Source organism: Somniosus microcephalus, unplaced genomic scaffold (genome assembly GCF_052327205.1).
Source record: "Somniosus microcephalus isolate GS21.2 unplaced genomic scaffold, FLI_Smic_1.0 scaffold325, whole genome shotgun sequence".
In the NCBI taxonomy this organism is placed as follows: domain Eukaryota; kingdom Metazoa; phylum Chordata; class Chondrichthyes; order Squaliformes; family Somniosidae; genus Somniosus; species Somniosus microcephalus.
This window is the reverse complement of record NW_028225512.1, coordinates 227,489-350,326: the sequence shown is the minus strand read 5'-3', so window position 1 is coordinate 350,326 and position 122,838 is coordinate 227,489. Positions and strand designations below refer to the sequence as shown.

Genomic DNA, 122,838 nt, shown 5'->3' with positions numbered 1-122,838 from the left:
GACATTCTCTTTCATAAATGTCTCGTCATTGAACCCACAAAGAAATCAATACACTATCTGACAGTTAACTGCCACTGACAAGTAAAATATCAGTTTAATTTTTCTTGTGCAAACATCAAGGGCCCATGATTGTCTATGCAATTATTAATTTATTTCTCTATTTAAGCTGAAGCCAAGCAATCAGCAACAGGAAATACAAGCAGGGCAAAGCAAGCTTTGCAGAAAGATGCAGGGCACTGCGCAATAACATAATTTGTGAGGCCTTTTTGCTTAAAAGTAAGAAGATCCTGCATTTATGTAATGCTTTTCACCACCTCAGGACATCACAGCCAATTAATTGATTGAGGAATAAATATTGGCCAGGACATTGTGAAGAGCTCCCCTGCTCTTCGAAATAGTGCCGTGGGATCTTATACGTTCATCTGAGAGAGCAGACAGTGCCTCGGTTTAACGTCTCATCCTAAAGACAGCGCCTCTGTCAGTGCAGCACTCCCTCAGTACTACACTGAGTGTCAGCCTAGATTATGTGCTCCAGTCTCTGGAGTGGGTGTATGAACCCACAACCTTCTGACTCAGAGGCACGTGTGTTACCACTGAGCCACAGGAGATTGATTATCTATCCCCTCTAAACATCAAGGGGACCCAAGGGCTCAAGAAGATTGCACAGCAGGGGCACAAACAAAGCGGACTCTCTACAGAACAGCAGCACACCGGGCAAAGAACCTTTAAAAGAGATTTTTGAAGCAGAGTTGGGGAAGGGGCACCGACTTGCTGCTAATTTATTTATTTCTCTAAGGCTGTGGGAACCCCAGGGCTCCCAAACACTTCCAAAAACAGATACAGACCAGAAAACAAACTGCAAGAAACACATTTTAACCAAGGAAAGTGCCTGTAAAATGGAATTGTTTCTCGGGGATGCCTGAGTTTTGGAAAGAGAGCAGAGCCGGGGAATCAGCCTGAGAGTTGATGGGAGGGCTACAGTGCCACCAATGGAGATAATATTTATTGCAGACATTACGCAGGAGGTGTTTCCACTGGCAGAAGGGTCGGTAACCAGAGGACACAGATTTAAGGTAACTGGCAAAAGGAGAAATCTTTTTACTCAGCGAGTTGTTACGATCTGAAATGCACTGCCTGAAAGGGTGGAGGAAGCAGATTCAATAGTAACTTTCAAAAGATAATTGGATAACTACTTTAATAGGAAACATTTGCAGACTTATGGGGAAAAGGCATGGGAGTGCTACTAATTGGATAGCTCAGAAAGCTGGCAAAGGTACAATGGGTTAAATGACCTTCTTCTGTGCTGTAATATTCTATGACTCTATACTGGCACAGTCATCAATGGCCTCATGTTAAATGAGCTGATTTCCTGCTTTCTTAAAGGGACCGCTCCAAGTGGAGCACACACAGAACCCTGGACCTTCGTAGTCATACAAGACCCGGAGACAAAGCATCAAATTCGTGAAATAATTGAGGAGGAAGAAGAAATTAACTATAAAAAGAGAATGGGAAAGAATTGGGTTGCAGACGTAAAGAAACTGAGGTACGTTCAATCACATGATAGGCCATTGTCGGGAGCGGTGAGAGCAGAGATTCAGTGAGTATTTAAACTCACTTTCGCGGGCTTTTTTTCACAGGCCATTGTCGGGAGCGGTGAGAGCGGAGGTTCAGTGAGTATTTAAACTCACTTTCGCAGGCTATTTTTCACAGGCCATTGTCGGGAGCGGTGAGAGCGGAGGTTCAGTGAGTATTTAAACTCACTTTCGCGGGCTTTTTTACAGAGGCTTACCGATCTCGCAGACCGGCGGCGGCGTTCCAGAGCCACATCACGATTCAAAACGTGATGCGGGCAGGAGGAAGCAGCTGATTGGGTGAGTACTTATACTACTCTATAGTTTGACAGTTAAGTTTCATAGTTTATAAAGTTTAGAAGGTCTTAATTTTGTGGTTATAGTTACTAAGGTCTCTGTTGTGTAGTGGGGAGTGCTAGGAAACAAGGGCCCTTGAGCATATCAATTAATTGTAGTATAATTGGTGATATTGATTTAATTTAAATTAATTAAAAGGCAAGTCATGGCAGCAAAGCTCGGCCCCGTGGCATGCTCCTCCTGCACTATGTGGGAAATCAGGGACACTTCCTGTGTCCCTGACGACCATGTGTGCGTGAAGTGTATCCAGCTGCAGCTACTGGCAGACCGCATTGCGGCGCTGGAGCTGCGAATGGATATATACTGGAGCATTTGTAATGCTGAGGACGTCATGGATATCACGTTTAATCAGTTGGTCACACCGCAGGTAAAGGCTGCACAGGCAGGAAGGGAATGGGTGGCCGCCAGGCAGAGTAGAAGGCACAGGCAGGTAGTGCAGGGGTCCCCTGTGGCCATCCCCCTCTCAAACAGATATACCGCTTTGGATATTGTTGGGGAGGATGGCTTATCGGGGGAAGGCAGCAGCAACCAACTTCCTGGCACCATGGGTGGTTCTACTGCACGGGACGGGAGGAAAATGAGCGGGAGAGCTATAGTGATAGGGGATTCTATTGTAAGGGGACTAGATAGGCGTTACTGTGGCCGCAAACGAGACTCCAGGATGGTATGTTGCCTCCCTGGTGCAAGGGTCAAGGATATCTCGGAGCGGCTGCAGGGCATTCTGGAGTGGGAGGGAGAACAGCCAGTTGTCGTGGTGCATATAGGTACCAACGATATAGGTAAAAAACGGGATGAGGTCCTAAAAGCTGAATATAGGGAGTTAGGAGGTATATTAAAAAATAGGGCCTCAAAGGTAGTAATCTCAGGATTGCTACCAGTGCCACGTGCTAGTCAGAGTAGAAATAGAAGGATATTACAGATGAATATGTGGCTAGAAGAATGGTGCAAGGGGGAGGGATTCAAATTCCTGGGACATTGGAACCGGTTCTGGGGATGGTGGGACCAGTACAAACTGAACGGTTTGCACCTGGGCAGGACCGGGACCGATGTCCCAGGGGGAATGTTTGCTAGTGCTGTTGGGGAGGGTTTAAACTAAAATGGCAGGGGGTTGGGAACCTGTGCAGGGAGACAGAGGAAAGGGAAGCAAGGATAGAAGCAAAAGACAGGAAGGAGAAAAGCAAAAGTGGAAGTCAGAGAAATCAAGGGTGTAAATCAAACATGGCCACAGTAAACAATAATTCTAAAAGGTCTAAGAGTGTTAAAAAAAAAGCCTGAAGGCTTTGGCCTGGAAATTCAGTATAGCCACGTTTGGTGCACTACAGCCGGGCGTTCGCTAAATTTAGCGCCCGGCGCAACTTAGCACCACCTTCGCTGATATTCAGTTGCATCGCCCCAAGAGGTTGCTGCTGCGCTAAAGCAGGCGATGCACGACTATCATAAGGCGCTAAGCCGGCGAGCCGGGGCGCTACCACCGAGGGCGGGCATAGCGCAGGTGCGGCGAGTTGCTGATTGAAGGCAGACACGCTGGCGCCGGTCAGCTCTTAAAGGGGGAGGGTGGATTTGTTTGGCTGCCACGCCTTGCACACTGCAGCCCTGAATCAAGTCCTGAACATAGCTGCTTCAACAGTTCAACGCCCATGACTATGGAGAAGGCTAGGGAGCGAGCGCAGCGCTTCAGCGAGGGTGCCCTGAAGCTAATGGTTGGCGCAGTAGAGCGCAGGCGACTTGTCCTCTTCCCTGATAGTGGCAGGAGGCCGCTGCCCAGCGAGTATAGAAAAGCCTGGAGGGAGGTGGCAAACAGGGTGACCTCCAACAGCATGGTTGGCAGGTCTCCTGTGCAATGCAGAAAAAAGTTCAACGACCTCACTCGTGTTGTCAGGGTGAGTACCCTTTCCAGTATCCTCCTCATCCCTGCATGTGCACCTCACTTTATGGCCAAAGGGAACTGAAAGCCCCAATGCCCAGCCCTCATCCAGCAGCTATGGGACTGTCATGAAAATCACTTGCACATTCAGCACTTTACACACTGTCAGGGCTATTCCACCATGGGAGGCAGTGCAGGCAAGATGAGGGCTTGACATGTCAGGGCTATTCCACCATGGGAGGCAGTGCAGGCCAGATCAGGGCTTGACACTGTCAGGGCTATTCCACCATGTGAGGCCGTGCAGGCAAGATGAGGGCTTGACACTGTCAGGGCTATTCCACCATGGGAGGCAGTGCAGGCAAGATGAGGGCTTGACACTCTCAGGGCTATTCCACCATGGGAGGCAGTGCAGGCCAGGTCAGGGCTTGACACTGTCAGGGCTATTCCACCATGAGAGGCAGTGCAGGCCAGATCAGGGCTTGACACTGTCAGGGCTATTCCACCATGGGAGGCAGTGCAGGCAAGATGAGGGCTTGACACTGTCAGGGCTATTCCACCATGGGAGGCAGTGCAGGCAAGATGAGGGCTTGAAACTGTCAGGGCTATTCCACCATGGGAGGCAGTGCAGGCCAGATCAGGGCTTGACACTGTCAGGGCTATTCCACCATGGGAGGCAGTGCAGGCAAGATGAGGGCTTGACATGTCAGGACTATTCCACCATGGGAGGCAGTGCAGTCCAGATCAGGGCTTGACACTGTCGGGGCTATTCCACCATGGGAGGCAGTGCATGCAAGATGAGGGCTTGACACTGTCAGGGCTATTCCACCATGGGAGGCAGTGCAGGCAAGATGAGGGCTTAACACTGTCAGGGCTATCCCACCATGGGAGGCAGTGCAGGCCAGATCAGGGCTTGACACTGTCAGGGGTATTCCACCATGGGAGGCAGTGCAGGCAAGATGAGGGCTTGACACTGTCAGGGGTATTCCACCATGGGAGGCAGTGCAGGCAAGATGAGGGCTTGACATGTCAGGGCTATTCCACCATGGGAGGCAGTGCAGGCCAGATCAGGGCTTGACACTGCCAGGGCTATTCCACCATGGGAGGCCGTGCAGGCAAGATGAGGGCTTGACACTGTCAGGGCTATTCCACCATGGGAGGCAGTGCAGGCAAGATGAGGGCTTGACACTCTCAGGGCTATTCCACCATGGGAGGCAGTGCAGGCCAGGTCAGGGCTTGACACTGTCAGGGCTATTCCACAATGGGAGGCAGTGCAGGCAAGATGAGGGCTTGACATGTCAGGGCTATTCCACCATGGGAGGCAGTGCAGGCCAGATCAGGGCTTGACACTGTCAGGGCTATTCCACCATGGGAGGCCGTGCAGGCAAGATGAGGGCTTGACACTGTCAGGGCTATTCCACCATGGGAGGCAGTGCAGGCAAGATGAGGGCTTGACACTCTCAGGGCTATTCCACCATGGGAGGCAGTGCAGGCCAGGTCAGGGCTTGACACTGTCAGGGCTATTCCACCATGGGAGGCAGTGCAGGCAAGATGAGGGCTTGACACTGTCAGGGCTATTCCACCATGGGAGGCAGTGCAGGCAAGATGAGGGCTTGAAACTGTCAGGGCTATTCCACCATGGGAGGCAGTGCAGGCCAGACTAGGGCTTGACACTGTCAGGGCTATTCCACCATGGGAGGCAGTGCAGGCAAGATGAGGGCTTGACATGTCAGGACTATTCCACCATGGGAGGCAGTGCAGGCCAGATCAGGGCTTGACACTGCCGGGGCTATTCCACCATGGGAGGCAGTGCATGCAAGATGAGGGCTTGACACTGTCAGGGGTATTCCACCATGGGAGGCAGTGCAGGCAAGATGAGGGCTTGACACTGTCAGGGCTATTCCACCATGGGAGGCAGCGCAGGCCAGATCAGGGCTTGACACTGTCAGGGCTATTCCACCATGGGAGGCAGTGCAGGCCAGATCAGGGCTTGACACTGTCAGGGCTATTCCACCATGGGAGGCAGTGCAGGCAAGATGAGGGCTTGACACTGTCAGGGCTATTCCACCATGGGAGGCAGTGCAGGCCAGATCAGGGCTTGACACTGTCAGGGCTATTCCACCATGGGAGGCAGTGCAGGCAATATGAGGGCTTGACACTCTCAGGACTATTCCACCATGGGAGGCAGTGCAGGCAGTATGAGGGCTTGACACTATCAGGGCTATTCCACCATGGAAGGCAGTGCAGGCAAGATGAGGGCTTGACACTGTCAGGGCTGTTCCACCATGGGAGGTAGTGCAGGCCAGATCAGGGCTTGAGACTGTCAGGACTATTCCACCATGGGAGGCAGTGCAGGCCAGATCAGGGCTTGACACTGTCAGGGCTATTCCACCATGGGAGGCAGTGCAGGCAATATGAGGGCTTGACACTCTCAGGACTATTCCACCATGGGAGGCAGTGCAGGCAGTATGAGGGCTTGACACTATCAGGGCTATTCCACCATGGAAGGCAGTGCAGGCAAGATGAGGGCTTGACACTGTCAGGGCTGTTCCACCATGGGAGGTAGTGCAGGCCAGATCAGGGCTTGACACTGTCAGGACTATTCCACCATGGGAGGCAGTGCAGGCCAGATCAGGGCTTGACACTGTCAGGGCTATTCCACCATGGGAGGCAATGCAGGCAAGATCAGGCTTGACACTGTACTTAGAGGCCGTCCTTTCTCTTGCAGGGCAAGCTGGCCCACAACCGCAGGCAGCAGCGACGGACCGGGGGAGGCCATCCTGACCTCAAACAGCTCAGTGACCTGGAGCAGCATGTGGAGCGCATTATGGCAGGTCGGCTGATTGGCCCCGTCACCGGTGGAGATGCCGATCCTGTTCTGGGCAGCAATGGTAAGGTCATCACCTTTTTGACCTCTCTCTTTCCACTTGCGCCTCACATCAGCATCCTTTGCCACTATCGAACCAATGCAGTGCATACCAGCACTCATGCCTCCCTTGCTGCCGCCTCGCCTCACTCTAAAGCAACTCTTGTGCCTCCCTGCTTTCAGATGCTGAATCGCCAGGTGAGGAGGCGGGCCCTCAAGCTGGCACTGTGTCTGATTCTGAAATCAAGGAGGATGAAGAGGAAGCTGGCCCATCAGTGCCACCCTCAGCCAAGGCAGCCCATGGCCATGATGGCGACACGTCTTCCCTGGAGGGGAGCAGGGGGGAAGGGTCTGAGGAGAGTGAATATCCGGGGCCCAGCGGGCTGCAGCAACGCGGGAGGGGTGGGGAAGCTCAGCAGCCTTCTCCCCGGAGGGAGAGTCTGGCCTCAAGTCCTGCTATGGTGAGCGCAGAGGAGGTGCGGCTCCTTGCTGAAATGGGTGCCCAGGCTGAGCGCAGGCACACTGAGCTCATGGCTGCAGTGGCAAGGATGCCTGACTCCATAGAGTCACTGGCAAGGAGTGCTCAGGAATTTGGGGCAGCACAGGCCAGGAATCTGCAAGAATTCAGTGCAGCACAGGCAAGGAGTCTGCAGGACTTCGCGGCAGCACAGGCTAGGAGTCAGCAGGACTTCGCTGCATCACAGGTGGCTTCCAGCCAAGTGCTCAGTCGTGCCGTGCCTTCACTGGCTACTGTGATGCAGACACAGACCAGGGCCACACGGGCACTAACTGCTGCCACCCTCGTTGGATCGGCAAGGCATCGACGGGGCCCTCGCCGCGCCGCAGCAGCCCAGCAGTCTGTGTTTCAGCAGATTGCTGTGCATGCTGGAGTGCTGGCCCATGCGAGTGCCAGTGTATCAGCCGACCAGGGAGTGCCTGTGCTCTGTCAGGTTGGCAGCATTCCTGCAGTCAACACTGTCACTCCTCCACTGCAGCTGCCACCACCCGTAGGACAGACTGCTGCCGCCCAAGCAGAGTTGGAGCAGTCAGCAGCCGGGCACTCCAGGCCCAGAGCTGGTCCAGGCCATCCCCCAAGGGCATCTGCCGTCTCACCATCTGACCATCAGCAGCCTTCCTCCAGCCTTGCTGCAGCCACTGGGGTCCCACTGAGGAGGAGCTGCAGGGCGGGAAGGGGCCACTCGTAGAAGCGAGGCGGATCACCCTCGCAGGGAAAAAAGTAGAAGGTGTGGCCTGTAGGAGTCTACGTACTCCTAGCAAAAAATACTGAACTCAGAGAGGTTCAACAGAAAAGGTTTAATTGTTGAGGCTGCATGCTGAACACAAAATGGAGTCAGAGACTACACAAAGTACAACTCTCTTTCATCAGTGTACAGCTTCAACTGCTCCTCCCCCGCTCTGGGCTTAACTATGTTGCAGATCGAGTTTCTTAAAGGTGTGATCCTTCTTAAAGGCATGACGCCTGATTTATAGTCTATGGACTGGAAAGCAGATTGTGTCCGTTCTGTGATTGGTACGCCACGCAGCTCCCCCCAGAATCCGCTAGTAGGGAGTGTACGAACTGGTGTGGTGGCTTGATGGCATGGCCGGAACGGCTCTTGGCGGTTGGTGTCAGGAGCGGGGCGGTCGGACGCGTCGGGCTGTTAGGCGGTGGGGGTTGCCCCACTTGAACGGGTTCGTCGGGCTCTAGGTGCGCCAGCTTGAGCCAGTCGACCGACACCTTGTCAGTTCTGCCGCCCACTTCGAGGAGGAAGAACTTGTTCCCCGTCTGGAGTACCTTGTAGGGTCCGTCGTATGGGGGCCGTAGAGGTCCTCGGTGGGCGTCATGGTGCACGAAAACAAATTTGGCCATGTGCAGGCTAGGTGGTACGCGGGTTGCTGGTTCGCCATGCCGGCCGGTGGGTACCGGAGCAAACTGTTGTGCTCGGTTGGCGAAAGCGCGGCGTTGCTGGTCAGCCGACCAGGGGGTCGTGGCGGTGGGCAGGAACTCTCTGGGTACGTGCAGCGGCTGGCCGTACACGAGTTCCGCCGCCGAGGCTTGCAGGTCTTCCTTGATCGCGGAACGTAGGCCGAGTAGCACCCATGGGAGGCGGTCGATCCAAGCCTCGTCCTTGAGGCTGGCGCGGAGGGACGCCTTCATGGACCTGTGGAATCGCTCGCACAGTCCGTTGGCTTGGGAGTGGTAAGCCGTGGTGTGGTGAATGGCCACCCCGAGGTTTCGGGCGATGGCGGCCCACAGATCAGAGGTGAACTGCGGGCCTCTATCCGACGTCATGTCGGAGGGGACGCCGAACCGAGTGACCCAGGTACCAATGAACGCCCTCGCAATGTCGGCGGTGGTGGTGGACGTCAGTGGCATGGCCTCGGGCCAGCGGGTGGTACGGTCCACGATTGTCAGCAGGTGCGTGTGACCTTGTGATGGCGGCAGGGGGCCGACGAGTTCGATGTGGACGTGGTCGAACCTTCTTTCTGGCACGGTGAACTCCTCGAGTGGGGCTTTGACGTGTTGGTGGATTTTGGCACGCTGGCAAGCTATGCAGGATCTGGCCCAGACACGCACATCTTTCCGCAGGCCGCGCCAGACAAATTGGTTGGCCACCAGTCTAATGGACGCGCGGGTGCCGGGGTGTGAGAGGCCGTGGACGATGTCGAGCACCCATTTTCGCCAGGACGCCGGGACTATGGGGGGGGTTGCGCCAAGGAGGTGTCGCATTTGACTGTGATGGCGGACGGGCCGCAGGCGACATCGGTCAGTCGCAGCCCTGGGAGGGTTGTGGGCGCGGAGAGCAGATCGGGGTCGGTGCGTTGCTCCGCTGCCAGTTGAGCATAGTCCACTGCCAGGTGGGCGCCGTGGATGGCGGGGCGGGATAGGCAGTCGGACACCACGTTGTCTCGACCGGAGACGTGCCGGATGTCCGTGGTGAATTCGGACACCGCGGCGAGCTGGCGTTGTTGCCTGGCTGACCACGAGTCCACAGATTTCGCCATCACGAATATCAGGGATTTGTGGTCGACAAACGCGGTGAAGGGGCGGCCCTCCAGAAGAAATCTAAAATGGCGGACTGCCAGGTACAGTGCGAGGAACTCGCGGTCAAAGGCGCTGTATTTGGCCTCCGGGGGGCGCAGTTGGTGGCTGAAAAAGGCCAGCGGTTGCCAGGCCCCGTTGACTCACTGTTCATACACGGCGCCGACCGCGTGGTCGGAGGCGTCCGTTGTGAGGGCCACCCTGGCGTTGGGTTGTGGGTGAGCGAGCATGGTGGCGTCGGCGAGCGCCTTTTTGGTCGAGTTGAAAGCGGTCAACATGTCCACCGACCACTCGATCGCCATTCTGTCTTTCTTACCCCGGAGGGCTTCGCATAGGGGCCACATGAGGGAGGCCGCTCCGGGAATGAAGCGGTTGTAAAAGTTGATCATCCCCAAGAACTCCTGGAGGCCTTTGATGGTGGTAGGCTGGGGGAACTGCTGGACGGCTTGCACCTTGGCGGGCAGGGGAATGGCTCCATCCTGCGTGATGCGGTGGCTGAGGAATTCGATCCTGCTGAGGCCGAATTGGCACTTGGCTGGGCTGATGATGAGCCCGTGCTCACTGAGCTGCTGGAACAGGGTGCGGAGGTGCTCGATGTGTTCCTGCTTGGAGGAACTAGCTACCAGGATGTCATCCAGGTAGACAAAGAGGAACTTCAGGTCCCGGAGGACCGAGTCCATGAGCCGCTGGAAGGCCTGTGCCGCGTTTTTGAGGCCGAAGGGCATTCGGAGGAACTCGAATAGCCCAAAAGGGGTGATTATGGCTGCCTTGGGAACGTCCATGGGCTGGACTGGCACCTGATGGTAACCGCGCACCAGGTCGACTTTGGAGAAGACTGAGCGGCCGGCCAGTCTAGCCGAGAAGTCTTGAATGTGTGGTATGGGGTACCGATCCGGCATGGTGGCGTTGTTTAGGTGCCAGTAGTCCCCGCAGGGGCGCCATCCCCCGGCGGGTTTGGTGACGATGTGGAGTGGGGAGGCCCAGGGGCTGTTGGAGCGGCGGATGATGCCGAGCTGTTCCATTGTGACGAACTCGGCCCGCGCGATCTCCAGCTTGGCCGGGTCCAGCCTGCGGGCGTGGGCATACACCCGTGGGCCTGTGGTGGGGATGAAGCGTTCTACCCCGTGCTTAGCAACCTTCGCGGAGAAGGTCGGGTTGGTGAGGGCTGGGAACTCAGCCAGGAGTGCTGAGCAGTCGTCCGTTGAGCGGGCGCGGCACTGCCACACCATTTCGGCGGGTTGGGGGGGTGCCATGGCGCCCGGCACAGGTGACATGGTGTTCATGTCCACGAGACGGCACCGAGGCATGTTGACCAACAGGCCGTGGGCGCACAGGAAATCCGCACCGAGGAGCGGGGAGAGCACCTTGGCGGTGATAAACTCCCAGTGGTAGCGGCGGCCTGCGAGGTCGATGGTGACGGTGCGGGTGCCGTATGTCCGGATGTCAGTGCCATTGGCGGCAGCCAGCGCAGGGCCGCGGCCGCCTCGCTGGATCTTGAGGGCGGACGCGGGGATGATGCTGCGCTGCGCGCCCGTGTCGCATAGGAAACAGCGTCCGGAGGCGCTGTCCGTAACCTACAGCAGCGCGCCTGCTTGCCCCACGGCAATCGTGTAGGCCGGTGTGGGGGTGGTTGGAAATGTGCAGGGATGGCTGCAGCGGCGTGCCCGTGCGCCGAACCGGGTATGGAAGTAGCAGTAGCCCTGGGTTGGAGGGCTTGGGGGATGTGGGGGCCTGGGGGGCCTCGTGGCTGAGCTGTGTGGCCACGTGATAGAGGGTGGAGCGCGCGCCGACGCTGCGGAGGCCAGGTCGGGGGTGACGGCGTGGTTGGAGCTGGCGGACATGAGCTTATCGGCTTTGTCGGCCAGGGCCTCGAGGTCCGTGAGGCTGGACGCCACGATTGCCGGGCGGATGCTGGGAGGTAGTTGGCGGATAAAGAGCGTGCGGAAGAGGGAGCCGGGTGGATTCTCGTCGGTCAGAGCAAGCATGTGTGAGAGCAAGTCTGATGGTGTGGAGTCACCGAGGCCTGGGAGGTCGAGGAGGTGGCAGTTGCGCACGAATTGGGAGGCTGTGAATTTTTTAATGAGCGTGGCCTTGAGATGTGTGTACTTGCCTTCCTCCGGAGGGTTTTGTGGTGTTGTCCAGACTTTCGTGATTGTGGAGCTGCCCAGGGAGGCGAGGAGGTAATCGTACATCGTTGCATCGGCGGTGATGCCGCGGAGTTGGAATTGCGATTCGGCTTGAAGGAACCAGGCGGTGGCCAGGTTCTCCCAGAACTCCGGCAGCTTCACAGAAACTGCGTTTGTGTCAGCCATGGTTACGCTTAGGAGTCATCTTGAGCGTCGGGGTCACCAATGTAGGAGTCTACGTACTCCTCGCAAGAAATACTGAACTCGGAGATGTTCAACAGAAAAGGTTTAATTGTTGAGGCTGCATGCTGAACACAAAATGGAGTCAGAGACTACACAAAGTACAACTCTCTTTCATCAGTGCACAGCTTTGACTGCTCCTCCCCCGCTCTGGGCTTAACTATGTTGTAGATCGAATTTCTTAAAGGTGTGATCCTTCTTAAAGGCATGACGCCTGATTTATAGTCTACGGACCGGAAAGCGGATGGTGTCCGTTCTGTGATTGGTACGCCACAGGCCAAATGTTTTTTTTATATATGAGGCCGGGAAGGTTTTTTCATATATGAAGGCCGAGACTGTTGTGTTTGTTTTTTATGAAGGCCCAGACTGTTGTGTTTGTTTTTATGAAGGCCCAGACTGTTGTGTTTGTTTTTATGAAGGCCCAGACTGTTGTGTTTGTTTTTTATGAAGGCCCAGACTGTTGTGTTTGTTTTTTTATGAAGGCCCAGACTGTTGTGTTTGTTTTTTTATGAAGGTCCAGACTGTTGTGTTTGTTTTTATGAAGGCCCAGTCTGTTGTGTTTGCTTTTTATGAAGGCCGAGACTGTTGTGTTTGTTTTTTATAAAGGCCGAGGTTCATGGTCATTTTTGTTTAACTGTTTTTTTCATTTTCTGAAGGTTGTGAGAGCCAGTTATGGCTCTGACTGTTTTATGGGGGGTTTATCTGAATTAGTTTGTCATGCGGGAAGGGCACAGAGTTTGCACAGTAAAAAATTTTCTTTATTCACATTGTCCATGTTTGCACTTTGAACTATTTGTTGCCTTGACCAGCTGAGTGCTTGCAGAGTGGCTCCATTCATCTTCATTCATTGACACAAGACATTCCCTGAGAGGGGGCCTAGAACCGAGTTGCAATAAGCTGCCGACGGACGGCCCTTGCACTTTGTGCCTCCCTCCCGTCTTGGTGCTCCTCCTCCTCCTCCTCCTCTGGTGGTCCTCCAATGTCTGCTGGCAGTGGCTGAGTGCTGAGGATAGCCAGGTTGTGCAGCATGCAGCACACTACAATGAAATGGGAGACTCACTCAGGCGAGTACTGTAGGGCTCCCCCGGAACGATCCAGACAGCGGAACCGTTGCTTGAGCACGCCGATTGTGTGCTCAATGATGTTCCTGGTTGCTTGATGGCTGCCATTGTATTGCTCTTCAGCAGGGGTGCTGGGCGCATGGAGCGGGGTCATCAGCCAGGTGCACAAAGGATAGCCTTTGTCCCCGAGAAGCCATCCTCATGGGTGAGCCTAGGCTTCGAAAATGTCTACCACAGAAGTCTGGTGCAGGATGAAGGCATCGTGGCTGCTGCCTGGAAAGCGGGCATTGACAACTAGTATGAGCTGCCTGTGGTCACACACCAACTGGATGTTGAGCGAAAGGTAGCCCTTCCGGTTGCGGTAATCCTCGGCATTCTGCAGAGGTGCCCGCAAAGCCACATGCGTGCAGTCAATGGCGCCCTGGACCATGGGGAAGCCCACTAGTCCTGCAAATCGCATTGCATGCTCTTGCTGCTTGTCCCGGGTCATGGGGAAGGAGATGTACTGACGTCTCCTTCTGAGAAGGGCATTGGTCACCTGGTGGATGCAGCAATGTACCGCGAACTGGGAGATGTTGGCAATGTCCCCAGTAGCGGATTGGAAGGAGCCGGTGGCATAGAAGTTGAGAGCCACCATCACCTTCACTGCCACAGACAGAGACGTCCTGCTCCTCAGCTGTGGCTGCAGATCTCTGCGAAGCAGGTGGCAGATCTCAGTGACCACCTCCCTTCTGAATCGCAGCCTCCGAACACACTGCTCCTCAGACATGTTCAGATATGAGAACTGCTGGCGGTATACCCTGGGTGGGTAAGGCCTCCTGTGCCGACGCCTGTTGGCCCTTCTCCGTCTGGCCATGACTGGCACTCTCTCACAGTGTCTCTGAGCCCTTTGAATGTAATGCAGTAAGCCAACGTTTCCACCCATTGCAGCCCCCATTATATGTGGCGACTCAAGGCTATGGCACTGAAAGTTAAATCCAACTGCAAAGCTCTGGCCTGAAGCCAGAAGTACCTGTGCGAGCGCTGAGTCAAACCAGAAAGCTCTCTCCCTTTGTCTCTCTCCAAATATCCGTCTCTCAAACAGAAGGAGTGGAACAAAATAGCTACCACTTATAATGCAGGAGGAGTCCCCTTTAATTAGTGCCCCCCGCACCCCGCAACGACTGGGAACCGTTCCCCTCTACCAGTCGCTGGGGGCGCCAGGCGCACAGAAGGGCGGCACCACTGAAGTTCCGGTTCAGGGAGCACCAACGGCGTTGCACCATGAAATGACGTCAGGATCTGCGCGCGCAGCTAAGCGGGCGCTGCCGTTAAATCTTGAGTGAAGTTCGCGAGAGGCGCAGATCGCGCTGCGCCCGGGCGCTAACCGCTTAGCACCCCACTTCTCCTCCTCCTAAGGTGCTAGCGGCTGGTGCTAACAACTGAATTTCTAGGCCTTTGTGTCTTAATGTGAGGAACATTTGTAATAAGATGGATGAATTAGCTGTGCAAATAGATGTAAACGGATATGATATAATTGGGATTACAGAGACATGGCTCCAGGGTGACCAAGGCTGGGAATTCAACATCCAGGTGTATTCAATATTCAGGAAGGACAGGCAAAAAGGAAAAGGCAGTGGGGGAGCATTGCTGGTTAAAGAGGAGATCAACACAATAGTAAGGAAGGATATTAGCTCTGATGATGTGGATCCTGTATGGGTAGAGCTGAGAAATACCAAGGGGCAGAAAACATTAGTGGGAGTTGTATACAGACCCCAAACAGTAATGCTGAGGTTGGGGATGGCATTAAATGGGAAATTAGAGATGCATGCAATAAGGGCACAGCAGTTATATGGGTGACTTTAATCTACATATAGATTGGTCTAACCAAATTAGTAACAATACGGTGGAAGAGGAATTCCTAGAGTGTATAAGGGATGATTTCCTGGACCAATATGTCAAGGAACCAACTAGAGATCAGGATATCTTAACTGGGTATTATGTAATGAGAAAGGATTCATTAGCAATCTTGTTGTGCGAGGCCCCTTGGGGAGGAGTGATCATAAATATGATAGAATTCTTCATTAAGGTGGAGAGTGAAGTAGTTGATTCAGAGACTTGGGTACTGAATTTAAATAAAGGAAACTATGATGGAATGAGACGCGAGTTGGCTAGGATGGATTGGGGAATGTTACTTAAAGGGTTGATGGTAAATAGGCAATGGCAAACATTTAAAGATCACAAGGATGAACTACAGAATTTGTTCATCCCTGTTTGGCATAAAAATAAAACAAAAAAGGTGACTCAACATTGGCTAACAAGGGAAATTAGGGATAGCATAAGATCCAAAGAGAGGACATATAAATTGGCCAGAAAAAGCAGCAAACCTGAGGATTGGGAGCAGTTTAGGATTCAGCAAAGGAGGAGAAAGTGATTAGTTAAGAGGGGGGGAATAGAGTATGAGAGTAAGCTTGCAGGGAACATTAAAACTGACTGTAAAAACTTCTATAGATATGTGAAGAGTAAAAGATTGGTAAAGTCAAGCGTAGGTCCCTTGCAGTTAGAATCAGGGGAATTTATAATGGGGAACAAAGACATGGCAGACCAATTAAATACATACATTGGTTCTGTCTTCACAAAGGAGGACACACATTTATAAACTCCCAGGGATGTCGGGGAACATAGGGTCTCATGAGAGGGAAGAACTGAATGAAATCAGTATTTGTAGGGAAATGGTGTTAGGGACATTGATGGGATTAAAGGCCAATAAATCCCCAGGGCCTGATAATCTACATCCTAGGGTACTTAAGGAAATGGCCCTAGAAATAGTAGATGCATTGCTAGTCATCTTCCAAAATTCTATAGTCTCTGGAACAGTTCCCATGGATTGGAGGGTAGTTAATATAACCCCACTATTTAAAAAAGGTGGTAGAGAAAAAACGGGGAACTATAGACCGGTAAGCCTGACATTGGTAGTGGGGAAAATGCTAGAGTCCATTATAAAAGATGTAATAGCAGAGCACTTGGAAAACAGTGACAGGATCGGGCAAAGTCAACATGGATTTACAAAAGGTAAATCATGCTTGACTAATCTACTGGAATTTTTTGAGGATGTAACTGGTAGAATAGATAAGGGAGAACCAGTGGGTGTGGTGTATTTGGATTTCCAGGAGGCTTTCGATAAGGCCCTGCATAAGAGACTAGCGTCCCAGTCGCTGAAGGTAAGTATGCAGGTGCAGCAGGCATTTAAGAAGGCAAATGGTATGCTGGCCTTCATAGCGAGAGGATTCGAGTACAGGAACAAGGATGTCTTGCTGCAGTTGTACAGGGCCTTGGTGAGACCACACCTTGAGTATTGTGTGCAGTTTTGGTCGCCTTATCTGAGGAAGGATGTTCTTGCCATGGAGGGAGTGCAGCGAAGATTCACCAGACTGATACCTGGGATGGCAGGAATGATGTCTGAAGAGAGATTGGGTCGATTAGGCTTATATTCGTTAGAGTTTAGAAGAATGAGAGGGGATCTCACTGAAACTTATAAAATTCTAACAGGACTAGACAGACTAGATGCAGGAAGGCTGTTCCCGATGGCGGGGGAGTCCAGAACCAGGGGTCACAGTCTAAGGATAAGGGGTAAGCCATTTAGGGCTGAGATGAGGAGGAATTTCTTCACCCAGAGTGTGGTGAACCTATGGAATTATCTACCACAGAAGGCAGTTGAGGCCAATTCATTAAATATATTCAAGAAGGCGTTAGATATATTTCTTAAGGCTAAAGGGATCAAATGATATGGGGAGAAAACAGGGACAGGGTACTGAGTTTGGATATTGAAATAAAGAATAGATTTGCCTTTCTAACCTAGGCTTTATTAACTTTAAAAACCCAGTAGCACATCTTTCAACACCAGTCTCCAACAATGACTAGAGAGAACTGAATTTAAGATGGCCACCACAAATCACCTGACATCCACTACCAATGAGTTTACAACATATATCTCAAGGTAGAAACAAACAACCAATTACAATACTTCTTACTAATACAGAGAACAACCATCCCATTCACCAATCACAATACTTCTTATTAAACATAGGGAATAATCACCACATTCACCCCTCCTTTTAAAACATGCTCCAACCTAAATAACCTTTACAATTTATAATTAATTTATTTACAACTAAAATACAAATATAATATTTCAACAACTTTAAAACATTACTATCAATTTAAAAGTCCATTTTCAATCGGTCGACCGGATATCTTTTTCGTGTCGACCTTCTTAACCTTGGTGAAATTCCTTGCCCTCCCACACCCGGAGGCACCGAAGTATCTTCTGCAGACAGGCTATCCATATCCCGATTATCAACGGTTTCCGGATTGGAAATCCCATCAGGAAGTAAACTAGGACGGTTATGAACATCCATCAAAGGCTGGCTAATAGAAGTATAATTATCTGCAATAGGATTGGAAACATTCGTAGTATCTATAACAACATCCACATTATCTGAATCATGACTATTATTAGTATCCTCGGAAGAGGGCTGGCCACCACAAGGAGCCAAGTCTTTAATTGAAACAGTACTTTCTTTCCCATCTTGGAATCGAATATGAGCATATTGGGAATTTGCCTCCAACAGCTCCACCTCCTCCACTAAAGGATCATATTTTGACAATCTAACATGGCGTCGAAGCAACACAGGTCCCTGCATAGTAAGCCATGAAGGTACCGAATATCCCATAGTAGATCTCCGTGGGTAATTAAAGAGCCTTTCATGGGGGGTCACATTAGTAGCCGTTGAAAGCAATGATCTAATGGAATGCAGGGCATCAGGCAGTACCATTTCCCACTGTGTATTCTTAAGATTCCGGGATGTCAAAGCCAACATAACTGCCTTCCAGATCACCCCATTATATCGTTCGCACTGTCCATTGCCCTGGGGGTTATACGGGGTAGTTCTACTAGTAGAAATTCCCCGACTCTGAAGGTATTCCTTCAACTGGGAAGATATAAAAGAACTTCCTTGATCCGAATGGATATACGCAGGCATCCCAAAGATGACAAAAAGTTGAGTCAGACATTTGATAACTGTAGCAGCTGATACATCTGTGCAAGGAAAAGCAAAAGGAAACCTTGAAAACTCATCCACAACAGTAAATATGTATCGATTTTGAGTCGTTGAAGGAAGAGGCCCCTTAAAATCAACGCTCAAACGTTCAAAAGGAGAAGTAGCCTTTATAAGATGAGCTCGTTGAGGCTTAAAGAAATTCGGTTTACACCGAGCACAGATAGAACATGATGAAGTCATCCGCTTGACGTCTTCAACTGAAAAGGGCAAATTCTTACTGCGTACGAAGTGTATCATCCTCGTAACCCCAGGATGACATAAAGCATTGTGAAGATTAATAAGCGTATCTCCGTGAATCACAGAACAATAAGCCCTCGACAGTGCATCAGCAGCAACATTATCCTTCCCCGGACGATAAACTATATCAAAATGGTAACATGCCAACTCAATCCTCCACCTCATTATTTTATCATTTTTAATCTTTCCAAAATGTTTAACATCAAACATAAAGGACACAGATTTTTGATTGGTTACCAACGTGAAATGTCGCCCCGATAAATAATGTCTCCATTTACACAGTGCTTCTACTATTGCATATGCCTCTTTCTCTATTGAAGAATGCCTTTTTTCACTATTGTTCAAAGTACGTGAGAAAAAGGCCACAGGTCTTCCATTTTGGTTCAGAGTAGCCCCAATTGCAAAATCAGAAACATCCGTCTCAATCACAAAGGGAACCTGCTCATCAATAGAATGCACAACTGCTCCTAGGATATCCTTTTTAAATTTATCAAAACATGTCCTGGCCTCCCATGATAGAGGATATGTCGTAACCCATATAAGGGGCCGGATCTTCTGCGAAAAGTTTGCAATCCAATTAGAATAGTAAGAAAACAGTCCAACAACTCATTGCAAAGCCTTAGAATTAGTAGGATAAGGTAAATCGATCAATGGTCGCAGACGTTCTGGATCTGGTTTATCTTATTTCCCGAGATAATATACCCCAGTAGATTTACCTCAGTAGTCGAAAAGATACACTTCTCTTTATTAAAAGTTAAACCAACTTTTTCCGCAGCTTGAAGGAATCTTTCTAAATTAGAATCATGCTCCACCCTTGATTTACCACACACCGTAATATCATCTAAATATGAAAAGGTGTCAGAGAGAGAGTTATCACTTATAAAAGCATCCATTGCCCGTTGAAAACAAGCAACACCATTAGTAACACCAAATGGTATTCGGCAAAACTGATACAGCTTTCCACCAGCCTCAAAGGCTGTATATGGTTGATCCCTCTTAACAATAGGAATCTGATGATAAGCACTCTTTAAATCAATAGTGCTAAAAAACTTATACTGAGATACTTTGTTGATAAGCTCATCAATCTTAGGCAAAGGGTACGCATCTAATTGAGTATACCTATTAATAGTTTGAGAGTAGTCTATCACCATTCGTTTCTTATGCCTCTCGTTAGTGGTGACAACTACCTGAGCCCGCCAAGGCGAACAACTAGGTTCAATGATTCCTTCCAATAAAAGACGTTGGACTTCAGAATTAATAAATTCTCTATCCTGACTGCTATACCTTCTTGACTTGGTAGCAATTGGCTTACATTCCAGCATCAAATTGGAAAAAAGTGATAATGGAGAAATGGATAAAGAAGTTAATCCACAAATGGATAAGGGTGGCTTAGTCCCTCCAAACGAAAGACTAAGACTCTCGTGTAATTTAAGCACATCATGACCAATCAAAATATCCGCACAGAGATTAGGCAAAACAGATAGGCGTATATCAGTATACGTATTACCTAGAAGAATCAATTTCACAAGGCAACAACCAGCTACTTGTGAAGTAAGGGCCATCTGAGCCATACACACCTGATAAGTAACAGGCAAGATTTTCAAACACTTTTCCTTCACAAACTGAAGACTTATAAAACTCTCGGTACTGCCCGTATCTATGAGAGCCTTCACTTCTAACCCATTAACTTGGGCCATAACTATAGCTTTGTTTAGGCCATGAGCAAATGCAGCAGAAATTGATGCAATAAACGCCCTCTCTACAGGTTGAATAGTCGCAGAAGAGGAGGTAATTGAACCTAATGATTTACAAACACGTGCATAATGACCTCTCTTGCCGCATTTACTACATACAGCCTCCCGGGCAGGACACTTCAAACGAGGATGCCGGACGTTCCCACAAAAATAACACTTCTGAATCCTAGAGGCAACAGCCGCCGAAGTAAAAGGTGGAGCTGTTGGAGTAGAAACTATTTCAGAATCTAGTAAACCACTCCCATTAAGTCCACCTAATTGCTTTTCATCCGGAACTGCCGAAACCACAGTCACAGGCCGATTAGAAAGAGCATAAGAATCCAAACTTCTCTGAGCCATATCCAATGTAGAAGCTTGCTCAAAAGCACTCTTGAGATCCAAAGTCTTATTTTCTAACAACCGCTGACGAATTGATCTAGACAGTAGTCCATTAATAAAAGCATCCCGTACCGATTCTTCCTTATATTCTTCGGCCGTCACGGCTTTATAACTACAGTTAGCACCAAGGTGCCGAAGTGCTTGTAAATAAGTATCCAAAGATTCTCCCACCTGCTGCCTACGGGCAGATAGAAGGTAACGTGCAAATACCTCATTCTTTGGTTTAACAAAAATCTTCTCCAATGTAGAAATAGCCAATTCGTAAGTTTTACAGTCCAAAATATACTTATACACATCCGGAGCAATGTAGTTGATCAGCATATTCAGCTTATTCAGAGACTCTTGTTCCAACACACCCAAAAAGTTTGTAAATGTACAATACCAATGTTTCCATTTATCATCCACTCCTGCAGAATTAGGGTCAGCATTGAATCATTCCGGTTGAAGATATCGCTCCATTCTGATAAAAAGTTAATAAATTGAAATAAAGAATAGATTTGCCTTTCTAATCTAGGCTTTATTAACTTTAAAAACCCAATAGCACATCTTTCAACACCAGTCTTCAACAATGACTAGAGAGAACTGAATTTAAGATGGCCACCACAAATCACCTGACATCCACTACCAATGAGTTTACAACATATATCTCAAGGTAGAAACAAACAACCAATTACAATACTTCTTACTAATACGGAGAACAACCACCCCATTCACCAATCACAATACTTCTTATTAAACATAGGGAATAATCACCACAGATGGTCAGCCATGATCACATTTATTGGCGGAGCAGGCTCGAGGGGCCGAATGGCCTACTCCTGCTCCTATCTTCTATGTTTCTATGTTTCTATAAGTTGCTCTGCTTAACGATTGACGTGGAATTTCCACCGATGTTAACCTTTCACTGTGGGCCTATTTCAAAGGACCAATTAAAGGAAAGGAAAGGATTTGCATTTCTATAGTGCCTTTCATCACCTCAGGACATCCCAAAGCGCTTTACAGCCAACTGAGTACTTTGGAAGTACAGTCACTGTAGTAATGTAGGGAATATGCAGCCAATTTATGCACGGCAAGGTCCCACAAACAGCAATGGAATAAATGACCAGATCATCGGTTTTAAACGTTGGTTGAGGGATAAATGTTGGCCAGGACACCAGGAGAAATCTCCTGCTCTTCTTCGAGCGCCAGGGAATCGTTTCCGTCCACCTGAGAGGTTAGACAGGGACTTGGTTTAATGTCTCATCAGAAAGATGGCACCTCCGATGGTGTGGTGTTTCCTCAGTGCCCGCCTAGATTTTATGCTCAGATCTCTGGAATGGGGCTTGAACCCACAACCTTCCAACTCAGACGGACTGAGATGCCCCAGTGTCACCTGACAAGGGTCAGTACTACAAGTGCCCCTTTAAGAGCACCACAAATAATATACAAACAGGTGCTCCAATGAACCTAGAAAATGCTTAGTGAAGCAACAGAAAAACCCAAATGTGTCCTTACCGATTAAATTAGGATGTTATTGCTCCCTCGATACCCTGCTGTGCCCACCGGTCACGGAAGGCCCCGAGCATACCGATGTTCACCGCATGCTTCCATTCCAAGGCCACACACAATACTGCGGAAGAGAGGCAGGCAGCCAGAGCAACCCACCCACCCCTGGTTGCGTCCATTCTGGACCTATAAACCGGCATCTTGGCCAGGTCCAGGAGCAGACCCACGAGAAGGTCCTTTCTCTTAACCATCCTGCCCCTTCCATAACCAGGTGGCCAAAGGAGCGTAGGGCTGAAGTGTAGCCAGAAGTTCAGGAGCAGCCCCCTCAGATAACTGAATAGGGGTTGTGACCCCTCACACTCTGCATACATGTAGAAAAAGAATCACTTTCGCCTTGGGGCTGGGGCAGCAGAGGGATTTGTTGAAAAAGCTGCTGGTATCGAGGGCTAGAAATTCCGTAGCACCTCGGTTGGCCGCTAATGATTCTCTCCTGCCGGGAAATTCAGCTTTAGCGCTGAACAATTTGGAGTGCATCGCAAACGGCATCAGAGGCTGCTTCCCTCGCTTAAAAGGAAGGGCCAATGATGGTGCACAACCCACTTGTTGGCAGTTCTGCATTGCAAGGCGACCTACGCGACTGCCATTACAGCCCCAAACACTATCACAAAGTGGAGGGCTGGACATCTTGCAGCAATGAAACATCAAAATTTTTTAGCAGGCACCAGACAGGTGCAAGTAATACAGGTTGGCCGACTTGAAAACCCTTCCCTTTAATTAGCGCTCTCCAAGCGGCCAGTCGAATCTACAATGCCTCCTCTTCCTGCCGTTGTTCATGCCCGGCGATACAGCAGGGAGCGGGAGGCAATTTCACATCCGGGGCGATAACGGGGCACTGCGCACTTTACAATCCGCGAGGCGCCAGAGGCCCAGACTGTAAGAGTTAGCGCCAGCGCTAAACCGGCACTGAAGTTCACGGGCGTTGCTGCATTCGCCACGCCCAGCTGTTAATCCCTTAGCGCCCCGTTAGCGCCCCCCAGGCACTAATGGGAGGCGCTAACCAACCGAATTTCCACCCCCCCCCAAGACATTTAAACAAATCCTCCAAACCTTCAGTTAAAGTCATGGGGGGAAAAATTCAGTTGGTAGCGCCACCCGTTAGCGCCTTAAGAGGGCGCTAAGTGGGGCGCAAACCAACTAGTGCCCAGGCGTGGCGATATTGCGCCTCTCGCGAAATTGACCGGACATTTTGCGGCGGCGCTAAACAATGCCGCCCGATCTCCTGCGCACGTAGATCTTGATGTCATTCGAGAGTGCAACGCCCTTGGGGTGCCCCGGACCGGAAATTGAGTGGCGCCCCCCTCCTTTCCGCCTGGCGTTACCAACGACAGATTAACTGGAACGCATCCCAGTCACTGTGGGGCTGGGGGGGGCGCTATTTAAAGGGGGCCTCTTCCTGGCTTTTGTGTGGTAGCCATTTTTGCACCATTCATTCTGAGAGAGAGAGCGAGATTTGGAGAGCGACAAAGAAAGAGAGAGAGACTTCTGCATTGAGTCAACGCTGTCTGAGGTAGTTTTGGCTTCTGACGATAACTTTGCAGGTACTTTGCTTTTTGACTTTCATAACTTTGATTGCCCAGATACTATGGGGACTGCAATGGATGGGAATGTCATCCTTCTCCATCACATTCGGAGGGCACAGAGATGCAGAGAGAGAGTGGCAAGCATGGCCAGACGGAGGAGGGCCAACAGGCCTCGGTACAGGAGACCTTATCCGCCCAGGGTTTTTCGCCAACAGTTCTCCTACATTAATATGTCTGAGGAGCACTGTTTGCGAAGGCTGCGATTCAGCAAGGAGGTGGTCACTCTAATGATCAATAACATGTCATTCTATAGTGGACACGAGGTGGAGCCGTAGAGCTGTGTAGAGCTGTATATAGCTGTATGTATAAGACTACACTACCCAGCTGTATGTATATTAAGACTACATTACCCATGAGGCACTAGGCTACCCACAAGGCAGCAGTCAAGATGGATGCCTCTACAGATACTGTACCTAGTCCACATGTGCTCAATAAAGTGTCCAGCAAAAGCTAGCTGTGTTCATAATAAGAATGTCTATTTATTAATGAACATAATAGTCACTGAACTCTGCCACCTGCTTCAGCCAGATCTGCAGCCTCAACTGAGGAGCAGGACGTCTCTGTCAGTGGCAGTGAAGATAACAGTGGCTCTCAACTTTTATGCCACCGGCTCATTTCAATCAGCTACTGGGGACATCGCCAATTACTCCCAGTTCGCGGTGCATTGCTGCATCCGTCAGGTAACAAATGCCCTCTTTAAAAGGAAACAAGAGTACATCTCTTTCCCCATGACCCCGGACAAGCAGCAAGAATGCGCAACGAGCTTTGCAATGATAGCGGGCTTCCTCATGGTGCAGGGCGCCATTGACTGCACGCATGTGGCTTTGCGGGCGCCGCAAGAGAATGCCGAGGATTTCCGCAACTGAAAGGGCTTCCATTCCTTAAACGTCCAGTTGGTCTGTGACCACAGACAGCTGATACTCGCTGTCAATGCCCACTTTCCAGGCAGCAGCCACGATGCCTTCATCCTGCGCCAGACTTCTGTGGCAGACCTTTTCCAGGCACCGCATCACCCAGGAGGTTGTCTTCTCGGGGACAAGGGATATCCTCTGTGCACCTGGCTGATGACACCGCTCTGTTCGCCCAGCACCCCTGCTGAGCTACGATACAACGAGGGCCATTAAGCTACCAGGAACATCGTTGAGCACACAATTAGTGTGCTCAAGCAACGGTTCCGCTGTCTGGACCATTCTGGAGGAGCCCTGCAGTACTCGCCTGAGCTAGTCTCCCACTTCGTTGTTGTGTGCTGCATGCTGCATAACCTTGCAATCCTCAGGACCCAGCCAATGCCACCAGGCATTGGAGCACCAGCAGAGGAGGAGGAGGAGGAGGATGAGGAGGATGATCATCAGCAGCACCAAGGTGGGAGGGAGGCACAAAGTGGAAGGGCCATCCGTCAAAGTCTCATAGCAAGTTGCTTCTAGGTCCCCTCTGAGGGAATGGCTTCTGCCATTCAAACAACCTGAATGAAAGCATCCTGCAACCCCTAAGCCGGTCAAGGCAACAATGAGTGCAAAGACCAAACATGTACATTTTGAATACAGACACTTCTTTATTTCACAAACTCTGTGTGTCTCATTTCCGCATGCCAAAGTAATAGAAAGAAACACAAAAAAAAGCAGTCATTCACATAACTGGCTCTCACAACCTGGAGACAATGTCCAAAACAGTAACAAAAATTTGACCATGAACCTCGGCCTTCAATAAAACAATGAAAAACATTTTGCCACACCTCCTACTTTTTGCCCTTCAAAGGTGATCTGCTTCCCTTGCGAAATTCCCCCCTTCCCACCCTGCAGCTCCTCCGTAATGGGACCCCAGTGGCTGCAGCAAGGCTGGGGGAAGGCTGCTGAGTGTCAGAAACTGAGACTGCAGATGCCCTTGAGGGACGGCCTGGACCAGCTCTGGGCCTGGAGGGCCCGGCTGTTGACTGCACCAACACTGCATGGGCGGCAGCAGTCTGTCCTACAGGTGGTGGCAACTGCAGTGGAGAAGTGCCAGTGGTGGCAGCAGGAATGCTGTCATCTTGAGAGAGGACAGCAACTCCCTGCTCGACCAACACACTGGCATTCCAACGGGGCAGCACTTCAGCATCCGGAGCAATCTGATGGAGCACAGATTGCTGGCCTGCTGCGGCACGGTGAGAGCCCCGGGGAAATCTACCTGATCCAGCGAGGGTGGCAGCAGTCAGTGCTCACGTGGCCTCAATCTGTGTCTGCATGAGACCAGCCACTGACTGCATTACAGCACTTAGCATTTGCGTGGCAGCTGCCTGTGCTACAGCGAAGTGCTCCACACTCCTTGCCAGTGATTCAATGGATTCGGGCAACCTTGCTACTGCAGCCATGAGCTCAGTGTGCCTGTGCTCCACCTGGGTGCTCATTTCAGCGAGGACCCACTCCTCATCTGCGTCCAGTGCAGCAGGACTCGAGGCCATACTCTCCCTCCGGGGAGAAGGCCCCCGGGCTTCCCTACCCCCATCGCGTTGGTGCAGCCCGCTGGGTCCTGGAGCTTCACCCTCATCAGGCCATTCCCCCCTGCTCCCCTCCAGGGAAGGCGTGTCCCCAGTATGGGCATGGGCTGCCTCAGTAGAGGGTGGCACTGATGGTCCGGCTTCCTCTTCCTCCTCGCCTTCAGCTTCACTCTCACTGGCAGCTTGATGGCCCGTCTCCTCACCTGGTGAATCACCACCTGAAAGCAGGGAGGTACAAGAGTGGCTTTAGTGTGAGGACAGGGTGGCAGCAAGGGAGGCATGAGTGCAGCGGTTTAGTGATTTGGATTGAAAGTGTCAAAGGCTGCTGTTGTGAGTAACAAGTGGAAGGAGAGAGGACAAAAAGGTGATGACCTTACCATTGCTGTCCAGAACGGGGTCGGCGTCTCCAGTGGCGACGGGACCAATCATCCGGCTTGCCACAATCCTGTGGATGCGCTCCTCAAGATCGCTGAGGGGTTGAAGCTGAGGTAGCCCTTCACCGGTCCATTGCTGCTGTCTCCTATTATGAGACAGTTTGGCCTGCAAGAAAAAGGACGACGTCTGAGTAAATATACAGCCATGGTCTTGCCTGATGTGCCTCCCGTAGTTGAATAGCCCTTACTGTATGCAGCTATGGTCTTGCCTGATGTGCCTCCCATAGTTGAATAGCCCTTACTGTATGCAGCCATGGTCTTGCCTGATGTGCCTCCCATAGTTGAATAGCCCTTACTGTATGCAGCCATGGTCTAACCTGATGTGCCTCCCATAGTTGAATAGCCCTTACTGTATGCAGCCATGGTCTTGCCTGATATGCCTCCCATAGTTGAATAGCCCTTACTGTATGCAGCCATAGTCTTGCCTGATGTGCCTCCCATAATTGAATAGCCCTTACTGTATGCAGCCATGGTCTTGCTTGATGTGCCTCCCATAGTTGAATAGCCCTTACTGTATGCAAAGTGTGGAATGTGCATGTGTGTTTGATGAAAGGGCCATAGGTGTTGGATGAGTGTTGGGCATTGGGGCTTTCAAGACCCTCTGGCCATAAAGTGAAGTTGAAGAAGTTTTGAAAAAAAGATACTCACCCTGACGACCTGAGTGAGGTGGTTGAACTTTTTCCTACATTGCACATGGGTCCTAGGCACCATGCTGCTTGAGGAAACGCTTTGAGCCACCTCCCTCCACACTCTTCTGTACTTGCATGGCAAAGGCCTCCTGCCACTCTCTGGGTAAAGAATGGATCTTCTGCGCTCCACCCCACGAACCAGAGCCTCCAAAGCCCGCTCGCAGAAGCGCTGTGCTCGCTCCCTGGCCCTTTCCATAGTGTCTGGCTGCTAGATTTAGCCACAGGTCTGCCCAGGCCGAGATTCAAGGCTCCAGTGAGCAGGGTGTGGCTGCAGAGCAAGATCGACCCTCCCTTTAAGAACTGACCGGCGCCAGTGTGTCTGTGTTCAACCGCTAACTGACAGCACCAGCGCTGCGCCTGCCCTCTTAGGTAGCGCCTCGCTCCTCGGCCTTAGCGCCTTAAGAGAGTTGTGTAGCACCTGATTTAGCGCTCCAATCACCTCCAGGGGCGATAAAAGCCAAGTTTGCTGTCGGAGGCGATAATTAGCGCCAGGCGCTAAACTTTGCGCACCACCGAATTGTTCCCCCATGGAAATTAGTTGTGAATTGGTCGTTCGAAAATCCCCAAGAAAATTGGTGAAAGAACCGGGGAGAGATGAGGAGAAATTTCTTACTCAGCGAGTTGTTACGATCTGGAATGCACTGCCTGAAAGGGTGGTGCAAGTGGATTCAGTAGTAACTTTCAAAATGGAATTGGATATATACTTGAAAAGGAAAAATTTGAAGGGCTATGGGGAAAGAGCAGGAGAGTGGCCGGTGTATTGATTTGTATGTGGGTTCAATGACGACACATTCATGAAAGAGCTTGTCTTTTTATCTAAAGTATGTTCAACTCAGTTAACAGCATTACAGGAGACACCATGTTAGAGATCCATCTAAAATGAAACTAAAACTAAACTAAACTGCCTCTCTCACATGCCCTCTGCTGGTCAGGCATAAATAATCAAGCAGGCAAATATGCTGGTAAGGCATCATAATCAAACAGGCAAATACCATCACTATTTGCTGATATCATTACATCTCCCTTTCTTAAAACAAAAGTATTTTACTTTTATCTAACTACATGTTTTCTTTGTATTACTCTGCATTTTAACTGTAACACTTAATGAACTTACATTATCATTATCATTATCAAGGTTTTTTAACCTTGTTTTGTGTGTTCACATGAAATATGTAAATACACTAGAACTTGAAGAAAGAATAAGATAACATTACTTCCTTCTATAACAATAGTCCTTAAACTTGCTCAATGAGTCTCTCAGGAGGCTTCACGTGTCTTGAGGATTTTCTGATTGATTGTCCTTGAATCTGAGTTGTTGCCTCAGATGATGGATTCTCAGCTGTGTGATCAGGTTGTTCAACAGTATCAGTCTTTTGACCTGCTGTGTGATCAGGTTGTTCAACAGTATCAGCCTTTTGACCTGCTGTGGCTGGTCCCATGAGAAGATCCTGACGATTTCTTCTCAGAACAGCACCCTCATCTGTCTGAATGGTGTATGATCTTGGTTGAACTTCACTCAGGACAGTTCCCTTCTGAGTCCATATGTTTGTTTTGTCTTTGAACCTTACTTGGTCACCAGTGTGGAGTTCAGGTAGGTTTTGTGTTCCTCTGTCATAGTAGTACTTTTGCTTTTCTTTCTGTTGTTCTTTGAACTTCCTCACTTTCTCCCCCTCTTTTGTTTTCAGGAGGTTCTCCGGGATGGGTAGGTTTGACCTTAGCAGACGTCCCATAAGGAGTTGGGCTGGTGACATACCACACTCGAGCGGCGTTGTGTGGTATACAAGCATGCTCTGGTAGAAGTCAGTTCCACTGTCTTTTGCCTTGTACATCAGTCTTTTCACTGTCTGGACCGATTTTTCCACTAGTCCATTGGACTGTGGAAAGTGAGGGCTTGACGTTGTGTGGACAAAGTCCCACTCTTTGGCAAAGTGTCGGAAACTTGCATTGTAAAACTGGGGTCCGTTGTCTGTGAAGACCTCGCTTGCCACGCCATGTCTGGAGAATATGGCTTTCATACATGTTATCACAGCATCTGCAGTGGTGGTGTACAGTGTACAAACCTCTGGATACAGGGAGTAATAGTCTGTGACTACAAGATAGTCCTTCCCTTGACACACGAATAGGTCAGCGCCTACCTTCTGGTAAGGTCTGTCTGGCGCTGGGTGTGGCTTTAGTGGTTCTACCGGATTGCTTGCTCGATATTTCAGGCATATTGTGCAGTTTGACACCTCATTTGTCACATCTTGGTTGATTCGTGGCCAGTACATCACCTCTCGTGCTCTTCTCTTACACTTTTCGATTCCCAGATGTCCTCCATGGATCCTTTTTAGCATCTCTTTTCTCAGACTCTTTGGGATAACTATTTTACTTCCTTTGTAGATGGTGTCTTCGACCACTGATAGTTCCGCCCTGCAGTTCCAGCACTCTGCCATGTCAGGTGAGCAGTCTTGCTTCATGTTGGGCCATCCATCCAAGATGCTTTTCCTCAGTCGTCTCATTGTTTCATCTTTGTTTGTCTCAGTCTTTATGAGCTCCATTTTTGCATCTGCTATGGGTAGTGCACTTGTGATCATGTCCACGTAAGTGTTCACTTTTTCATCCATTTTGGTGTTTGCGGGCTCACTTGGGTCAACAGCTCTGGACAACGTGTCTGCTGTATACATCAGCTTACCCGGTGTGTACGCAACATTCAGTGTATAGCGTTGCAGCCTGATCATCATTCTTTGTATTCTAAGCAGACACCCATGTAGTGGCTTTTGGAACAATGCAATCAAGGGCTTATGGTCAGTCTCTACACTGATTGCTTGTCCTGACACAAACTGGTGAAATCTTTCACAGGCGTATATGATGCTGAGCAGCTCCTTTTCTATTTGAGCATATCGCGTCTCCGCGTCTGTCATTGAGCGCGATGCATATGCAATAGGTTGCCAGTAGTCATATTTTTGCAGAAGAACGGCACCGAGCCCACTCTGTGATGCATCTGATGATATCTTGATGGGTCTCACTGGGTCATAAAACCTCAGAACTGGTTCCTCTGTGAGCAGTTTCTTTAGATCGCTCCGTGACTTTTCATGCTCATGATTCCATTCCCATTCTATGTTCTTTTCAGTTAGTCGTCTCAGTGGCGCCATCTTTTCTGAGATGTTGGATATGAATTTCCCCATGTAGTTGATCATTCCATTAAACCTCTGCACGTCCTTTTTGCATTGTGGCTTTGGCATATTCTCAATGGCGGACACCTTTCTGGGATCTGGTCTGATGCCCTCACCGCTAAGGATATCTTCCACGAATGTCAGTTCTGTCACCCCGAGCTGGCATTTCTCTCTATTCAGCTTCAGGTTTGTTTTCCTTGTTGCTTCCAGCACTTTTTTCAGTCTCTCGTCATGCTCAGTTCTCGTGGTTCCCCATACTATGATGTCATCCATTGATGTATCAACTCCCTCCAGGTGCTCATAGATCATATGAATAGTTTTGTGATACACTTCAGGAGCTGAGGCAATGCCAAATGGTAACCTTAGGAATCTGTATCTGCCAAATGGACTGTTGAACGTGCACAGTCTTGAACTTGCCTCGTCCAGTTTCATCTGCCAAAATCCTGATGATGCATCTAACTTGCTGAAATACTTTGCATTTGCAAACTGTGACATGATTTCCTCACGTGTAGGAAGCTTGAAGTGCTCTCTCTTTATTGCTCTGTTTAGATCTCTTGGATCCAGGCAAATTCTGAGCTTTCCATTCCTTTTGTCCACAACGACGAGGGAACTCACCCACTCAGTTGGCTCATCTATCTTCTGAATCACGTTCAGGCTTTCCATCCTGTCCAACTCTGCCTTCAGTTGCTTTTGAAGAGCAAACGGAACTTTTCTGCATGGATGTATGACCGTTGGCATACTTTTATCTACTCTGATCGTGTGTTCTCCTGGAAGGCAGCCTAGACCCTTAAATAGGTCGTTGTACTCTTTCATGAGTTCATCATAGACTGTCTCTCCTTCGCTTTCCACAACGGGGACCCTCTTTACCAGGTTCAGTCTCTCACAGGCTATTAAACCTAGTATGGCTTGCACATCCTTTGGCACCACGATTAATGCTAGCGTGTGCTCTCTGTCCTTGTATGTCACTTTGACAATGCATCTTCCTTTCACTGGTATATCAGTGCCTGAGTATCCTGTCACTTTCACTTCTATTCCATGTACCTTTGGTCTGGGTCTAATTTTCTTAAAATCAGTCTCTGATATCACATTAACTTGTGCTCCAGTATCCAATTTAAATGGAATGTGTATGTCATTCACTTTTAGTGTCAACATCCAGGCTCTTTTTTCTTTTTTGTTTTCAGACACAACATCTGCATAGAACTCCTCTATCTCGCTTTCATCTACTGTATGGACCTTGCTTTGTTGCGCTTGGTTCTTACAGCAATGGGCATAATGGTTGTTTTTGTTGCAACTATTGCACGTTTTACCATATGCTGGACACTTTTTTGGTGGATGCTGTGTACCGCATCGACTACGTGACTTTTGATTGCCCCTTTCATTTTTGTTCGCTGGCCACGCCTCTTTTTTCACATTGGCGCTCTTTTTGTTAAACGGTTTGTGTCCGTTCTTACTCACTGCATCCACGTTGCAGCTACTGTCACTGAACAGCTCCTTTGCCTGTGACTTCACAGTCTCTGTAGCTCTACACAGTGCTATGGCTTTTCCCAGGTCTAGATCTTGCTCTCTTAGCAGTCTTTCCCTTAGACCATTATCTGGAATACCACACACCAGTCTGTCTTTTATCAGCGAGTCTGTCAGTCCCCCAAATTCACATGTTTTGCTTCTGTTTCTCAGTTCAGTCACATGCTGATCAATAGTCTCTCCCGTTTTCTGTACACATGTGTAAAATCTGTGCCTCTCAAATGTCACGTTACATTTAGGTATGCAGTAGGCCTCAAACTGTTCCATTATTTTATCCAGCTTCATTTTGTCTCCATCAGCAGCGAATGTGAAGTTATTATACACCTCCAGCGCTTCATCCCCCACGACATGTAAGAACAGTGACGCTTTCATTTTATCACTTTTCTCGTCAGCTCCGATTGCTGCTAAATACAACTCCAAACGTTGTTTGAACCTCCTCCAATTTTCAGCTACATTACCTGTCAACTGAACCTTCGCCGGTGGGTGTAAACCTTCCATTTTTTCACTTCGTTAGCTATTCTCCAATGGTAAGTAATGATGTTCTCTTTTGGCTTGCTAATATGTGGAGAGCTGATTTAACTTCAGTTTTTTCCTCTTCATCTCTTTCAATCACTTCTGACACCATGTATCGTTTTGTATGTGGGTTCAATGACGACACATTCATGAAAGAGAATGACTTTTTATCTAAAGTATGTTCAACTCAGTTAACAGCATTACAGGAGATACCATGTTAAAGATCCATCTAAACCGAAACTAAAACTAAACTAAACTGCCTCTCTCACATGCCCTCTGCTGGTCAGGCATAAATAATCAAGCAGGCAAATATGCTGGTAAGGCATCATAATCAAACAGGCAAATACCATCACTATTTGATGATATCATTACAGCCGGCACAGGCACAATGGCACGAATGACCTCCTTCTGTGCTGTATGATTCTAAAATCAGGGTAGCGTGGGGGTAGCTGGTTAAACAAAGCAGAAAGCACAGGGAGTTTGACCCAAAATAGTTCAAAAAATTCAAAGGTTAATCCTCGGAAATACAGGCTTCCCATTTGTCCTGCAATTGGGAAAAAAATATATTGCTAATACCAGAGAAGTAATCCAATGGTATTTAACAAAGTAAAGGCAACATGTTAGGGAAAGGGTGATTTTCTGCCGGGTCGTATCGTTACTGTCGGTAGGGTTTGGATGAGTGGGGGCTGGGCAGTTGCGTAGCAATGGGTCCCGCCTGCCTCCTACCCCACCCCCTACTGAAGAGACGCCCAACCATAAGGATCATAGCCTGTTCAGCTCACTGGGCATGAATGTTATTCAACGCGTGTGCTATACACTAATGACGGGCTTTCACAGCCTGATTCACTGAGGGGTGTTTACACTGGAGTCCCCCAGTTTCACTTCCATCCACAGTAATCAGCTTTGTAAAGCCCACAGCTTGGAGTCCAGCGATAAAAGAGAGCGGGGAAAATATTTTTAAAGACATTCTTTGGATTTTATATTCACTTTTATGGTGACTTTTCAATATTCAATGTTTAAATTTCCATCTAACGTTTCATGTGCTTTCCCTGTACATCCCTGTGTTCACTGATGTTTCCAGAGACTTGAGCACGAAAATCTAGGCTGACACTACAGTCTAGTGCTGAGGGAGTGCTGCACCGTCGGAGGTGCTGTCTTTCAGATGAGAAGTTAAACCGAGGCTCATCAGCTCTCCCAGGTGGACGATAAAGATCCCAAGGCACTATTTCAAAGAACAGCGGGGGAGTTCTCCCGGTGTCCTGGTCAATATTTATCCCTCATTCAACTTCACTAAAACAGATTATCTGATCATTGCCACATTGCTGTTTATGTGAGCTTAGGGCATGCAAATTGGCTGCCATGTTTCCTACGTTACTAGAGTGACTACGCTTCAAAAAGTTCTTCACGGCTATGCAGTGCTTTGGGAATTCCTGAGGCCATGAAAGGTGCTTTATATTTGCAAGTCTTTCTTTTCTTTTTCCTGTACTCTCCCTGTACATTCCCTGTGTTTACTGATGTTTCCTGTACTCTCCCTGTACATTCCCTGTGTTTACTGATGTTTCCTGTACTCTCCCTGTACATTCCCTGTGTTTCCTGATGTTTCCTGTACTCTCCCTGTACATTCACCATGTTTATTGATGTTTCCTGTACTCTCCCTGTACATTCACTGTGTTTACTGATGTTTCCTGTACTTTCGCTGTACATTCCCTGTGTTTCCTGATGTTTCCTCTACTCTCCCTGTACATTCATCGTGTTTCCTGATGTTTCCTGTACTCTCCCTGTACATTCACTGTGTTTACTGAAGTGTCCTGTACTCTCCCTGCACATTCCTTGTGTTTACTGAAGTTTCCTGTACTCTCCCTGTACATTCCGTGTTTACTAAAGTTTCCTGTACTCTCCCTGTACATTCACCGTGTTTACTGATGTTTCCTGTACTCTCCCTGTACATTCACCGTGTTTACTGATGTTTCCTGTACTCTCCCTGTACATTCACCGTGTTTACTGATGTTTCCTGTACGCTCCCTGTACATTCCCTGTGTTTACTGAAGTGTCCTGTACTCTCCCTGTACATTCCCTGTGTTTACTGAAGTTTCCTGTACTCTCCCTGTACATTCACCGTGTTTACTGATGTTTCCTGTACTCTCCCTGTACATTCACTGTGTTTCCTGATGTTTCCTGTACTCTCCCTGTACATTCACCGTGTTTAGTGATGTTTCCTGTACTCTCCCTGTACATTCACTGGCCTAGAAATTCAGTTGGTAGCGCCAGCCGCTAGTGCCTTAAGAGGGCGATAAGTGGGGCGCGAAGCGGCTAGCGCCTGGGCGTGGCGCGATCTGCGCCTCTCGTGAACTTGAGTGAAGATTTAGCGGTGGCGCAAAACCGCAACGCCCGCTCGGCTACGCGTGCAGATCCTGACGTCATTTCATGGTGCAACGCCCTTGGTGTGCCCCAAACCGGAACTTCAGTGGCGCCCCCCTTCTTTCCGCCTGGCGCTCCCGGCGACTGGTTGAGTGGAACGGTTGCCAGTCGCTGTGGGGCTGGGGGGGCGCTATTTAAATGGGGCTGTTCCTGCATTCTTTGCGGTAGCCATTTTGGACCACTCCTGTGTGTGAGAGAGAGAGAGATTTGCAGAGAGACTAAGGGAGAGAGCTTTCTGCATTGACTCAGCGCTCGCACAGGTACTTCTGGCTTCAGCCCAGAGCTTTGCAGTGGATTTATTTTTCAGTGCCACAGCCTTGAGTGGCCACATATAATGGGGGCTGCAATGAGTGGAAGCGTTGGGTTTCTCCATTGCATTGAGAGGTCTCAGAGACGCCGAGAGAGAGTGCCAATCATGGCCAGATGGAGGAGGGCCAACAGGCGTCGGCACAGGAGGCCTTACCCTCCCAGGGTATACCGCCAGCACTCCTCCTACCTCAACATGTCTGAGGAGCAGTGCATTTGGAGGCTTCGATTCAGAAGGGAGGTGGTCACTGAGATCTGCCACCTGCTTCAGAGAGATATGCAGCCTCAGCTGAGGAGAAGGACATCTCTGTTGGTGGCAGTGAAGGTGGCAGTGGCTCTCAACTTCTATGCCACTGGCTCCTTCCAATCCACTACTCGGGACATTGCCAATGTCTCCCACTTCGCGGTGCATTGCTGCATCCGCCAGGTCACGAATGCCCTCTTCAAAAGGAGAAGTCAGTACATTTCCTTCCCCATGACCCTGGACAAGCAGCAAGAGCGTGCAATGGGATTTGCAAGAATAGCGGGCTTCCCCATGGTGCAGGGCGCCATTGACTGCATGCATGTGGCTTTGCGGGCGCTTCTAGAGAATGCCAAGGATTACCGCAACCGGAAGGGGTTCCATTCGTTGAACGTGCAGTTGGTGTGTGACCAGAGGCAGCTGATACTAGCTGTCAATACCCGCTTTCCAGGCAGCAGCCATGATGCCTTCATCCTGCGCCAGACTTCTGTGGCAGACATTTTTGAAGCCCTGACTCACCCAGGAGGCTGGCTTCTCGAGGACAAAGGCTATCCTTTGTGCACCTGGCTGATGACCCCGCTCCGTGCGCCCAGCACCCCTGCTGAAGAACAATACAATGACAGCCATCAAGCGACCAGGAACATCATTGAGCACACAATCGGCGTGCTAAAGCAACGGTTCTGCTGTCTGGACCATTCCGCGGGAGCCCTACAGTACTCGCCTGAGCGAGTCTCCCATTTCGTTGTAGTGTGCTGCATGCTGCACAACCTGGCTATCCTCAGCACTCAGCCACTGCCAGCAGACATTGGAGGACCACCAGAGGAGGAGGAGGAGGAGGAACACCAAGGCGGGAGGGAGGCACAAAGTGCAAGGGCCGTCCGTCAGCAGCTTATTGCAAGTCGGTTCTAGGCCCCCTCTCATTGAAAGAACATGAATGGACCCGCTCCGCATACCCTGAGCCGGTCAAGGCAACAAATAGTTCAAAGTGCAAACATGCACAATCTGAATAAAGACAATTATTTATTTAACAAACTCTGTGCCCTTCCCGCATGACAAACAAATACAGAGAAACCCCCCCAAAAAGTCAGACACATAACTGGTTCTCACAACCTGGAGACAATGAACAAAAGAGTTAAACAAAAATTACCATGATCCTCGGCCTTCACAAAAATCAAACAAAACATTTTGCCAGACCTCCTACTTTTTGGCCTGCGAGGGTGATCTGCCTCGCTTGCGAGATTGGCCCCTTCCCGCCCTGCAGCTCCTCCGCAATGGGAACCCAGTGGCTGCAGCAAGGCTGGGGGAAGGCTGCTTGGGGTCAGATAATGAGTTGGCAGATGCCCTTGGGGGACGGCCTGGACCAGCTCTGGGCCTGGAGGGCCCGGCTGCTGACTGCTCCAACTCTGCTTGGGCGGCAGCAGTCTGTCCTACGGGTGGTGGCAGCTGCAGTTGAGGAGTGACAGTGTTGGCAGCAGGAATGCTGCCAACCTGACAAAGCACAGGCACTCCCTGGTCGGACGAGACACTGGCACTCGCACAGGGCAGCACTGAAGCATGCGCAGCAATCTGCTGAAGCACAGACTGCTGGCCTGCTGTGGCGCGGCGAGGGCCCTGGCGAATCCTGGTCGATCCAGCGAGAGTGGCAGCAGTTAGTGCTCGTGTGGCCCTGATCTGTGTCTGCATCAGACCAGCCAGTGACTGCATGGCATGATTAAGCATTTGGCTGGAAGCCACATGTGCTGCACCGAAGTCCTGCTGACTCCTTGCCTGTGCTGCCCCGAAGTCCTGCAGACTCCTTGCCTGTGCTGCCCCGAAGTCCTGCAGACTCCTTGCCTGTGCTGCCCCGAAGTCCTGCAGACTCCTTGCCTGTGCTGCCCCGAAGTCCTGCTGACTCCTTGCCTGTGCTGCACCGAAGTTCTGCAGACTCCTTGCCTGTGCTGCCCCGAAGTCCTGCAGACTCCTTGCCTGTGCTGCCCCGAATTCCTGTACACTCCTTGCCAGTGACTCTATGGAGTCAGGCATCCTTGCCACTGCAGCCATGAGCTCAGTCTGCATGCGCTCAGCCTGGGCGCCCATTTCACCAAGGAGCCGCACCTCCTCTGCGCTCACTGTAGCAGGACTGGAGGCCACACTCTCCCTCCGGGGAGAAGGCCGCTGAGCTTCCCTACCCCCCACACATTGCTGCAGCCCGCTGGGCCCCGGAGCTTCACCCTCCTCAGACTCTTCCCCCCTGCTCCCCTCCAGGGAAGACGTGTCCCCATCATGGCCATGGGCTGCCTCGGCTGAGGGTGGCACTGATGTTCCGGCTTCCTCTTCCTCCTCCTCGCCTTCCGATTCAATCACAGTGCCAGCTTGAGGGCCCGCCTCCTCACCTGGCAAATCAGCATCTGAAAGCAGGGAGGTACAAGAGTTGCTTTAGTGTGAGGACAGGGCGGCAGCGAGGGAGGCATGAGTGCTGCAATATACTGCATTGGTTCAATAGTGGCAAAGGATGCTGGTGTGAGGCACAAGTGGAAAGAGAGAGGTCAAAAAGGTGATGACCTTACCATTGCTGTCCAGAACAGGGTCGGCATCTCCAGCGGCAACGGGGCCAATCAGCCGGCCTGCCATAATCTGTTCCACTCGCTGCTCCAGGTCACTGAGGTCTTTAAGTTCAGGACGGCCTCCCCCGGTCCGTTGCTGCTGCCTTCTATTGTGGGCCAGCTTGCACTGCAAGAGAACAGACGGGCTCTGAGTACAGTGTGAAGCCCTGATCTTGCCTGCACTGCCTCCCATGGTGGAATAGCCCTGACAGTGTGAAGCCCTGATCTTGGCTGCACCGCCTCCCATGATTGAATAGCCCTGACAGTGTGTAAAGTGGTGAATGTGCATGTGATTTTCATGAGAGTCCCATAGGTGTTGGATGATCGGCTGGGCATTTGGGCTTTCAGGACCCTTTGGCCATAAAGTGAGGTGCACATGCAGGGATGAAGAGGATACTGGAAAGGGTACTCACCCTGACAACCCGAGTGAGGTCGTTGAACTTCTTCCTGCATTGCATTGGGGACCTAGGGACCATGCTGCTGGAGGTCACTCTGTGTGCCACCTCCCTCCAAGCTTTTCTATATTCGCTGGGCAGTGGCCTCTGCCACTCTCAGGAAAGAGGATAGGTCGCCTGCGCTCCACTGCGCCAACCAGAACCTTCAGGGCCCCCTCACTGAAGCGCTGCGCTCGCTCCCTGGCCTTCTCCATGGTTGTAGGCATAACGATGTCGCAGCAGGTCTGTCCAGGCCTAGAATCAGGGCTCCAATGTGCAGCGCGTGGCTGCAAGCCAAATCGACCCTCCCCCTTTAAGAGGAGACCGGCGCCAGAGTGTCTGCCTGCAATCGCTAACTGGCCACACCTGCGCTGCACCCGCCCTCAGTGGTAGTGCCTCGGCTCGCCGGCTTAGCGCCTTAGGATAGTCGTGCATCGCATGCTTTAGCGCAGCAACAACCTCTTGGGGCGATGCAACTCACTTTCGGTGAAGGTGGCGCTAAGTTGCACCGGGCGCTAAATTTAGCGCACGCTCGACTGTAGCGCCCCAAACGTGCCGATACTGAATTTCCAGGCCATTGTGTTTATTGATGTTTCCTGTACTCTCCCTGTACATTCCCTGTGTTTACTGATGTTTCCTGTACACTCCCTGTACATTCCCTGTGTTTCCTGATATTTCCTATACTCTCTCTGTACAGTCCCTGTGTTTCCTGATATTTCCTATACTCTCTCTGTACATTCCCTGTGTTTCCTGATATTGCCTATACTCTCCCTGTACATTCCCTGTGTTTCCTAATGTTTCCTGCACTCTCCCTGTACATTCACTGTGTTTCCTGATGTTTCCTGTACTCTCCCTGTACATTCACTGTGTTTCCTGATGTTTCCTGTACTCTCCCTGTACATTCACTGTGTTTACTGATGTTTCCTGTACTCTCCCTGTACATTCACTCTGTTTACTGATGTTTCCTGTATTCTCCCTGTACATTCACCGTGTTTACTGATGTTTCCTGTATTCTCCCTGTACATTCCCTGTGTTTACTGATGTTTCCTGTACTCTCCCTGTACATTCACTCTGTTTACTGATGTTTCCTGTACTCTCCCTGTACATTCACCGTGTTTACTGAAGTTTCCTGTACTCTCCCTGTACATTCACTCTGTTTACTGATGTTTCCTGTACTCTCCCTGTACATTCCCTGTGTTTACTGATGTTTCCTGTACTCTCCCTGTACATTCCCTGTGTTTACTGATATTTCCTGTACTCTCCCTGTACATTCACCGTGTTTACTGATGTTTCCTGTACTCTCCCTGTACATTCCCTGTGTTTACTGATGTTTCCTGTACTCTCCCTGTACATTCCCTGTGTTTACTGATGTTTCCTGTACTCTCCCTGTACATTCCCTGTGTTTACTGATGTTTCCTGTACTCTCCCTGTACATTCACCGTGTTTACTGATGTTTCCTGTACTCTCCCTGTACATTCCCTGTGTTTACTGATGTTTCCTGTACTCTCCATGTACATTCACTCAGTTTACTGATGTTTCCTGTACTCTCCCTGTACATTCCCTGTGTTTACTGATGTTTCCTGTACTCTCCCTGTACATTCCCTGTCTTTCCTGATGTTTCCTGTACTCTCCCTGTACATTCACTGTGTTTACTGATGTTTCCTGTACTCTCCCTGTACATTCCCTGTGTTTCCTGATGTTTCCTGTACTCTCCCTGAACATTCACTATGTTTACTGATGTGTCCTGTACTCTCCCTGTACATTCCCTGTGTTTACTGATGTTTCCTGTACTCTCCCTGTACATTCCCTGTGTTTACTGATGTTTCCTGTACTCTCCCTGTACATTCCCTGTGTTTCCTGATGTTTCCTGTACTCTCCCTGCACATTCCCTGTGTTTCCTGATGTTTCCTGTACTCTCCCTGTGCATTCCCTGTGTTTCCTGATGTTTCCTGTACTCTCCCTGTACATTCCCTGTGTTTCCTGGTGATTCCTGTACTCTCCTCGTACATTCCCTATGTTTACTGATGTTTCCTGTACTCTCCCTGTACATTCCCTATGTTTCCTGATGTTTCCTGTACTCTCCCTGTACATTCCCTGTGTTTCCTGATGTTTCCTGTACTCTCCCTGTACATTCACTCTGTTTACTGATGTTTCCTGTACTCTCCCTCGACATTCACTCTGTTTACTGATGTTTCTTGAACTCTCCCTGTACATTCACTCTGTTTACTGATGTTTCCTGTACTCTCCCTCTACATTCACTCTGTTTACTGATGTTTCCTGTACTCCCCCTGTACATCCACTGTGTTTACTGATGTTTCCTATACTCTCCCTGTACATTCCCTGTGTTTACTGAAGTTTCCTGTACTCTCCCTGTACATTCCCTGTTGCTACTGATGTTTCCTGTACTCTCCCTGTACATTCCCTGTGTTTACTGATGTTTCCTATACTCTCCCTGTACATGCCCTGTGTTTCCTGATGTTTCCTGTACTCTCCCTGTACATTCCCTCTGTTTACTGATGTTTCCTGTACTCTCCCTGTACATTCCCTGTGTTTCCTGATGTTTCCAATACTCTCCCTGTACATTCCCTGTGTTTATTGAAGTTTCCTATACTCTCCCTGTACATGCCCTGTGTTTCCTGATGTTTCCTATACTCTCCCTGTACATTCCCTGTGGTTACTGAAGTTTCCTGTACTCTCCCTGTGCATGTCCTGTGTTTACAGAAGTTTCCTCTACTTTCTCTGTGCACAGTGAATGGTAGCACTGTGGTTATTTTACTGGACTAGTAAACCAGAGACCTGGACTTATGATACAATGACGTGAGTTCAAATCCCATGAATTCAAAGATGGGGAATTTAAATTCAGTTAATTAAATAAATCTGGAATAATAAGCTAGTGTCAGTAATTGTGACCATAGCATTATTGGATTGTCATTAAAACCCATCTGCTTCACTAATGTCCTTTAGTGAAGAAAATCTGCCATCTTTACCTGATCTAGCTCTATAAAAGAAAGACTTGAATTTACATAGCGCCTTTCACAACCACCGGACGTTTCAAAGTGCTTAATAGCCAATGAAGTACTTTTGAAGTGGAGTCACTATTTTAATGTGTGCCCCACAGATGAGCCAAGCAACAGCCTGACATAGTCATACTCACAGAATCATACCTTTCAGTCAATGTCCCAAACTCCTCCATAACCATCCTGGGTATGTCCTGTCTCACCGGCAGGGCAGACCCAACAGGGGTGGTGGCACAATGGTATATAATCGGGAGGAAGTGGCCTGGGAGTCCTCAACATTGACTCCAGACCCCATGAAGTCACATAGCTTCAGGTCAAGCAATGGCAAGGAAACCACCTGCTGATTACCACCTACTGCCCTCCCTCAGCTGATGAATCTGTACTCCTCTATGTTGAACACCACTTGGAAGAAGCACTGGGGGCAGCAAGGGCACAGAATGTACTCTGGGTGGGGGACTTCAATGTCCATCACCTAGAGTGGCTCGGCAGCAACATTACTGTCCAAGTTGGAGGAGTCCGGAAGGACATAGCTGCCAGATTGAGCCTGCGGCAGGTGGTGAGAGAACCAACACGAGGGAAAAACCTACTTGACCTCATCCTCACCAATCTACCTGTTGTAGATGCATCTGTCCATTGGTAGCAGTGACCACCGCACAGTCCTTGCGGAGACGAAGACCAATCTTCACACTGGGGACACTCTCCATTGTGTTGTGTGGCACTACCACCGTGCTAAATGGGATAGGTTCAGAACTGCTCAAGCAGCTCAAAACTGGGCATCCATGAGGTGCTGCAGGCCATCAGCAGCAGCAGAATTGTATTCCACCACAATCTGTAACCTCATGGCCCGGCATATCCCTCACTCTACCATTACCATCAAACCAGGGGGCAAACCCTGGTTCAATGAGGAGTGCATAAGAGCATACCAGGAGCAGCACCAGGCATACCTAAAAATGAGGTGCCAACCTGGGGAACTTGCAACACAGGACTACATGCATGCTAAACAGCAAAAGCAGCATGCTATAGACAGGGCTAAGCGATCCCACAATCAATGGATCATATCAAAGCTCTGCAGTCCTGCCACATCCAGTCGTGAATGGTGGTGGACAATTAAACAACTAACGGGAGGAGAAGGCTCCATGAATATCTCCACCCTCAATGATGGTGGAGCCCAGCATGTGAGTGCAAAAGACAAGACTGAAGTGTTTGCAACCAACTTCAGCCGGAAGTGCTGAGAGGATGATCCATATCAGCCTACTCCTGAGGTCCCCAACCTCTCAGAAGCCAGTCTTCAGCCAATTCGATTCACTCCACCTGATATCAAGAAATGGCTGAGCGCACTGGTTACAGCAAAGGCTGTGGGCCCTGACAACCACCCGGCTGTCGTGCTGAAGATTTGCGCTCCAGAACTAGCCGCGTGTCTAGTCAAGCTGTTTCAGTACAGCTACTACACTGGCATCTATCTGACAATGTTTAAAACTGCCCAGGTATGTCCTGTCTACAAAATGCAGTTCAAATCCAATCCAGGCAATTACTACCCCATCAGTCTACTCACCTTGGCACATTGGATACAAAACTGGCTTAGTGGCAGAAGGCAGAGGGTGATGGTCGAAGGTTGTTTTTGTGACTGGAAGCCTGTGGCCAGTGGGGTACCACAGGGATCGGTGCTGGGTCCCTTGCTGTTTGTGGTCTACATTAATGACTTGGATATGAATGTAAAAGGTATGATCAGTAAGTTCGCGGATGATACAAAAATTGGTAGGGTGGTAAATAGCGAGGAGGGTAGTCTCAGTCTGCAGGACGATATAGATGGGTTGGTCAGATGGGCGGAACAGTGGCAAATGGAATTTAACCCGGAAAAGTGCGAGGTGATGCACTTTGGGGGGACAAACAAGGCAAGGGAATACACAATGAATGGTAAGACCCTAGGCAAGACGGAGGGTCAGAGGGATCTGGGTGTGCAAGTATACAGATCCCTGAAGGCGGCGGAACAGGTGGATAAGGTGGTAAAAAAAGGCATATGGGATACTTGCCTTCATTAGCCGAGGCATAGAATATAAGAGCAAAGAGGTTATGATGGAGCTGTATAAAACACTGGTTAGGCCACAGCTGGAATACTGTGTGCAGTTCTGGTCGCCACACTACAGGAAGGATGTGATAGCTTTGGAGAGGGTGCAGAGGAGATTCACCAGGATGTTACCAGGGCTGGAGCGCTTCAGCTATGAAGAGAGACTGGGCAGATTGGGTTTGTTTTCCTTGGAGCAGAGGAGGCTGAGGGGGGACATGATTGAGGTGTACAAAATTATGAGGGGCATAGATAGGATGGATACTAAGGAGCTTTTTCCCTTAGTAGAAGGGTCAATAACTAGGGGGCATAGATTCAAGGTAAAGGGTGGGAGGTTTAGAGGGGATTTGAGAAAGAACTTTTTCACCCAGAGGGTGGTTGGAGTCTGGAACTCACTGCCTGAAAGGGTTGTGGAGGCTGGAACCCTCACAACATTCAAGAAGCATTTGGATGAGCACTTGAAATGCCATAGCATACAAGGCTACGGACCAAATGCTGGAATATGGGATTAGATTAGACAGGGCTTGATGGCCGGCGCGGACACGATGGGCCGAAGGGCCTCTATCCGTGCTGTATGACTCTATGACTCTATGACAATCATCAGCAAAGTGATGGAAGGTGTCATCGACAATGCTATCAAGTGGCACTTACTCACCAATAACCTGCTCACCAATGCTCAGTTTGGGTTCCACCAAGATCACTTGGCTCCAGACCTCATTACAGCCTTGGTCCAAACATGGAGAAAAAGTTGAATTCCAGAGGTGAGGTGAGAGTGACTGCCCTTGACATCAAGGCAGCATTTGACCGAGTGTGACATCAAGGAGCCCTAGTAAAATTGAAGTCAATGGGAATCGGGGGGAAAACTCTCCACTGGCTGGAGTCATACCTAGCACAAAGGAAGATGGTTGTGGTTGTTGGAGGTCAATCATCACAGCCCCAGGACATCGCTCCGGGACTTCCTCAGGGCAGTGTCCTAGGTCTAACCATCTTCAGCTGCTTCATCAATGACCTTCCCTCCATCATAATGTTAGGTGTGGGGATGTTCGCTGATGATTGCACAGTGTTCACTTCCATTTACAACTCTCCAGATAATGAAGCAGTCCATGCCTGCATGCAGCAAGACCTGGACAATATTCAGGCTTGATCTGATAAGTGGCAAGTAACATTCGCGCCACACGAGTGCCATACAATGACTATCTCCAACAACAGAGACTCTAACCACTGCCCCTTGACATTCAACGGCATTACCATTGCCAAATCCCCCACAATCAACATCCTGGGTGTCACCATTGACCAGCCACGTAACTGGACCAGCCACATAAATACTGTGGCTACAAGAGCAAGCCAGATGCTGGGTATTCTGCAGCGAGTGTCTCACCTCCTGACTCCCCAAAGCCTTTCCACCATCTACAAGGCACAAGTAAGTAGTGTGATGGAATACTCTCCACTTGCCTGGATGAGTGCAGCTCCAACAACACTCAAGAAGCTTAACATCATCCAGGACAAAGCAACCCACTTGATTGGCACCCCATCCACCACCTTAAACATTCACTCTCTGCACCACAGGCGTACCATGGCTGCAGTGTGTACCATCTACAAGATGCACTGCAGCAACTCGCCAAGGCTTCTTCGGCAGCACCTCCCAAACCCGTGACCTCTTCCACCTGTCGGAGTACCTTCACCACATGGACTGCAGCGGTTCAAAAAGGCGGCTCACCACCTTCTCAAGGGAAATTAGGTTTAAGCAATAAATGCTGGCCTTGCCAGCGACGCCCACATCCCAGGAACGAATAAAAAAAAACACTTATGTTTCCTGTGATTTTGCTGAACCCCGGTCCTTCCCTAACTTCTCTCCTACTTGCCCTCATGCCCTCTCTGAGCTCATCTTGTCCACGAGACCCACCTCCTGCTTGGAGGGGTGCTTGGATGTGGTGGTCGCGGTCACAGGGGAAGGAGATACCGCTGTAATAATCTTGGTGAGGTGCTGCAGTTCATCCTGTAGCCACAGTGCACCAGTGGTGCAGTTGGTGCATACTAAGTCCAGTGGCAAGGGCACCAGTAAAGCAAACTGCTTTGCCCTGGATGGTGTCGAGCTTCTTGAGTGTTATTGCAGCTGCATCCACCTGTAATTGTCAGTACCACCTTTGTGCAAGGACACTGTTTGCTGTTTGCTTTTGTTTACTGTTACTGATTGGAGGAGCCTCCCCTCAGTAAATACACACCTGAGCTCAAAGCCTCATGGTGCTGTCAAAACTCCAAATGAAACTTGCAAAAGAGACTATTCAAGATACACGATTACTGTTCTTCCATTGTAGGACAAACTGGATTAGAGACTACCTGGATACTGCGCCCTATCTCATCCTGATATTTAAGCAAACTTACGGAATCCTACCCACTGGCAAGAAGACCCATTACTACAATGAGATCAGCGTTTCAATTTCCTGTGGAATTCTCCTGGCAGCTCTGCAGGTATTTCTGAAAATGCGACACACCCTAGTTGCAGGAAGTGCATTTTACAGGATGCGCTGCCGCACTCACCAAGGCTTTACTTCAACAGCTCCTCCTTCCCATATGTCCGCTACTGCCACCTCCAAGCAGGAGGTGCCTCTCATGGCGGGGATGAGCTTGGCGTGGGCATGAGGGCAGGTAGGTGAGAAATTAGAAAAGGAGAAGTGTAGAGTTAACAGATGGCAATTCCCAGTACAAGTCCTACCCATCAGGCTACACCTCAGGCCATTGTCCAAGCCATGAGCTTCCATTAGTTAAAATCTATCTATGGGAGTAATGTTCAAGTTCGCAGCCTGGACAGTAGTCTAGTGGAGTGAGTTGCCTACCCTTTTATAGAACCTGCCTGATACGCATCCCAGTAATTATAAATGGAGAGGCCTGCAGTTAGAACCCATTATAAAAGGAGAGGCCAACAGTGGTGTGGTGGGGTGCAGGGTGGCTGGAGATCTTTGCTCATCTCCCCCTGCATGATTTATTCCAATTCACGTAAGAAAATGATTTTCGAAAAATTCCCATTTGATGGTGTAATTTTCCTGTTTCTATCTTACATCCTCAATTACTTCCTCTCATTCAATTTTACATATCCAATTAATTACCATTCTATCTCATTCCTGAGCCCTGGAACAACTTTACTGTCCAATACAATATTAAAGATAGAAAGCATAGGTTAAATGTTCCCACCTAGTCCAAGTTATAAACACATTGGGCTGAATTTTCTGACTGGTAGTGGGCGCGATCAGTGACGGGTTGGGTGGGAAAGTTGTTATTTTTGACAGCGGGTCAGAAATCCGATGCAACAGCCATCTAATTACTGCTCACAAAAGAGGTTTGATGAGTCTTGAATGCAAGAACTCATCAACAGCAGAGAATGTCATTGTTTGACAGCTTCACAGAGCTGTCAAATGATGACAATTCATCTTGACAGATGAAATGTCATACGTTGACGTTCTCTGTAACTGGCCTCCTTAATTGGACTGCTAAGCCCGCTGGGCGGGCTTAACAAGGTCAATCAAGGGAAAATAATGTGGGTTGGCCACAAGTCGCTGGAGGCAGGACTAAAACCTGACAAGTAGGAGTCCCGCCTCCAAAAGCTCCCCATTGACAAAATCCAGCCTGGAGAGTCCATTATAAATCGAGAGCCCAGCAGTATGAACTCATTAACAATGGGGAGACCAGCGTACAGTTCTGGTCACCATATTACAGGAAAGATGTGATTGCATTAGAGAGGGTAAAGAAGAGATTTTCGAGGATGTTGCCAGGTCTCAAGAATTTTAGCTATGAGGAAAGTTTGGATAGGCTGGGGTTGTTTTCTTTGGAACAGAGGAGGCTGCGGGGAGATTTAATTGAATTATGAGGAGCCTAGATAGAGTGGATAGGAAGGACCTATTTCCCTTAGCAGAGAGGTCAATAACCAGGGGGCATAGATTTAAAGTAATTGGTAGAAGGATTGGAGGGGAGTCTGTAGTGTATGTACTTTGCAGAAGGAACTATATTCTGCAGCCCCTGTATACTGCAGTGTTGTGTATGTAATATGTATGTTACTTTAAACCTATGGCCAGGGCGGCACTACTTTGTAGGGCGTAGTGATACCATAGTACCACTCCTGGCCATAGGGGTATAAATAGTACTGTGGGTACTGATCTCCCCTCAGTTCCCGCCTGTTGGTATTAAGTAAAGACCTACGTTGAATCTTCCAAGCTGTCTCTTCATTATTGGATTAAGTATAGACATGGGCCTAGAAATTGGGTATAGCCCCGCCAGCTCGTTTGCGCCGTAAATTTTGCGCCCGCCGCGGAGCCAGTTGTGCCCGCCCCATATTCACTTTCAGCGCCCCAAAGCGGAACCGGGCGCTGTTCCAGGGTTTGGCCGCCCTGCTTGGGGCGCTGAAAGTGAATTTCAGCGCTGCCGGTCCCGCTGCGCCACCCGATGCGGTGCGGCAGGCTGCTGTACTGCAGGCCTCCCCCTTCTCTTAAGGGGGAGGTGCCTGCAACGGCCGGAGCCCCTATTGCAAGTGCCGGCAAAAGAGCCCAGCACAACGGAGAAGTGCCGGGCTCCACGGAAACCAGCCAGCAATGCCGCGGGGGGTGGTGGAGGAGGCCGGGGAAGGAGGTGCGGGCAGGCGGCCGCCGAAAAAGCGGCCGCCCCGCACCTCCACCTTAACTTGCGCCGCTAAGGCTGCAGTAAGGACCCGTTCTCCCGATGTTGTTAGCGGCCGCCACGGATGAGGCGGCCGCTACTGAAGATGGGGATCGGCGTGGTTTTGGGCAGTACCGGGGCACTGCGCACACCGATGACGTCATCGGTGCCGGCGCAGCGCTACCGGCTAACGCCGATGTTAGGGCCCACCTAATTTCGGGCGCGATGCAACTTCCGGCGCAACCCACTCTTTCGCCCCTAATTGGGCGCAAATGCAAGTGAATTTCTAGGCCACATACTTTACACTGGCGACGAGTAAGGTTCGAACTCACCAGTACACGGTGCAACAAAGGAACGGCAGCAGTACGGAGAGAGAAGGAGAGAGGCTTCTTACCAGCCAGCCTGCAGAGTCCAGCGTCGACCAAAGGAAACCGCCCAGCACTCCGGGTTCGGGAGGAGCAGCAGCAACAGAGAGAGAGAGGGTTCCAACAGAAGCTGCAGCAGCTGAGAGAAGAGGCTGAACGGGCGCTCCAGCCACGGGGCAAAAGTCCACCCAGGGCCAGGTAAACTGAAATCCTTCCCGGGGAACGGGAGCTGCAAGGGCCAGAACGGGCAGGCGATCTGGGGAACAAACGGAGCCACGAGGACTAGCAAGCCACGAGAGGGGAAGGTCATTGTTAATAGCGGCGGTGGCAATAACGGGAGCTGCAAGGGCCAAAAATAACGACGCTGGAGAGAGGTCGTTAGCAGCAGCAGGAGAAACGGCGGGAAAAACGCCATCTAGTGGACAAAAGGGGAAAAGTTTTTTCTCTTCAGCAGTTTAAAATAAAAAAAATAAAAAACGCCATCTAGTGGACAAAGGCGGGAAAAGCTCTTCAGCAGTTTAAAATGTCTAAAGAAGGTTGGTTGTCAGAATTTGTTGAGGACACAGAAGAGTGGGATGCCTATGTCGAAAGGCATGAACTTTATTGCATAGTAAACAAGGTGAAAGATGACGAAAAGGCAGCAACCTTATTAAATTTGATGGGGGCAAAAACATACGGTCTGCTGAGGAATCTTCTTACTCCAGAAAAGCCAGCAGACAAAACGTATGCCCAAATTGTTGATACGTTAAGGGAACATTTAAACCCTAAGCCACCATTTATAGCAGAAAGGTACCGCTTCTACAGACGCGACCAAAGGAATGATGAGTCGCAGGCAGCCTATTTGGCTGAGCTCAGAAGGTTGTCCAAACATTGCCAGTTTGGAGCCTTTTTGGCGGACGCGATCAGAGACAGATTTGTCTGTGGCATGTTAAATGAGAGTACACGAAAACGATTGCTAGCCAAGAAACAGCTCAGCCTAGATCAGGCGATTGAAATAGCATCAGCCCATGAAGAAGCAGCACAGGGTGCTGCTCAAATGCGACAAAACACAACCTGCTATGACACCCATGAGGTGACATTTCACAAAGATAAATGCTACCGTTGTGGCAAAACCACCCACGACCAAAGTAATTGTTGGTTTCATGATAAAATATGCCAGTAGTGTGGGAAAAAGGGGCATATAGCGAAAGTTTGTCGGTCGGGTATGAAACCCAATAGTGGGGGCAGTCCTAGCAGTACCAAGGCAAGGACAAAAATACATAAGATGTCTGACAGTAGCTCAGACAAGTCACAGGAAGGCACAAAAGCAGAGCCTAAAGGTCTGGGATGTCTCAAGTTATATGGTGTAGACAAAATGGAGGACCACAGCACAATGTGGGTTAAAATGAAGGTAGCAGGCGTCGAAGTTAATATGGAGCTGGACACGGGTTCAGCCCTATCAGTAATTAATGAACAAGATTATAACAGGCTGTTCAAACGCATTCCCTTAAAGGATACGGAAATTAAATTAAAAACATATATGGGACAAAAAGTTTACCCGAAGGGAAAAATGCAAGTAACAGTTAAATACAACGGCAGAAAAGTGCCAGGACTTTATTTATACGTCCTACCAAACGGTGGACCACCACTTTTGGGTAGGGAATGGATAAGAAAAATCCATTTCGACTGGAAGTCGATACACGAGTTAAAACTAGAGACCACCAAGGATGATACAACCATTACAAGCAGGCTGTCGAAAATATTGGCAAAAACGCCAGAGGTGTTCCAACAAGGGCTGGGGACCTTAAAGGACATTAGAGCAAAAATAACTATTGCTCAAGACGCAAACCCCAAGTTTTGTAAGGCCAGACCGGTGCCTTACGCCATTCGGCCAGCTGTGGAAGCAGAACTGGATGCCTTAGAGAGTGCAGGTGTCCTTACAAAGATTGAGTGGAGTGAGTGGACCACGCCCATCGTCCCAGTTATAAAGAAATCTGCCAATAACACACCGGGGGAACCAAAGAAGGTTCGCATTTGCGGGGATTTTAAGATAACTATTAACCCAGTCCTGCACACGGTACAGTATCCGCTGCCGCAGATAGAGGACATATTCGCATCGTTAGCTGGGGGTAGACACTTTACGAAGATTGACCTTTGTCAAGCTTATTTACAGATGGAGGTGGAACAGGACTCGAAAAAGCTCCTAACGATTAACACACACAAGGGATTGTACCAGTACAATCGCCTGGTATTTGGTGTGGCGTCCGCCCCGGCAATATGGCAGAGGACCATGGAACAGGTCTTACAGGGCATTCCAGGAACGCAATGCTACCTGGATGACATCCTGGTGACAGGACAAACGGATAACGACCACCTCGCTAACCTGGAGCGAGTACTTCTGCGGTTACAACAATACGGACTCAGGGCGAACAAGCAGAAATGTGAGTTTTTCCAGGAACGTATCTCATACTGTGGTCACATTATAGACAAGGAAGGCCTGCATAAGTCCCCGGAAAAGATCGAGGCAGTAGTGAAGGCCCCGCCCCCTGAGAATGTATCTCAGTTACGATCATTCTTAGGCCTTATAAACTATTACCATAAGTTCCTCCCGAACTTATCGTCCATTTTACATCCACTAAATTCGTTGCTGCAAAGGGGAGTCTCCTGGAATTGGGACGAAGCGTGTGAGGCTGCTTTTAAAAAGGGTAAACAACTCATTACATCAAAGGAAGTGCTCGCACACTTTGACCCAAAAATGCCAATGAGGTTGGCATGTGACGCCTCCCCGTATGGTATAGGGGCAGTGTTGTCACACAAATTTCCCAATGGGACGGAGAGGCCAATAGCATTTGCCTCAAGGTCGTTAACTACAGCCGAAAGAAACTATGCGCAAATCGACAGGGAGGCCCTCAGTCTGGTGTGGGGTGTAAAAAAATTCCACCACTACCTACATGGGCAACGTTTCACACTACTGACGGATCATCAACCGTTGGTGTCGATATTTAATCCAACAAAAGGGGTGCCCCTGATGACGGCCCAAAGGCTACAGAGATGGTCACTGTTCTTAGGCGCACACCAGTACCTTATCGAATATAAGGGTACCAAACAGCATGGCAATGCGGATGGCCTGTCGCGGCTACCATTGCCTGCCGAGATCAAAGCGATAGTACAGGACCCCGTGGAAATATATCATACGGCTGTTATGGAACACTTGCCCATCACCAGCCAATGTATCGAGCGGGAAACACAGAACGACCCGACAATGGCAAGGGTTTACGAATTGACCGTGAAAGGCTGGCCGGCGCAGGGTGACGCATCATTGCCGGCGTTTTCGGCAAGGAAGGACCAGTTGTCCGTCTGCCGGGGCACATTGATGTGCGGAGCCAGGGTGGTGGTCCCTCAAAAATTACAACATAAAGTGTTGCGGGACTCACACGAAGGTCATCTGGGGGGTGTCAAAATGAAAAGCCTCGCCAGAGCCTACGTCTGGTGGCCCAGCATTGACAGGGACATAGAGGAAGTAGCAAAAGCATGCCAAGGGTGCCAGATGGTACAGAACGTACCACCCCAAGCCCCACTACATCTGTGGGAGTGGCCCTCAACGCCGTGGCAAAGGATCCACGTGGGCTTCGCTGGGCCCTTCCTGGATGCGATGTTCCTTATTGTAGTGGACGCCCACTCAAAATGGCCGGAGGTCATAAAGATGTCATCAACGACAGCCGAAAAGACGGTCGCAGTCTTAAGGACCATTTTTGCCCGAAACGGGGTGCCCGAGCAAGTCTGTTCGGACAATGGGCCACAATTTGTGGCAGAAGAATTTCAAGCATTCCTAAAAAGGAATGGAGTGCGACATTATATGTCCGCACCATATCATCCGTCTACAAATGGGCTGGCAGAGCGCTTTGTACAGACTTTTAAAAAGGCCATCAAGGCGATGGGGGAGGAAAGGTTGCCACTACAACACAAGGTGGACAATTTCCTATTCGCGTACCGTAATGCTGCACATACGGTGACCAACCAGGCCCCCGCCGTCATGTTCTTTAATAGAAGGTTAAGGTCTCGCCTTGAATTGCTCAGACCAAACATCCGGAGAGATGTGGAAAACCGAGTATTTCGTAGGGCTCCTGACAGACAGACACGGAGCTTCGAGGTGGGGCAGCAAGTGTTGGCCCGTGATTATAGAAATGAAAAGTGGCGGTCTGGTACGATAAAGGCCCGCCAGGGACCTTTGATGTACACAGTGGATACAGGGGACGGCATAATCAGACGACATGCTGATCAACTTGTGGAGTCCAGAAACCCAACTGATTCACTACCTCAAACGTCTCAGCACATTGCTACAGCGGAATCACGGCCCAGCTCGTCGTTACAGAGGTCTCAGGATTGTGAGGAGTTCAGCACTCCAGTGATCTCCACGGCACAGGATGTGCCATCAGACACCGACGACTCCAGCGATGAAGTGGTGACGGAAGTACCGCCGCCTACACCGAGACCGACTAGAGAAAGACGTTATCCTAGTCGAGACAGGAGGCCTCCTTAGAGACTGAATCTATAACATGTTTCTTTTTATATATATATATAGGTAGACAACTCTGATGTAAATATGTTATGTATATTGTGTTACCAAATGTTATTAGCCCTAGTTATGGTGCATCTGTTGACTTAATTGCACGGGTACGTTTTAATTAAAAGGGGAGGAATGTTGTGTATGTAATATGTATGTTACTTTAAACCTATGGCCAGGGCGGCACTACTTTGCAGGGCGTAGTGATACCATAGTACCACTCCTGGCCATAGGGGTATAAATAGTACTGTGGGTAATGATCTCCCCTCAGTTCCCGCCTGTTGGTATTAAGTAAAGACCTACGTTGAATCTTCCAAGCTGTCTCTTCATTATTGGATTAAGTATAGACACATACTTTACATGCAATACCAGTAGTGACCACCCCTGTATATAAGCCTGTGTAGTAACATTTGCATAGTAGTTCCAGGTTGCCTCCATTCAGTAAAGACCTGTTATAACCAACTCCTGCAGTCCGTGTCTCAATTATACACGGACATAATACTGGCGACGAGCAGATATGAACTTACCTACAGTCTGCACCACCTCATGGGGAGCCATCCCTGAAGCGAAGTTATCAGAGGTCGAGGCCAGAAGGAAGAAAGAAACAGAAGAAATGGGCGTCGACCGTGGGCATCCGCCTCTGAGTCAGCGGAGTTGAAGACTTGCAGGAGAGGCTGTCGAGAGCGGGGCTTGGTTATCCTGTTGATGGTGCTTCAGCTAATCGGGCCGGTGGCAGGTAGTACACTGATCCTTCCTGGGCTGCGGCAGTCTAGAGCTCGAGCGGGTGGCTTTGCAACAGGGCCGAGCAGCGTTGTCGGGAAGAGGAGAGAGAGAGAGGGTGGAGCACACAGGGCGCGGCCGGTGCTACGAAGCTGGGCAGCGTACAGACCCGAGAAGAAAGAGGCAAGAGTCCCGCAGGGTTGTTCCGATGACGGGGAAATAATAAAAATTAAACGCGCAGAAAGCCGCGAGGAGCTGCAGTTTGCCACAGGAACCGTGGAGAGCGGCGTTAGCAGCAGCGCGGGGGGAAGTGCGCGAAGACCATAGGGTGTCGTCATCAAGGCATAAAACGCCAGCAACAGCGCTAGCAACAGCGGAGAAGAAGGCAAAGCGCGGGAGGTGCCATTTTGTTAAATCGGGGAAGAAGGCAAAGCGCGGGAGGCGCCATTTTAGATTTCCAAGATGCCAAAGACTGGCAATATCACTGCCTTCGATAATGCAATAGAAGGCTGGACCACGTATGTGGAAAGAGTCGAGGTATATTGCGAGGCAAATGAAGTAGCCGATGAGAAAAAGGCATCGGTACTGCTAAACTTAATGGGCGCAAGAACATACGGCGTATTGCGGGACCTGATTACTCCAGCCAAACCGAAGGCGAAGAGTTTTAACGAAATTGTTGCTATCCTACAGGAACACCTAAATCCTACACCGCTGCTGATAGCAGAAAGATTTAAATTCCACAGGAGAAATCAGCATAAAGATGAGAGCAATGCTGATTACCTTACGGAACTACGCAAGCTATCAAAGCACTGCCAGTTCGGAGCAGGACTGGCAGATACCTTATGGGACAAATTTGTCTGTGGACTCCTGAGTGAAGGAACCCAGAAGAGGTTACTCTCAGAGAAAGAGCTGACGCTAGATAAGGCTTTCAGTGTGGCAGTATCGTACAAAGCAGCAGCAAGGGGAGCTGCGGAAATACAGCAAAAGCCACAGGAATACGGCACCCATGAAATGACACGGGGATTTGCAAAATGTTATCGCTGCGGCAGAACAACCCATGACCAGAAGGACTGCTGGTCCAAGGACAAAATATGCAGGCAATGCGGAAAGATGGGACACATTGCACGAGTTTGCAGGTCTGGGAAGAAGACCGATGACAACAAAAAGGCTACTAAGGAACCGTACAGGAAAGTACAAAAGATGACGGGCAGTAGTTCCGAAGACCAGATGAGCGATAGTGAATCCGGGAACAAGAGACTAAGCTGTCTCAAACTTCACAACATAATCGCAAAAGAGGATCACCGAACCATTTGGGTCACCCTCACGATAGCAGGGTCCCAAGTCAAAATGGAATTGGATACAGGATCAGCTCTAACCATCATGAATCGACGAGACTACGAGCGGCTATTCTCACACATACCCTTGAAAGAGACATCCATTGTCTTGAAGACGTATACGGGGCAAAAAGTATACCCCAGAGGAAAAATAAGGGTGCCTGTCGAATACAACGGCAAGGAAAGACAGAAATTGTATCTGTACATATTGCAAGATGGTGGACCACCGTTATTGGGACGTGAATGGATCAGAAAGATAAGTTTAGACTGGCACTCCATTCAGGCACTGACGGTGGTTGGTAAAAAGGATGACGACGTCACTCCTGGACGATTGTCAACAATCTTAGCTAACGCCAAAGAGATATTTCAACAAGAACTGGGAACTCTTTAAGGCGTAACCGCCTCGATAAAAATAGAAGAGAATGCAATTCCCAAGATTTTCAAAGCAAGACCGGTACCATATGCAATTCGCCCAGCCGTCGAGGCAGAGCTGGAGAATCTGGAGAATGCAGGCGTGTTATCTAAGGTAGACTGGAGCGAGTGGGCGACACCCATCGATCCTGTCATGAAGAAAACGTTAAACAATAAGTCTGAGGAGCCAAGGAAGGTTCGCATCTGTGGGGACTTCAAGGTGATGGTGAACCCAGTCCTTCACAAAGTACAATATCCTCTTCCAAGGATAGAAGATATCTTCGCCTCACTCTCTGGAGGGAAGCGTTTTACAAAAATTGACCTAGCACAAGCGTATTTGCAGATGGAGGTTGAAGAATTCTCTAGGAAGTATCTCACGATAAACACTCACAAAGGTCTTTACCAGTATAATCGACTGGTATTCGGAGTAGCATCAGCTCCGGCGATATGGCAAAGAGCGATGGAACAAGTCCTGCAAGGAATTCTGAGGACTCAGTGTTACTTGGACGACATCCTAGTGACAGGTGAAGATGACAGTGAACAACTTGCCAACCTAGAGCAGGTGCTCACTAGACTACGTGAACATGGGTTACGGGCCAATCGCCCCAAATGCGAGTTTTTTAAGAAACAGATATCGTATTGTGGCCACGTGATTGATGAAGAGGGGTTACATAAGTCCCCTGACAAAATTGAAGCGGTAGTTAAGGCTCCAGCGCCTGAAAATGTGTCGCAACTGAGGTCATTCTTCGGATTGGTGAATTACTACCATAAGTTTTTGCCGAATTTCTCCACAATTCTGCACCCACTGAACACCCTACTACAAACGGGAGTAGCATGGAAATGGAGTGATGAATGTAAGCGGGCCTTTCAGAAGAGTAAGGACCTAATCACTTCAAGAGAAGTATTGGCTCACTACAACCCATCACTACCGATAAGACTGGCGTGTGATGCGTCTCCCTACGGCATTGGGGCGGTACTGTCACATAAATTCCTTGATGGTTCAGAGAGGCCGATAGCTTTTGCGTCACGCTCGTTAACTTCAGCCGAGCGTAACTACGCCCAGATTGACAGAGAGGCCCTGAGCCTGGTGTGGGGGGTGAAGAAGTTCAATCTCTACCTGCACGGTCAGAAATTAACTCTACTTACTGATCATCAATCTCTTGTCTCCATTTTCAACCCTCAGAAGGGCGTACCGATAATAACAGTACAACGGCTACAGAGATGGTCCCTTTTCCTAGGGGCACACCAATATGACATCGAGTACAAAGGAACTAAACAGCATGGGAATGCTGATGGATTGTCGTGCCTACCGTTGCCAACGGTGGAAGAAGAACTTGCAGTGGATCCAGTGGAGATATTCCACTCGACCATAGTCGAATGTCTCCCTGTGACGAATGCAAACATAGAAAAGGAAACACGAAATGACCCGACACTCTCCAGGGTCTATGATTTAACGGTGAAGGGATGGCCAGCACATGGCAAACCACTGCTGCCAGCATTCTCGCCGAGAAGAGAACAGCTGTCAGTGTGCAGAGGAACCTTGATGTGTGGATCCAGAGTAATAATTCCACCCAAATTGAAGGATAGAGTGCTCAATGAGCTTCATGAGGGTCATCTGGGAAGGGTAAAAATGAAGAACTTAGCCAGAGCATTTGTGTGGTGGCCGGGTATCGATAGAGAAATCAAAGAGATGACCAAGAGCTGTACAGGATGCCAGAAGGTCCAAAACGCCCCACCACAAGCCCCTCTACATCCATGGGAGTGGCCCTCATCTCCATGGCAAAGGGTGCACATTGATTTTGCTGGTCCATTTATGGACTCGATGTTTTTAATTGCGGTGGATGCACATTCAAAGTGGCCAGAGGTAATAAAAATGTCCTCAACCACCACAGAAAAAACTATCACAATCTTACGAACCATATTCACCAGGAATGGGCTGCCTGAACAGATTTGCTCCGACAATGGACCACAGTTTGTGTCTGAAGAGTTCCGGAGGTTCTTAAAGAACAATGGTGTTAAGCATTACACATCCGCCCCATATCATCCAGCCACTAATGTATTGGCCGAGAGGTTCGTTCAAACATTCAAGAAGGCTATCAAGGCAATGTGTAATGAAGATATACCCCTACAGCACAAGGTGGATAACTTCTTGTTTTCCCACCGGAATGCGACACATGCGGTTAGCAACCAAACTCCAGCCATGATGTTCTTCAATCGAAGAATACGATGCCGCTTGGATTTGGTTAAGCCAAACATCAGAAGAGATGGGGAGAACAGGCAGTTTCAGAATATGAATGAAAGGCCGACCAGGAGTTTTAAGATAGGTCAACCAGTTTTGGCCCGGGACTACCGCACAGAGAAATGGCAGCCAGGAACGATCTGTACACGGCAAGGACCTCTAATGTATACCGTGGACATTGGAGAGAGTATTGTAAGACGCCATGCTGACCAGATTCTAGTGTCACTGGGAAACGTCAACTCCACAGCACGATCTGATACACCTGGCGATGAAACCGAAGTACCAATTGCATCTACCTCAGAATCGGTGATATTGGAAGCAGACGAACCAAACAACGACATTGATCCCGACTCAACATTGCCAGAAGAACCTGATACCCCAAAGAGGCGTTATCCAGACAGAATCAGGAAGCCTCCTCAAAGACTGAACTTATAATTGCTTAACTTCAACTAATGTATCTAGCAGCTGTAATTGTAAATATATTATTTCATTGTTAATCGAATGTTATGTACTGTTTAGCTAAAAGGGTGGGAATTGTAGTGTATGTACTTTGCAGAAGGAACTATATTCTGCAGCCCCTGTATACTGCAGTACCAGTAGTGACCACCCCTGTATATAAGCCTGTGCAGTAACAATTGCATAGTAGTTCCAGGTTCCCTCCATTCAGCAAAGACCTGTTATAACCAACTCCTGCAGTCCGTGTCTCAATTATACACGGACATAATAGAGTCGAGGAGAACTTTTTTCACCCAGAGGCTGGTGGGGGTCTGGAACTCACTGCCTGAAAGGGTGGTAGAGGCAGAAACCCTCATCACATTGAAAAAGTACTTGGATATGCTCTTGAAGTGCTGTAACCTGCAAGGTTATGGACCAAGAGCTGGAAAGTGGGATTAGGCTGGATGGGTCTTTTTCAGCCGGCAGAGACAATTTGGGCTGAATGTCCTCCTGTGCCGTAAATTTCTATGATTCTAGGATTCCATGACCAGCTGTTAGAGACCATTATAAATGGAGAGACAGGCAGTTAGAAACAATTAGAAATAGAAGCTGGTGTCTGGAACCAATGGTAAATGCAGGGAGCAGCAGCTAAACCGATTCTAATTGGAGAGATTGTCACTTTGGTCCCATTATAAAGAGAGAGACCAGCAGTTAGAACCCATTATAACTGTTGAGACCTCCAATTAGAACCCATTATAAATGGAGACCATTGGTTAGAACATAAGAACATAGGAACATAAGAAATAGCAGCAGGAGTCGGCCATACAGCCCATCAGGCCTACTCTGCCATTCAATAAGGTTATGGCTGAACTTCTACATCAACTCCACTTCCCGCCCTACACCCATAAATCTTGATTCCCTCAGTGTCCAAAAATCTATCAACTTCAGTCTGGAATATACTCATCGACTGAGCATCCACAGCTCCCTGGCCAGAGAATTCCAAAGATTCACAACCCTTTGAGTGAAGAATTTTCTCCTCATCTCAGTCCAAAATGGCCGACCCCTTATTCTGAGACTGTGACCCCGTGTTCTAGATTCCCCAGCCAAGGGAAACATTTTCTCAGCATTAACCCTGTCAAGCCCCTTAAGAATTTTATATGTTTCAATTAGATCACCTCTCATTCTTCTAAACTTTAGGGAACATAGGCCTAATCTACTCAATCTCTCCTCATCGAGCAATCCCCTCATCCCAGGAATCAGTCTGGTGAACCTTCTTTGCACTCCCTCTAAGGCAAGTATGTCTTTCCTTAGGTAAGGAGACCAGAACTGTACACAATACTCCAGGTGTGGCCACACTAATGCCCTGTATAATTGTAGTAAGACTTATTTACTCTTACACTCTAATCCCTTTGTAACAAAAGCTAACATACCATTTACTTTCCTAATTGCTTGCTGTACCTGCATGCTAACTTTCTGTGATTCATGTACAAGGACACCCAGGTCCCTCTGAATGCCAACATTTCCCAGTCTCTCACTATTCAAAAAATATTCTGCTTTTTTGTTTTTCCTGCCAAATTGGATAACTTACCACTTCCCACATTGTATTCCATTTGTCATGTTCTTGCCCACTCAGGCAACCTGTCTATATCTCTCTGCAGCCTCTTTGTGTCCTCCTCACAGCTTACTTTACCACCTAACTTTGTATCATCAGCAATCTTGGATACGTTACACTCAGTCCCTTCATCTAAGTCATTAATATAGATTGTAAATAGCTGAGGTCCAAGCACTGATGCTTGTGGTACCCCGCTAGTTAAAGCCTGCTAACCCAAAAAAGTCCAGTTTATTCCTACTCTCTGTTTTCTGTCCATTAACCAATCCTCAATCGATGCTAATATATCACCCCCATCCCCTGAGTCCTAATTTTGTGTAATGACCTCTTGTGTGGTACCTTATCAAATGCTTCTTGAAAATCCAAATACACTACATTCACTGATTCCCCCTTATCCATTCTACTAGTTACATCTTCAAAAACTCTAACAGATTTGTCAAACACGATTTCCTTTTCATAAATCCGTGTTGACTCTGCCTAATCATATTACGATTGTCTAAGTGTCCTGTTACCACGTCCCTAATAATAGATTCTAGCATTTTGCCTACTACTGATGTCAGGCTAACTGGCCAATAGTTCCCTGTTTTTTCTCTTCCTCCTTTCTTAAATAGCAGGGTTATGTTTGCTACCTTCCAATCCTTGGGGACTGTTCTAGAATCTAGGGAATTCGGGAAGATTAATACCAGCGCATCCACTATCTCTGCAGCTACCTCTTTTAAAACCCTTGGATGTAGGTCGTCAGGTCCAGGGGATTTGTCACCACTTAGTCCCATTAATTTCTCCAGTACTATGTCTTTACTTATACTGATTTCTTTAAGCTCCTCATTCTCTCTAGACCCTTGGTTCCCCATTAATTCCGGAATGTTTTTTGTGTCTTCTACTGTGAAAACAGATACAAAGGGCTGGATTTTCATTCAGGAGTCGGGTAGGAGGCGGGACTACAACTTTCAGGGTTGTAGTCCCGCCTCCATTGAAATGTGGCCAATCCACGTGATTTTAACTTGATTGACCTTGTTGAGCCTGCCCAGTGGGCTCAGCAGGCCAATTAAGGGTCACCCGGCAACAAGTGATGTCACAGACTGAAATTTCATCTGTCAAGAGGTTTTGACAGATGAAATATCAGCATTTCACAGCTGTTTGAAGTTGTCAAACACAGTCCTTCTCCACAGACTCAGTTAGAAATCTCTCCTGCACAGAAAGCTGCAGGCTGTCACTTTTGACAGTTCACAGCCATTCTGCTTTCTGTGTCGGTGAGATGAGGGACTCCCGAGACCTAAAGGAAGGAAGGCTGAAAAGGTAAGAAAAGGTAATTTAAACTTCTTTAATCACTTTGCACTCATGCGCACAGTACTCACCTGAACACCGACATCTCGACCCCTCCAAGTCCTTCAACCCGACGGTCCACCTCACAAACTTGGCGTGGTTTGGAGCCATCGGGAATCCCACACTTCAGCATTAAAAATAGGGATTAGGCTAAAAACTGCCTGTTAACTACCTGTTAACAGGCAGTTAATTGGCACTAATCCCTTCCCGCCTCGGGTAGGCAGGTCCCAGTACGGGGCGGGTACCCGCCTCCTTTGAAACTGGCATGGAGGCAGGTTGGGTGCGGGATGGGGTCAGGACCCCTGATTTCAGGGTTTTAACCCCCCACACGCCTCAAATCCTGACTCCACGGCCCAATGAAAATCCTGCCCAAAGTATTTGTTTAATTTCTCTGCCATTTCCTTATTGCTCATTATAATTTCTCCTGTCACTGCCTCTAATGGGCCCATGTTTACTTTCACTAATCTCTTCCTATTTACATACCTACAGAAACATTTATAATCTGTTTTTATGTCTCTTGCTAATTTACTCTCATTTTTTTTTCTCTTTCCTTATAAATTTCTTGGTCTTCCTTTGCGGAATTCTAAAATCCTCCCAATCCTCAGGCTTACTATTCTTTTTGGCAACATTATAAGCCTTTACCTTTGATCCAATACTATCTTTAACTTCTCTTGTTAGCCATGGTTGGACCACTTTTCCTGTGAGGTTTTTGTGTCTTAAAGGAATGTATATTTGTTGTAAATTATGCATTAATTCTTTAAATGCTAGCCATTGCTTGTCTACCATCAAACATTTCAACGCAGTTTCCCAATCTATCTTAGCCAACTCGCCCCTCATACCTATGTAGTTTGCTTTGTTTAGATTGAAGACCCTAGTTTTAGAATTAACTAAATCGCTTTCAAACTCAATAGTAGTTCAAAAACAAATGAAAGGGAAGAGAGTAGAGTAACAGTCAGAAATTGTGCTTTAGGCACTACAGGTAAAGGGAAAATTAAAAGATATAAAGTGATTAAACCAGGAGAGAGAAATAAGAAGCAGGTGAGTAAAACATCAGAGCTGAAGGACAGGCTAGGGTGTGTGGCCCAAATAAGCGTTCTTTATACAAACGCACAGAGTATAAGGAATAAATTGAATGTACTGCAGGCGTGAATTCAAATTGGAGGGTATGACATTGTAGCCATTACTGAGACATGGCTGCAAGATGGTCAGGACTGGGAACTAAATATACCAGGTTATAAGGACCATAGGAAAAATAGGGAAATGGCAGAGGGGGAGATGGCAGAGGGGGAGGAGTAGCCTTAGTGATTAAGGATGAAATCACTTCAATGATAAGAGAGGATATAACGAGAGGGAAGCAGGCAGTGGAGACCTTATGGGTAGAATTAAGAAATAGGGAAGGATTTCAGACTGTAGTGAGAGTTGGGTGAAGGACAGCATAAAACTAAATGAAAAAGCAGACAAAAATGCAAAAAATAGCACAGATCTTGGTGAATGGGAAAGATACAAAGAGCAGCAAAGGGTCACAAAACAGATAGTAAGAGCTACAAAAAGGGAGTATGAAAAGAGACTTGCAAGGGATATTAAAATCAACACAAAGAAGTTTTACAATTATATTAGGAAAAAGAGAGTAGTCAGGAGCAATGTTGCTCCTTAAAAACTGAAAGTGGAAATATTGTCAATGATAATAAGGAAATGACGGACATGTTGAATAATTACTTTGTGTCAGTATTTGCAGTAGAAGAAGAGGCTAGCATGCCACAAATCCCAAGGAAACTAATATTGAATCAGGGGCAGGGGCTCAATAAAATCAACGTAAGTAAAATAACAGTAATGAAGAAAATAATGGCACTAAAGAGTGGTAAATCCCCAGGACCAGATGGTTTTCATCCCAGGGTTTTAAAGGAAGTAGGTGAGCACATTGCAGATACCCTAACTATAATCTTCCAAAGTTCTCTAGATTCAGGAACCATTCCTTTAGATTGGAAAATTGCATATGTCACTCCGTTATTTAAGAATGGCGAGAGAGGGAAACCAGGAATTATAGACCAGTTCGCCTAACATCTGTTGTTGGGAAATTGCTAGAGTCTTTAATTAAGGATGGGGTGATTGAACACCTCAAAAATTTTCAGTTAATCAGAGAGAGCCAGCATGGATTTGTGAAAGGTAGGTCATGCCTGACAAACCTGATTGAATTTTTTGAGGAGGTGACTAAAGTAGTGGACAGGGGAATGTCTATGGATGTTATTTTTATATGGACTTCCAGAAGGCATTTGATAAAGTCCCACATAAGAGATTGTTAACTAAGGTAGAATCCCACAGAATTGAGGGCGAATTATTGACCTGGTTAGGAAATTTGCACAGCGGCAGAAGACAGGCTGTAGGGATAATGGGTAGGTACTCAAATTGGCAGGATGTGACTAGTGGTGTCCCATAGGGATCTGTGTTGGGGCCTCAGCTATTCACAGTATTTATTAATGATTTAGATGATGGCATAGAAAGTCATATATCCAACTTTGCCGATGACACAAAGATAGGCTGCATTGTAGACAGTGTAGATGAAAGTATAAAATTACAAAGGGATATCAACAGATTAAGTGAATGGGCAAAACTGTTGAAAATGGATTTCAATGTAGGCAAATGTGAGGTCATCCACTTTACACCTAAAAAGGATAGAACAGGCTACTTTCTAAGTGGTGAAAAGCTAAAAACAGTGGAGGTCCAAAGAGACTTGGGGGTCCAGGTACATAGATCATTAAAATGTCATGAACAGGTAAAGAAAATAATCAAAAAGGCTCATGGAATGCTGGCCTTTATATCTAGAGGACTAGAATACATGCTAGATCAATAGTTCATTTTAAATCTGAGATTGACAGCTTTTTGTCAACCAAAGGTATTAAGGGATATGGGTCAAAGGCGGCTATATGGAGTTAGGTCGCAGATCAGCCATGATCACATTGAATGACGGAACAGGCTCGAGGGGCTCAATGGCCTACTCCTGTTCCTGTGTTCCTATGTTCCTATGGTGGTGGCAGCGGATTCAATAGCAACTTTCAAAAGGGAACTAGATAAAGATTTGAAAGGGAAATATTCGTATGGCTATTGGAAAAGTGCAGGTGAGTGGAACTAATTGGATAGTTCTTTCAAAGAGCTAGTCCTGGCTCGAATGGCCTCCTTCTGAGCTGTATCATTCTATGATTCCATTCTATGATTCTAATTGGAGACAGGCAGGCCATTAAAAAACACTTTAAATGGAGACCAACAATTATAACCCATTTATAACTGGGGACCAGCAGTTAGAACCCATGATTGATTTGGACACCGACAGTTAGAACCTGTTAGAAATGGAGAGTCGAATGGTATGAACTCATTATAACCGGAGAGACCAACAGTAAGAACTCATTCTAAATGAAGTGACAGGCAGTTAGAATCCATTATAAATGGAGGGATCGGCAGTGTGAGCCCATTATAAATAGCAGTCTGTAGTTGGAACCTATTATTAATGGAAGCACAGCAATTTTAACCCATTATAAATGGACAGAGAGCCCGTTAAAACCATTATAAATGGGGGGAGAGCCCGTTAAAACCATTATAAATGGAGAAAGAGACCGTTAAAACCATTATAAATGGAGAGAGAGACCATTAAAACCATTATAAATGGAGGATCCAGCAGTTTGAACCTGTTACAAATGGAGCGACTGGCAGTTAGAATACATTATAAATTAACAACTATTGTAAATGGAATCATAGAAAACCTCATGTCATGCCTCTGCTGTCTCTTAGAAAGAGCAGTCATGCTTAGTCCCACACCCCTGTTTTTGTCGAGAGGCCTGTAAGTTCCACAGCCTCATGTACCTACCTGTACAATTCCCTTTTTAAAATTATTTATGGAATCAGCTTCCACCACCTTTCCAGGTAGAGCGTTCCAGATCCTGACAACTCTCCTGTGTTGAATGTCTTCTGAAAGTCCATATAAACAACATCTACTGCACTACCTTGATCAACCTTCTTTGTTACCTCAAAACATTCAATCAAGTTGGTCAAGAAATCCATGCTGGCTCTCGTTGATTAACCCATGTGTTTCCAAATGATACAGCACAGAATAAAGCCACTTGGCCCATCGTGCCTCTGCCCACTCTTTGGTAGGACTATCTAATTAATCCCTCTCCTCTGCTCTTTCCCCAAAGCCCTCCAAAATTTTTCCCTTCAAGTATTTATCCAATTCTCTATTCAGTGTTACTGTTGAATCTGCTTCCATCACCCTGTCAGGCAGTGCATTCCAGCTCACAGCAACTCGCTGTGTAAAAAAATGTTTCCTCATGTTCCCTCTAGTTCTTTTGCCAATCACCTTAAATCTGTGTCCTTTGGTTACTGACCCTTCTGCCATTGGAAACAGTTTTCCTTTATTTACTCTATCAAAACTGTTCATGATTTTGAACACCTCTATTAAATCTCCTCTTCACCTTCTCTGCTCTAAGGAAAACAACCCCAGTTTCTCCAGCCACCCCACCTAACTGAAGTCCCTCATCCCTGGAACCATTCTAGTAGTTAAGTTTTGCACCCTCTCTAAAGCCTTGAGATCCTTCCTAAAGTGTGGTGCCCAGAATTGAACACAATACTCCAACTGAGGCCAAACCAGTGTTTTATGAAGTTTTAGCATAATTTTCTTACTTTTGTACTCTATTCCTCTATTAATAAAACCAAGTATCCCATATACATTTTTACAGCCTTCTCATCATGTCCTGCCACCTTCAAAGATTTCTGTATATACACCCCCAGGTCCTGCTACCTTCAGGGATCTGTAGACATTCACTCCAAGGTCCCTCTGATCCTCTGCACTTCTCAGTGTCCTACCATTTATAGTGTATTCCCTTGCCTTGTTAACCCTCCCCAAATGCATTACCTCACACTTCTCCAGATTGAATTCCATTTGCCACTGTTCTGCCCACCTGACCAGTCCATTGATATCTTCCTGCTGTCTGCAGATTTCTTCTTCATTATCAACCACATGGCCAATTTTTGTATCATCTGCAAACTTCTTAATCATACTTCCTACATTCAAGTCCAAATCATTGATATATATACATATTATTGTCTCTAAAAGTATTCCCACCACCAACGTAAGGTTAACAGGTCTGTAGTTGCCGGGTTTATCCCTCTCCCCTTTTTTAAACGGGGTTAATAAGGGGAGGAAGGCTTGCAGTACTGCGGCACGTAGCGCTGTGATATTCACTCACAGCGCCCCAAGAGGGAGGTGGGGAGCTTCCAGCAGCATGCTGCCTCCCTCTTGGGGCGCTACCGGTGAGTTAGCGTGGGGGCGCTAACTTTTTCAGGGCGCTAAAAGTAGCGCCCTGGTGAAGTTAGTGCCCCAAAGGGGGAACAACCCAATTTTTCCACAATGCCCCTATTTATGAAGCCCAATGTTCCGTATGCTTTTTTAACCGCTTTCTCAACCTGACCTGTCACCTTCAACGATTTGTGCACATACACCCCCAGGTCTCTCTGTTCATGCACCCCCTTTAGGATTGTACCCTTTAGTTTATATTGCCTCTCCTCGTTCTTCCTACCAAAATGTATCTCTTCGCACTTTTCTGCATTAAATTTCATTTGCCACGTGTCCGCCCATTTCACCAGCCTGTCTATGTCTACTTGATGTCTATCACTATTCTCACTCTTCAAGTTTTGTGACATCTGCAAATTTTGAAATTGTACCCTGTACTCCCAAGTCCAAGTCATTAATATATCAAGAAAAGCAGTGGTCCTAGAACCGACCCCTGGGAAACACCACTGTATACCTTCCCCCAGTCCAAAAAACAACCGTTCACCACTACTCTCTGTTTCCTGTCACTTAGCCAATTTCGTATCCATGCTGCCACTGTCCCTTTAGTTCCATGGGCTTCAACTTTGCTGGCAAGTCTATTATGTGGCAATTTGTCGAACGCCTTTTGTAAATCCATATACCCCACGTCAACCGCATTGCCCTCATCAACACTCTCTGTTACCTCATCAAAAAACTCGAGCAAGTTAGTTAAACATGAAACAAAAACAGAAAATGTTGGAAATACTCAGCAGGTCAGGCAGCATCTGTGAAGAGAGAAACAGAGTTAACGTTTCAGAACTGGAAAAAGCTGGAGATCGAACAGGTTTTTAAGCAAGTGCAGGGGAGTTGAGGAGAAATTATTTCACCAAGAGGGTGGTGGGGGTCTGGAACTCACTGCCTAAAAGGGTGGTAGAGGCAGAGACCCTCATCACATTTAAAAAGTACTTGGATATGCACTTGAAATGCCATAACCTACAAGGCTACGGACCAAGTGCTGGAAAGTGGGATTAGGGTGGATAGCTCTTTGTCAGCCGGCATGGACAAGATGGGCCAAATGGCCTCCTTTTGTGCTGTAAATTTCTATGATTCTATTTTACAAAATTATTTAGCATTTGGAAAAGTATGGACTAATAAATGAAAGTCAGCATGGATTTGTTGAAGACAAATCCTGTTTGACGAATTAATCGAGTTCTTTCATGAAGTGATCACATAATAGACTTGTGAGCAAACCTAAAGCCCATAGGATTAAAGGGTCAGCGGCAGCAAGGATACAACATTGGCTAAGGGACAGAAACCAGAGAGGTGAACGGTTGTCTTTCAGACTGAAGGGAAGTATACAGTGGTGTTACCCAGGGGTATTAGTGTTAAGTCCGTGAATGATTGAGACACGGACCAGCAGGAGTGAAAACAAACAAGTCTTTACTGGTGGAAGTCAATAGTGAAACTAACAAACAGAGGCTCTCTAGCGCCTTTTATACAGGGGTGGTCACTGCCGGTACTGCAGTCTGAGACCAGTTATTCTCTTAAAGGTACATACACAACAATTCCTCCCCTTTTAGATAAACAGTACATAACATTCATTTAACAACTAAATGATAATGAATTACAATCACAATTACTGTTGCTAGATACATTGGTTAAGTTTAAGCAATTATAAGTTCAGTCTTTGAGGAGGCTTCCTGATTCTGTCTGGATAATGCCTCTTTGGGGTATCAGGTTCTTCTGGCAAAGCTGCATGGGGATCAATGTCTTTGTTTGGTTCATCTGCTTCCAATATTACCGGTTCTGCGGTAGCTGCAATTTGAACGTCAATTTCATTACCAGGTGTATCAGATCGTGGTGTGGAGCTGACGTTTTCCAGTGACTCTAGAATCTGGTCAGCATGGCGTCTTACAATGCTCTCCCCAACGTCCACGGTATACGTGAGAGGTCCTTGTCGTGTACAAATCGTTCCTGGCTGCCATTTCTCAGTGCGGTAGTCCCGGGACAAAACTGGTTGACCTATCGTAAAACTCCTGGTCGGCCTTTCATTCATATTCTGAAACTGCCTATTCTCCACATCTCTTCGGACGTTTGGCTTAACCAAATCCAAGCGGCATCGGAGTCTTCGATTGAAGAACATCATGGCTGGAGTTTGGTTGGTAACCGCATGTGTCGCATTCCGGTAGGCAAACAAGAAGTTGTCCACCTTGTGTTGTAGGGGTATATCTTCATTACACATTGCCTTGATAGCCTTCTTGAATGTTTGGACAAACCTCTCGGCCAATCCATCAGTGGCTGGATGATATGGGGCAGATGTGTAATGCTTAACACCATTGTTCTTTAAGAACCTCCGGAACTCTTCAGACACAAACTGTGGTCCATTGTCGGAGCAAATCTGTTCAGGCAGCCCATTCCTGGCGAATATGGTTCGCAAAACTGTGATAGTTTTTTCCGTGGTGGTTGAGGACATTTTTATTACCTCTGGCCACTTTGAATGTGCATCCACCGCAATTAAAAACATCGAGTCCATGAAGGGACCAGCAAAATCAATGTGCACCCATTGCCATGGAGATGAGGGCCACTCCCATGGATGCAGAGGAGCTTGTGGTGGGGCGTTTTGGACCTCCTGGCATCCTGCACAGCTCTTGGTCATCTCTTCGATTTCTCTATCGATTCCCGGCCACCACACAAACGCTCTGGCTAAGCTCTTCATTTTTACCCCACCCAGATGACCCTCATGAAGCTCATTGAGCACTCTATCCGTCAACTTAGGTGGAATTACTACTCTGGATCCACACATCAAGGTTCCTCTGCACACTGACAGCTGTTCTCTTCTCGGCGAGAATGCTGGCAGCAGTGGTTCGCCATGTGCTGGCCATCCCTTCACCGTTAAATCATAGACCCGTGATAGTGTCGGGTCATTCCGTGTTTCCTTTTCTATGTTTGCATTCGTCACAGGGAGATATTCGACTATGGTCGAGTGGAATAACTCCATTGGATCCACTACAAGGTCTTCTTCTTCCACCGTCGGCAACGGTAGGCGTGACAATCCATCAGCATTTCCATGCTGTTTAGTTCCTTTGTACTCGATGTCATATTGGTGTGCCCCTAGGAAAAGGGACCATCTCTGCAGCCATTGTGCCGTCATTATCGGTACGCCCTTCTGAGGGTTGAAAATGGAGACAAGAGGTTGATGATCGGTTAGTAGAGTAAATTTTTGACCATGCAGATAGTGATTGAACTTCTTCACCCCCACACTAGGCTGAGGGCCTCTCTGTCAATCTAGGCGTAGTTACGCTCGGCAGAAGTTAACGAGCGTGACGCAAAAGCTATCGGCCTCTCTAAACCATCAAGGAATTTATGTGACAGTACCGCCCCAATGCCGTAGGGAGACGCATCACACGCCAGCCTGATTGGCAGTGCTGGGTTGCAGTGAGCCAATACTTCCCTTGAAGTGATTAAGTCCTTACTCTTCTGAAAAGAACGCTTACAATCATCGTTCCATTTCCATGCTACCCCCGTTCGTAGCAGGGCGTTCAGTGGGTGCAGAATTGTCGACAAATTCGGCAAAAACTTATGATAGTAATTCACCAACCCGAGGAATGACCTTAGTTGCGACACATGTTCAGGCGCTGGGGCCTTAACTACCGCTTCAATTTTGTCAGGGGACTTATGTAACCCCTCTTCATCAATCACGTGGCCACAATACGATATCTGTTTCTTAAAAAATTCGCACTTGGTGCGGTTGGCTCACAGCCCATGTTCCCCTAGTCTAGTGAGCACCTGTTCTAGGTTGTTACGGTGTTCACTGTCATTTTCACCTGTTACAAGGATGTCGTCCAAGTAACACTGAGTCCCCGGAATCCCTTGCAGGACTTGTTCCATCGCTCTTTGCCATATCGCCGGAGCAGATGCTACTCCGAATACCAATTGATGATACTGGTAAAGACCTTTGTGAGTGTTTATCGTGAGATACTTCCTAGAGGACTCTTCAACCTCCATCTGCAAATATGCTTGTGCTAGGTCAATTTTTGTAAAACGCTTCCCTCCAGACAGTGAGGCAAAGATGTCTTCTATCCTTGGAAGAGGATATTGTACTGTGTGAAGGACAGGGTTCACTGTCACCTTGAAATCCCCACAGATGCGAATCTTCCTTGGCTCTCCGGACTTATTGCTTAACGTTTTCATCATGACAGGAACGATGGGTGTCGCCCACTCGCTCCAGTCGACCTTAGACAACACGCCCGCCTTCTCCAGATTCTCCAGCTCTGCCTCGACGGCTGGGCGAATTGCATATGGTACCGGTCTTGCTTTGAAAAACTTGGGAACTGCATTCTCTTCTATTTTTATCGAGGCGGTTACGCCTTTAAGCGTGCCCAGTTCTTGTTGAAATACCTCTTTGGCGTTAGCTAAGATTGTTGACAATCGTCCAGGAGTGACGTCTTCATCTTTTTTACCGTCCACCGTCATTGCATGAATGGAATGCCAATCTAAGTTTATCTTCCTGATCCATTCCCGTCCCAAAAACGGTGGTCCACCATTTGGCAGTATGTAGAGATACAATTACCGTATTTTCTTGCCATTCTATTGGCAGGCACCCTTATTTTTCCTCTGGGGTATACTTTATGCCCCGTATACGTCGTCAAGACGATGGATGTCTCTCTCAAGGGTATGTGTGAAAATAGCCGCTCGTAGTCTCATCGATTCATGACGGTTAGCGCTGATCCTGCATCCAATTCCATTTTAACTTGGGACCCTGCTATCGTGAGGGTGACCCAAATGGTTCGGTGATCCTCTTTTGCGATTACATTGTAAAGTTTGAGACAGCTTTGTCTCCTGTTTCCGGATTCACTATCGCTCATCTGGTCTTCGGAACTACTGTCCGTCATCTTTTGTACTTTCTTGTATGGTTCCTTAGTAGCCTTTTTGTTGTTGCTGGTCTTCTTCCCAGACCTGCAAACTCATGCAATGTGTCCAATCTTCCCGCATTGTCTGCATATTTTGTCTTTGGACCAGCAGTCCTTCTGGTCATGGTTAGTTCTGCCGCAGCGATAACATTTTGCAAATCCCCGTGTCATTTCGTGGGTGCCGTATTCCTGTGGTATTCATTGAATTTCTGCAGCTCCCCTGGCTGCTGCTTCATACGATACTGCCACGCTGAAAGCCTTATCTAGCGTCAGCTCTTTTTCTGAGAGTAACTTCTTCTGTGTTCCTTCACTCAGGAGTCCACAGACAAATTTGTCCCGTAGGGTATCTGCCAGTCCTTCTCTGAACTGGCAGTGCTTTGATAGCTTGCGTAGTTCCGTAAGATACTCAGCATTGCTCTCATCTTTGTGCTGAGTTCTCCTGTGGAATTTAAATCTTTCTGCTATCAACAGCGGTGCAGGGTTTAAGTGGTCCTGTAGGACAGCAACAATTTTGTTAAAACTCTTCGCCTTCGGTTTGGCTGGAGTAATCAGGTCCCGCAATAGGCCGTACGTTCTAGCGCCCATTAAGTTTAGCAATATCGATGCCTTTTTCCCCTCCGCTATTTCGTTTGCCTCGAAATATACCTCGACTCTTTCCACATACGTGGTCCAGTCCTCTAATGTATTATCAAAAGCAGTGATACAGCCAGTCTTCGGCATCTTGCAAATCTAAAATGGCGCCTCCCGCGCTTTGCCTTCTTCCCCGATTTAACAAAATGGCGCCTCCCGCGCTTTGCCTTCTTCCCCGTTGTTGTTAGCGCTGCTTTCCACGGTTTCTTGCGCGTTAAATATTGATTCTTTTTCTTTTATTATTTTCCCGTCGTGGAGCGGACCCTCTGGGCCACTTCCCTCCCCCTTCTTAGGTCCGAACGCTGCCCGGCTTCGAAGCACCGGCCGCGCCCTGTGTGCTCCCCCCTCTCTCTCTCTCTTTGCTTCCCGACTCGCTGCCCGGCCCCGTTGAAAAGCCACCCGATCGAGCTTCAGCCCGCCGCAGCCCAGGAAGGATCAGAGCACTACCTGCCACCAGCCCGATTAGCTGGGAAACCACAGACCGAGGAACCCAGCCTGGCTCTGAACAGTCTCTCCTGCAAGTTTTCAAACCGATGATTGACGGTCGACGCCCGTTTCTCGAGTTTCTTTGGGCTCTATTTTTTTTTTTTCTTTCTCCTGGCTCCGACCTTCAACAACGTCGTCTGAGGTGCTGCCGAGTTGCAGGTAAGTTCGTTTCTTACTCGTCACCAGTGTTAAGTCCGTGAATGATTGAGACAAGGACCAGCAGGAGTGAAAACAAACAAGTCTTTACTGGTGGAAGTCAATAGTGAAACTAACAAACAGAGGCTCTCTAGCGCCTTTTATACAGGGGTGGTCACTGCCGGTACTGCAGTCTGAGACCAGTTATTCTCTTAAAGGTACATACACAACAATTAGGATCACTGCTCTTCTTGATATATATTAATAACCTGGACTTGGGTATACAGGGCACAATTTCAAGGTTTGCAGATGAAATTCGGAAATGCAGTAAACAATGAGAGGCGAGAGTATTACCACTCAGCCACAGCTGGGAACCAGCTTGAAGGGACCATCACACCTGGTTTCAAAAACTTCATTGATGCACAGTGGTCTCCTCTTATGTAGACTTTTGGACAGAGTGAGCACGCGGCCAGGAGAAGGGGATTGGCTGTAGCGGGTTTCCATGACAGCAATGTATCACAGAGCAACACCACATGCTTACTACCAGCTCTCAGCTCGAGTGGATCCTGCTGAAAGAAAAACATATTTCTATTTTCTTATCTCACAGCCCAAGCTGACAATGAATTTGTGCAGTAAAATTTTAATGAATCATTTGTGTTTTTCACTCCTTCCCACAGAATGCTGGCCTTACGACTGTCACCACGACCCCTCTGAACTGTGGTCCTCGAGTGCGAATTATCCTTCAGCGCCCAGTGAATGAAAAGCTGCTGCTGTTGCTGCCGGTTGGTTACCCAGCGAAAGATGCCACTGTGCCAGACTTGAAACGCAAGCCACTGGATGAGATCATGGTCTTTGTGTAACTTGTTGAAATAACTCAGAATGTCTGCAGATTGATGCTTCTCCAAGTAACCACAGCTTATAGTACTTTGGTAATTGGAGTGTCCCAAGCTTCTGATGACAGGACTGTACCTCGACCAAACTCCCAATATTGGGAATATAAGCGCACCTTGCCCACACTCCCAATAATGGGAATATGCACAGCTTACCCAAACTCCCAATAGTGGGAATCTAGTACACTTTGCCCACACTCCCAATATTGGGAATCTAGTACACCATGTCCAAACTCCCTATACTGGGATTAGGGAACAACTTGTCCAAACTCCCAATATTTGGAATATAGCACAACTTATCAAAGCTCCCAATATTGGGAATCTAATACACCTCATCCAAAGTACCATTACTGGTCTGGTGCACCTTATCCAAACTCCCAATACTGGAAATATAGCACACCTTGCCCAAACTCCCAATATTGGGAATATTACACACCTTGACCAAATTCACAATATTGGGAATCTAGTACATCTTACCCAAACTCCCACTGTGTGCACAGAGCTGGGAGTATCTGCTAAATGAAGTGGCTTGCTATACAGAATGGCAATGGGAATTTGGTGAGTGTGGGAATTCAGTGCAGAGGGGGAAGGAGGTGCTTTAAACCAAGGGGCAACAGTAAATCTATAAATAATCAGTAATTAATTAGATCTAAAGGGATAAAAAGTATAATTAATTAAGTAGAGGATACTAACATAAGTATATTGGGGGAAAAGTTCGGTCTCGACCAGTTTGCGGCGCTAACATCGCCTGGACGCTAACTTTAGCATTTGCACCGGTGACCGTGAAATTGAGTTTTAGTGCCCCAAGAGGGATGTGTAGAGCTACATCAAGCACTCCACTTCCTTCTTAGGGTGCTAACATCAGAGATCGGGGCGGAGACTTCAGCAGCGCTGCACACTGGGCCGTGCAGCATTCCCGTGTTCAAAGGCTCCTTCCCTCCCTTAAAGGGAAGGGCCATCGCTGCAGGCTCTGCAATTTAAAAAGTACCTACCTGGACCACCAAGGCAGCCGCAATCCCGCCCGATCACTCAAGCAGAGTGCCGGGCTGATCGATCGCGGGCAGGAACCCGCGAAAAACACTAGAAAAGGAAAGGTAAGTTTTTTTCCACTTACCTTGGCCACCTCGCCTTTAATCATCGCCCCCTGCAGCTGTCGGTGTTTTCGACCGGCGCTGCTGCAGGAGGCAGAAGTCAATCTCGGGTCCGGGGTGATGCGCTCGGCGATGATGTCACGATCTCCAGGCGAAGGAGATTGGGGCACAACATCTTAGTGCCGCCGCAAAACTCCCACTGAATATGACGGGAGTCGATGTCAGCGCCGTGCCCGGTCGCAAAGCCATTTGCGCCTCATTAGTGCCCCCCGGGGACGCTAACAGGAGGTGCAAAGGCACCCAATTTCACCCCCATAGACTTTCAAGCAAAATGATGGGACAGCTCAGGCCCAATGCCTGCAATTCCTGTGCCATGTGATTTAGTTAAGTCCGAAACTAGAGTCTTAAATCTGAACAAAGCAAACTATGTAGATATGAGAGGCGAGTTGGCTAAGTAGGTTGGGAATCTAGATTAAAAGATATGATGGTAGATAAGCAATGGCAAACATTTAAAGAAATAATTCATAATTCACAACGAATATACAATTCTTTAAGGAATAAAAACCCCACAGGAAAAGTGGTCCAACCGTGGCAACAGGGCACTTAGAAAATCCTATTAGGATTGGGCAGAGTCAACACGGATTTATGAGAGGGAAATCGTGTTTGACAAATCTGTTGGAGTGTTTTAAGATTGTAACTAGCAGGGTAGATAAGGGGGAATCAGTGGATGTGGTGTATTTGGATTTTCAGAAAGGATTCGATATTCGGATGCCGAGTGTGCAAATGTGATGTGTGAGTGTGCGAATGTGATTTGATCTGCACCGAAGAATGGGTCTCAGACATGCTCAGTTACTTAACAACAGCAAGACATGAAATGCATAATGAGGCTCAGGACTGTGAGACAACTTTAAAAGCATTGACACATACTCCATCGAGAAACTGTCTAATTAATGAACCAATCAGAATAGAGTTAAATACACTGTTACCTGTTAGGGAGATTGAAATTGAAGTTGAAGCAATGAGTTAAACGGAATTTTGATTGGGACAATTGAGGCTTGGGAGAAATAAATTTAGTAAGAATTATCCACAAAATGGATACGAGTTAAAGAGAGATTTGGAGAATCATTTAAGTCTATGATTTGTTGATTAGATGTTAAACTCTAGCTTTCTTTACAATGTCTGTTTTCTTTGTCTGCATCATTGTTGCTTAAAATGTATGTGCTTGGTCGATGTGCTAATGATTGTAAGACTGAATTAAAACTTGTAACTGTAATAATTGTGTTTTGTAGGTAACAGAGCGTGGGAAAAGCCAATACGAATCCAGTATGAGGTGGTTTCGGTGGTGGTGCCTCCTGTGTCACTACTACCGCAACTGCCATGCTTTACAGGTCTAACAGGACCTGTCCCATTAATAGCCCCAGTTTCTGCTTCACACCACATCTACCCACAACCATCAACCAACACGTTTTACTCAATATCAAAACCTATGCTCAAGTGAAACTGACAGTAAATGAGATACTTAAGTATGAGCTGCACAATTATGTGGCACGATTCGAGTATGACATTCCCCTGTTGACTGAGGGCTTCAGTAACCTTGTGATGCGACTGAACTCCTCCCTAAAGCATTTTTATGTTTTGGTGCAAGACAACTCGAGAATAGATATTGGCCCAGAACTTCGGGTCTCCACGGGTGAGTACGCACGGGGTACTCACCCGCAGGTCCAATGGAAGTGCCGGTTTCGTGCATGCACTGCGCATGCGCGGGAAACCGGCACTTCCGTTCCCCTGAAAGAAGGGGTTCAGAGTTCGAACGCGTGCACAGGAGAGGCAGTGCGTGCGCATCGAACTTACATTTTTTTTGCAGGTTTTCCCGGGAGGGTAAGTCTCCAGAAGTTACACATATAAAAAGCAGGCATAAGGCCTGCTTTTCACAAGGTATGTGGTGAATTAATTAAAATTAAAACATTTTTTCCACAGGTTTATTATTTTTAAATACTTTAAAGCAAGGTAAGTTTATTTTTAGCCCCGTTAGAAAATAAAATTATTTTTTTCAAAAATTTTAATTATTGTTTAAAATAGTTATTTCATGTAATTTATAGTTTATTTAAAAAATGTGATTTAAAAAAAAAATTATTTGAAGATTTAGTGATGTTTTGGGGCCGTAGTATTTATAAGCTTTGACAGGTCTTCCTGTCAAACTTATGAATGGGCATTCCCTGCTCCGATTGGCTCCCACGTGATCCCAGGCGATGCATCGAACTAACTGCGCCCCTGGGATACGCAAGCACTGCGCGCCAGCAGTTGGAGGAGGCCTAGGATCGGAATCCCACGGGGGCCCACAGCTCAACGGCCGGTGTGCTAGGTAAGTGCAGGTCGGGGGCTTACACCCGCGGGAAGCCCCCGACCCGAATTTCTGGGCCATTGAAATTGACAGCATAGGGGATGATTCACACTGGTTGGGACATTGGGCTTAATGGCCCAGATATTTGGATCCCTACGGGTGGGTACGTGCTGTGTACCCACCCATAGGGACATCGGAAATGCCGGTTTCAGGCATGCACAGCGCATGCACTGAAAACCGGCATTTCCAATCTGTCAAGAATGGTCTTGACAATCCTCCGGCTGCCCTGGAGAAGGGCCTCTGTGGACGGATAGATCCACTTTTTAGAGACCCTCCGCCCGCAGAAAACCCTTACGATTCTTACACCTGGTAAAAGCGTAAGGTCTGCTTTTACCAGGATAAGAGTTGAAAAAATAAAATAAAATAAAAAGTTTTCACTGATTTATCATTTAAAAATACTTTAAAAAAGGTAAGATTATTTTTAGCCCCGTAAAAAACATTGATTCCTTTTTTAAAAAAATTAAATTTTTGTTTAAGATACTTAATTTATTGTAATTTCAAGTCATTTTAAAAATGTGATTTAAAAAAAGTATTTAAAGTTTTATTATGTTTTTGGGGTGATCTCCATTCATATATTTGACAGGTCTTCCTGTCAAGTGTATGAAGGGAGATTCCCTTCTTTGATTGGCTTCCCATGGCCCACGTGATCCCAGGGACGCTGCGAACTACATGCGCCTCTGGGATACGTGGGCCCTGCACACTTGGAGTTTGGAGAGACCCAGGAGCAGAAGCGTGTGTGTCCCGGGAGCCCTCAGGTAAGGGCGTAGATTTTTCCTGATCGCAGGCCTCCGCCCGCTGGAGGCCTGCGATTGGAAAATACGGGCCAATATATCAGCACCCCCTTAGGTTCATATTATTTCACACGCTCTGGTAGTTCTCCAACTTATAATGATAGTGTATTTGATATATATAACCCGTGTAGTAAGACTTTGATGCATAAGCCAATTGTGCACTCATGCCCATGACTAATCAGCACTAACAAATTAATTGAGCACACTGAAAGAGAAGCTCCGAAGCAACATAGAGGAGACCCCAGGCGGGGTAAGATCAGGAAAGATAGAAGAAACAAAGGACACCCCAGGCGGGGCAGAATTGGAACACCAGAACAGTGAACTGAACCTGTGTGAGGGGTCAGAGTTTGCTCCTCCCCCTCAAAGGAGTGGACTCTAAGAAAGGGTGAAATCTTCATTTCTGAGACTCCCAACTAATTAACTCCCAAATTGAGAGAGCAATAAAACTAGCTAGGTTGGTCAAGAGCTGATTGTGAGAAGTCAATAAGGATATTTCCTTCTCAAGGTGGGGAATTATAAGAAATTGTGAATTGGGAGAAATTGTGAATTGTAAAATAATAATTGTTTTATAAAAGAAATGGGTTTGCCTAGCTCAGCAGCCAGGATAAGCTGATGGCACAGAAGAAACCAATCATGTCAGATAAGGAGTTGCACAAAGAGCTGAGGTCGTTTACAAGGGCATAACGCAGAAATAGGCCTTCATGTAGGCATAGCTAGGCCTGATAAGAGGTTGAGTAAGGAGCCTTATGATAAACAAACTATCTAGGAGAAAGGGCAAAATATCCAAATAGGAGATAAGCAGAGAAATTACCTCATGAGTCTGGGAGAGGTTTGCCATAGGTACCTATTCCCCTGTAATTGGACAATTGAATGGGTAACAAATGATTGACGCAAGGTATCCACCTGCCCCTGAAATAAGGTAGATAAACAGGTAGCCGAAAGGCAAAAATAGGCAGAGAGGGGGAGAGCTTCCCCGGGGTGGCAGAGAGGGGAAGGGCTTTCCTGGGGTGGATTTATGCTAACTTCAGCTTAACACCTTGGTCAAGCTCAACCTCTGAGGTGGATTCATGCTAGCTTTGGCTTAACACCTTCGCCAGCCTCGGGAGATGACCAAAGAGGAAGAGACCACTGCCAAAGGCTGCAGGGATCCAAGACCACCATCCTGCCTCACCCCCTGTCCATCCGCCCGTCCGTTCCGGGGCCGGTAAACCATTCTCATCTGTTACAGGTTGTTTGCCTACTATGTCTATCCTGATTTAACTATATTTGAACTGCCACTTCCTAATAAAATGACCTATGACTCCTAAGACCTTTTAGGTAATCTGTGTGTGGCCTGTGATACAAATCTTACAGGTGCCACACAGGAGGTTATTGAACAAAATTAGGGCTCATGGGATTGGGGGTAATGGCCTAGAAATTCACTAGCCTTAGCGCCGCTTTTGAGGCGCTAGAGGGACTAGCGCCAGAGTTATGGCCAGTTGAAAAATTCCCTGGGGCCCTAAAGCGGCGTTGCACCGGTAGCGCTGCGCCGGCACCGATGACGTCATCGGTGTGCGCAGCGTCCCGGTTGCCATGCCGACGGGCCCCAGCGCCGAAATTCAGTTGCGGCCGCCTCGCCCGTGGCAGCCGCAACTAAGACTCTGGCAACAGAGTCCAACATGTGTTTGCGCCGGCGCATTAAAGGCCCCGCGGCGGCCGGCCGCTTTCCCGCCGGCCGCCTGCCCGCAGCTCCCTCCCCGGACTTCTCCCCCCCCCCCCCGGAACAGATGCAAGCCCGGCACTTGTCCGAGGTGCCGGGCTCATTTTTAAACAGATTTGCGCGGGCCGCGGCCGGGTGCATGCAGCTCCTCCTTAACGGAAGGAGGAGGCCTGCACTTCCCCAGCCTGCCGCACCGCATCGGGTGCCGCAGCGCCGGAATTGCGGCGCTAAATGGCAGTTAGCGCCCTTTTCCAGGCGCTAAGACCCTTCAGTAGCGCCGGCAGCCATTTGGGCGCGGCGCTACTGAATTTTTGGCGCGCGCAGGGGGACTTAGCGCCGGCACTAACTTCCGGCGCTAAAGCCCTGGCTAAGCCAAAACCCAATTTCTAGGCCAATATATTAGCATGTATTGAGGATTGGTTAACGGACAGAAAACAGAGAGTAGGAATAAACAGGTCATTTTCGGGTTGGCAGGCTGTAACTAGTGGGGTACCACAAGGATCAGTGCTTGGGCCTCAGCTATTCACAACCTACATCAATGACTTAGATTAGGGGACCGAGTGTAACGTATCCAAGTTTGCTGATGTTACAAAGTTAGCTGGAAAAGTAAGTTGTCAGTAGGATGCAAAGAGCCTGCAAAGGGATATAGACTGGTTAAATGTGTGGGCAAGAACATGGCAGATGGAATATAACATGGAGAAATATGAAATTATGCACTTTGGTAGGAAAAATAGAACAGCAGAATATTTTTTAAATGGTGAGAGATTGGGAAATGCTGATATTCAGAGGGACCTGGGTGTCCTTCTACACAAATCACAGAAAGTTAACATGTAGGTACAGACAGCAATTAGGAAAGCAAATGGTATGATAACCTTTATTTTTTTTAATGCATTTATGGGATGTGGACGTCGCTGGCAAGGCCAGCATTTATTGCCCATCCTTAATTGCTCTTTAGAAGGTGGTGGTGAGCCGCCTTCTTGAACTGCTGCAATCTGTGTGGTGAAGGTACTCCCACAGTGCTGTTAGGTAGCGAGTTCCAGGATTTTGACCCAGCGACGATGAAGGATCGGAGATATACTACTAAGTCAGGATGGTTTGTGACCTGGAGGGGAACTTGGAGGTGGTGGTGTTCCCACGCGCCTGCTGCCCTTATCCTAGGTGGTAGAGGTCGCGGGTTTGGGAGGTGCTGCCGAAGAAGCCTTGGCGAGTTGCTGCAGTGCATCTTGTAGATGGTATACACTGCAGTCACGGTACACCGGTGGTGGAGGGAGTGAATATTTAAGGTGGTGGATGGGGTGCCAATCAACTGGGCTGCTTTGTCCTGGATGGTGTCGAGTTTCTTGAGTGTTGTTGGTGCTGCACTCATCCAGGCAAGTGGAGAGTATTCCATCACACTCCTGACTTGTGCCTTGTAGATGGTGGAAAGGCTTTGGGGAGTCAGGAGGCGGTACACTCGCAGCAGAATACCTAACCTCTGACCTGCTCTTGTCGCCACATATTTATATGGCTGGTCCAGTTAAGTTTCTGGTCAATGGTGACCCCTGGGATGTTGATGGTGGGGGATTCGGCGATGGTAATGGCGTTAAATGTCAAGGGGTGGTGCTTAGACTCTCGCTTGTTGGAGATAGTCATTGCCTGGCACATCTGTGCGGCACCGGCGGGAACCCGAGTGGCAGTGAGTATAAAAGGTGAGCCCGAGCGCGGGTAGGCCTCAGTGCGGCAGCGGCGGGAACCCGAGTGGCGGTGAGTATAAAAGGTGAGCCCGAGCGCGGGTAGGCCTCAGTGCGGCAGCGGCAGGAACCCGAGTGGCGGTGAGTATAAAAGGTGAGCCCGAGCGCGGGTAGGCCTCAGTGCGGCAGTGGCGGGAACCCGAGTGGCGGTGAGTATAAAAGGTGAGCCCGAGCGCGGGTAGGCGTACTAATCTCCAATCTCAGAGGGAGAGAAGTAAAAAGTAATAGGTGTGATGTCACCACAAAGCAGGTAAGTGATTGGTTGGGAGTATTTCTCTCTTTTTTAAAACTTTAACTCTGTGGTTTATAGTTTTTAAGGTCTCTGTGGTATAGCGGGGACAGTTTGTAAACCAGGGCCCTTAAATATATCATTTAACTGTAGTGAAATTGGTGGGATTCATTTGTTTAATTTAATTGCAATTAATTAAAGGGTAAGTCATGGCAGGACAGCCCGGTGCCGTGGTATGCTCCTCCTGCGCTATGCGGGAACACAGGGACACTTCCTGTGTCCCTGACAACCATGTGTACAGGAAGTGTGTCCAGCTGCAGCTACTGGCAGACCGCATTACGGTGCTGGAGCAGTGATTGGATACATACTGGACCATTCGCACGGTGGCATAGTGGTTAGCACTGTTGCCTCACAGCGCCAGGGACCCGGGTTCGAATCCGGCCTCGGGCGACTCTCTGTGTGGAGTTTGCACATTCTCCCCGTGTTTGCGTGGGTTTCCTCCGGGTGCTCCGGTTTCCTCCCACAGTCCAAAGATGTGCGGGTTAGGTTGATTGGCTATCATAAATTGACCCTTAGTGTTAGGGGGATTAAATACGTGGGGTTACAGGGATAGGGTGGGATATGTGTTGGTGTAGGGGTTACGGGGATCGGGTGGGATATGTGTCGGTGCAGGCTCGATGGGCCGAAATGGCCTCTATCTGCACTGTGGCGTTTCTGTGATTCTGTGATTCTGTGATTCGCGATGCTGAGGACGTCATGAATAGCACGTTTAATCAGTTGGTCATACCGCAGGTAAAGGTGGCATAGGCAGAGAGGGAATGGGTGACCAACAGGCAGAGTAGTAGGCGCAGGCAGGTAGTGCAGGGGTCCCCTGTGGCCATCCCCCTCAAACAGATATACCGCTTTGGATACTGATGGGGGGGATGGCTTACCAGGGGAAGGTAGCAGCAGCCAACTTCCTGGCACCAGGGGTGGTTCTGCTGCACAGGACGGGAGGAAAAAAACTGGGAGAGCTATAGTGATAGGGGATTCTATTGTAAGGGGAATAGATAGGCGTTTCTGCGGCCGCAAACGAGACTCCAGGATGGTGTGTTGCCTCCCTGGTGCAAGGGCCAAGGATGTCTCAGAGCGGCTGCAGAACATTTTGGAAGGGGGGGGTGAACAGCCAGTTGTCATGGTGCATATAGGTACCAACGATATAGGTAAATACCAGGATGAGGTCCTAAAAGCTGAATATAGGGAGTTAGGAGGTAAAGTAAAAAATAGGACCTCAAAGGTAGTAATCTCAGGATTGCTACCAGTGCCACGTGTTAGTCAGAGTAGAAATAGAAAGATATTCCAGATGAATACATGGCTAGAGGAATGGTGCAAGGGGGAGGGATTCAAATTTCTGGGACATTGGAACCGGTTCTGGGGGAGGTGGTACCAATACAAAACGGACGGTTTGCACCTGGGCAGGGCCGGGTCTGATGTCCTAGGAGGAGTGTTTGCTAATGCTCTGGAGGAGGGTTTAAACTAAAATGGCAGGGGTTTGGGAACCTGAGCGGAGAGACAGAGGAAAAGGAAACAAGGATAAAAGCAAAAGACAGGAAGGAGAAAAACAAAAGTGGCAGGCAGAGAAATCAAGGGTTTAAATCAAACATGGCCACAGTAAATAATCATTCTAAAAGATCTAAGAGCGTTAAAAAATGCAAGGAGCATTCGTAATAAGGTGAATGAATTAGCTGCGCAAATAGAGGTAAACGAATATGATATGATTGGGATTACGGAAACATGGTTCCAGGGTGGCCAAGGCTGGGAACTCAATATCCCGGGGTATTCAATATTCAGGAAAGATAGGCAAAAAGGAAAAGGAGGTGGGGTAGCCTTGCTGGTTAAAGAGGGGATTAACACAATTGATGATGTGGAATCTGTATGGGTAGAACTGAAAAATACCAAGGGGCAGAAAACATTAGTGGGAGTGGTATATAGACCTCTAAACAGTAATGCGGAGGTCGGGGATGGCATTAAACGGGAAATTAGAGAAGCATGCAATAAGGGCACAGCAGTTATCATGGGTGACTTTAATCTACATATAGATTGGGCTAACCAAATTAGTAGCAATACTGTGGAGGAGGAATTCCTGGAGTGTATACGGGATGGTTTCCTGGGCCAATATGTCGATGAACCAACTAGTGATCAGGCCATCTTAGACTGGGTATTAACTAATGAGAAAGGATTAATTAGCAATCTTGTTGTGCAAGGCCCCTTGGGTCAGAGCGATCATAATATGATAGAATTCTTCATTAAGATGGAGAGTGAAATAGTTGACTCAGAGACTAGGGTCCTGAATTTAAATAAAGGAGACTACGATGGTATGAGGTGTGAGTTGGGTAGGATTGATTGGGGAATGACACTCAAAGGGTTGATGGTGGATGTGCAATGCCAAACATTCAAAGATCGCATGGATGAACTACAGAAATTGTTCATCCCAATTTGACATAAAAATAAAACAAAAAAGGTGACTCAAACGTGGCTAACAAGGGAAATTAGAGATAGCATAAGATCCAAGGAGAGGACATATAAATTGGCCAGAAAAAGCAGTAAACCTGAGGATTGGGAGCAGTTTGCGGTTCAACAAAGGAGGACAAAGGGATTAATTAAGGAGGGGAAAATAGAGTATGAGAGTAAGCTTCCAGGGAACATAAAAACTGACTGTAAAAGCGTTTATAGATATGTGAAGAGAAAAAGATTGATAAAGTCAAGCGGAGGTCCCTTGCAGTCAGAATCAGGGGAATTTATAATGGGGAACAAAGAAATGGCAGACCAATTAAATACATACTTTGGTTCTGTCTTCACAAAGGAGGACACAAATAACCTCCCAAAGATGTCGGGAACATAGGGTCTAAAGAGAGGGAGGAACTGGTAGAAATCAGTATTTGTAGGGAAATAGTGTTGGGGAAATTGATGGGATTGAGGGCTGATAAATCCCCAGGGCCTGATAATCTACATCCTAGGGTACTTAAGGAAGTGGCCCTAGAAATAGTAGATGCATTGCGGGTCAGCTTCCAAAATTCAATAGACTCTGGAACAGTACCCATGGATTGGCGGGTAGCTAATGTTACCCCACTGTTCAAAAAGGGTGGTAGAGAGAAAACGGGGAATTACAGACCGGTAAGCTTGACATCAGTCGTGGGGAAAATGCTAGAGCCCATTATAAAGTATGTAATAGCAGAGCACTTGGAAAAAAGTGACAGGATCGGACAAAGCCAACATGGATTTACAAAAGGTCAATCGTGCTTGACTAATCTACTGGAATTTTTTGAGGATGTAACTGGTAAAATAGATACGGGAGAACCAGTGGATGTGGTGTATTTGGATTTTCAAAAGGCTTTCGATAGGGTCCTGCATAAGAGATTAGCATGTAAAATCAAGGCACATGGGATTGGGGGCAAAGTATTGACTTGGATAGAGAACTGGTTGGCAGACAGAAAGCAAAGAGTTGGAATAAATGGTTCTTTTTCCGAGTGGCAGGCAGTGACTAGTGGGGTCCCTCGGGGATTGGTCCTTGGACCCCAGCTATTCACAATATATATTAATGATCTGGATGAGGGAACTAGATGTAATATCTCCAAGTTTGCAGACGAAACAAAGCTGGGTGGGCGTGTGTGCTGTGAGGAGGATACCGAGACACTCCAGTATGATTTGGACAGGTTGGGTGATTGGGCAGAAGCATGGCAGATGCAATTTAACGTGGATAAATGCGAGATTATCCACTTTGTTGTCAAAAACAGGAAGGCAGATTATTATCTGAATGGCAACAGATTGGGAGAAGGGGAAGTGCAATGACACTGGGCGTCCTTGTGCACCAGTCGCTGACAGTAAGCATGCAGGTGCAGCAGGCGGTTAAGAAGGCAAATGGTATGTTGGCCTTCATAGCGAGAGGATTCGAGTACAGGAGCAAGGATGTCTTGCTGCAGTTGTACAGGGCCTTGCTGAGACCACATCTGGAGTATTGTGTGCAGTTTTGGTCGCCTTATCTGAGGAAGGATGTTCTTGCCATGGAGGGAGTGCAGCGAAGATTCACCAGGCTGATACCTGGGATGGCAGGAATGACGTATGAGGAGAGATTGGGTCGATTGGGCTTGTACTCGCTGGAGTTTAGAAGAATGAGAGGGGAGCTCATTGAAACTTATAAAATTCTAACAGGACTAGACAGACTAGATGCTGGAAGGATGTTCCCGATGGTCGGGGAGTCCAGAACCAGGGGTCACAATCTAAGGATAAGCGGTAAGCCATTTAGGGCAGAGATTAGGAGGAATTTCTTCACCCAGAGAGTGGTGAACCTGTGGAATTCTCTATCAAAGAAGGCAGTAGAGGCCAATTCATTAAATATATTCAAGAAGGAGTTGGATATATTTCTTAAGGCTAGGGGGATCAAGGGATATGGAGAGAAGGCAGGAACAGGGTACTGAATTTGGACGATCAGCCATGATCTCATTGAATGGCAGAGCAGGCTCGAGGGGCCGAATGGCCTACTCCTGCTCCTATCTTCTATGTTTCTATGTTTCTATGAATGTTACCTGCCACTTATCAGCCCAAGCCTGAACGTCGTCCAGGTCTTGTTGCATGTGGGCATGGACTGCTTCATTATCTGAGGAGTTGTGAATGGCACTAAACACTGTGCAGTCATCAGCAAACATCCACATTTCTGACCTTATGTAGGAGGGATATTCATTGATGAAGCAGCTGAAGATAGTTGGGCCTAGGACACTGCCCTGAGGAGCTCCTGCAGTGATATCCTGGAACTGTGATAATTGACCTTCAACAACCACAACCATTTTCCTTTGTGCAAGGTATGGCTCCAGCCAGTGGAGAGATTTCTCCCCCAATTCCCATTGACTTCAGTTTTACTAGGGCTCCTTGAAGCCACACTCGGTCAAATGCTGCCTTGATGTCAAGGGCAGTCACTCTCACCTCACCTCTAGAATTCTGCTCCTTTGTCCATGTTTGGACCAAGGCTGTAATGAGGTCGGGAGCCGAGTGGTCTTGGTGGAACCCAAACTTGGCATCAGTGAGCAGATTATTGGTGAGTAAGTGCCACTTGATAGCACTGTCGATGACACATTCTATTCTGCCCTCGCAACGCGATCCTATGCAGAGCTAGACAGATAGCGAACAACTCGGTATCTTCCAATAAAATCACAAGGCTTGACTTTTCTTGTAACGCTTTACTGAAAGATTCTTATTGTAAAACTGAAATACAACACAGAAATGGAAGGACACATTAGTGTACAGACGCATAATTGATATGTATACACGAATTTAGGTACGCCTGGGCAACACAGTACATCTGGCAACGAATTACATTTAGCAAGCTGGAAGGCATTCTCTTTAAATTAGCCCTGTACATAGTGTATCGAATACGGCTGCTAGTTAACCAGCTAGACAGAAAAAGTTACAACTAAACATTTTCCACAACATACAGTGTACGCTAATCGTCTATAGCATTCTAAGTACTCACAGACAAACAATTTCCAAGACTGAAGCATGGGGACAATACAACCGAGGAGCACCGTGGCGCAGGTCTTGTTCCGTGGTAGCTCCACGAGGAATGAACTTGCAGTGCCGTGGGGAGCGTGATGACCTCATCACGCTCGGGGTCGTGACGTCGTCGCGTTTGCCGGTAGTTGCGTCGCTGGCCGTTGGGGCCTAAGTCGGGAGCAGGAGCTGGAGGCCAAGCTGGGCCGGTGCTTGCCGCGGGAGCGGAAGATAGCGGCGCTCCCGGCGGCTGCTCGATGCGGCCGAAGACGCTGGGCCGGGCTATGCCGGCGGCCTTTCTGGAGAGCCGGGTCGGGCCGGCAGCCGCCTGACGCACGTCACGTTGTACGTGGCGTGACGTCATCACGCTCGGGCGCGTCTTAAAGGGGCAATGGCCCTAAACGGTGAGTTAAAGGGGCAACGGCCCTAACAGGTAAGTTATACATATATAAGTGGGTTATGCACATACAGTAAGGGTAAGTTAGAGGGAGAGACAGCACACATTCCATCACTTTGCTGATGATTGAGAGTAGAATGATGGGGCGGTAATTGGCCGCATTAGATTTGTTCTGCTTTTTGTGGACAGGACATACCTGGGCAGTTTTCCACATTGTCAGATAGATGCCAGTGTTGTAGCTGTACTGGAACAACTTGGCTAGAGGTGCGGCTAGTTCTGGAGTGCAAGCATGATAGCCGGGATGTTGTCGGGGCCCATAGCCTTTGCTGTATTCAGTGCGCTCAGCCATTTCTTGATATCACGTGGAGTGAATCGAATTGGCTGAAGACTGGTTTTTGTGATGGTGTGGACCTCAGGGGGAGGCTGATATGGATGATCCACTCGGCACTTCTGGCTGAAGATGGTTGCAAACACTTCAGTCTTGTCTTTTGCACTCACATGCTGGGCTCCACCATCATTGAGGATGGGGATATTCATGGAGCCTCCTCCTCCCAGTAGTTGTTTAATAAGAACATAAGAACATAAGAAATAGGAGCAGGCGTAGGCCAATCGGCCCCTCGAGCCTGCTCCACCATTCAATAAGATCATGGCTGATCTGATCCTAACCTCAAATCTTCTATCACTCTGCATCCACCCGAACCCATGTGATCTCCCGGGAGAGGCGAAAAACCAGATAAAGACCCAATGGCCAATTTGGGAGAAAAAAATCTGGGAAATTCCTCTCCGACCCATCTAGGCGATCGAAATTCTTCCAGGAGATCACTCTGTCCCTATATTTTCTACAGTACTTACCTTCTGTAAAGGCGACCTCCACCCCAGCCAGGAACAGGAATAAAACCATCTCCTGAAATCTAACACAGAATTAGAACACAGTAGGTGCAGAACAAGGCTACACGGCCCCTGGGCCCACTCCACTACACACAGGGCCATGACCATTCCGATCCTAGACTCATGTCCAATTTCCTGCCCGCTCCCCGTAACCCTTAATTCCCTTTACTTCTAGGAAACTATCTATTTCTGTTTTAAATTTATTTAATGATGTAGCTTCCACAGCTTTCTGGGGCAGCAAATTCCACAAACCTACCACCCTCTGAGTGAAGAAGTTTCTCCTCATCTCAGTTTTGAATGAGCAGCCCCTTTTTTTAAGATTATGCCCCCTAGTTCTAGTTTCACCCATCATTGGGAACATCCTCACTGCATCCACCCGATCAAGCCCCTTCACAATCTTATATGTTTCAATAAGATCGCCTCTCATTCTTCTGAACTCCAATGAGTAGAGTCCCAATCTACTCAACCTCTCCTCATATGACCACCCCCTCATCCCCGGGATTAACCGAGTGAACCTTCTTTGTACTGACTCGAGAGCAAGTATGTCTTTTCTTAAGTATGGACACCAAAACTGTATGCAATATTCCAGGTGCGGTCTCACCAATACCTTGTACAACTGCAGCAATACCTCCCTGTTTTTATATTCCATCCCCCTAGCAATAAAAGCCAACATTCCATTGGCGTTCTTAATCACTTGCTGCACCTGCATACTAACTTTTTGAGTTTCGTGCACCAGGACCCCCAGATCCCTTTGTACTACAGTACTTTCCAGTTTCTTGCCATTAAGATAATAACTTGCTCTATGATTTTTCCTGCCAAAGTGCATAACCTCACACTTTCCAGTATTGTATTCCATCTGCCAAATCTCTGCCCACTTACTTAGCCTGTCTATGTCCCTTTGCAGGTTTTTTATGTCCTCCTCACTCACTACTTTCCGTCCCATCTTTGTATCATCTGCAAACTTTGATATGTTACACCCGGTCCCCTCCTCCAAATCGTTAATATAGATTGTAAAGAGTTGGGGACCCAGCACTGACCCCTGCGGAACACCACTAGTTACTGGTTGCCAATCTGAGAATGAACCATTTATCCCAACTCTCTGCTTTCTGTTAGAGAGCCAATCCTCCACCCACGCCAGAATATTACCCCCAATCCCGTGATTTTTTATCTTGAGCAATAATCTTTTGTGTGGCACCTTGTCAAATGCCTTTTGGAAGTCTAAATACACTACGTCCACTGGTTCCCCTTTATCCACCCTGTATGTTACTTCCTCAAAAAACTCAAGCAAATTTGTCAAACATGACTTCCCCTTCATGAAACCATGCTGAGTTTGTCCTATTAAATTATGTTTATCCAAATGTCCCGTTACTGTCTCCTTAATAATGGACTCTAACATTTTACCAACCACAGATGTTAGGCTAACAGGTCTATAGTTTCCAGCCTTCTGCCTACTACCCTTTTTAAATAAGGGTTTTACATTAGCAGTTTTCCAATCTGCCGGGGCCTTTGCTGAGTCCAGTGAGTTTTGGAAAATTATTACCAATGCATCCACAATCCCTACAGCTACTTCCCTCAAGACCCTAGGATGCAAGCCATCAGGTCCAGGGGATTTATCCGCCTTGAGTCCCATTATTTTACCAAGTACCACCTCCTTAGTGATTTTAATCGTATTTAGTTCCTCCCCCCCTAGAACCCCCTGTTTGTCCAGTGTTGGGATATTCTTAGTGTCCTCTACTGTAAAGACTGATACAAAATAATTGTTCAGTGTTTTTGCCATCTCCATGTTTCCCACCATTAATTTCCTGGTCTCATCCTCTAAGGGACCAACATTTACTTTAGCCACCCTTTTTCTTTTTATATAACTATAGAAAGTTTTACTGTCTGTTTTTATATTTTTTGCTAATTTAATTTCATAATCTATCTTCCCTTTCTTAATCAATCTTTTTGTTATTTTTTGCTGTCTTTTAAAGACTTCCCAATCTTCCATCCTCCCACTAGATTTGGCTACCTTATATGCCCTTGTTTTTAGTCGGATACTATCCTTAATTACTTTACTTAGCCACGGATGGCTATCTTTTCTTTTACACCCTTTTTTCCTCAGTGGAATATATATTTTTTGGAAGTTGTAAAATAACTCCTTAAATGTACACCACTGATCATGTACCGTCTTACCCTTTAATCTATTTTCCCAGTCCACTCTAATTAATTCCGCTCTCATACCTTCATAGTCTCCTTTATTCATGCTCAGCACGCTTGTTTGAGATCCAACCTTCTCACCCTCTAATTGAATATGGAACTCAACCATGTTATGGTCACTCATTCCAAGGGAATCCTTTACTAGGACATTTTTATTTAATCCTGTCTCATTACACAGGACCAAATCTAAGGTTGCTTGCCCCCTGGTCGGTTCAGTTACATACTGCTCAAGAAACCCATCCCTAATACACTCAATGAACTCATCCTCAAGGCTGCTCTGCCTAATTTGATTTGTCCAGTTAATATGATAATTAAAATCCCCCATAATTATAGCTGTTCCCTTATTACAAGCCTCAACTATTTCCTGATTAATACTCCGTCCAACAGAGTTGCAACTGTTCGGAGGCCTATAGACTACACCCACTAATGTTTTTTTCCCCTTATTATTCCATATCTCCACCCAAACTGTTTCACTATCCTGCTCCTTTGACCCAATATCATTTCTCTGTATTATAGTGATTCCTTCCTTTATTAACATAGCCACCCCACCTCCTCTCCCTTCCTGCCTGTCCTTCCTGATTGTTAAATAACCTGGTATGTTTAATTCCCAGTCATGGTCACCCTGCAGCCATGTTTCTGTAATGGCCACAAGATCATACCCATATGTCATTATTTGTGCCGTTAACTCATTCATTTTGTTACGAATGCTACGTGCATTCAGATAAAGAACTTTCAAATATGTTTTGTAACACTTAGTTCCTGTTTTTTCCCTTTTTAGTACTTTACTTTTTACTCCATACCTTCTGTCCCTTCCTGACACATTCTGTTTTTTTAATTCCCCCACTGCTACCTAAGTCTATGACCTTCTCTGTTGTCATTTCTATTATTTGCTCTCTAGAAACCTCCCCCCCCCCACTAATTAGTTTAAAGCCCTCTCTACAGCCCTAGTTATATGATTCACCAGGACTCTAGTCCCAGCACTGGCCAAGTGGAGTCCATCCCAACAGAACAGCTCCCTCCTGTCCCAGTACTGGTGCCAGTGTCCCAAGAAGCAAAACCCATTTCTCCCACACCAGTCTTTGAGCCACGCATTTAACTCTTTAATTTTATTTATCCTAGCCAAATTCACTCGTGGCTCAGGTAATAACCCAGAGATTATTACCCTTGAGGTCCTGTTTTTTAATTTGACCCCTAGCTGCTCATACTCCTTTAACAGAACCGTCTTCCTTGTCCTATCTACGTCGTTTGTACCAACATGGACCACGACAACTGGATCCTCCCCCTCCCACTCCAAGTTTCTTTCCAGCCCAGAAGAGATGTCCTTAACCCTGGCACCAGGCAGGCAACACAGCCTTCGGGACTCCCGCTCTTGACTGCAGAGAACCCTATCTATCCCCCTAATGATACTATCCCCTACCACTACAACATTTCTTTTTACTCCCTCCACTTGAATGGCCCCGTGTACCACCGTGCTGTGGCCAGGTTGCTCATCCTCCCTGCAGTCCCCGCTCCCGCCCTCACAGGGAGTAAGAACCTCGATCCTGCTTGACAAGAGCAAGGGCTGCGTCTCCTTCAACACTACATCCTGGATCCCTGTACCTTCCTCACTCATAGTCACACCGTCCTGTCCCTGACCATGGACTACATCTGCAGTAATTAACTTCATAGGTGTGACCATCTCCTGAAACATAGAGTCCAGGAACTTCTCCCCGTCCCTGATGTGTCGCAGTGTCTGAAGCTCGGTCTCAAGCTCCATAACATGGAACTTGAGTTCCTCTAGCAGCAAACACTTGTCGCAGATGTAATCACCGTGAGCCTCAATGGGGGTCACCAGCTCCCACATCTCGCAACAGTAACACATCACCTGCTCCATTCTATATAATCAATTAAATTTCTTATTATTAGTTATGAAGACCCACCACCATTCACGACTGGATGTGGCAGGACTGCAGAGCTTTGATCTGACCCGTTGATTGTGGAATTGCTTAGCCCTGTCTATAGCATGCTGCTTCCACTTTTTATCATGCATGTAGTTCTGTGTTGCAGCTTCCCCAGGTTGGCACCTCATTTTTAGGTACGCCTGGTGATGTGCCATCAATAACTCAAAGACAAGAAGTTAAAGGATTCAACTGAAGGCTTTTAATCGCTAAGAACATTGCACGTCATTCCACATCAGATTCGTCTGGCAGAATGACTCATACAGCTCTTGAGACCTTTATATGACAAAAGACAGGGGCAGAGCCAATACACACAATAGGGGAAAAGGGGGCGGTACACACAATACAATGCAGGTAAAACACAGGGCTGATGAAGACATATATTTCATCACATACACCCCTTCTACAGATTTAGTCTGTCCGGGGGTGTGATAGTCCTTCCTGAACGTCGCAACAGTACCTCGGGTTCCGACCGGGAGTCCGTGGTGCCCTCCTGGGCATACCCATGTCTTGGGGGTGTTGCAGGTACTTCTGGGGGTGGTGAGGATACCTCTGGGGATGGTGGAGGTTCTTCTGGGGGTGGTGAGGATGGGTCGTCGTCGCTTCCTGCCGAGGCGAGGTCCTTTATGGACACGGTGTCCTCACGCCCGTCGGCGTGCTTGACGTACGCGTACTGTGGGTTTGCGTGGAGTAGGTGTACTGCCTCCACGAGGGGATCCATTTTGTGGCCCCTCACATGCTTCCGTAATAGGACTGTCCCTGGGGTGGAGAGTCACGAAGGTAGGGATACTCCCGAGGTTGATTTGCGGGGAAAAACAAACATCTTCTCGTGAGGAGTGGCGTTAGTAGCAGTACACAGTAGCGACCTTATCGAGTGGAGTACGTCTGGGAGGACCTCTTGCCAGTGGGAGGTAGGGAGGCCTTTAGACCTTAGTGCTAAGGTGACCGCCTTCCACACCGTCGCGTTCTCCCTCTCCACTTGCCCATTACCCCGGGGGTTATAACTAGTGGTCCGACTCGTGGCTATCCCCTTCGACAGCAGGTATTGGCGCAGTTCGTCGCTCATGAACGACGCCCCCCTGTCAGTGTGGATGTAGTTCGGCATGCCGAACGTGCAAAACAGGCTGCCGAGGCACTTGATGACCGTGGCACTGGTCATGTCTGGGCAGGGGTAGGCGAATGGGAAGCGGGAGTACTCGTCCACAATGTTGAGAAAGTACACATTGCGGTCGGTGGAGGGGAGTGGTCCCTTGAAATCTAAGCTCAGGCGCTCGAATGGCCGTGTAGCTTTGATCAGGTGGGCTCAGTCGGGCCTGTAAAAACGGGGCTTGCATTCCACACAGGTGCGGCAGTCCCTGGTCATAGACCGGACCTCCTCGATGGAATAGGGCAGGTTATGGGATTTTATAAAGTGAAATAGCCGGGTGACCCCCGGGTGGCAGAGGCCATTGTGGAGGCCCTGTAGCCTGTCCCCCTGGATGCTGGCACACATCCCTCATGATAGGGCATTGGGGGATTCGTTGAGGGCCCCCGGCCTATATATTATGTCGTACTCAAACGTGGAGAGTTCGATCCGCCACCTGAGAATTTTGTCGTTCTTGATCTTCCCCCTCTGTTTGTTGTTAAACATGAAGGCTACCGACCGCTGGTCGGTAAGCAGGGTGAAGCGTTTGCCGGCTAGGTAGTGCCTCCAGTGCCGCACTGCCTCCACTATGGCCTGGGCCTCCTTCTCTACCGAGGAGTGCCTGATCTCGGGCCCTTGGAGGGTTCTTGAGAAAAAGGCTACGGGCCGCCCATCCTGGTTGAGGGTGGCTGCTAAAGCGAAGTCGGATGCATCGCTTTCGACCTGGAAAGGGATGTTTTCATCCACTGCCCGCAGCGCGGCCTTCTCAATGTCGTGTTTAATGCTGTTGAAGGCGGCGTGAGCCTCGGCCGTGAGCGGGAAGGACGTTGCTTTCAGGAGGGGACGGGCCTTGTCGGAATAATTGGGGACCCATTGGGCGTAATAGGAGAAAAACCCCAGGCACCTTTTCAGGGCCTTGGGAGTGTTTGGTAAGGGTAGCTCCCGTAGGGAGCGCAATCGGTCGGGGTCCGGACCGATTTCCCCGTTTTCCACCACGCAGCCCAGGATACAGAGGTGCGTGGTGCAAAAGACACACTTATCCTCATTGTAGGTGAGATTGAGTCTGAGGGCGTGTGGTGATTATTCTTGTTTTATAAGAAGCATTGTAATTGGTTGCCTGTTTTCCTGCCTTGAGATATATGCTGTAAACTTATTGGTTAGTTGATTCCATGTGACCTGTGGTGGCCATCTTAAATTCAGTTCTCTACAGTTTGGTTGAGACTGGGTGCTCAACATGTACTTGCTGGTTTTTTAAGGTTAATAAAGCCTAGCTTTTGAAAGGCAATCTACTCTTTATTTCAATTTATTAACCTTTTGCTATAATGGAACGATATCTTCGACCGGAACGATTTAATGCTGACCCTAATTCTGCAGGAGTGGATGATCAATGGAAACATTGGTATCGTACATTTAAAAACGTTTTGGGTGTGTTGGATCAGCAATCTCTAAATAAGTTGGACATACTAATCAACTACATTGCTCCGGATGTGTATAAGTATATTTTGGACTGTGAAACTTATGAATTGGCTATTGCTACGTTGGAAATTTTTTTTGTTAAACCCAAAAATGAGGTATTTGCACGTCACTTTTATCTGCCCGTAGGCAGCAGGCGGGAGAATCCTTGGATGCTTATTTACAAGCACTCCGGCGCCTTGGTGCTAACTGTAATTATAAGGCCGTGTCTGCAGAAGAACATAGGGAAGAGTCGGTACGGGATGCATTTATTAATGGATTACTGTCTAGATCAATTCGGCAGCGGTTATTTGAAAATAAGATCTTGGATCTTAAGAGTGCTTTTGAGCAAGCCTCTACATTGGATTTGGCTCAGAGAAGTTCGGATTCTTATGCTCTTTTTGATCGGCCTGCGACCGTGGTTTCGGCAGTTCCGGATGAAAGGGAGTTACGTGGATTTAATAGGAGTGGTTTATCAGATTCCGAAACAGTTTCTACTTCAGCAGCTGTTGCCTCTAGGATTCAGAAGTGTTATTTTTGCGGGAACGCCTGGCACCTCCGTCTGAAGTGCCCTGCCTGGGAGGCTGTGTGTAGTAAATGCAGCAAGGGAGGTCATTACGCACGTGTTTGCAAATCGGTTGCCTCCTCTGCGACCATTCAGCCTTTAGATAGGGCGTTTATTGCATCAGTTTCTGCCGCCTTTTCCCATGGCCTAAACAAAGCTATAGTTATGGCCCAAGTTAATGGGTTAGAAGTGAAGGCCCTTATAGATACGGGCAGTACTGAGAGCTTTATAAGTCTTCAGTTTGTGAGGGAGAAGCGTTTGAAAATTTCGCCTGTTTCCTATCAGGTGTGTATGGCTCAGACAACTCTCACCTCACAAGTAGCTGGTTGTTGCCTTGTGAAATTAATTCTCCTAGGTAATACGTATACTGATATACGTCTATCCGTTCTGCCTAATCTCTGTGCGGACATTTTGATTGGTCATGATGTGCTTCAATTACATGAGTCCCTCAGTCTTTCTTTCGGAGGAACCAAGCCACCTTTGTCTATTTTTGGATTAACTTCTTTATTCATTTCTCCATTATCACTTTTTTCCAATTTGATGCCGAACTGTAAGCCAATTGCTACCAAGTCAAGAAGGTATAGCAGTCAGGATAAAGAATTTATTAATTCTGAAGTTCAACGTCTTTTATCGGAAGGAATCATTGAACCTAGTTTTTCGCCCTGGCGGGCACAGGTAGTTGTCACCACTAATGAGAGACATAAGAAGCGAATGGTGATAGACTACTCTCAAACTATTAACAGGTATGCTCAATTAGATGCGTACCCCCTGCCTAAGATTGATGAGCTTATCAATAAAGTATCTCAATATAAGGTTTTTAGCACTATTGACCTAAAGAGTGCTTATCATCAGATTCCTATCGCTAAGAGGGACAAACCATATACGGCCTTTGAAGCTGGCGGAAAGCTGTACCAGTTTTGCCGAGTACCATTCGGTGTTACTAACGGTGTCGCCTGTTTTCAACGGGCAATGGATGCTTTTATAAGTGATAACTCTCTCTCTGACACCTTCTCATATTTAGATGACATCACGGTGTGTGGCAAATCAAGGGTGGAGCACGATTTTAATCTAGAAAGATTCCTTCAAGTTGCGGAAAAAGTTGGCTTAATAACTTTCAATAAAGAGAAGTGTATCTTTTCGACCACCGAGGTAAATTTACTGGGGTATATTATCTCGGGAAACAAGATTAAACCAGATCCAGAACGGCTGCGACCACTGATTGATTTACCTTGCCCTACTAATTCGAAGGCCTTGCAACGAGTTGTTGGACTGTTTTCTTATTATTCTAATTGGATTGCAAACTTCTCGCAGAAGATCCGGCCCCTTATTCGGGTTACGACATATCCTCTATCATGGGAGGCCAGGATGTGTTTTGATAATCTTAAAAAGGATATCCTTGGAGCAGTTGTGCATTCTATTGATGAGCAGGTTCCCTTTGTGATTGAGATGGACACTTCCGATTTTGCAATTGGGGCTACCCTGAACCAAAATGGAAGACCTGTGGCCTTTTTCTCACGTACTCTGAGCAATAGTGAGCAGAGACATTCATCAATAGAGAAAGAGGCGTACGCAATAGTAGAAGCACTGCATAAATGGAGACATTATTTATCTGGGCGACATTTTACGTTAGTAACTGACCAAAAATCTGTGTCCTTCATGTTTGATGTCAAACATTTTGGAAAGATTAAGAATGATAAAATAATGAGGTGGAGGATCGAGTTGGCGTGCTACCATTTCGATATAGTCTATCGTCCGGGGAAGGATAATGTTGTCGCTGATGCGCTGTCGAGGGCTTATTGTTCTGTGCTTCACGGAGATACGCTTATTAATCTTCATAATGCTTTGTGCCATCCTGGTGTTACGAGGATGATACACTTCGTACGCAGTAAGAATTTGCCCTTTTCAGTTGAAGACGTCAAGCAGATGACTTCGTCATGCTCTGTCTGCGCCCGGTGTAAACCAAATTTCTTTAAGCCTCAACGAGCTCATCTTATAAAGGCTACTTCTCCCTTTGAACGCCTGAGCATTGATTTTAAGGGGCCTCTTCCTTCAACGACTCAGAATCGGTATATATTTACTGTTGTGGATGAGTTTTCAAGGTTCCCTTTTGCTTTTCCTTGTGCAGATGTATCAGCTGCTACAGTTATTAAATGTCTGACTCAACTTTTTGTCATCTTTGGGATGCCTGCGTATATCCATTCAGATCAGGGAAGTTCTTTTATGTCTTCCCAGTTGAAGGAATACCTCCAGAGTCGGGGAATTTCTACTAGCAGAACTACCCCGTATAATCCCCAGGGTAATGGACAGTGCGAAAGATACAATGGGGTGATCTGGAAGGCAGTTATGTTGGCTTTGACGTCCCGGAACCTTAAGAATACACAGTGGGAAATGGTACTGCCTGATGCCCTGCATTCCATTAGATCATTGCTTTCAACGGCTACTAATGTGACCCCCCATGAAAGACTCTTCAACTATCCGCGGAGATCCACTACGGGATATTCGGTACCTTCATGGCTTACTATGCAAGGACCTGTGCTGCTCCAACGCCATGTTAGACTGTCAAAGTATGATCCTTTAGTGGAGGAGGTGGAGCTATTGGAGGCAAATTCCCAATATGCTCACATTCGATTCCAAGATGGGAAAGAAAGTACCGTTTCAGTTAAAGACTTAGGGCTAGAAATTCAGTAGGCTTTGCGCCCAGTTTTCGCCCAAAGAGGGCTTTTGCGCCACTTGCTGAGATTGCGCCGATATTCAGCGCTGCGGTAATGGCGGCGTTAGCCAGTAGTGCTGCGCCGCCACCGATGACATAATCGGTGTGCGCAGTGCCCCGCTACCGCCCCGCTACCAGCCCGACCGCCATATTTAGTTGCGGCCGCCTCTTCCGCAGCGGCCGCAAACAGCGATCTGAAAACGGGGCCGTCCTGCAGCCTTAGTGGGGCGAGTTAAGGCGGAGGTGCGGCCGGCCGCTTTTTCGGCGGCCGCCTGCCTGCACCTCCTTCCCCGGCCTCCTCCAACCGCCCCCCCCGCGGCATTGCCGGCTGTTTTCCGGGAGCCCGGCACTTCTCCGTGGTGCCGGGCTCATTTGCCAGCACTAGCGAGCTGCGATCTCGCTGTTGCAGGCACCTCCCCCTTAAGAGAGGGAGGAAGGCCTGCAGTACCGCAGCCTGCCGCTCCGCAGTGGGTGGTGCTGCGGCACCTAGCGCGCCGAAATTCAGTTTCAGCGCCCCAAGCGGGGGCGGCCACACCCTTGAATAGCGGCCGGCTTCGACTTGGGGCACTGAAACTGAATTTCCGGCGGGCGCAAGTGCCTTCGCGCGCAGCGGTAACTTCTGGGCGCAAGCGAGCTGGCGGGCCCAAACTGAATTTCTAGGCCTTAGCTCCTTGTGGTGGCCAGCCCTCTCCTGAGGACATTAACAATAGCCATAATTCAGATAATGTTGATGTCGTCACAGATACTACGAACATTTCCAATCCTATTGCAGACACTTACAATTCTCTTAGTCTGCCCCGATGGATGTTCATGACCCTCCCAGTCTACCTTCTAATGGGACTTCCAATCCGGAAACCGTTGATAATCGGGATATTGATAGCCTCCCTGCAGAAGATATTTCTGTGTCTCCTGGTGTGGGAGGGCAAGGAACTCCACCAAGGCTAAGAAGGTCGACACGAACAAGATATCCGGTCGACCGATTAAAAATGGACTTTTAAAATAATTAATAATTTAATAGTAAAATTTTTAAATTGTTGAAGGCATTATACATGTATTGCTCTAGTCATAAATAACTAATTGTAAACTGTAAAGGCTACCTAGGTTGAAGTATATTTTAAAAGGAGGGGTGAATGTGGTGATTATTCTTGTTTTATAAGAAGCATTGTAATTGGTTGCCTGTTTTCCTGCCTTGAGATATATGCTGTAAACTTATTGGTTAGTTGATTCCATGTGACCTGTGGTGGCCATCTTAAATTCAGTTCTCTACCGTTTGGTTGAGACTGGGTGCTCAACATGTACTTGCTGGTTTTTTAAGGTTAATAAAGCCTAGCTTTTGAAAGGCAATCTACTCTTTATTTCAGGGCGGTTTTCAGAAATCTCGCGAGGTTCGAGTCGTGGTCTTGCTGGTCGTGGCCACAGATGGTGACGTTGTCTAGGTATGGATAGGTGGCTGTTAACTGGTTCTCATCGACCATGCGGTCCATCTCCCGCTGGAAGACTGAGACCCCATTCGTTACCCCAAATGGGACTCTGAGGAAGTGGTAGAGGCGTCCGTTCGCCTCGAAGGCGGTGTATGGACGGTCCTCCAGCCTAATGGGGAGCTGGTGGTATGCCGATTTTAGGTCGATGGTGGAGAACACCCGGTATTGCGCAATTTGGTTAACCATATCTGCTATGCGAGGCAGAGGGTAGGCGTCTAGCTGGGTGTATAGATTAACCGTCTGGCTATAATCTATCACCATCCGCTTCTTTTCGCTACCCTTAACTACTACTACCTGGGCGCTCCACGGGCTGGTACTGCATTCGATGATACCCTCCCGCTTGAGTCTTTCTACTTCAGACGCAATGAACCGTCTGTCCTCCCAGCTGTACCTCCTACTCTTGGTCGCTATGGGTCGACAGTTGGGTGTGAGGTTGGTGAACAGAGAGGGCAGCTTGACCTTCAGGGTAGCCAGACCGCACACTGTGAGGGGCGGCTGGGACCCACCGTAGGTAAGCGTGATACTTTGGTGGTGGCACTGGAAGTCCAGACCCAAGATCACGCTCACACAGAGATCTGGCATTATCAACAGTTTAAAATGCCTTTTACCGACAACATAACCGCGCAGAAACCTGTAATTTCTGAGGTATGAGTCTTATCAGCCATGGCGATTTTGCCCTGTGTAGGGACTATTGTTAGTGAAAGTCGTTTTACCAGGCTAGGATGAATAAAGCTTTCGGTGCTCCCGCAGTCAATCAAGCATTTAACTTTGTTCCCGTTTACCTCTATGTCCATCATCGATCTAGACAACGGATGCGGCCTGGATTGATCCACTGTGATTGAGGCCACCAGTGGGTCCTGGGGGTCCGTGTAGTTGGGACAAGATGGTGGACTCCATGAGGGTGGACAAGATGGCGTCCAAGATGGCCGCCCCCACGGCACGCACACGGCGGTGGCGGAGTTGGAGGCGGGGTTCCCTCTGCAGACTTTACTGAAATGTCCTTTCTTCCCGCATTTAAAACAGGTGGTGCCCTTCGCTAGGCGCAAATGCCTGGAGTGTTTGTCCTGGCCGCAGGTGTAGCATTTCGGGCCCCGATGCATCGCGGCAGTAGTGGGGCTCCTGGGTGGAGGCTGAGGCTCCGACGGTGCTGGGCTGGCCTGAGACCTGAGAGGTGAAGATGGCTTCCAAGATGGCGGCCCCCACGGCGCGCACGAGGCGGAGTGGGCCGCGTGGCCTGAGGAACAGGATTCAGAGTTCCTCTGGGCCATATCCAGCGATCGCGCTATGCCCATAGCCTGTTTTAAGTCCAGTCCCTCCTTTTCAAACAGTTTCTGCCGAATGTAATTTGAACTGAGGCCCGCAATAAAGGAGTCTCGGATCAGCTCCTCCGTGTACACGGTGGCAGACACGGCCTTACAGTTACAGTCTCTGCCCAGTACTTTTAGGCTTAGCATGAAGTCCTCTAGTGACTCACCATGCCGCTGCATGCGAGTAGTCAGAAGATGCCTGGCGTACACCTCATTTATTGGCCGCACGTAGTGGGCCTTCAAAATGGTGCAGGCATCCTCGTAGCTGGTGGCATCTCGGATGAGAGGGGAGACCCGATGACTCACCCGGTTTCGCAGGATTCCCAGTTTCACGTCTCCGGTGGCGGTCGCGGCTGCTATGGCGGTGCTGAGGTTTCGATGAAAAATTCGAAGCATTGGAACCAGTGTCCGAACTGTGTGGCTGCGTCTGTGGCATGGGGGTCCAGATTCAAGCGCTCTGGTTTCAGGAGTCAATGTTCTGAGCGATTAAAATTGATGTGCCATCAATAACTCAAAGACAAGAAGTTAAAGGATTCAACTGAAGGCTTTTAATCGCTAAGAACATTGCACGTCATTCCACATCGGATTCGTCTGGCAGAATGACTCATACAGCTCTTGAGACCTTTATATGACAAAAGACAGGGGCGGAGCCAATACACACAATAGGGGAAAAGGGGGCGGTACACACAATACAATGCAGGTAAAACACAGGGGCTGATGAAGACATATATTTCATCACACCTGGTGCTGCTCCTGGCATGCTCTTCCACACTCCTTATTGAACCAAGGTTGGTCCCCTGACTTGATGGTAATGGTAGAGTGAGGGATATGCCGGGCCATGAGTTTACAGATTGTGGTGGAATACAATTCTGCTGCTGCTGTTGGCCCACAGCGCCTCATGGATGCCCAGTTTTGAGCTGCTAGATCTGTCCTGAATCTATCCCATTTAGCATTGTGTTAGTGCCACAAAACACGATGGAGGGTGTCCTCAGTGTGAAGACGGGACTTGCATCTCCACAATGATGGTGGTCACTGCTACCAATGCTGTCATGGGCAGATGCATCTGTGACAGGTAGATTGGTGAGGACGAGGTCAAGTAGGTTTTTCCCTCGTGTTGGTTCTTTCACCACCTGTCGCAGGCCCAGACTGGCAGCTATGTCCTTCAGGACTCGGCCAGCAGTGGTGCTGCGGAGCCACTACTCCTGGTGATGGACATTGAAGACCTCACCCGTAGTACATTCTGTGCCCTTGCTACTCTCAGTGCTTCTTCCAAGTGGTATTGAATATGGAGGATTATTGATTCATCAGCTGAGGGAGGGCGGTAGGTGGTAATCAGCAGGACGTTTCCTTGCCCATGCTTGACCTGAAGCCATGAGACTTCATGGGGTCCGGAGTCAATGTTGAGGACTCCCAGGGCCACTCCTTTCCGACTGTATACCACTACCTCTGGTGGGTCTGTCCTGCCAGTGGTATGGTGATGGAGGAGTTTGGGACATTAGCTGAAAGGTATGATTCTGTGAGTATGACTTTGTCAGGCTGTTGCTTGACTAATCTGTGTGACAGTTCTCCCAATTTTGGCACAAGTCCCCAGATGTTAGTGAGGAGGACTTTTCAGGGTTTACTGGGCTGGGTGTGCCATTGTTGTGTCCATAGCCGGTGCTGAGGTCAATGCTGGGTCCGTCCGATTCCATTCTTATTATGTTTTGTAGCGGTTTGTTACAACTGAGTGGCTTGCTAGGCCATTTCAGAGGGCAGTTATTGCTGTGGGTCTGGAGTCACATATAGGCCAGACCGGGTAAGGACAGCAGATTTCCTTCCCTAAGGGACATTAGTGAATCAGATGGGTTTTTATGACAATCCAATAGTTTCATGGTCACCATTACCGATACTAGCTTTTTAATCCAGATTTATTTAATTAACTGAATTTAAATTCCCCAGCTGCCGTGGTGGGATTTAAACTCACGTCTCTGGATCATTAGTCCAGGCCTCTGGATTACTAGCCCAGTGACATTACCACTATGCTACCATTCCCATTATTGCGAATGGATTGGAGTATGAAAGTAAAGACCACACCTGGAGTACTGTTTACAATTTTGGTCTCCTTACCTAAGGAAAGCTATACTTGCCTTAAAAGGAGTGCCTTAGAAGGTCACGAGACTGATTCCTGGGATGGGGGCATTGTCCTATGAGAAGAGATTTAGTAGACTAGGCGTTTCTGCAATCACCGATGTGAGTCGCCTCCCTGGTGCTGGGGTAAAGGACATCATTGAGAGGGTGCAGGGCATTTTCAGGGGGAAGGGGAACAACCAGAAGTCGTGGTCCATGTGGGAACCAATGAGGTCAGAAGGAAAAGCGCTGAGGTCCTGCACTCAGAGTTTCAGGAGCTCTGGAGAAAATTAAAGAGCAGGATCTCAAAATAATCTCAGCATTACTCCCTGTGCCACGTGCTAGTGAGTATAGGAATAGTAGGATAAGACAGGTGGCTGGAGAAATGGTGGAGGAGGGATGACTTCAGATTCCTGGGGCATTGGGACGAGCTCTGGGCAGGAGGGACCTGTTCAAGGTGAACGGATTGCCCCTCAACAGAGCTGGGACCAGGGTTTGGAGTGCATGTGCCTAAATGTATGGAGCATAGTAAATATTGGGAACTTAATATTTCTGGCTACAAGGTATTCAGGAAAGATATAAGGAATGAACAAAAGGAGGGGTTGGCAGTATTGATCAAAGAAGCTATTATAGCACTGGGCATGTAAGTGAGGGGGCAACAACAGAATCTATTTGGTTAAAATTAAGGAAAGATAGAGGAGCTATGATGCTACTTGGTGTAGACTATAGGCCACTAAATAGTGGGAAGGAGATAGAGGAGCAGATTTTCAGGACAATTACATAAAGGTGCAAGAACTACAGAGTAATGATAATGGAGAACTTCAATTATCCTAATATAGACTAGGATAGTAACAATGTAAAGGGCAATGAGGGGGCGGAATTCCTGAAATGTGCAAAGATCTTTTTTGATCAGTGTGTTTCCAGCCCAATGAGGAAGGAAGCAGTGCTGGATCTGGTTTTGGGGAATGAAGTGGGGCAAGTGGAGCATGTTTCAGTGGAAGAGCATTTGGGGAATAGTGATCATAATATCATCAGGTGTAGAATACTTATGGAAAAGGACAAGGAACATTCAAGCAAAAAAATACTTAACTGGATGAGGGCTAACTTCAGTGTTGAAAAGGAATCTGTCCCAGATGGATTAGAACCAATAATTGGTAGGCAAAGCAGTAACTGAACAATGGCAGGACTTCAAAGCAGAGATGGTTCGGGTACAGAGTAGACACATTCCCATGAGGGGGTGAGGAATGGCACCTAAAGCTCGAGCTCCCACGATGACTAAAGATATTGAGGTTAAAATGAGACTGAAAAAGGAGGCTTATGACAAATGTATGGTTCTTAATATTATAGAGAAACAAGCTGAATATAGAAAGTATAGAAATGATCTTAAAAAAGGGAATAAGAGGGGCAAAGAGAGAGAATGAGAATAGATTAGTAGCTAATATAAAAGGGAACCCAAAAGTCTTTTTTAAACACATAAGTAATAATAGGGTAGTCAAAGGAAGGGTGGGGGCAATTAGGGACCAAAAAGGAGACATTCTTGTGGAGTCTGAGTGCATGGCTGAGGTACTAAATGGATACTTTGCACCTGTCTTCACTAGAGAAGAGGATGCTGCCAATGTAACAGTAAAGGAGGAAGCAGAGGCGATATTGAAGAAGATAAAAAATAGATAAAGTGGAGGTACTTAAAAGGTTGGCAGTCCTCAAAGTAGAAAGTTCGCCTGGTCCGGATGGGATGCCTCCTAAGTTACTGAGGGAAGTAAGGGTGGGAATTGCAGAGGCTCCGGCCACAATCTTCCAATCCTCCTTGGATATGGGGGCGGTGCCGGAAGACTGGAGATTTGCAAATGTTACACCACTCTTTAGAAAAGGGGGAGGGATAGACCATTCAGCCTAATAGCGGTGGTGGGAAACTTTTAGAGACAATAATCCAGGACAAAATTAATTGTCATTTGGAAAAGTATGGGCTAATAACTGAAAGTCGGCACAGATCTTCATTGAATCTATCAAAGGCAAATCGTATTTGACTAACTTGATTGAGTTCTTTGATGAAGTAACGGAAAGGGTTGATGAGGGTGATGCGCTATCAATTACTCATAAAAGACGGTCCGGCCTAGAAATTGGGTTTTGGCTTAGCCAGGGCTTTAGCGCCGGAAATTAGTGCCGGCGCTAAGTCCCCTGCGCGCGCCAAAAATTCAGTGGCGCCGCGCCCAAACGGCTGCCGGCGCTACTGAAGGGTCTTAGCGCCTGGAAAAGGGCGCTAACTGCCGTTTCGCGCCGCAATTCCGGCGCTGCGGCACCCGATGCGGTGCGGCAGGCTGGGGAAGTGCAGGCCTCCTCCTTCCATTAAGGAGGAGCTGCCTGCACCCGGCCGCGGCCCGCGCAAATCTGCTTAAAAATGAGCCCGGCACCTCGGACAAGTGCCGGGCTTGCATCTGTTCTGGCGGGGGGGGAGAGAAGTCCGGGGAGGGAGCTGCGGGCAGGCGGCCGGCGGGAAAGCAGCCGGCCGCCGCGGGGCCTTTAATGCACCGGCGCTAACTGCAGTAAGGCACCTCTGACAAAACGCTGGTTGCGGCTGCCACGGGCGAGGCGGCCGCAACTCAATTTCGGAGTTCGGGCGGGTTACCACGGCAACCGGGACGCTGCGCACACCGATGACGTCATCGGTGCCGGCGCAGCGCTACCGGAGCAACGCCGATTTAGGGCCCCAGGGAATTTCACTACTGGCCATAACTCCGGCGCAAGGCCCTCTAGCGCCTCAAATGAGGCGCTAAGGCTACTGAATTTTCAGCCGGGAGAGTTAGGAGAGTAACTAAAAGGCTTTTATTAACAAAGAACAGAGCATGCCTCTCGTGGTCGACTGGTTTCCAAGAAGGCAGGGGGCTGCAGAGCAGTCACCTTTATACCTGGGCATGTGGGTGGAGCCAGGGGCGGAGCCAGCTGAGGCATGCATAGATACAACAGTGTGCAAGAACAACAACAACGGTGAACAACAATAACAGTGGTTTACCACATTCACCCCTTGTTTAAAATTGAGTCCGACGGGGTGAAGTGTACTAACGGTTTGTGTAAGTAAGTCTATCAAGTGGCCTTGTATGCCGTCCTGATCGTCGTGGTGGCGGCGGTGATGGTGCAGCATCCAACGTTGAATCTGGCGTCTCATTGAGTGGTTGGGTGGTCAATGACGGGTCCTGGGGCTGCGGCATGCCGTCTACAGGGGTTGGGTTGTGGGTAGTGGTGGATGGCAATGGTAGTGTTTCAGGGGCACCCGAAGGTGCGAGGTCTCGTATGGAGACTGTGTCCTCCCGCCCGTCCGGGTACGCCACGTAAGCATACTGGGGGTTGGCGTGGAGGAGGCTCACCCTCTCGACCAGGAGGTCTGCTTTATGGGACCTCACGTGCTTCTGCAGTAGGACGGGTCCTGGAGACGTCAGCCATGTCGGTAGCGAGGTCCCCGATGTGGACTTCCTGGGGAAAGTGAACATTTTTTCATGGGGGGTGGCATTGGTGGCCGTACAAAGCAGTGACTGAATGGAGTGGAGCGCCGCAGGGAGGACCTCCTGCCAGCGAGAGGTCGGAAGGCCCTTAGATTTTAAGTTTAAGAGGACGGCCTTCCAAACCGTCGCGTTCTCTCTTTCCACCTGGCCGTTCCCCCAGGGGTTGTAGCTGGTGGTTCTGCTTGTAGCAATACCTCTCGTGAGCAGGTACTGACGGAGTTCGTCGCTCATAAAGGATGAGCCCCGGCCACTATGGATATAGCTAGGGAAGCCGAACAAGGCGAAAAGGTCATTCAGACATTTAATGACCGTGGTACTGGTCATGTCTGGGCGAGGGATAGCAAACGGGAAGCGGGAGTACTCATCAATTATGTTGAGGAAGTACACGTTGCGGTCAGAGGAGGGGAGGGGCCCTTTAAAATCGACGCTCAGGCGCTCGAAGGGGCGAGTGGCCTTGATCAGGCTTGCTCTGTCTGGCCTATAAAAATGCGGTTTGCACTCGGCACAGATTTGGCAGTTCCTGGTCATGGTCCTGACCTCCTCGATGGAGTAGGGCAGGTTACGGGACTTGATGAAATGGAAGAACCTGGTGACCCCCGGGTGGCAGAGGTCATTGTGGAGGGTCTGCAGTCTATCAACCTGCGCGTTGGCGCATGTACCATGTGATAGGGCATCTGGTGGCTCATTGAGTTTCCCGGGCCGGTACAAGATATCGTAATTGTAGGTAGAGAGTTCAATTCTCCACCTCAAGATCTTGTCGTTCTTGATTTTGCCCCTCTGCTTATTATTAAACATAAAAGCTACTGAACGCTGGTCAGTGAGCAGGGTAAATCGTTTCCCGGCCGGGTAATGCCTCCAATGTCGCACCGCTTCCACAATGGCCTGGGCCTCCTTTTCGACAGAGGGGTGTCGAATCTCGGGGCCCTGGAGGGTCCTTGAGAAAAAGGTCACGGGTCTCCCCGCCTGGTTAAGGGTTGCAGCTAGGGCGAAGTCGGATGCGTCGCTCTCCACTTGGAAAGGGATGGACTCATCCACTGCGTGCATTGTGGCCTTCGCAATATCTCTTTTTATGAGAGTGAAGGCTGCACATGCCTCTGCTGTCAGGGGGAAGGAGGTGGACTTGATGAGGGGTCTGGCTTTGTCCGCATAGTTGGGCACCCACTGAGCATAGTAAGAGAAAAACCCTAGGCATCTCTTCAGTGCTTTTTGGCAGTGGGGGAGGGGGAGCTCCATAAGGGGGCGCATTCTGTCAGGGTCGGGGCCGATGACTCCGTTCTCCACTACGCAGCCAAGAATGGCGAGGTGCGTGGTGCGAAACATACATTTGTCCTTGTTGTATGTTAGATTCAGCCGCTGGGCCGTACGGAGGAATTTCTCTAGGTTAACGTCATGGTCCTGCTGGTCGTGGCCGCAGATGGTGACGTTGTCTAGATAGGGGAAGGTGGCCTGCAGCGCGTTCTGGTCAACCATTCGGTCCATCTCTCTTTGGAAGACCGAAACCCCATTGGTGACGCCGAAGGGGACTCGGAGGAAGTGGTAGAGACGACCGTCAGCTTCAAAAGCTGTGTACTGGCGGTCCTCAGCCCTGATGGGGAGCTGGTGGTATGCCAACTTCAGATCAATCGTCGAGAACACCCGGTATTGTGCTATCTGATTGACCATGTCAGATATGCGGGGGAGTGGGTATGCATCTAACTGGGTGTAGCGATTGATCGTCTGGCTGTAGTCAATAACTAGGCGCTGTTTTTTGCCAGTCTTCACTACCACCACTTGTGCTCGCCATGGGCTAGTGCTACCCTCAATAATCCCTTCCTTCAGGAGTCTTGCTACTTCGGATTTAATGAAGCTCCTATCCCCGGCACTGCACCGCCTGCTTTTGGTAGCGATGGGCTTACAGTCGCGGGTGAGGTTAGCGAACAAGGGTGGGGGGGAGACTTTAAGCGTGGAGAGGCTGCAAATGGTGCGCGGCGAGCGATTTAAAAGCTGCTGGCTGCAGACTGTGAGGGGGGGGAGGGGTCCGCCGTACGCTAATGTGACACTTTTAAGGTGGCACTGAAAATCCAACCCCAGTAGAACGGCAGCGCAGAGATGGGGCAGGACAAGAAGTTTAAAATTTTTGTATTCTGTGCCCCTTACTGAAAGGGTCACTACACAGTAGCCACCGACGTCTGCTGAATGGGATTTGGAAGCCATAGAGATCCGATGGCGCGTTGGCAGGACCGGGAGAGAGTAACTGCGCACCGTGTCGGGGTGGATAAAGCTCTCCGTGCTCCCGCTGTCGAAAAGGCAGGTAGTGGCGCGGCCGTTTACCGTAATGTCCATCATGGACCTGGACAGTTGGTGAGGGAGAGATTGGTCCAGCGTCACGGAGGCCAGCGTATGGTCGAGCGAGCCGCTGTGGTCGTCAGACGAGGCAGTGGTTGAGTCCGGGTCACCCGCGATTGGAGTTGGAGGCGTCCAAGATGGCGGACAAAATGGCTGCGCCCATGATCCCGATCCCCACGCGGCTGGAGGTGTCCAAGATGGCAGCCAAGATGGCTGCCCCCACGGTTCACACGCGGCGCTGCTGGCGTTAGCGGTTTTACCTTTGCAGGCGCTGACATAGTGTCCTTTCTTCCCGCAGCCAGAGCAGGTAGCGTTTTTCGCTGGGCAGCGTGCTCTGGGGTGTTTTGCCTGGCCACAAAAGTAACATTTCGCGCCCTGATGCGCTATCAATTACTCATAAAAGACTGAGAGTTAAGAGAGTAACTAAAGGCTTTTATTAACAAAAGAATGAAGGTCTGCCTCGAGTGGTCGACCGGTCCAGAAATACAAAGGGCTGGGGAGCAGTCACCTTTATACTAGGACTTGTGGGAGGAGTCAGCCGAGGCATGTCCAGGCATGTACACAGTGGAATACAAACAGTGGTTTACCACATTCACCCCTTGTTTAAAATTGAGTCCGGCGGGGTGAAGTGTATTAAAAGTTAATGTATTGGAGTCTCTCCGGCGGTCTTGTCTGCCGCTGTGATCGGCGTGGCGACGGCAGGGGTAGTGGAGCTTCTGGCGTCGAGTCCTGCGTAGGCTGTGGCACAGGCGTTTCGTCCTCGTAGCTGTCGAGCGGGTCGCGGGGCCCAGGCCTGCCGTCTGCTGGGGCTGGATATCGGATCGTGGGGGGGGTGGTAGTGAGTAGTGGGTTACTGCGGCCCCCGAGGGTGCAAGGTCTCTTATGGAGACTGTGTCCTCCCGCCCGTCCGGGTATGCAATGTAAGCATACTGGGGGTTGGCGTGGAGGAGGTCGACCCTCTCGACCAGGGTGTCCATTTTATGGGTCCTCACGTGTCTTCTCAGTAGGACCGGCCCTGGGGACGTCAGCCATGGCGGTAGCGATGTCCCCGATGTGGACTTCCTTGGGAAGACAAACATTTTCTCATGAGGGGTGGCGTTAGTGGCAGTGCAGAGCAGTGACCGAATAGAGTGGAGCGCATCGGGGAGCACATCCTGCCAGCGGGAGGTTGGAAGGCCCCTAGACTTTAAGGCTAGCAGGGCGGCCTTCCAAACTGTCGCATTTTCTCTTTCCACCTGTCCGTTCCCCCGGGGGTTGTAACTGGTGGTCCTGCTTGTGGCAATACCCCTAGTTAGCAGGTACTGACGGAGTTCGTCGCTCATAAACGATGAGCCCCGGTCGCTATGGATATAGCTGGGGAAACCGAACAGGGTGAAGAGGTCGTTCAGACATTTAATGACCGTGGCACTGGTCATGTCCGGGCAGGCGATGGTGAACGGGAAACGGGAGTACTCATCAATAATATTGAGGAAGTACACATTGCGGTCGGAGGAGGGGAGAGGCCCTTTAAAATCAACGCTCAGGCGTTCGAAGGGGCGAGTGGCTTTTATCAGGTGGGCCCTGTCTGGTCTATAAAAGTGCAGTTTGCACTCAGCGCAGACTTGGCAGTTCCTGGTCATGGTCCTGACCTCCTCAATAGAGTAAGGCAGGTTGCGGGCCTTGATGAAGTGGAAGAACCTGGTGACCCCCGGGTGGCAGAGGTCATTGTGGAGGGCCCGCAGTCTATTGATCTGCGCGCTGGCGCAGGTGCCACGCGATAGCGCATCCGGGGGTTCATTGAGCTTCCCGGGCCGGTACAAGATCTCGTAATTGTAGGTGGAAAGTTCGATTCTCCACCTCAAGATCTTGTCATTTTTGATTTTGCCCCTCTGCTTGTTGTTAAACATGAAAGCAACTGAACGCTGGTCAGTGAGCAGGGTAAATCGTTTTCCGGCCAGGTAGTGCCTCCAATGACGCACAGCCTCCACAATCGCCTGGGCCTCCTTCTCAACAGCGGAGTGTCTGGTCTCCGGGCCTTGGAGGGTTCGTGAAAAGAAGGCCACGGGTCTCCCCGCCTGATTGAGGGTAGCGGCCAGGGCAAAGTCGGACGCGTCGCTTTCCACCTGGAAGGGGATGGATTCGTCCACTGCGTGCATGGTGGCTTTGGCAATGTCCTCCTTGATACGGTGGAAGGCTAAGCGGGCCTCTGCCGTCAAGGGAAAAGAGGTGGACTTGATCAGCGGACGGGCCTTGTCCGCATAGTAGGGGACCCACTGGGCGTAATAGGAGAAAAACCCTAGGCACCTCTTCAGGGCCTTGAGGCAGTGGGGCAGTGGGAGTTCCATAAGGGGACGCATCCGGTCGGGGTCGGGGCCGATGACTCCATGTTCCACAACACAGCCAAGGATGGCGAGGCGGTTTGTGCGGAATATGCACTTCTCCTTGTTATATGTCAGGTTCAGGAGTTGGGCGGTGCGGAGGAATTTTTCGAGGTTTGCGTCATGGTCCTGCAAGTCACGGCCGCAGATGGTCACATTGTCCAGATATGGGAAAGTGGCCTGCAACGCATTTTGACCTACCATCCGGTCCATCTCCCTTTGGAAGACGGAGACCCCATTGGTGACGCCAAAGGGAACCCTAAGGAAGTGATAGAGGCGGCCGTTTGCCTCAAAGGCGGTATACTGGCGGTCCTCAGGGCGGATAGGGAGCTGGTGGTACACTGATTTCAGGTCAATGGTCGAGAAGACGTGGTACAGCGCGATCTGGTTGACCATATCAGCTATGCGGGGGAGTGGGTAGGCGTCCAGCAGGGTGTAGCGATTTATTGTCTGGCTGTAGTCGATGACCAGGCGCTGCTTCTCGCCGGTCTTAACGACCACAACCTGGGCTCGCCAGGGGCTGGTGCTGCCCTCAATAATCCCTTCCTTCAGGAGCCGCTCCACTTCGGTTTTAATGAAAACCCTGTCCCCGGCACTGTATCGCCTGCTCTTTGTGGCGATGGGCTTACAGTCGGGGGTGAGGTTAGCAAACAGTGGGGGGGGGGGGGTGACTCTGAGTGTGGAGAGGTTGCACCTGGTGCGCGGCGGGCAATTTGGAAGCTGCTGGCTGCGGACTGTGAGTGGGGGTAGGGGTCCACCGTACGCCATCGTAACACTTTTAAGGTGGCACTGAAAATCTAACCCCAGCAGGACGGCAGCGCAGAGGTCGGGCAGGACCAGAAGTTTAAAATGATCGTACACAGTCCCGTCTACTACGAGTGTCACCACGCAGTAGCCGCCGATGTCTGCCGACTGGGACTCGGAGGCCATAGAAATCTGCTGGTGCGCAGGCAGGACTGGGAGAGAGCAACGCCGCACCGTGTCAGGGTGGATGAAGCTCTCCATGCTCCCAGAGTCAAAAAGGCAGATTGTATCGTGACCATTTACCTTAATGTCCATTGTGGAACTGGCCAGCTGGTGCGGTCTCGCTTGGTCCAGTGTAACGGATGCCAGCGTAGGGGTCGGTGTGTCGCTGCGGGTTTCAGATGAGGCGGTGTTGGGGGCCTGCTGCGTTCCGGCTGTCGTCCAAGATGGCGGCGTCCATGATCCCCATGTGGCTGGAGGCGTCCAAAATGGCTGCTGTACCGGTGGTTCGCACATGGCCGAGGAGGCCCAAGATGGCGGCCCGCATGGCCCACACGCGGCGCTGCTGGGGTTCGGGGTGGCTTTGGCCCTGCAGAGGCTAGCGTAGTGTCCCTTCTTCCCGCAGCCCGAGCAGATCGCGTTTTTCGCCGGGCAGCGCGCTCTGGGGTGTTTTGCCTGGCCACAGAAGTAGCATTTCTGGCCTTGGGGCACTGCTGTCTGGCCTTGGGACACTGCTGCGGTAGTTGGGCCGTTGCTGGGGTGTGGCTGGGGTGGCACGGCGCTATGAGGCGGTCCTACCGTGTCCCAGGCTGTCATTCCCCGCGGCATCCACGGTGCAGAGGAGTAGGCATCCATGCCCCGGTAGGCTGCATCCAATGATAGTGCGAGTTCAGAGGCCTTGTTGAGGTCGAGGTCACTCTGCTCCAACAGTCGCTGTCGGGTGTAATTGGATCTGTGGCCCGCTACAAAAGCGTCCCGGATAAGTTCCTCTGTGTACACGGCGGCCTTTACATCCTTACAACCACAGGCCCGGCCAAGCACAGACAGTGCCTGAAGGTATTCCACGGTCAATTCCCCAGGCTGTTGTTTACGACTCCCCAGAAGGTGCCTGGCGTACACTTCGTTCACTGGGCGCGTGTACTGGTCCTTGAGGAGCTTGATAGCGTCCGCGTACGAGGTCGCGTCTTGGATGACCAAGTACACTCGGTGGTTCACTTTGGAGGTCAGGACATCCAGTTTGTCCTCGTCCGATTTGATTGCTGCGGAGGCGGTCAGGAATTTTTCGAAACACTTAAGCCAGTGAGTAAACTTGATGGATGAGTCCGCCTCCCGATGATCTAAGTCCAGGCATGCTGGTGTGAGGATCTTCTCCATTATAAAAATTTTGTTAATAAAATTGATGCGCTATCAATTACTCATAAAAGACTGAGAGTTAAGAGAGTAACTAAAGGCTTTTATTAACAAAAGAATGAAGGTCTGCCTCGAGTAGTCGACCGGTCCAGAAATACAAAGGGCTGGGGAGCAGTCACCTTTATACTAGGACTTGTGGGAGGAGTCAGCCGAGGCATGTCCAGGCATGTACACAGTGGAATACAAACAGTGGTTTACCACACGCCCTTGGACATCGCTGCAGTAGTTGGTGCCGGGGGTGGCGGTCCCATGACGCAAGGTTGCGGCGTCCACGGTGCGGAGCGGTTAGGGGAGAATGCGTCCATATTCCGGTGGGCCACGTCTAGTGAGAGCGCGAGGGACACTGCCTTCTTCAGGTCGATTTCGCCCTTCTCCAACAGTCTCTGCCGGGAGTAGTCGGACTTGAGGCCCGCAACGAAAGCATCTCGGATAAGTCCCTGCGTGTGTGTCGTGGCCGATACCTCTTTACAATCGCAGGCTCGGCCGAGTATCTGTAGTGCCCGTAGGAATGCCTCCACCGATTCCCCGGACTGCTGTTTGCGGGATCTCAGGAGGTGTCTGGCATAAACCGTATTTACCGGGCGTGTGTATTGTCCTTTTAGCAGATCGATAGCCGCCGCGTACGTCGTTGCGTCCTGGATGAGCGTGTAGACTTGGTGGCCCACCTTGGAGGCCAGGATTTTTAGTTTGTTTCCCTCTAGTGTCACGGCTGAGGCTTCCAGGTAAGCTTCGAAGCAACGCAGCCATTGTGCGAACTTGGTAGATGAACCCGCCTCTTGAGGGTCTAGGTCCAGGCATGTTGGTCTGAGGGCATGCAGCAGCGCCTGCTGCTCAGCGTTTGGTGCCGACATTTTGTTTTCGTTAATAAAATTGATGCGCTATCAATTACTCATAAAAGACGGAGAGTTAGGAGAGTAACTAAAAGGCTTTTATTAACAAAGAACAGAGCATGCCTCTCGTGGTTGACTGGTTTCCAAGAAGGCAGGGGGCTGCAGAGCAGTCACCTTTATACCTGGGCATGTGGGTGGAGCCAGGGGCGGAGCCAGCTGAGGCATGCATAGATACAACAGTGTGCAACAACAACAACAACGGTGAACAACAATAACAGTGGTTTACCACAGAGGGTAGTGCAGTTGATGTTATGTATATGGACTTTGAAACAGAGTTTGACAAAGTACCACATAATAGACTTGTTAGCAAAATTAAAGCCCATGGGATTAAATGGACAGTGGGAGCATGGATACAAAATTGGCTAAGGGACAGAAAGCAGAAAGCAATGGTGAACGGTTGTTTTTCAGACTGGAGAAAGGTATACTGGTGTTCCCCAGGGGTCGGTATTAGGATCACTGCTCTTTTTGATATATATTAATGACACAGACAAGGGTATACAGGACATCATTTCAAAGTTTGCAGATGACATGAAACTCTGATATGTATAAACAATAAGGAAGATACAGGAAACTTTGTTATATCCGGCACCGACGGGACCGAGCTGTTGCCGATCTATCAAAACTGCCGGACATACCAGCGGTAATGTTGAAGCATACGGAGGTTTTCATCTCCGTATCTGACAACAAACACTGTTGCTTAGCAACAGCTTCAAACAGTCAGCCCGTACCTTGGAAGCGTCTCTGTAGCTTAGCAACAGCTTCAGAGAGACTTTCCAGAGCCTGACTGTTGAAAAAAAAGCCACGAGAAGAAAAAAAACCGAACAAAACTGCTCCTGATTTCTGCCGGTAGATCGAGGTTTCCGGACATACAACCTCCGGATAAATCAAAGTCTCCTGTAGTAACAGACTTAAGGAGGACATAGAGAGACCGGTGAAATGAGCAGACACATGGCAGATGAAATTTAATGGAGAGAAGTGTAAAGTGATATATTGTAGGAATGAACGAATTCCTGCGAATAACAGAGATCGACACAAGAGAACAATCAAACAGGTCTTTACTCAAAGGAGATGCCATGAGGACTGACTGGGCAGTCCCGTGTTTTGCGACGTGACGTCATCGCGTTTGGCCGCGTTTTCCCGTGCTCTTAAAGGGGCCACGCCCCGTACATGCAAACTCTATATACAAAACACAGTAATGCCTAACACAATGGTACAGGTTTAGGCTGGTGTTAGAACATCGTTAAAGAGAATTATATACAATTAGCCAGAGTCATTCAGTGGTTCTGCCACATGCGCCCCCCCAGAATTCGCTTTAACGGACAAAGTCAAATGGTGAGGGGGTCTGACAAGCCTGTCAGAACGACTCCTGTACTCTCGAGGCGGAGGCTGCTGAGCGGCTGGCGGTCTGCCGTAACGACGGCGGGTGGCCGACCCCATCTCGGCGGTTGTGCTGTCTCGACGGGGCGGTCGAGGTCCAAATGTGCTGGCTTTAAGCGGTCGACCAAAATGTGGTCCGGTTTACCACCGACATCTACCGTGAAGGTTTTGTCCCCTGCTTCCAACATGTGGAAGGGACCGGTATATAGGGCCTTGAATAGATCCCTATGTGCGTCATGGCGAATAAAAACATATTCAGCCTTGTGAAGCTCCGTGGGAACGTGTGACCTCTGCAGCCCGTGGTGCGAAGTGGGCGCCAGTGCGAAACATCTGGCCGCCTCTTGGTGACTAGCAAGCTGGGCAGACGCGGACCATTGCTCTGTCGATGTTGGTAGGAAGTCCCCTGGGACCCGCAGCGGCTGACCATACACAAGCTCCGCTGATGAAGAGTGAAGGGCTTCTTTGGGGGCCGTGTGAAGGCCCAACAGGACCCACGGTAGCTTGTCTGCCCATCCAGCGTCCTGGAGGCTGGCTCTCAGGGCGGCCTTCATTGACCGGTGGAAGCATTCGCAGAGGCCATTCGCCTGTGGGTGGCAGGCTGTGGTGCGGTGTAATTTGACACCGAGTCCTTGGGCCACTGCATTCCAGAGTTCGGAGGAAAACTGCGGTCCCCTGTCTGATGAAATATGGGCGGGTACTCCGAAACGGGCGATCCAGGAGGAAATGAACGCCCTGGCCACGTCCGCCGAAGTAGTGGATGACAGGGGGACTGCCTCTGGCCATCTGGTGGTGCGGTCAACTATGGCCAGGATGTGTGAAAAACCACAGGAGGGTGGGAGTGGTCCTACCAGGTCCATGTTGACGTGGTCAAAACGTCGCTCCGGAACTGTGAAGGCGGCCAACGGAGCTTTGATGTGGCGCTGTACCTTGGCCTTTTGGCAGACCATGCAGGTGTTGGCCCAGTCGCGGACATCTTTATGCATGCCATGCCATACAAATTTCACTGACATCAGTTTCTGACAGGCCTTCATTCCAGGGTGTGACAACCCATGTATGACGTCGAACACTTTGCGGCGCCAGGCGACTGGCATGACAGGGCAAGGATCCTGTACGGAGACATCACACAGCAGCGTGGTACCTGCCGAATGGAACTTGATGTCAGCCAACTGGAGGCCAGTGATGGCCGTTCGGTAAGCTTGGACTTCCGGGTCTGAGGCTTGGTCCGCTGGCATGAGGGCGTAGTCGATGCCCAAATGAACCGTATTGACGATCGCGCGGGAGAGGCAGTCCGCCACCAGGTTGTCCTTACCGGCCACGTGCCGTATATCCGTGGTGAATTCGGATATGTAGGTCAGTTGACGCTGCTGTCGGGCTGACCACGCTTCTGCGATCTTGGACATTGCAAAGGTCAGCGGCTTATGGTCCACAAAAGCAGTGAAAGGACGTCCTTCCAGAAGGAACCCAAAATGGCGGATGGCCAGAAAAAGGGCGAGCAACTCCCGGTCGAACGTGCTGTATGCTCTCTCGTTCTGCCGTAGCTGACGGCTGAAGAATGCCAATGGCTGCCACGTCCCGTTCACCCACTGCTGTTGCACGGCACCGACTGTGTAGTCCGACGCGTCGGTGGTGAGGGCGATGGTGGCCCCTGGCAGCGGGTGCGCCAGCATAGTTGCGTTGGCTAAGGCGCTTTTGGTGTCGGCGAACGCTCGGGCCATGTCATCCGTCCAGTCTACTGGGTTCTTGCCAGTCTTGCCCTTGAGGGCCTCGTACAGGGGCTGCATGAGTAGTGCCGCCTTAGGCACGAAACGGTGGTAAAAGTTTACCATGCCTAGGAATTCCTGCAGGGCCTTTATGTTCAGCGGGCGTGGAAAGGATGTCACCGCCTCTACCTTCGAAGGTAAAGGAACCGCTCCCTCTGAGGTGATGCGATGCCCCAGGAAGTCAATTTGGTGCAGGCCAAACTGACACTTGGCCGAGTTGATAATCAGGCCGTGTTGGCTGAGGCGTCGAAAAAGGGTGTGTAGGTGACAGGTATGTTCTTCCTTAGTAGGACTGGCAATTAGAATATTGTCCAGGTAGACGAAGAGGAACTTGAGGTCCCGCAGCACAGAGTCCATCAGGCGTTGGAAAGCCTGGGCGGCGTTCTTTAACCGAAACGGCATCCGTAAAAACTCGAAGAGGCCGAATGGGGTGATGACTGCGGTCTTCTGGACATCTTGTGGATGAACTGGGACCTGGTGGTAGCCCCGGATGAGGTTGACCTTTGAGAACACGGTGTTCCCTGCCAAGTGGGCAGAGAAATCCTGGATATGGGGGATCGGATGCCGATCAGGAGTGGTGGCGTCGTTTAGTCGTCGATAGTCGCCGCATGGCTGCCATCCACCGCCAGGCTTCAGGATGATATGGAGGGTTGAAGACCAGGGACTATTCGACCGGCGAATAATCCCTAACCGTTCCATGGTTGCGAACTCCGCCTTTGCGACCGCCAGCTTGCCAGGCTCTAGGCGCCAGGCCCGTGCGTAGACCGGGGGGCCGTTGGTGGTGATGTGGTGTTCCACACCATGTTTCATGGCTGTGGAGGAGAACGTGAGTCTTGTCAGATCGGGGAATTCACTGAGCAGGCGAGCGAACTCATCAGGAGTCGGGAACGCACAGGAGACGGTGCGTGACATAGTGTTACTGCGGTAACACGGAAGAGAATTAAAAGTTGCTGCGTTGATCAGCCGCTCGTTCCTAACGTTGACCAGGAGGCTGTTGGCGCAGAGGAAATCCGTGCCGAGGAGGGGCTGGGAAACTTTGGCCGTAACAAACTCCCAGTGAAAATGTTGCCCCCCGAGGCACAACCCCACTCGCCATTTGCCGAAGGTCCGAATTGTTCCGCCATTGGCCGCTTCATGGGCGGGGCCGTGATTCCCCATCTGCACATCAAGGGTGGATGCGGGTAAAATGCTGCACTGCGCTCCGGTGTCGCACAGAAAACGACGACCGGAGAGAGTATCAGTGATGAAGAGCAATTTTCCCGCATTGCCGATCGCCATCGCGGCCGCGGGGTGCCCGTTAGACCCATTCCTCGGTGGTCGCAGTGTCAGTCGTTGTTTGTTTGGGGGAAAACTGCAGGGAGGGTGGCAATGCTTTGCTTTCATGCCGAACTGCGCGTGGTAGAAACACAGCGCAGCAGACGGACGAGCTGGGGCGGTGCCTGTGGGGGATGGGTGCCTCGTGGCGGTGCAGTACTGCCGAGTTACAGCGAAAATTTTGTCAGCCTCCGCAGCGAGTGTTGCGCAGTCTTCCATTTCAGATCTGGCCAGGGCAGCTTGTACCTGTTCAGGCAGTTGGCTGAGGAAAATCTTGCGGAATAGGAAACATTCCCGTTCTGAGCCCAGGATTGTGAGCATTTGGCTCATCAACTCTGAAGGCTTGGAATCCCTGAGCCCGGGCATAGCGTGTAATTGACGGGCGCACTCCGATTTTGTGAGCCCGAAAACCTGCAGTAACCGCGCTTTGAGGGTTTCATACTTGCGCTCCGTTGGGGGGTTTTCGAGGAGGCTGACGACCCGAGAGGCGGTAGAGCTGTCGAGTGCGGAGACCACATAAAGGTACTTGGTCTGATCTGCATTGATGTTCCTCAGGGCGAACTGGGCCTCGACCTGAATAAACCACGAGGGCGCTTGCTGCTCCCAGAACTGCGGTAGCTTTAGTGAGACGGCGTTCGCTTCCATGCTGTGCTCTTCTTATGTGAAAACGTTCACAAAAACGGGGTCACCAATGTAGGGATTAACGAATTCCTACGAATAACGGAGATCGACACAAGAGAACAACCAAACAGGCCTTTACTCAAAGGAGATGCCACGAGGACTGACTGGGCAGTCCCGTGGTTTGCGACGTGACGTCATCGCGTTTGGCCGCGTTTTCCCGCGCTCTTACAGGGGCCACGCCCCGTACATGCAAACTCTATATACAAAACACAGTAATGCCTAACACAATGGTACAGGTTTAGGCTGGTGTTAGAACATCGTTAAAGAGACTTATATACAGTTAGCCAGAGTCATTCAGTGGTTCTGCCACAATATTTTGGAAGGAAGAATGAGGAGAGGCAATACAAACTAAATTGTACAATTTTAAAGGGGGTGCAGGAACAGAGAGACCTGGGGGGTGTATTTACACAAATCTTTGAAGGTGGCAGGACAATCTGAGAAGGATGTTAAAAAAGCAAATGGTATCCTTGGCTTTATTAATAGAGGAATAGTGTACAACAGCAATGACGTTCTGCTAAACCTTTATAAAACACTGGTTGGGCCTCAGCTGAAGTGTTGTGTTCAATTCTGGGCATCACACTTTAGGAAGGATGTGAAGGCCTTAGAGAGGGTGCAGAAAAGATTTACTAGACTCGTACCAGGGATGAGGGACTTCAGTTATGTGGAGAGACTGGAGAAGCTGGAGTTGTTCTCCTTAGAGCAGAGAAGGTTAAGAAGAGATTTGACACGTGTGTTCAAAATCAATAACGGTTTTGATAGAGTAAATAAGGAGAACCTGTTTCCAGTGGAACAAGTGTCACTAACCAGAGGACACAGATTTAAGGTGAATAGCAAAAGAACAGAGGCAACATGGGGAAATGTGCTTTTAGACAGCGAGTTGTTGTGATCTGGAATACACTGCCTGAATGGGTGGTGGAAGCAGATTCAATAGTAACATTCAAAAGAGAATTGGATAAATACTTGAAGGGAAATTTTTTTACACGGCTATGGGAAAAGTGCAGGGGAGTGGGATTAATTGGTGAGTTCTACCAAAGAGCCGGCACTGGCACAATGGCCATAATGGCCTCCTTCTTTACATTTTATTCCATGATAATGGAAATTTAGCACAACTTTCCCAAACTCCACATATGCTATAGACTACCTGATTAAAAAAAGGAAGGTGAACAATTTGCCCTATGAAGAGCTAGGACGTACATGAGAACAGGGAAGTTATTTTAATGGGAGACTTCAATCAGCCTGATATAAACTGGGAATATCCAGGTGATGTTGAGTCAGGGTTGGTCAGTGTCTACATGACTGCTTCTTGCCCCAGTGTGTCAAGGGAGCCATGAGAAGCAATGCTGATCCGGATCTAGTATTCGTCACTGACCCAGAAATTGTACAGGAAATGGAAGTCGTAGCACCCCCGGTGACAGCAACCTCAGAGTGATAAGGATTCCATGATCTGGGAAGCCAGAAATACCTGAGACCAGAAGACAGGTACAGAATTTTAGAAAGGATAAATGTGATGCAATGAGGGAAGAACTAAAAAAAATAAATTGGGGGAAGGTTCAGTAGAAGTGAAGTTGAACGCCTTTAAAGGTATAAGACTGAGCATGTCAGAGTGGGAGGAAGTTACTGAATAGAGTAACCTCAGGGCTTGGCGTTGGGACCATTTCTATTTCTAATTTGGATAAATCACCCAGATTCAGAAACTCATTGTGACCTGGTCAGATTTGCAGATTCTACCAAACTGGGAGAGGAAGTGGAATGGGAAGAGGCAGCTCAGAAATCACAGAATGAGTTGGACAAGATATGTCAGTCAGTAATGGGGGGTGAAGTTTAATGGAGATAAGCAGGGCCGGCCTTAGGGAAAATGGCACCCTGGGTGAACTTGTATTTTGGCGCCCTTTGAGTTTCAGTATGTAGTAGTATTTGAGAAAATTTCAGAAATAAAGCTGTAATCTCAAAAGTTTTCATAATTTACTAAAAAAATACAAAACGGGAAATGACACAAAATTCAATTCAATTAAATTCAATTTTATTCAAATAATAAACAGAAATCATAAAAATAACATTATAGCTCAGTGAGAAATAAACTAAACATTGAATTAAGCACAAAAGTAATAAATAACAGTAACAAATAAAAAACTTTGTTCACCAAGATTCCAAGACTCAGAAGGAGAGCCTGCTGCCCAAAACTCTGATATTGCTTGTGTCAGCTCCATGTCACTATCGACAGAGAGGATGGCCAGCGAAGATAGCCTGTCGTCTCCCCTGGTCGACTGCAAAAATGTTTTTATGAGCTTCAACTTCGAGAAGCTGTGTTCGCTGCTTGCCACCAATCAGGCGTGGTTAACAGGATCCTGAGTGTTTCCGGAGCGTTTCCACTTCAAGATGTTTTCATATTGGAACTCCTCTTAACCAGCCCCTTCATTTGATATATAAAACCATGTTGTCCGGGATGAACATGTATTCTTAACATTTACCCGTAACATTCTAGCTTGCAAATACATTGGCGCCTGAACTCTTTTCATCAATTTTGTTATTTTTTATTTTGAATCTTTTTATTTCACACCCTGTTGACCACGGCACCCTGGGCAGTCGCCCACATCGCCCACCCACCCTTACAGATTGGAAAGAAATCTAGGCAACGCGTACTCAATCAATGGAGTGCGAATAGCGAAGGATAATGCTGACAGAGACATAGCAGTCTTAGAAGACTCAACACTAAATATCTCCAACCAATGAAGAGCGACAATCAACAAAGCGAATAGGATATTGAACTACAATAGCCCAAACAGTAGAATATCAGTTAAAGGAACGAATCATTGAACTGCGTAGTGCTCTTTTCAGAACACACTTTGAATATTGTATCCAGTTTTGGTCGCCTTCATGCAAGAGAGAAACAAGAATTACCTGAAGTAGAGATGAAGCGTGGGAAGCAGACACATTGGGACAGTATCTTAAGACCACAGTACCTCCTAAGAAGAAAGTCTTTCCTTTTGTGATTAAACCAGGAAAATAACAGGGTAGAAACTCACTTGTGTTCACCTTTGTGCATTCTCTCTTTAAACAGTTGTATTTAACAACGTTACTATATTCCTTAAATAGATTTTTCACAGGCTTGCTACACTTTTACATTAGTAGTTACTAGTTGTCATTATGTTTATTTTTAAAATAACACACAGATAAAATAGTTTGAATGAATACAGGATTGACATTGTAAAGTTGATATAAGCTTGTATTTATAGAGCACCTTCCACATCTACAGTACATCCCAAAGTGCTTCACAGACAATGAAGTACATTTGAAGTGTAGTCATTGTAGGAAATGGGCAGCCAATTTATATAT

The 122,838-nt window shown here is 48.6% G+C and overlaps 1 protein-coding gene across 1 annotated transcript; it reads left to right on the top strand.

Annotated features, from left to right (window-relative positions):
- Window positions 1-1,383: 1,383 nt before the first annotated feature.
- On the top strand, window positions 1,384-75,891 carry iyd (iodotyrosine deiodinase; the record flags this gene model as incomplete). The annotated part of the gene is made up of 3 exons (XM_085980639.1): window positions 1,384-1,543; window positions 45,876-46,029; window positions 73,318-75,891. Coding segments are annotated over 3 exons (497 nt in total), but the record flags the coding sequence as incomplete, so codon positions are not given.
- Between the last annotated feature and the right edge of the window lie 46,947 nt (window positions 75,892-122,838).